The 144,179-nt window shown below is 43.3% G+C and overlaps 2 protein-coding genes across 17 annotated transcripts in view; one reads left to right on the top strand and one right to left on the bottom strand.

Moving 5' to 3' along the window:
• si:dkey-157g16.6 (AAA and Vps4_C domain-containing protein) overlaps window positions 1-10,116 on the top strand; it is a 30,541-nt gene extending 20,425 nt beyond the window's left edge. For 3 of the 4 annotated variants that reach the window (XM_036946814.1, XM_021565801.2, XM_021565803.2), the window contains one exon: window positions 4,219-10,116. In XM_036946814.1, coding sequence (XP_036802709.1) covers window positions 4,230-6,365 — 2,136 coding nt within the window. In that variant the 5' untranslated portion in view covers window positions 4,219-4,229 and the 3' untranslated portion in view covers window positions 6,366-10,116. Of the gene's footprint in view, window positions 1-83; window positions 1,466-4,218 lie in introns of those variants that run through there. The other variant, XM_036946815.1, reaches the window with a different exon arrangement.
• A 30,919-nt stretch (window positions 10,117-41,035) lies between these two features.
• Window positions 41,036-131,103, bottom strand: LOC110491926 (sodium channel protein type 8 subunit alpha). Of its 13 annotated transcripts, XM_021565787.2 has the most exons (29): window positions 130,808-131,103; window positions 124,863-125,195; window positions 104,333-104,451; window positions 101,283-101,372; window positions 100,770-100,898; window positions 99,830-99,921; window positions 86,523-86,744; window positions 86,279-86,342; window positions 84,489-84,630; window positions 79,436-79,642; window positions 79,292-79,303; window positions 78,323-78,610; window positions 75,582-75,905; window positions 74,528-74,548; window positions 73,355-73,490; window positions 71,313-71,551; window positions 68,877-69,050; window positions 68,096-68,452; window positions 67,363-67,836; window positions 67,109-67,111; window positions 65,658-65,778; window positions 65,274-65,428; window positions 63,965-64,138; window positions 55,432-55,554; window positions 49,721-50,005; window positions 49,148-49,339; window positions 48,736-48,840; window positions 47,777-48,047; window positions 41,036-47,403 (listed from the first exon to the last, which is right to left on the bottom strand). In XM_021565787.2, the coding sequence occupies exons 2-29, from the start codon at window positions 125,136-125,138 to the stop codon at window positions 46,253-46,255; spliced, it is 5,946 nt and encodes a 1,981-aa protein (XP_021421462.1). In that variant the 5' UTR covers window positions 125,139-125,195; window positions 130,808-131,103; the 3' UTR covers window positions 41,036-46,252. The 13 variants fall into 13 exon arrangements, with proteins under 13 accessions (XP_021421462.1, XP_036802708.1, XP_021421467.1 ...); XM_036946813.1 differs by lacking the exons at window positions 74,528-74,548; window positions 99,830-99,921 and adding an exon at window positions 100,158-100,249; XM_021565792.2 differs by lacking the exons at window positions 79,292-79,303; window positions 99,830-99,921 and adding an exon at window positions 100,158-100,249.
• Between the last annotated feature and the right edge of the window lie 13,076 nt (window positions 131,104-144,179).

Raw genomic sequence — 144,179 nt, 5'->3', positions numbered from 1 at the left:
TCTCTCTGTTTCTCTCTCTCTTTGTCTCTTGGACATGGAGTTACTCTACCCTCTCTTTCTCTCTCTCTCTCTCTCTCTCTCTCTCTCTCTCTCTCTCTCTCTCTCTCTCTCTCTTTCTCTCTCTCTCTCTCGCTCGCTCTCTCGCTCTCTCTCTCGCTCTCTCTCTCCGTTTCTCTCTCCAATCTGCCGGACAATGACTTCTAAGTCAAACCACAGAAATATATGGTCAGCTGGCTGGGTGTGGAGTGGAGAATGTCCAAATGTCTTTAAGCATGTTTCCTAAAAAAGACTGTGGTGTCCTAGTACAGGTTGTCAATGTGTCTGGAAGGACTGCAGTGTGTGGCAGGCTTAGGGGACTGATTACTTTAACTGGTTTGGACGTTGGGAACTTAAGGCAGTCTGCGGATTTGAATATGAAGGACTTCATAATCCAACAGCCATCTGCTCTGCTGCTCTGATCTGATGGGACTGAATTAATAGGGAGGCTGTAATCTGAAGAAAACACACGGAGAAGCTGAAGAGAGGTTGGAGGTTTCCAGGGGGGAAGAGAGAGAGAAAAAGGTCAACATTTAGGTTGAGGAAAGCAACACAGTCAGAGTGAAAAAGCCACCGCGGTTGGTGGATATTGAGGTTGATTTGATTTAAATGATTGATTTAAAAGATGCCGTTTGAAGACAAACCCATGGAGAGGGCTGGAGGTTGGAGGTTCCCACTGGGCGGATAGAAAGCGAGGCCAAAGTTTAGTAGTTGAGGAAAGCAGCACAGTCAGAGTGAGACAAGCAAAGGAAAGAGTGAGGAAAGGCACAGCGGTTGGTGGATGTTGTTGAGGTTTGAGAGAGAGAGAGAGACAGAGAGAGAGAGATTGGCAGTTGCCGGTCGGTGGATATTAGCGGTTTGATTTAAATGGCAATAAGAGTCCAGGCTCCAGCCTCACAGTCATACAGACAGAGGAATGACTCATGGATCATCAAGCAGCTAGGCCTCTCTCTATTGCTGAATGGAATACTTAGTGTGCATCCCAAATGGCAGCTTACGAAGTGCACTAGTCTTATGGGTCCTATGGGTCCAGAAGTAGTGTGCTAGAAAGGGAATGGGGAGGGTGCCATCTGGGGCGCAGACTAGAAGAGGCCAGGCAAGTAATAATGACAGCTTCTTGTTCTTTATTCCTTTACTTTACCACTCCTCTCCTCTCCTCTGCCTGTTCTGCCTGGCTATAGTTCAAGTCCTCCACTCCTCCTCTCCTCTGCCTGTTCTGCCTGGCAATAGTTCTAGTCCTCCACTCCTCCTCTCCTCTGCCTGTTCTGCCTGGCTATAGTTCAAGTCCTCCACTCCTCCTCTCCTCTGCCTGTTCTGCCTGGCAATAGTTCTAGTCCTCCACTCCCCAGGCCAAATCGTGACAGTTCAATAATGCCAAACTATTCCTGGAATGTCAAGCTAACGCCTCAGCAAGAAGCAGCCTGACTGTGTGAGTCTATATGAAACGGCTGATTCTACTAACATCAGTTGTTTTTTCCCTTTTGCATTCTTCCATATGCTCCCCTTCTCCCCTTTCTGCTGGTCTTCTCAGTGTATTGAACAGACATGATCAATCAGAGGCTCCCTGCGTTGTGCTACACACAAACGTGCACCAACAAAAGCACACACACACATATAGAGGAACAGCGCCAGCTAGTCAGCCAAAGTACAGAGTAACAGACAGGAACAGGCATTCCACTCTCCCAACGTTCCATGGGAGGCTGCAGATGAATAGCACACTATTCTGTTATTCCAAACCCACCCAACCCCCTCCTCCTTTCTCCTCTCTCCACAACACTGTCCAGTGTCCATTCTCCCCTTCCCTCCATCCCTCTTCCCCCTCTCTCCAAACCACTGTCCAGCATTCACCTCCCCCTTTCTCTGTCGAGACGGCCAGTGGTCTGTTTTGAAGCGATGGTGTGCGCAAAGGGGTTGGTTTGGGGTGGGAGGGGGGAGGGGAAGGGGGTGACAGCATGCAGCAGGGAGATAACAATAGGTCATCTGGGAGTGCTGCTGGTGCAGGGAGAAGTAGGATAACCTTATCAATACTATCACCACCACACTACTAACACAACCTGGGAAACAGCTCCATCCAATTCCTCCTGGCCCCTTACCTCTCTCTCTCTCCATCTCTCTCACTCTCTCTTCCCGCTCTCTCGCGCTCTCTCTTTATCTCTCTCTCACTTTCTTTCTCCCTCCCTCTGTCTTTATTCTCCTCCTCTCCCCAGTCTCTCTCTCTCTCCCTTTCCCTCCTCCCGCCCCCCCCCTCTCTCTGGGTAATATGAGCTCCTTCTGTTGCCATGCATGAGGGTAACACTAAAACACAATCCACTACCAGCAGGAGAAACAGGAGAAAGTCATTCCCACTAACAGCCTCTCTGATAAGAGGTGTTCTGGCCATGTGTCACTGTGGACACAGTAGTGGCAAAGAGGAAAACAGGCTGAGGAAAACGAGAGTGTTGATTAAAGGAGTGTTGAAAGGCCTGTGTTAAAACAATGTTAAAAGACAAGTGAGGTTGAGGGACGTTTTCCAATATTAATATATGTGAGAAGAAGAGAATAGGTTGCACACAAAAACAATAGGCTTTTATAGTGTTTCAACCAGTGGAGGCTCCTCAGAGGGGGAAGGGGGTGGGTGGGGGGGGGGGGGGGGATCATCCTCCTCAGTGAAACTTAAAAAGTGATCCTTTTTAGACAAAACTATACTCAATATACTCACGTCACCAAATGTTTGATTGAAACACATTGTTTGCAATGAAGGTCTATAGTAGCCTCACCAGCACTCTGTAGGTCAGCACCATGTTGTAGCCGGGGGACAGCTAGCTTCCATCCTCCTCTGGGGACACTGACTTCCATAAAAAACCTAGGAGGCTCATGGTTCTCACCCCCTTCCATAGACTTACACAGTAATTATGACAACTTCCAGAGAATGTCTTCCAACCTATCAGAGCTCTTGCAGCATAAACTGACATGTTGTCCACCCAATCAAAGGATCAGATAATGAATCTAGTACTGAAAGCATAAACTACAGCTAGCTAGCGCTGCAGTGCATAAAATGTGTAAGACTCAAAGAGAGAGAAAACAGTTTTGAACAAATACATTTTTTTCAAAAGGAAGGAGAAGCAAGAGGGAGTTCGAGACATATTTACTTAACTAGCAAATACAGCTAGGTAGTCTAGCCTACTCAAACACCCTGCTCAAACAGAGGGATGCTATGTTAGCTCGCTGGCTATGACTATTCAACACAACACTGGAACAAAAGAAGGAAGGGAAACACTACTAAGGTACACAATAGCAGATTTTGGTAGACGGAAGGTGCTCTTTGGTAAAAGGGTTAAATTGGTCATCAAAAAGAAGGCACTCTTCATATAATTAATTAAAATGCCTTTATTTGTATGGCATGTTCAATGGAAACAAAGTTTAAAAACACTGGAACTCTTCCAGGTCAAGGTAAGCTTTGGGTTTTTACTCATTTATTGCCACCAGGGCCCGCTGGTGTAAGTGCTAAACTGCTTACTGACTGTACACCGCAACATTACTGCATGATTGCAGGGGGTTTAATAACGTGTTAGTTCTATTAAATATTGACTACGACGTTACTTTAGCTAATATGGTGACACCGATGTAGAATGTGTGTAGCTGTCATGATATGGCTTGGCTTGGAAAGGTTTTTTCGCCTGGTCACATACAGCTGATGTGTTGTGCATTGAAGTCCACAAGCGATGGGAAAAGGTAAGCGGAGGAGATTGCAAAGATGCGAGAAGGAATACATCGTGGCTGCTATGAAAGTGAACTGTGTTCATGTGTGATTAGGGGTAAATTCATTCCGAAGCTTCTGTTCACAAACTTTTCATAGGCGAGGTTGTAGCAACCTCATGATGGGTAAAGGAAAAATGTGAGTATCATGTAGTAGCCTAAACCTATCTCTGCTACATTAAAATGGGTGAATGGAATATGATTGACAGTCATCCCATATGCTTTAATAGGCCATGCTCATGAAAAAATTATATTGTCCTCCCTTCATTTTAAACGGCACCGACCGCCACTGGTTTCAACACATTTATTGTTCTGTGATGTCTCGTATATATTTCCTCAGGTCTGCCTCTGTCTCCTCCAGGCTTGTAAAAAATGCACTGGAACCACTGTCCTAAACAGCACCTGACAACCTGGTGCCTCTCTCTCTCTCTGTTTCTTCTCCTCCAGGCCTGTATAAGATGCACTGGAACCCGGAGCATGCCCAGTCTCTCAGCCAGTGGCCTGAGCAGCACCTGGATGTGTCCTCCACCACCTCCTCGCCAGCCCACAAGTCCGAGCTGTACGCCGCTGGCCGCACCCACGGCCGAGGAGGCTCCACCCACGGCTACGCCTGGGCCAATGACGACATTGGTGCCCTAACCGCCTCCAATCTGCTGAAGAGCTATGCAGAGAAGTACTCTGGTGTTCTAGACTCGCCCTACAACCGTCCACCGGGGCCCGCTGTAGGGGCCTACCCAGAGCCAGGGGCCTTCGGGGGCCTCAATGGCCTCAAGACTGAGCTGGAGCCCTGGCCCCTGAGCCACAGTGCGGAGGGGCCCTACCCCGTGTCCCTGGATGGTCTGTCAGGCCCCAAGGCTGGGGCCACATCAGCAGGGCCCCCAGGTGCCAGCAGTGTGTCAGTGGTCAACAGTAACCTCTCAGACTCTGGATATAGTGGTAGCAGCTCCTGCTCTGGGTCTCACTCCGGTGACTACAACCCCCCCAGCTACAACGGTACCTACCTCTCATCTGGGTACTGCCCCGGGCCCCTGCCTGGCTCAGCACTTCCCCCCGCCTCCCTCCACCACCCCCTCCAGCCCACGCCCACCCTGGTGCCCAGCTACTCACCCTCCACCCAAGTTTACAACTACCCGCCAACCAGCTACCCCCACCAGCCCAGCCTGGCCCCCGCTTACAGCCACCCCTCTGCAGGGTACTTACACTCCGGGCTGGCCGCCCCTACTCCTCTCCCCTCCCGGCCCACCGTAGTCGGGGGTAGCTACAGCTACCAGGAGTCTGGAAGTGGGGTGAAGAGGAAGGCATTTGACATGTCATTGGAAGAGGAGGGGGAAGGTTCTCGATACAGGAAGTATTCAGGCTACGACCCAATGAAGTCCGGAGGAGGAGGGGACTCTCTCTCTCCCTACAGCATGGGGGATAAAGGAAACATCAGATTCACCACAGGCAGCACAGATTCCCTGGCATTTAAGCCCAGTAAGCCCTCCTCCCAGCCCCTGGTGTCCCCTCCCTATATGGTGGCTGTAGCAGGTGAAAACAGCCCGGCAGCAGGGATGACTGGAGAGAACGGAGGAGGAGGGGGGTCAGAAAACCAGGTCTTCTCCCACTCCCAGCAGCAACAGCAGCAGCACCGCTCCTCCCAGGCTCACAACCAGAAACGCCCCTCCCTCCACGGCCAGGGCCAGCCTGGGTCTGGACCAGGGGAGACAGCCAGCCTGAAGAGTCCAGACCCCATGGTTCTGGATTTAGTCAACGGGGAAGTGCTGGATTGCAGCCCGGCCCTGCTATGGGGGGAGCTGGCTGGGCTGACCCACGTCAAGGCTGCCCTGGAGGAGGAGCTGTTGTGGCCCTGTCTAAGGCCCAGCCCTGCCATCCTACCCCCAGCCACCGTGCTGCTGTTCGGCCCCCGGGGAAGCGGGAAGACCACTCTGGCCCGCTCCATGGCCGCCCAGCTGGGGGCCTCCTTCTATAGGCTCAGCGGGGCCATGTTAGCTTCTAAAGGCAAGGTGGATGCCGAGGGGATCCTGGGGGCCACGCTGCAGGTGGCGGGGGCGAGACAGCCTTCTGTTGTGCTGCTCAGTGAAGTGGAGGCTCTGGAGGATGAGGAGGGGCTGAGGCAGGTGTTGCTATCCGCCCTGGAGAAGGCCCAGATGGGGTTAGGGTCGGCGGGGGGAGCCCCTGGGCTGGTGATTGTAGTGTGTACCACTGGCAGGCCAGACCTGCTCCAGGATACGGTGCATCGGAGCTTCGCCAAGCACTACCACGTGGGTCTGCCAGATGCGGGGATGCGGAGACAGGTGCTGCTGCAGGCGCTAGTGCCCCAGGGATGTTCTCTCAGTGACAGGGAGCTGGGGGCTGTACTGCAGCGGTCAGAGGGGTTCTCTGTGTGGGAGCTGCTGCAGCTCTGCCAGCAGGCCCTATCCTCAGCATCCACCTCGGGCCCTCAGGGGCCCTTACACAGCCTTTCAGGACAGGCTACGGGGCCCCCAGCCCTCAAAGACTTTGAGAACGCCTTCTGCAAGGTGCGTCCGCAGTCGAACGCCACCCCAAAAGAACTGGACACTTGTATGGAGTGGAGCAAGGTGTACAGCCACTGAGAAGGCAGGAAGGCAGGGAGACAGCCACTGTATGTAATATAATGTAGGAGACTGTGAATGTAAACCCTGTCTTCACTTTTGACATGATGACAAGTCTTGGAAATGTTTTACTGTTTAGTTTTTTTGCAATTACTTATTATTATGCAACCAAAGGTGTTAGATTGTCAAGATTCGAAGGTTTGGGAGAGATGAGAAGCAGATTTAACATAGGTTTCTCTGGTTAGCATGCTGATGCTTCTATTAAATATACATATACTTTATTTTTCCCAAAGAAAAAGATAGATGATGCCTTTGTGGACGGGGCAGTGTATTACAGTAGTAGTTGAACCTATATGGTGGGATAACTGCATCATTGGAGATTACTTCTCAAAGGTTCCAATCCTAACTTGAGATCCATGTGCATAACTTGTCTCTCAAATCTCGACATCAGTGCATGAATCACGCAAAAGCCGAGTTGAGTGCAACGTGCATCTCTAGACAGTTAGGATTCCACCCAAAGATCTATCTTTTTTTGTACTCCAGGACGTAAGTCAGTGATGTGTTGTCAAGGTGACGTAGTCCAAGGTGATGGATCACCAGGGTCTTTAGGAACAACCTGGACTTGTCCAATAAGAAACACTTTTTATTTTTGCTTTCCGTTGCAAAACAGATTGAAAAGGGGCAGGACTACCTGGACTCGTTCAATAAAAGCAATTTTCGTTGCAAAACATTTTAAAACATTTGTTTTCCTAATGAACATGACCCAGGGATTTTTTTAGGGATCTCTCTGTTGTCTGACTGCTACTCTCAGGACCCTATCTATTACCAGTCCACTCCTGTGGTGTTTTAGTTTTCATTGGTCATTTGGTGTGTGAAAACAGCTTAGAATCAATTTGAACAACTATAGTGGGGGTTTTTTTCCACAAAAAAATGATCAACAATACCTCATTGTCTCTTAGCATTATGGGTTATTAACTTAAAACACAGCTTTTAGCTTCTCACCAAAGTCATGTCATTGTGCTGAAATAATTCAACAAAAAAGCATCATCATCATCATTTGATCTGGTCTTATCGTGGACACTATGGATCAATAGTCCCTCTTTCCCCTATAGTACAGTATCACATCATTCACAGCTGTTTTGGAGACAAAACCACTACAATAGCTCATCAATTGTGTACATCCTGAATGAACGTTAAAAAAAAAAAACGTTAATATGCAACTTTAAAAAAACGTTGAAATAGAACATAAAGGTCATGAGACTAGGTTGTGGTTGGATATACAACACTATCATTCAAAGCCATGAGTATAACATCCACACATACAATATATTTGAACTGTGGTTTCCTCATTCAGTGCAGTTTTCCCTGAGAATGCTGCTTTAATTACAGCCCTATAACACAGACAAGCACAGCAGGGCAAGATGGCGGTATCTTTGATGTCTGTTTGTCTCTTTCACCTATCTGCTTGTTTTCTTAGTATGTATGTATGTAGTCTTGTTTGAAATGCTCAGGAAGAATTTCTTTACCTCAAAAAAGAAATAAAGAATGTATGTAGTCTTCAGTCTTAGTGAAGAGAGTAAAAGAGGGGAGGAAGAGCTGACGAGCAAAAGGAGAAAAGACCTCACACAGTCCTGTTGTATACACACTGCAGCTGTCTGGGCATATGCCTCGAGGGAGAAACTTGAAAATTATACAAAGAGTAACATTGAATGTAATTCAGGTATTTCAAAGGATATTTGATCCCATAAAATCCATGTTTTTATTATTATATATGAATATATAAATACAAAAAAATATCTTATCCTTTTATTTTTAATGTAGATGTTTTTGGTGGAATAATGTTTGTCTTTATGACGTGTTATGTAGAACACAGAAAATATCCCTTTTTTTGCTGGACAAACTGTTTACAAATCAACCCAAGGCATTGTGAGTTAACATGTCATATTCATGCATTACTGTTAAATACATATTTTATTGTAATAGATGCAACTCTTTATCTAAATCGATGAATAAAAGGTGCACATTTATTTCCCAAGCCTGGACACAGACAAGAAGCAGTAAAACCATTGTCATATACATTTAAGTGTCATATACATTTCATTGTCATATACAGCAGAAAGAAAATAGAAAATGAGCAAGGACCTAAAGATGAATCAGCTATATGCAGTCGGCAGCTAATCATGTCTAACAATAACCATATATTGTTAATCAGTATTATGCATTATGTACAATACAATACAATCCTAGATATAACATGACAATCCAGAGAAAAGCATACGAGCAGGGTTGTGCTATCGCTACTACTCTGTTTAACAACAGCCTGGAAATATCTTGTCATTCAGTTGAGCTGCAGGTACCGAGGTGAGGTCATGATTATTGGACCGTTACCATGGTATGCAGACCGGAGGTACACTGGAGGATGATGTCTTCTGCTTCTTCTCCTGTCTCTCTTTATCTCTCCCCATCTCTCTCTCTCTCTTCTCGTTATCTCTCTTTCTCTGTACCCAATGCAGTTATTATAGAGGTAGGGTCGTCCCTAGCCCTAGCCCTAGCTGCTGGCCCCAGTGACCATGTGGCTGGCCCCCCTCTGCCCTCTCCCTCCTCCATCCATCCATCCCTCCCCTCCTCCTGCCCCGTCTTTCCCTCCTCCTTTTGGAGTGGCATTGCTCTGATTGATGTCCGGGAACCTAATATCACAACCCTGGCCTCTCTCCAGTCTCCCCTGTACAGCTGGTGGCTTCAGTCATGCCATAGAGCCGGGTCAAACACACTGACCCCAGGGTTGATACACATTTTGTAAAAGTAGTGCACTATAAAGGGAATAGGGTGCCATTTGGGACACATCGTAGGTCTAAGAAACTGAAAATACATCTTCAATCTTAGCAGGAGAAATAAGCCTTAGGGAGCCTCTGAGAGATGGGTTTAAATATGTAATAATTTATGTGTAATAACATTAAGATACATCATTTATAAGGATCATTAGAGGCAGTTATAATTTGTTTTCAGATAGAGGTGTTACATATCAGGCAGGGGTTGGGGCTTGAGGCAAATTGTCGTAGTTTATAACAGAAGTCATGGGAGTTTAGTTCATGAAAGGCAGCCGATATCAATACTATCATTAGTTCATTTGATGAATGAAAAATATTTTCTCTATTTCCCAGAGCTCAGATTCACAAAATCGTCCGTGTTTGTCAAACATGTAGATTCAGAAAAACAATCATTTTGTTCATTCTTCTGTCAGCTGTTTTTGTTTTTGTTTTTCATTAATGCATTACCTCACTCTACATATGTTACTGCTTCATGTATTAATCAGAGATAATGAGTGGGAATAGCTCTTATCATTAGAGGCATTGATGATTGGGTGAGGTAGTACTTCCTAAAGGAAAGTCAAATAACCTCACAATGTTTGACTCACGCATGTCCTTGATATCATGTCGACAACACACCTTTGTTTCACCAGTGTTGTGTCTTCTTGAAGCCAATGAGGAAACAAAAAAAATACAACAGTTTGTTCAACAAAATAGGCTTTTGTTAGCTGTTTTGAATCTAATATTACAGTAACTTTGTTATTGCTTCTTGTATATCTTCTGTAACCATTTCTACCTCATTTGGCAACATGTTGTACATGAAAGTATTCATTTCATGTCTTTTTTTATGTCTGTTTTCAAACTGATAATAATGTTCTTGAACTGTAATCATGGTCTACCTCAGAAAAGACTGTATTTTAAGAGAAGATTATTACACAATATTAAACAGAAATATGTCAATATTGGACTGTTGGCCCTGTCATTCTTTTTTTTAATGACATCAGAGTGTATGATTTTTTGTGTGAGTATTTTGACAGGTCTACAATGAGAAGAGGATACAGATAGGTGGGAAGAATAGATGTGGCGATTGAACCCCGGTCTACAGTGGGGAGCTTGATGTATGTGCCAGAAGTCTTGCCACTCAACCACAGCTTTGATCAAGCTCAAGGTTTTGGTTGAGGAGTTCTGATTTCGGATTCCAATTGGGTTGTTAAAAAAATCCAATTCCAGAGAGTGCTGGAATGACAACATGGTTTCATCTTACCTCACTCTACATCCATATCCTGGACTGACCCCAATGTTAAGGTCAGTTAAGTCACTTCAATTGATTAACAAATCATTTAATTAATCAAAATGCTAATGATTTGTCGCGCTAGCAGTAACGTGGCTTTATATACTGAACAAAAATATAAAAGTGTTGGTACCATGTTTTATGAGCTGAAATAAATGATCCCCAGAATTTTCCATAAGCACAAAAATATTATTTTGTTCAAATTTTGTGAGCAAATTTGTTTACATCCCTAGTAGTGAGCATTTCCCCTTTACCAAGATAATCCATCTACCTGACAGGTGTGGCATATCAAGAAGCTGATTAAACAGCATGATCATTACACAGCTGCACCTTGTGCTGGGGACAATAAAAGGTCACTCTAAAATGTGCAGTTTTGTCACACAACACAATGCCACAAGTGTATCTAGTTTTGAGGGAGCATGCAATTGGCATTCTGACTGCAGGAATGTCCACCAGAGCTGTTGTCAGAGAATTTAATTAGTTAATTTCTCTACCATAAGCACCTCCAATGCTGTTTTAGAGAATTTGGCAGGAGGTCCAACCGGCCTCACAACCGCAGACCATGGCGTTGTGTGGGCGAGCAGTTTGCTGATGTCAGCATTGTGAACAGAGTGCCCCGTGGTGGTATTGGGGTTATGGTATTGGCAGGCATAAGCTATGGACAACAAACACAATTTCATTTTTTTGTGTGTATGCACAGAAATACCGTGATGAAATCCTGAGGCCCATGGCGAGGCCCTTTTTTTTAAAAAGGTATCTGTGACCAACAGATGCATATCTGTATTCCCAGTCATGCGAATCCATAGACTAGGGCTTAATTTATTTATTCCAATTGACTGATTTCCTCGTATGAACTGTAACTCCGTAAAATCTTTGAAATTGTTGCATGTTGCGTTTATATTTTTGCTCAGCATAGTTAGGCTATATTGCCGCCGTGCTATATATTCACGCCACAGGCTGCTGAGGGGAGAACGCTATTATGGTAATGGCTGGAGGGGAATAGGTGGAATGGTATCAAACACATGTGTTTGATGCCATTCCATTAGCTTCGTTCCAGCCATTACTATGAGCCGTCCTCCGCTCAGCAGCCTTAACTGACTCACACAGGCATCTCTGGTGAAATAGATTAGCCTACACATGAATGACGTACACAGAGCCAAGTGTAGATTCAAATAAAGTATATTGTCTTGGTGGTTGTTTTTTGTATTGGTGCTTGTGTTCTGGGAATTGTGGTCATCATCAGTGCTCTCGGGGTTCAGAGGCAGCAAAGTAGAAAAAAAAGAATACTGCTTTCAAACCAAGATGCATAAACATTCAAAAAACTATCCAGCAACTGTCAATGGAAGTTTGCTTAAAAAAATAATGATTTATTGTTCAAATAAACCTTAGTTTCCTCCACTGTTCTCCAAAGAGCTGCTGGATATTTTTCACCTCCTTTAGTGCAAAGATCCAGCAGCAGCAGCGGCAGTAGCTGACCCAGGCCAGAGACAGCTGAATAATTACACAGTACCCAAGAGGACCCAGAGCAGCAGCACCAGAGCACTGAGCTCCTCCATCCCTGTCATACCATGTAAACAACACCGTGCCCCATACTGTCTCAACTTTGCTATTTCTGGGCTTCCTTGACACCTTTCAGAAAACACAGACTGAATGTGAATATATGACAAATTATGTATAGGGACGGTCAGTGACAACTACAGTTAACTCTGAAAAAGTGAATTAAAGCTACTGGTAGCCATCTCTCAAGAACCTGCAATCCAAATTGAATGGTAAGAATTTCCATAGAGGAACAATCAGTAACAATAATAGTATAAGGGCTCGATTCAATCCGTTTTGCTGAAGTTCAGAGCTATAGTGTGCGAACCTGGGAACATTGCCTTTAAATTTCAATCGCACTATAGCACTGAACGGATTGAATCAAGCGCTAACTCTGAAATTAGTCAGTTACTAGATGTGGTTGATAGTTAGGGTTGTGTTTGAGGGTTAGAGTTATGGTTGAGGGTTAGGTTTAGGGTTGTGGTTCAGGGTTAGGGTTGTGGTTGAGGCTAGGGTTGTGGTTGTGGTTAAAGCTAGGGTTAGGGTTGTGGTTGAGGCTTGGGCTAGGGTTAGGGATAGCATAAATGTCAACAGCTTAACTGAGCTATAAAGTTCGTGTGAGTCCCTTTAGAGTAGCGTGTGGCGGTGGTGGTGGTGGTGTGTGCGTGCATGCGCATGTGAGTGTGTGTCGGGAAGGGGGGTGGGGAGGGTGTTAACTGTGTGATTAATAATAGTCTAATAATGACATGTAGCTGTTTTGTTCCCACATCCTTGTGGTTAGTGGCTGTCCTTCAGCCCGTCATCAAGGATAATTGTTTCCCCAGCTGTTAGAAAATGAGTTTTATCCTTCTTCTTTTTTTATTATCATCATGAACACACTTACAAACAACAGACCGAAACATAACCTTGGAAAGGCAGTGAGAGGTTGGGAGTGGGAGAAAGAGTGCTGAAGGTAAAACACAGAACATGTGGGTTTTAATAACAATAATTTGTAATACAATTTTTTATTATACTTCCCATTTTCCTCCAAGAGTAGATGAATATTCTCTTCTCATGAGTTCCCTTCTATATAATGTCACCTTGGTTGGGAGAGCGAGGCAGCAATACCACCTTGGTTAGCGAGCGAGGCAGCAATAGCACCTTGGTTGGAGAGCGAGGCAGCAATGGCACCTGGGTTGGAGAGTGAAGCAACAATGGCACCTTGGTTGGAGAGCGAGGCAGCAATGGCACCTTGGTTAGCGAGCAAGGCAGCAATAGCACCTTGGGTGGAGAGCGAGGCAGCGACCGACTGTTCCTTTTCCTGTAGAAGACTGGAGTGAATAGCTCAGAAAGGAGTACTAACAAACACCAAAGAATACCAAGAATGTATAAGCCAGCTCAAGCTAATCTACCCTTTATCTAATTGTACCATAGAGCCTATAGGCCTGGTTGATCCTTGCATTAACATGTGGTTTTCTTCATCCGATCAAGGAATACCAAAGCATACCAAGAATGCATAAGACATCACTTACTAATCTACCCTTTATCCACTTATTACTATTAGTCCATGGAGGCAACAGGCCTATGTCTGGTGATGTATAATAGGATGTGTTCGAGGATCAGAGGAGATCTGTTGTGTTGGTGGAGGTCTGATGGGCACAACAGACAACGCCCAGAAACACTGTCTGTTGTCCCTGCAATCTGGCCACGGTGACGGTGTTAATATACAGTTGAAGTCGGAGGTTTACATACACCTTAGCCAAATAGATTTAAACTCAGTTTTTCACAATTCCTGACATTTAATCCAAGTAGAAATTCCCTGTCTTAGGTCATTTAGGATCACCACTTTATTTTAAGAATGTGAAATGTCAGAATAATAATGGAGATAATTATTTCTTTCAGCTTTTATTTCTTTCATCACATTCCCAGTTGGTCAGAAGTTTACATACACTCAATTAGTATTTGGTAGCATTGAAGTCAATGGTTTAACTTGGGTCAAATGTTTCGAGTAGCCTTCCACAAGCATCCCGCAATAAATTGGGTGAATTTTGGCCCATTCCTCCTGACAGAGCTGGTGTAACTGAGTCAGGTTTGAAGGCATCCTTGCTTGCACACGCTTTTTCAGTTTTGCCCACAAATGTTCTATAGGTTTGAGGTCAGGGCTTTGTGATGGCCACTCCAACACCTTGACTTTGCTTGGGGTCATTGTCCATTTGGAAGACCCATTTGCGACCAAGCTTTAACTTCCTGACTGATGTCTTGAGATGTTGCTTCATTTATTTCCACATAATTTTCCTCCCTCATGATGCCATCTATTTTGTGAAGTGCACCAGTCCCTCCTGCAGCAAAGCACCAACAACAACATGATGCTGCCACCCCCGTGCTTCACGGTTGGGATGGTGTTCTTTGGCTTGCAAGCCTCCCCCTTTTTCCTCCAAACATAATGACCAAACATTATTTTCCTCCAAACATAATGACCAAACATTATTTTCCTCCAAACATTATGACCAAACAGTTCAATTTTTGTTAAATCAGACCAGAGGACATTTCTCAATTTCTCTTTCTTTGTCCCCATGTGCAGTTGCAAACCGTAGTCTGGCTTTTTTTTTGGAGCCGTGGCTTCTTCCTTGCTGAGCGGCCTTTCAGGATATGTCGATATAGGACTCGTATTACTGTGGATATAGACACTTTTGTACCTGTTTCCTCCAGCATCTTCACAAGGTCCTTTGCTGTTGTTCTGGGATTGATTTGCACTTTTCGCAACAAAGTACGTTCTTCTCTAGGAGACAGAACGCGTCTCCTTCTTGAGCGGTATGACGGCTGTGTGGTCCCATGGTGTTTATACTTGTGTACTATTGTTTGTACAGATGAACGTGGTACCTTCAAGCGTTTGGAAATTGTTCCCAAGGATGAACCAGACTTGTGGAGGTCTACAAAAAAATAATTTTGAGGTATTGGCTGATTTCTTTTCATTTTCCCATGATGTCAACAAAGAGGCACTGAGTTTGAAGGTAGGCCTTGAAATACATCCACAGGTACACCTCCAATTGACTCAAATTATGTCCATTAGCCTATCAGAAGCTTCTAAAGCCATGACATAATTTCTGGAATTTTCCAAGCTGTTGAAAGGCACAGTCAACTTAGTGTATGTAAACTTCTGACCCACTGGAATTGTGATACAGTGAATTATAATTGAAATAATCTGTCTGTAAACAATTGTTGGAAAAATGACTTGTGTCACGCATAAAGTAGATGCCCTAACCAAACTATAATTTGTTAACAAAAAAAATTGTGGAGTGGTATGTAAAACTTCCGACTTCAACTGTACAGTTGCTAAACTAATACTAAACTTTTATTATATAATTTCAAATACTCTATACCTTGGTGCAAAGCGTTATCATGATAACTACTAGCTAATTTGCAAAGATACTCTTAAATATCTATACTCCCATACTCTGCTAATGAAATGTTGTTGTTGTCTTCTGATTGGTTCTCGGCCAACAAGAAGCAGGAAGTCAATCATCTTCCTGTCAGTGTTGTTAATTGGAAGTAATTAGGCGAGTAGAGTTTATAATGAGATAATAAAAGATGCTAATGATCCACCATCATATTTACTCATAATACTGACAGAGGAGAGGAGAAGAGAGGAGAAGGAAGGGAGGAGAGGAGTGGAGAAGGGAGGGGAGGGGAAGCGGGGAGAAGGAGAAGGAGAAGAAGGGAGGACAAAGGGGAGAGGAGAGTCACAATAAGGCCTCACAACAAGCTTACAAAAACTTAAATCACATTGCACATGGACACAATGTGAAGTCTGCCCCCCTCCCCCCTCTCTCTCTCCAACTGTTCCCTATCGCTCTCTTTCTCTCTCTCTCTCTCTCTCTCTTTCTCCCTCTCTCCACCTTGCCTCCTGCCTCTCCATTGTCCAGGCCTCCCCACCCCCCCCCACCCCCACGCTCCCTCTCTCTCCCTCAGTACGTTTCTCCAGCTCAGCGCTTCTTCTTGCCACTCCATTGTCCAGGCCATGCAGCACAACAGCCTTGATACTGACAAGGTTGACATCAGAGGAGAGACCTGACACGGGGTGAGTTAGAGCTGCCAGCTGCTAGCAATCAAGTCTATTTTGAAGTCAGGGATGCAGGGACCCCCAGGGCCAAAGCGGCAACCAGCCCAACCCCTACAGCCCCCACACTACCCCTTTCCCTACAAGTCCCACCGTAGCCTCCACAATCCTTGCCCCCACCATCCTACCCCCCCCCCCCCCCCCCCCCCCCCCCCCCCCCACACTATAGCCTCCACCACTATCATGGCCCTCACCACCCCTATGGCCCGCATTGTAGCTTCCACACTGACAGCACCCACTCTCTGGCCCTCACTCTACCCCAGCCCCCACCTATTGTAGCCCCCACTTACCCTGTGCCCCACTCTGGCTGGCCCACAAGCACAGAGCCCCCCGCCCCATGAGATACTCTACCCTACTCCTACTACCCTGCACAGCTGTATTGGTTCCAGATGTGCAGCCCAGACCAGTCCAGCAATAACAGCAGTGAAGGGCATTTACCTAGGAGCACCCCGAAAATGATTACAGACTATGGGAGGAGAAAGAAATCGCTGCAAGCATCAATGCTCTACCCTAGCCAATACTCTACCCTACCCCTACTACCCTGCACATCAATTCTCTGAGAGAAAGAATGGGGCTGAACCATAGGAGAGGCTATTTCAAAATACTATTGAATTCAAAATTGAATGAATAGGATTGCCTCAAACAAATGTCATATTCTCATATTTTATAGCCATCTTATCCTTGATAGACCAGCAGCGATATTTTCAGCCTATTTCACCCAGTAAATTAAAGAAAATATAACCAGAATTTGTAATGCCCTTGTAACATTTATTTAACTAGGCATGTCAGTTGCTTGTTCAGAACGACAGATTCATTTTTTTTGTTACCTTGTTAGCTCAGGGATTCGATCCAACCTTTCGGTTACTGGCCCAACGCTCTAACCATTAGGCTACCTGCTGCCTCAACGTAAGTTATCCTATTTGTATTGGCATGTTGGTTGGGGGTGTGTTTGTCTTCAGACTGAAACCTGAATGACAACCATGGCAGAGGCTGCTCTTGGTAGACTCTGATGGAATCTTTTGACAGGAAGTAAAAGTCAGTTGATATCATATTTTGGAACAGTACTACTGTTGTTTTGTTTATTTACAGACAAATTGTAGTAATATTTCTGAAAATAAGGCCTTTTCACTATTTAAGAGATCAGCTACTAACCCAACTTTTACCTCGACCAGAGAAGGCCAACAGTGCCTTCAGAAAGTATTCATACCTCTTGACTTATTCCACATTTTGTTGTGTTACAGCCTGAATTCTAAATGGATTAACTTTCACAGGCAGCTCAACCGGGTGGTTGAACTGCCTGTTTAATTTCATTTTAAATGAAATCAAACATGAATTTTGTTTGGCATATTTTATCATCTCAACCATTGCAATGTATTAAAATTATTTATCATATCATTCATTATCGGACTCCTGCATTTTTGTTGAACACACATTCAAATATGGTTGAAAACCAGGAAGTGAAGCAAAACCGAACCTCATTAATCACACATTTTCAGACCTAATTGTGTATAAAATGGGAAATTACAAGCCTGTAAAATGTTGTTGATCTCTAAAACATCCTTTTGGAATTATTAAATTATTCAACTGTTGTTTTATAGTTTTAAGAACTCTTGAAAAATATTCTCTACTAGGCAGTTGAGTTGCCCATTAAAGGAATGCAATTTAGTCAAAGCTAGCTATTATGGACAATGGGACAATATGTTATGGGATTTTATTGTCTGTGCAAATAGACAAATATTTTCATTTTCATATCAGTATTTACCGTCTGCCTGTTATCTTCAATATGATTCACAATATTATTCATGTTATTTTACAGCTATTATGAGCATATTAACAGTTAACACATTCACTTACATATATTTCAATGTTCTTTTTTTTTCACCCCAATTACGATCTCATCACTGCCACTCCCCAACGGGCTCGAGAGGCGAAGGTCAGGTCGTGCGTCCTCCGGTTTGACCTGCCAAACGGCACTTCTTAACACATGCCCGCTTAACCCGGAAGCCAGCCGCACCAATGTGTCGGAGGAAACACCATTCAACTGACGACTGAGGTCAGCCTGCAAGCACCCGGCCGCCCACCACAAGGAGTCGCTAGAGTGTGATGAGTCAAGTAAAGCTCCCCCGGCCAAACCCTCACCTAACCTGGGCGACGCTTGGCCAATTGTGCACCGCCCTGTGGGACTCCCGATCACGGCCAATTGTGGTACAGCCAGGGATCAACCCCGGGTCTGTAGTGACATCTCTAGTATGTATATTCAGCCTCCTGAGTGGCGCAGCCGTCTAAGGCTATGCATCGCAGATGCAGAGCCTTAGACGGCTGCGCCACTCAGGAGGCTGAATATACATACTTTGACACAAATGTATCATATTTTATTCCTATTTGATATCAGTCCTCATTTAACTAGGCCGGTGTTCTATTAAGTAACTGAAGCAGACAATGTTAATTAATATATCTTTTTTTTATGATTCATAAAGTCTATGCAAATTCCAATACAAAATTAGTTTACCCTAATTGGGCAACTTAACCAGCTGGTTGAGTTGTTTGCAATGAGTTAGCTATCAAATATTAAGTCATTCAAATAAAAAAATATTCATGTATGGCCTGTATTAAGGCTAAATACATCTTTCTGGGATTTTTGTTCTGATATTTATTTCTTGCTGTGCCAGTTAAAGGGTTAAATATGTTTGTTCTCACCCATCTACACAATACCCCAGAATTACAAAGTGAAAACATGTTTTTAGACATTTTGAGATTGCTCAAGCAGTAGAAATGTTGATTTGCCGATTTCTCAGCTCTAGTGAGCTCCTGCCTAAGTCAAGCACTGGCTGAAAGATGAATATGTCTCCCAGTGTCTGTTGGAAAGCAGACTGAACCAGGTTTCCTCTTGGATTTTGCCTGTGCTTAGCTCTATGCCATGTCGTTTTATCTAAAAGAAAACTCCCTAGTCCTTGCTGATGACAAGCATACTCATAATATGATGCAGCCACCACCATGCTTGAAAATACGAAGAGTGGTGTGTTGTGTTGGATTTGCCCCAAACATAACACTTTCTATTCAGGACATAAAGTGACTTTCTTTGCCACATTTTTTGCAGTTTTACGTTAGTGCCTTATCGCAAACAAGATGCATATTTTAGAATATTTGTATTCTGTACAGGCTTCCTTCTTTTCACTCTGGTGTTTAGGTTAGTATTGTGGAGTAACTACAATGTTGTTGATCCATCCTTATTTCTCTCTTATCACAGCCATTAAACTCTATAACTGTTTTAAAGTCACCGTTGGCCTCATGGTAAAATCCCTGAGCGGTTTCCTTCTTCTCCGGAACTGAGTTTGGAAGGGCGCCTGTATCTTTGTAGCGATAGGGTGCATTGATACACCATCCATTGTAATTAATAACTTTACCATGCTAAATGTGATATTCAATGTCTGCTTTTTTAATTTTTACCCATCTACCAATAGGTGCCCTTCTTTCCGATGCATTGGAAACCTCCCTGGTCTCTGTGATTGAATCTGTGTTTGAAATTCACTGCTCGACTGAGGGACCTTACATATAATTGTAAGTATGGGGTACAAAGATGAGGTAGTCATTCAAAAAACATGGTAAACACTTTTATTGCACACCGAGTGAGTCCATGCAACTTATTATGTGACTTGTTAAGCACATTATTACTACAATGGAGTTGAAAACTTATTGACTCAAGACATTTCAGCTTTATATTTAGATTAATTTGTAAAAATGTCTAAATATATCATTCCACTTTTACATTGTGGAGTATTGTGTGTAGGCTAGTGACACAAAATCTCAATTTAATCAATTTTAAATCCAGGCTGTAACACAAACATTTTGGGAAAAAGTCAAGGGGTGTGAATACTTTCTGAGGGCACTGTAAGTACATTCAGACCATAGCATTGGAGCCTGTAGAGGTACAGCATAAGCGTCAGAGAGTAATACTGCCATCTGTTGGTGAATACTTATAACTACATGCACTAGGAGTAGAGCAGAGGAAAGCAAGCATGGTTGCACTATAATGATGTTCAACACACTCACATACTCACAAACAAACTCAGTATAGTCTCAGCTGCTGGTGCTGGAGTGGATGAGATCCAGGGGCAAGGGGCTCCAAACAGTGGGAGAGGGAGAGGAAGGGAGGAGGAAGAAGGGGAGGATGAGGTCGTGTTCATTACGGCATGCAACAGAAATCTTATTAAGTCCAAGTAGTCTCTCCTGTTTTCTTCCATTTGGTGCCTAATAAATAGGAACCTGGAGTCTTTGTCTGTTTGTAGTATTTCTCATGCTGTAGGCTATACAGCACACACACCGTGAGAGAGGTGGGTAAACCACAGCCATCTGGCTTGACTCATATCCCAATTACAGCTGAGGAGTGTGTGGCCTTCTGCAGTCCTGCGGTATGTGACAGGGACCAGGCCTGACCTCATACAACCCCTAACCCTTGACCTCTGACATCATCACAGGCCCAATCCTGGGGTCACAGAGAGGAGTCTAATGAATGACAGACATAAAAGATTGTCCCAAAGCAGCTGACAGACCATAGGGTGGCCACACATCTCTGGCTTCTCTATTAGTATGCTATGGATTATTTCAAAGGAATTCTAACTACTGATCAGCACTGAATTCTAACTACTGATCCAACTACTGATCAGTTGGACATCAACTGTCGAACATCACCTGTGCCAAATAATGTTTGAAGAATACTGCCACATATAATGCCCCTAGCAAAGATAAATGTACATGTAAACTGTAATTGGAGTTTTTAGCAATTTATTCAAGTGAGTTGTAGGCTAGTACATAGTCTAAGGCGCACATGCTGGAGGTGAATGCTGGCCATCTATTCAATTGGACTTTTATTAAATGTTAATGTCTGTCAAGAGAAACTCAAATTACATTTAAATGTTTAAACTAGGAGCATTCTAAACCGCAGTGTTTATTTATCAAGGCCCATTTCTGACTAATTTCTGGCATAAATTGAGATTCTAGGATTTGCGTGAGCAACAAACCATTAGGATTTACCCTATGTTTTCATTGATAAATCAGAGCCATACTACAATTTAAAAGTAAATGTTGCCTACAAGCCCACACTTCTATACAAAAGACAAATTGTTGTGCAGCATTTTGTTTATCAATACATGATTGTGTTTCTATTTACTGCCTTGGTATTGGCTCGGAGATTGAATAGGCTATGACGTCACATTCCTGTCGCACAGAAATAAATCTACTGTAGCCTGCCCATACTGTCAAATATTTTAAATAGGCTGCTGGTCTATTTACTTTCGAGCATAATTGGCTATTGAATGAACGACAGATATAATTGGTAACCTAATATTTGTTGTGGGGCGGGAATAAACCAGTCATGTCAGAAAAGGAGAGACATGCGCTGCAATATGATTAGGATTTAGGCCTGTATAATAAAAGTCAAATAAATAATGACCTGCTGCTAAGCTATCTCCTTACCAAACGCAAATGCGTCTGTTTTATCATTAGGCCTAGGCGTAACTATATATGCTTGCAATACAGTTGATCAAGCACTACAAGTTGTGCATTTGCATTGTCTGAGATTTGCGTGGAGATACATACACTTTCCCGTCAATTTCGGAAGGGATAAATACCTACCTTTGCGGGGAAACTGGCGCACTCAAGGTTTAGTCTTTTTTTGTGCGCACGCACCTTTGATTAATGAGGCCCGTGCTCCTTCACACTCCCTGACACTGATGGAATATGTCAGCATTGAAATGCAAAGAAAGAACACTTCCTATCTTTTCCATAATGGCTTCTGTGGCATAGGTAACGTAATTGTGGGCTGGCTATCTCTTCTATGAGTTTATTTCTTAAAAGTCTAAGCAGTTGAGGGGGGGGGGGGGGGGGGGGGGGGTAGGGGGTCTAGGATGACATGTGGAATTGTTTCAATATGGTGGTACGATGGATCATTTAGATACATAATTTTAGGACCCCTTTAGATACAATTTTTTTCCATCATAAAATATAGAATTTTGTCTTTACTACTTTAGCCCAGAGAAACTCATTGAATAACATATTCATAAATGAAAATCACAAGAAACAAGGTTTTGAAGTGTTTCTCCTATATCTAGGAGATATAATAATGCTCAGGAAAAATATATACAGTTGAAGTCGGAAGTTTACATACTCTTAGGTTGGAGTCATTAAAACTCGTTTTTCAACCACTCCACAAATTTCTTGTTAACAAACTATAGTTTTGGCAAGTCGGTTAGGACATCTCCTTTGTGCATGACACAAGTAATTTTTACAACAATTGTTCACAGACAGATTATTTAACTTATAATTCACTGTTTCACAATTCCAGTGGGGCAGAAGTTTACATACACTAAGTTGACTGTGCCTTTAAACTACTTGTAAAATAAATAAAAAATGACGTCATGGCTTTAGAAGCTTCTGATAGGCTAATTGACATCATTTGGAGGTGTACCTGTGGATGTATTTCAAGGCCTATCTTCAACTCAGTGCCTCTTTGCTTGACGTCATGGGAAAATCAAAAGAAATCAGCCAAGACCTCAGAAAAACAATTCTAGACCTCCACAAGTCAGGTTCATCCTTTCCAAATGTCTGAAGGTACCATGTTCACAAAAGTATGCAAGTATAAACACCATGGGACCACGCATCCGTCAAACCGCTCAGGAAGGAGATGCGTTCTGTCTCCTAGAGATGAACGTACTTTGGTGGAAGAGTGCAAATCAATCCCAGAACAACAGCAAAGGACCTTGTGAAGATGCTGGAGGAAAGGGTACAACAATATCTATATCATAACCTGAAAGGCTGCTCAGCAAGGAAAGAAGCCACTGCTCAAAAAACGCCATAAAAAAAGCCAGACTATGTTTTGCAACTGCACATGGGGACAAAGATCGCACTTTTTGGAGAAATGTCCTCTGGTCTGATGAAACAAAAATAGAACTGTTTGGCCATAATGTCCATCGTCCTATAGAAAATTTGTGGGCAGAACTGAAAAAGCGTGTGTGAGCAAGGAGGCCTACAAACCTGACCCGGTTTCACCAGCTCTGTCAAGAGGAATGGGCTAAAATTCACCCAACTGTGGGAAGCTTGTGGAAGGCTACCTGTTTCAGGCTACCTGTATGACCCAAGTTAAACAATTTATAGGCAATGCTACCAAATACTAATCGATTGTATGTTAACTTCAGAACCACTGGGAATGTGATGAAAGAAATAAAAGCTGAAATATATCCTCCTCTCTATTATTTTGACATTTCACATTTTTAAAATAAAGTGGTGATCCTAAAGGACTTAAGACAGGGAATTTTTACTAAGATTAAATGTCAGGAATTGTGAAAAACTGAGTTTAAATCTATTTGGCTAAGGTGTATGTAAACTTCTGACTTCAACTGTATATATATATTTTTTACACATATTTAACCCCTTTTTTGGGTAGGTACAAAACTACCTTCATACTTCCATTAGAATTTGTTTTACCTGTACTGGTTATCTTCAGATGAGTCCCATGACACTTGTAGAGGTCATAGAGCAAGAACACCATCATTTTCGTGAGAATCTCCCCTTTGCACGGTGGGGACACACTGTTGGGACGCTACACACGTTTTTTGGAGAAGACCAATTTTCGGGATGTCTCATGGTCTGACATCGGCGGATGCGGTGGTTTGAGATGCACCCAATTTAAAAAAAAAACAGATTTCTCCAGCTTGAACTGATGGATGTTGACGGGGATTTTTGTATTATGCTACTTAGATTTATTGACACACCAGTGGCTGTACAGTGGCTGGCCAATCAACTCTAGGGGGGTTATCAGTAGTTAGTAGACACACTGAATACAACCATCTACTGTCCAGGAGTGTGTATAATCTGGACAGGTATAATAGCCAAGCTTGGTGATTTACTGCCACCTACAGTAATGGAATGTTTGGTCAGGAGTATAATTAGTTGGCCTGGATGGGATTATTGGATCCTTCCTTAACCCATAGCAAGTCCCACACAGTTGACGTTGAACAAAGTCCTCATGCCCTTTTTAAAACAGGCTTTGTGGCAAGTGTGTCCTCTATCCTTCTCTATGTATGTCAGCCATCAGACACTTCCTGCCCTGTTCACACCTGCTGTATGAGAGACAGTCATAAGTCGTGATTGACGGAAGACTCTGAACCCTGGACCTGTATGGAGAGGTCACCTCAAACAGGTTCTAATAACTTAATCACTTCCACCATAATGAGAGGGGGGGATAGGAAGAGACAGACATAGAGAGACAGAGAGAGAGGGAGAGTCTTCGCACCATGTGGGCCATTATAATGAGAGAGAATGGGAGAGAAAGAGAGAGAGAGTGTTCAGAGAGTGTTAAGACCCACTTGTGGACCCGACAGTGTGGGAGGAGGTGACCTAGCTGTCACAGAAAGGTATCCTTATAAAGTGACAGGGATGATGACAGCTCTCCAGTGGTTTGTGAGAAGAATCCCTCTTACTCAAAGTGTCTTCGATCTACAGTAGTGTGTGTAGTGTACCCCTCTCTCTCAGATATTGTTTTAGGTAGATTGTTGGCTACAATAGACTTCAGCTCCCAGCGGTTCCTCTTGCATGCCACAAGCAACGTAAGGCTGGAGGAAGACTTCCAAGGACCAGCGTCAAAACTCTGCTGCTGCACATTCTAAAGGTCCGTTTTAAAACTCTTCCATTGACCGCATGTTTGTTTGACCAACTGGGTTTGAATTTGGGTCGTCTGCGAGCCACAAGACCACTGTGTTAGCCCGCTGAGATAAATCCTACACGCATTAGCTTGGGGAGCCAACACAAGTCTTCAGGACTCAGGCAAGGTACATGAGCTTTACTCATGCTTGTCTCCCTGTTTTCCAGTGTGGGGACCTGACCTGACCAGACCCAGACTCAGCGATGTGTGGTGCAGTGTGGTGTCTCCTGCTCCTGTTGTTCTGTCCTGGTACTGATGAAATGGTGCTGGAGGACAAAGCCTTAGCCAGCCAGTCAAGGTAACACTTTAGGCTACTCTCAATGCTTATCTACCGGTAGTTAGTTATCTTTGTTGAGCCATGAAGTTGAAATGATTGAATAATACATTCTTCAAGGTTTATCCAGTCAGTCCAAGGTGTAAATTGAAATTCCAATATTGAAATATCCTCATTGTAAAAGTATTCTGTTTCAAAATCTACAAAATTAACTCTATTCAAGTAGTTATTAACATGGAAATCATAAGGAGAAGAAATTGTGGCCCCTCATCATTCCTTGTCTCTCCAAGGTGCCATACATATGAGCTGGAGAGAGGACAGAATGGCATCAACAGCTTCAAAAGGCATTCTGACGGAACGTTCACCAATGACTACACCCACTCCCTGGATAAGATCAAGGCTAAAGAATTTGTACAGTGGCTGGCCAGCTCCAAACGAGAGAGGTAATGGCACTGACATTTTGTCTAGTAGCACGCCACAGATAGACATTCCAGTCAGGATCAGGGTATTGTAAAGCAGGCAGGCCATTGATGATGTGACTGACCTTATACACTTTGACACCCCTGAGACAAGCAATACCCGAGCCAAGTCACTTCATTTTAAGGGGTCCTTATTACATATGTAATTACACTGTAACGAATCCTTGTTACCATGCCTGTAACAATTGTTAAAGCTTCCATTAGCATCCCATTGCACCATGTTTCAGCCTGCACAAACCATGTGATAAGTGTTAGCCAATTGAAAACCCACCACCTCAATGGCACAACTCTGCAACAAACGGCCCTGGAGTCTGATGCCCAGGCCCAATGGCAAAAATGGGTTCACAAATGGTTTGCATTAAAAATACTTTACATTTTTAAATCATTTAATGGTGTATTTGACAATGAGTCAATTACTTTAACCTTCAATTACATTTTTTTAGACACATTAATAAAAAATGATGATGAAAATCATTTGTGCTTCCCAAATGATAAGCCTATTAACTAAACCTGATTGAATAATGGTTTATAAATGCACTTAAAATGGTCATAAGACAAACCCGTCATAAGACATGTAACCTTGCAAGGGTGTCATTGTTGAGGAATATTCTCACATTGGATGGGATGTATTTGTGCAATTATTTATCTATCCCAGGAATTAAGGTATCATCTCAATGTTTACACACAGATTTGCTGCACGTTCCCGACTGTAGGCTATGCATTATTATTGGGCTACAATCCACAATAGTCTATTGATCCTCTGTGGCTAAATTATATGCCTTCTCGTGGTCTAGTGGGCTATAATGAATTATTTAATTTCTTTCTAAACAAACAGCAGTAATTTTGGCTAATTTATTTCAATGTATCAGGTGTGCTCCAGCTCCTCCAAAACGCTTTGCGTTGATGAAGTCCAACGCTGGACAGATGAGTTGCAGGCTCATGTCTATCAGAGCCGAGAGGGATAGAGAACATAGAAAGTGAATCTCATTGAAGTTATGTGAGCGATACAGACACGCTTCTCACACAGCCACCCCTTGGTCTCACATACAGTCAGTTACAATGTTGCGCAAACCATAAACCCGGGCCGGCCCAACCCCAATCAACACTTCGAATATAGGCCCGGGCTGAAAATCGACTTTTTCACATAATGTTTTTTTGTGGGAAGAGGAGAATTAAGCAAGAGGCAACTCAAATGAACTTTGATCGTTTTTATTAAAACTGTTACTTTGCAAAAGAAATGTTCATGCCATGAAAGTTACCGGATCCAGACATATAGGTTCCGGAACAAAGTAGTCCAAAACGGAGAGGTGCCGGATCTTGTTCCGGCAGGATCCGGCTCAAATTAAGCACTGCGTTATGGGTTTATCCTCTCACTTGGATGGTAAGGAGGTTTAGGTTGTCATAATGGGTAATGTACACATTCATTAAATGTTATTTTATTATTATAATCTGGTATGACCCCCATGCACTCTAAAAAAAACTAGGGGTTCAACAAGAGTTCTTCTAAGTCCCTCAAAGTTCTTAGAAGAACCTTAGGGTTCTTGGCACTGAAAATGGCCCCCAAAAGGTTCTTCCATGAACCCCATAGGAGGTGGGGTTCATTGAGGAACCTGCTTAGTTGGTGGGGGTTCCTGCAGGAACCTAACTGCCCAACTGAAACATTTGGTTTTGAAAGGACAGCAGGTGCATGCACTTAGCTGAAAAATGTAAAGATGTAAAAAATGTAAATATCTCCTCAATTTAAGGTAAGGTTTGTCTATGATCTAAATAGATATTGTTTTATGATGATACCATCTATCTTTTCATATTTGTGCAAATCTTTCTAAAACAGAAAATGGATACAATTCAATGGATATCAATCAACAAAGAGGTAAGGATTTGTAGTCTATAAGAATATGTTGAAGGCTAGCTGTATTGTGTGCAGATGACTGAACTGCTCACGTTTGTGTCTGCAGGTATACAGACAAGGAGGCATACAAAGGTATGTCAATTGCTATTGGGGATACCTAGTCAGTTGTACAAGGTGTGGGGGGCTGCCATAATCAACATCAACATCTTCGGCACCGGGGAAAAGTGGGTTAACTTTTATTTTTATCTTGTCAGCTCCTGGATTCAATCCAGATTCTTTGCGGTTACCGGCCCAACGCTCTAACCACTAGACTACCTGTATGTTATGCAGATCCCATTTACCATCCTCCTCCCTTACCCCTTCAATGGTTTACCATAGGCATTATGGACAAGGTATGTGTATGTGTATGAAAACCATTATCAAAACCATGGTATGAATTCTGTTGTGTGAATGTTTTGTTAATCATCTGTAATTACTGTTTTTGGGATTCACAGACTTCTCCCTTCCTACACCTGGTGATCAGGAAACCTGTTTGATTCACCATGCACTGCAAAATCATTTTGGCATGGATACGGAGAACATCAACACATCACTGGATAAGGTATATCCTCTGTTCTCCGTATCCATGCCAAAATGATTTTGCAGGCCAGAGGATATACCCATTGGACTTGGGGCTGCTTTACACTAAAATCGTAATAAACACTGAGAACTAAAATAGTGTGTTATTGTTGTTATTGTTATGCGAAAAATAATAGGGGAGGGGGGGTAGTTCAAATATTTACCCCAAACGTTTCTTCGAGGATCTTTAAAGAACCCTTTTAAAGGGTTATTTGATTAACTTATTGGGGTTCCCTCACAGTTTCAATTTGAATAACCGCTAAAGGATACTCCAGGAACCTTTTCTTTTTAGAGTGTATGGTAGACCCAAGTCAGTGAGGTTGACCTATTTCTGCTCTGTTTCTGTACACTCAACTTCACCCAGGTGGTACACTTTTGGTACTAGCAACAATACTGAATGGAGATTTTGAAGAGTCCACATTCTCGGGTAGGTAATTAGAGCCTATTGAGCCTCCAACCTTTGTAATCTTGGACACCCAGCGCATCTGTCCACAACAGATTACTACCTTGTGACAGTTATTCGTTGAGAAGAAAATAAACACTAAATTGGTGATTTTTTTGTAACACACATGGTAACAAGAATTTGTCTGTAATTACAGACTGCAATTACCACCAGGCACATGTTGTTATTACAGTGAAACTATGAAATTATGGAACTACAATTAACTATTATACTTGTTAGTGTAATTACACATGTAATTACAATGTAATAATGACCCTTTAAAATGAAGTGTCACCGGGAAGGGTAAGACAAAGGTGAGGCTTCTACAGCCATAGGAAAACTGTTAAATGTGTGTTGTATCGGTATCTAGGCGACAGATTCAACTTGAACAACCTGAGTTTTCCCAACACAGGAGAGGAGGTGCCAAAGTTTATATCTGCATTTGTGTACAAATGTAGTTATTAACATAACCTTGTTCAATGTTCTCTACCAATAAAAATAGCTTACAACATTCAACTGTATTATCAATTATCTCAGAATCATATTTTTGCATATAGATCCTTGTAATTCTAAGGTCACAAATGTTCATATATATTGTAACAAAATTCATTTTAACCCTGGAATGAACATTGTTCTGTTCACACGGGTATTTTCAAATCGGAGCAAGACTTTTATTCTAATTTAAAGCAGGGTAAAAATATGAAAACATTGGTGTTGACCATGACATGGTTTAATATGATTAAATTACTTTGGCACCTCCTAACAATGACGCGAACCGTTTATCTACCTAGCTAATGTCATGAGTACAGTTATCCCTCAAATGCTAGCCACGTTAGCTAGCAAATCAAAGTTGAACAAGCTAGCTAGCTAATGTGAGTTAGCAGTAATTTTAGCTGGCCAGGTCGTGTTTAAATCTAGCTAGCTACATCATATCAAACCTATCATCTGGTTAGCTTGGTTAGCTAGCCAATGCCATGGCAAGCAAGGTAGGAATTAAGGTAAGAATTAAGCTAGCTAGCTAGCTAGCTAATGTCAGCAAGCTAAATACTGTACATAGCTATGAGTCTGGCTGGCACTGGCAGGGGTATGGGGTAACGTTGGTTACATTAAATTATTCAACATCTTGCTAGCTAGCTAGCTAGCTTACAACATTAGCAAAGCCAGCTGCAGTCACATGTTGGCTACCGAGCAACATGACATCGTTTATAATTTATGGATGCAGTGGAAATGCAATTTGAGCTAGCCCACCAAGGCCAGCGCAACCTGGGTTGACTTCAAAATGAAAACGTTGCTTAAGAGTTCCAAACCTCTTTGCCAATAACAGCTAGTTTTCATTTTCCCCTTCCCACTCAGACCATTCCCAGAGAGTCCTAGCAAAATTCTTGCTTGAGAAATTGCTCTTTGCTAAGAAGCTATTGTGTTTCTTTTTGACCATTTTAACTCTAAACAATCACAGTAAGGTATTTAATTGTTACCCAGAAATGATTTGATACTGAGATAAAAATGACTGCATTTAACCTTTAAAGGACAGCTTAAATACTTCTGTTTGTCAAAATTGTTAGAAAATATCAACTTTTTTGTTGTTAGAATTGTTGGTTATTACATTGTTATTGAAACAAATGTGAGGACCTTCCCCTTCTTAACCTAGAGGGGGGTGTGAGAGGACCCAGACATCACCAGAAGTACCACAAGGACATTTCCATATACAGCAACATAAAACAGGACTCTACCACCAAAAAAGAAAAGGCAGTGTCCTGTCATTGGTTTATGCTGTGGTAAATTACATAGAAACCTGGACGTTATTCCTCAACTGTATTACAGGCTATGTGTCACGACTTCCTCCGAAGTCGGTCCCTCTCCTTGTTCGAGCAACGTTCACAGTCGACATCACCGATCTTCTAGCCATCGCCGATCCACCTTTCATTTTCCATTGGTTTTGTCTGGTCTTCCCACACACCTGGTGTCAATTACATCAATTACATGTTGTGTATTTAACCCTCTGTTCCCCCCATGTCCTTGTCCGGTATTGTAAGTGCTTGTGAACGTGATGTCTGGTGTGCATCGCCAGTGCGCACCCCTTACAGAATACCGGACCAAACATATGGAGTCAGCAGGAGCAGGTACCCCAGGTATAGGGGTGGAGGAGTGTGTCCGGGAGCACGCAGCAATGCTCCACCATCTTGGCACCGCCATGGACCGCGTTGTCCAGACAATGGACCACTGGGAGAGACAGGGAGTTCTCCCAGCGCCTCCACCAGCACAGCCGGGGTCTCCACTACGCACCCCTCCTTCTCCTGGTCCCAGTGGGATTCGTCTCTCCCTTCCCCAGGAATACAATGGGACGGCTGCGAACTGCCAGGTTCCTCTTGCAGCTGGACTTATACCTGGCAACCGTCCACCCGGCTCATTCGGGCCGTGAGAGGGTGTCCGCCTTCGTCTCGTGCCTCACCGGGAAAGCCCTGGAGTGGGCCAACGCCGTGTGTAGAGAGGGAGATGCGGCGTTGGACCAGTTTGAGGAGTTCACCCGCAGTTTTCCGGGCAGTTTTCGACCACCCACCCGAAGTTAGAGCGGCGGGTGAACGCCTATTCCATCTGGGGTAGGGGACGAGGAGCGCCCAGGAGTTCGCCCTGGAGTTCGCCCTGGAGTTTCGGAGCAGTCTGCGCGAGTATCGCAGCAGTCTGCGCGAGGACGTCCGTTGGGAGATGGCCTGCAGAGACACTACCCTCACGTTCAACCAGCTGGTGGACCTGTCAGATCGGGGTCTGTTGGATACATCCCCCCGCACCCCCTCTCCGATAACCATAGAGCTGGGAGGGGCAGTGCGCAGGGAGACCGGAGGGGGTTCCAGCTCGTGCACCATCTGTGGCCGCAGAGGTCACACTGCCGGTCGGTGCCGGGTTGGTTCCTCTGGGTATCGAGGCAGCAGGCAGGGCGCTCTGGCGTCACCAAAGGTGAGCCGGCACCATTCTCACCCAGAGCCCTCTGTCGCACATATGTTTGTGTATGTCACTTTTTCTGATTTTTCCCCACATTCCCAGCATAAGGCGCTCCTCAATTTAGGCGCGGCTGGGAATTTCATAGATAGATTGTTCGCCCATAGTTTAGGGATCCCCATTGTTCCCGTGGCTGTGCCTTTCCCCGTTCACGCCTTAGTTAGTCAACCATTAGGATCAGGGTTGATCAGGGGGGCCACCGCTCCTCTGGGCATGGTGACACAGGGAGGTCACAAGGAGAGAATTAGTCTCTTCCTTATTAACTCTCCTGCGTTTCCCGTGGTGCTAGGCCTACCCTGGTTAGTTTGTCATGACCCCACTGTTTCTTGGCCACAGAAGGCTCTCACGGGGTGGTTGCGAGAGTGCTCGGGGAGGTGTTTAGGGGTTTCTGTTGGTGCTACTACTCCACCGTGCGCATTCCCCCTGAATATGCCGATTTGGCCCTCGCCTTCTCCAAAAAGAAGGTGACTCAATTACCACCCCATCGACGGGGCGATTGCGCAATAAATCTCCTGGTAGATGCTGCACTTCCCAGGAGTCAAGTGTATCCCCTCTCACAGGCGGAGATGGAGGCTATGGAAACATATGTCTCTGAATCCCTGCGTCAGGGGTACATTCGGTCATCCACTTCACCCGCCTCCTCGAGTTTCTTTTTTTGTGAAGAAGAAGGAGGGAGGTCTGCGCCCGTGTATAGACTCTCGGGTCTGAACCAGATCACCGTGAGGTATCCCACTACCGATCATAGCCACAGCGATTGAGTCAATGCACAGGGGTGCGCTTCTTCACCAAACAAGATCTCAGGAGCGCTTACAACCTGGTGCGTATCCGGGAGGGAGACGAGTGGAAGGTGGCTTTCAGTACCACCTCAGGGCACTATGAGTAACTTGTCATTCCGTGCGGGTTCATGAATGCGGCATCCGTCTTCCAGGCCTTTGTATATGAGATTTTCAGGGACCTGCACGGGTAGGGTGTAGTGGTGTATATTGATGACATTCTGATATACTCCACTACACGCGCCAAGCATGTGTCCCTGGCGTGCAGGGTGCTTGGTCGCCTGTTGGAGCATGACCTGTACGTCAAGGCTGAGAAGTGCCTGTTTTCCAGCCGTCAGTCTCCTTCCTAGGGTACCGCATCTCCATCTTTACTACCTCGGGTAAAGATGGAGAGTGACCGCATTTCAGCCGTGCGTAATTGGCCGACTCCCACCACGGTAAAGGAGATGCAGCGGTTCTTAGGGTTTGCCAACTACTACCGGAGGTTTATCTGGGGTTTTGGTCAGGTAGCAGCTCCCATAACCTCACTGCTGAACGGGGGGCCGGTGCGTTTGCAGTGGTCGGCTGAGGCAGACAGGGCTTTTGGTCACCTGAGGGCTCTGTTTACCTCGACTCCCGTGCTGGCCCATCCGGATCCCTCTTTGGCGTTCATAGTGGAGGTGGACGTGTCCAAGGCTGGGATAGGAGCTGTGCTCTCTCAGCGCTCAGGTACGCCACTGAAGCTCCGCCCCTGTGCCTTCTTCTCGAAGAAGCTCAGCCCGGCGGAGCGAAACTATGATGTGGGGGACTGGGAGCTGTTGTTGGCTATCATCAAGGCTTTGAAAGCATGGAGACATTGACTTGAGGGGGCTAAATACCCTTTCCTCATCTGGACTGACCACCGCAATCTGGAGTACATCCGGGCAGCGAGGAGATTGAACCCTCGCCAGGCAAGGTGGGCCATGTTTTTCACCCATTTTGTGTTTACCCTTTCCTACAGACCAGGCTCCCAGAACGTGAAGGCAGACGCATTGTCCCAGCTGTATGACACAGAGGAGCGGCCCATGGATCCCACTCCCCGCCTCCTGCCTGGTGGAGCCGGTAGTGTGGGAGCTGGACGCGGACATTGAGCAGGCGTCCGTGACCGGTTGATCTATTGGGCTCACACATCAACCTCCTCTGGTCATCCTGGGATCGGTCGGACAGTGCGCTGTTTGAGCGGGAGGTACTGGTGGCCTACCTTGGCTAAGGACGTGAGGGTTTATGTTCCCTCCTGCTAGGTGTGCGCCCAGTGTAAGGCTCCTAGGCACTTGCCCAGAGGGAAGCTACACCTCTTACCCATTACACAACGACCCTGGTTGCACCTGTCGGTGGATTTTCTAACTGATCTCCCCCTCACAGGGTAACACCGCGGTCCTGGTCATTGTGGATTGGTTCTCGCAGTCCTGCCCGGTCTCCCTACAGCCCTACAGACTGCAGAGGCCTTGTTTACGCACGTCTTCCGGCACTACGGGGTGCCTGAAGATATAGTGTCTGATCGAGGTCCCCAATTCACGTCTAGGGTCTGGAAGGCGTTCATGGAACGTCTGGGGGTCTCGATCAGCCTTACTTCAGGGTTTCACCCCGAGAGTAATGGGCAGGTTTAGAGAGTAAACCAGGATGTGGGCAGGTTTCTGAGGTCCTATTGCCAGGACCGGCCGGGGGAGTGGGCAGCGTTTGTGCCCTGGGCCGAGATGGCACAGAACTCGCTTCGCCACTACTCCACTAACCTCTCTCCCTTCCAGTGTGTGCTAGGGTACCAGCCGGTTCTGGCACCTTGGCATCAGAGTCAGCCCGAGGCTCCTGTGGTGGACGACTTGGTTCAGGCGTACGGATGAGACATGGGAAGCTGTCCGTGTTCACCTTCAGCTGCGCCAAAAGGAGAACGCAGAACGCCACCGCAGTGAGGCACCGGGTGACCTGCCCCTCCGCCTGCCCTGCCGGAAGCTGGGTCCGTGGTTTGTGGGCCATTTAAAGTCCTGAGGAGAGTGAACGAGGTTTGTTATAGGTTACAGCTTCCACCCGATTACCGTATTAACCCCTCGTCCCATGTGTCTCTCCTCAAGCCGGTGGAGGCTAGTCCGCTCAAGGAGTCTGAGGTGCGGGAGGTTCCTCCGCCCCCTCTGGACATCGAGGGGGCCCCGGCGTACTCCGTTCACTCCATACTGGATTTGAGGCGTCGGGCGAGGGGCCTTCAGTATCTCGTGGAGTGGGAGGGGTACGGTTCGGAGGAAAGGTGCTGGGTTCCAATCGAGGACGTGTTGGACCCTTTAATGCTGCAGGAGTTCCACCGTCTTCGGCCGGATCGCCCTGCGCCTTGCCCTCCAGGTCGTCCCCGAGGCCGGTGTCGGCCGCGAGTCAAGTGGGGGTACTGTTACGACTTCCTCCGAAGTCGGTCACACTCCTTGTTCTGGCGACGTTCGGTGGTCGACGTCACCGGTCTTCTAGCCATCGCCGATCCACCTTTCATTTTCCATTTGTTTTGTCTTGTCTTCCCACACACCTGGTTTCAATTCCATCAATTACATGTTGTGTATTTAACCCTCTGTTCCTCCCATGTCCTTGTCCGGTATTGTTTATTGTGAGTGCTTGTGCACGTGATGTCTGGTGTGCGTCGGGTTTTGGACCCATTTATTGATTGTTCTGTTTTCCGTTTTTTTATTATTAAACTGCACCGTTGGAAACACATTTTTTTCTCACCTGCGTCTGACTTCTCTGCCGCAAGTACGCACCCCTTACACTATGTCATGTATGGTTACCGGCTGTTTTGATTTTCTACAACAAAAGTCCAGGTGATAACATACAAATTCAGTTTGGTATGCAACAGAATGTCAACCTTCTGATCAAAACAGCTTACAATGCATTTTTAGTAAATGTGGCCATTTTGGTTTTCACATAGGACCGTAAAAATCCACATCAACCAAAATCGAAGGACAGTTCGGTCAGAGATAGCACACTATACAATGTCAGTCGGTAGAGGATGGCGCTTGCAGTGCCAAGGGTTGTGGGTTTGATTCCTGCTGGGGCCACCCATATGTAAAAAATAAATTGCATAACTATAAGTTGCTTTGGATAAATGGCATGTACTATTATTATTTTAAGGGTTTTTATTGGATGATAATAAGGGATGACAAAAAAACATGTTCTGCACAATGACATTTACCTTTACTGTGAAGTATTTCATTTTGAGCATGAAATTGTGAACTGAAAATCTGCATTCATGGAAAAAAAGCTGATTCATTTCAACAGAGGTTGTACATTATGTTTGATATTTTAATGGTGCTTATATTTGTCCCAGCCATTATCAACATTGACCCTGGAGCAATTAGGATTAAGTGCCTTGCTCAAGGGCACATCAGCAGATTTTCACCTTGGGGATTCAAACTATTCAAACTTGTTAGTGCATAGTCACGCTCGAGACACAGGGCTGTGACAGAGATGGGGATTTTGCAATTAATCTTTCCTCAATTACTCCTATCGTCTCTCTTCGGCTTTTACTCAGAGGCCGACAGCCTAGTGGATAGAGTGTTGGGCCAATAACAGATAGGTCGGTAGTTCAAATCCCTGAACTGACATGGTGAAAAATCTGTCATTGTCCCCTTGAGCATGCCATTTAACCCTAAATGCTCCAGGGTCGCCATTAACAATGTCAGGGAAAGTTGTGATACTAACTTGTAAAAACAAGCTGGACTTAATCCATATCGCCAAAGACCTGTGTTAAAATGTCAAGTTAATTTCTGGCATATGCAGCATTTACTGTGAATGCAGTCTCTGCGACCATTCTGCAACTGTTCAGTGCTACAGTTTGGACAGTCCCCAATTTATTTTATTTTATTAAACTGCGTTGGAGGAGAGAAGGGGAGGAACATTAGACTTTCTCCTCCAATACGGTTGAGAAGGAGATGAGGGGCAAGGAGATCATGAACGCAAGGGATCATGGAAAGAAGAATTGAGATAATACATAATCTGAAATGAGACCCACTGAGAGGGACTGTTGGTAGACTAGCCAATGATGCCAGCCTACTAGTTTCAGTACACTTACATTGCCTAACCAGTAGTGGGCAGCCTTGCTCTTCAGATGACACACCAGTCACCAACAACAGAACCACAGCTTCCCACCACAGACATGTATGTTGACTTGGGAATGTAGCCTAGAAACGCTATGCGTGGGAGTGAGTAACAGCATATGTTTAGCAATCACAGTAAATACACTGCAAACATCAACAGTGTCTTCCCACCACAGTAATTATTGCAGGCTATCATCCATGTTACTCATATGTGCTGGCTGTATCATGTGATAGATATCTATGAGGAATGACTACCGGTAATATAATTGCAGTGATGGAAGGAGGGCGAGATGGAAGGAGGGAGCAGGTGGGAGGGAGGGGATGTAGATGCATGAGGGAGGGAGGGAGGGAGGGGTACAGCGCAGTCTGTGTCCGCCTCTCATTGGAGGGAGAGGCTGCTGGCCACTACTGAAATGGAGAGAGCCCGCTCCCTACTGACATGGAGAGAGCCCCCTCCCGGCTACCCCCCTCCTCTACCCGGGTTCCCCTACACAGCTCCCTGGAGAGAGACAGAGGATGCAGGGAGGACCGGGAGAGAGAGAGGGGGGTGGGGAGAGAAAGAGAAGGAGAGAGAGAGGAGGCAGTAGGACTAGGGGAGGATAGCGGAGGCAGGGAGAGACAGAAAAGAGAGAGGGGTAGATGAGAAGGCAGGGAGAGAGAGGGGTAGATGAGAAGGCAGGGAGAGAGGGGTAGATGAGAAGGCAGGGAGAGAGAGGGGTAGATGAGAAGGCAGGGAGAGAGGGGTAGATGAGAAGGCAGGGAGAGACAGAAAAGAGAGGCGGGTAGATGAGAAGGCAGGAAGAGAGAGGGGTAGATGAGAAGGCTGGGAGAGAGAGGGGTAGATGAGAAGGCAGGGAGAGACAGAAGAGAGAGAGGGGTAGATGAGAAGGCAGGGAGAGACAGAAGAGAGAGAAGGGTAGATGAGAAGGCAGAGAGGAACAGGAGTTGCTAGAAAATGCTGAGAGAAGTCACACATGCTGTTCTCACTGCTGATTTTGGCTTTCACCACCTGGGTGTATTGAAAAAGGGTAATTCCATATTGATTAAATTCTGTGTTAAACGTCTCAAATGGTTAATAGCTAGCACAATACACCTGTCATATATTATACACATGCTATTCTTGTGTGATACAGGAATTGAAAGATCATAACAAAGCTATACCAATAAACAATAATGGATGATTATTATAGACGTAAATTGTTAACCAGAATAATGGCCCCCAATTCGTGTCATAAAGAGAGGAATCACATGCTAAGTACTGCAGCTACATGACCAAATACACCCCAGTGAGAGGGGAGGGGTGTGGAGAGAGAGAGCGGCAGAGAGAGCGAGAGAGTGGGAAAGTGAGAAACAGAGAAAGAGACAGGAGAGAGAGCGGTAGGTGTGGCTGTCTATGAAGTAGGTCGGACTGTAAGCCTGCCTGCTCACACTAAACACATGACCATTCCGGGGCTCAGCCTGTGCCTACAAGCCAACTTCCCCTCCCACCAACACATGGGACAAGAGGACTTTGTTCTGTAGCTCTGGTCCTTCAGGAAGGCTCAGCGTTAGCAAGCTGCACTATCGCCCTGGACCAGCGCTAACTGTACTGTAGCTAGCTAGCAGAGCACTCGCTGAACACCTACCTACCAGCTCACATCCCATCACACCGCCTCCACAAAATAAAAACATTAAATAACATCCCTGACTACACCCTCAGTACATGTCTGTCCTAAGACGAAGAGAGGTAAAGGGCTGGCCGTTATAATGGTTATTAAGCTCTATGAATGTGATATGTGTTTTTGGCGTGTGTAGCGTGAGCAAGGTGGAGGCAGGGAGGCTAGTAGCTAGCACAGCATATCCCAGTGCCATAGTGATGTCCCAGTGCTCTGGTTGTTGTCTCCCAGTGACTGGGCCATGTGTGTGAGGGGGGGGGGGGGGGCATACTGGGAGTGGGCTGCTGAGTCAGCCTGCTCTGCTGCATTAATTTATCTGCACTGCAGTGCTCCACTCCACCACTCCCTCCCCCTCCCCTTCCCTCTGTCTCTCTGCCGCTCTCTCTCTCCACCTCACTGCACTCACACAGCCATCCCCGGCAGAGCGAGGGAGAGGCAGAGGAAGAGAAGAGACGGTCAATAGAAAAAAGGACTGGGTCCGACGCGCATAATTGTCTAGATGAATGGATAAGATAGAGAAAAACATTTAATGTAGAAAAAAACTGTGAGACCAAACGAGAGAGAGGAGGAGGAGCGGGGGAAGAAGAAGAGAGAGAAACGCTGGGAGAGAGCTGAGCAGAGCAGGGGAGACCATGTGACTAGAAGAGAGAACCAGGCAGGGTTGAACATTTTGTGACAGTGAAAAAAAAGGGAGAGGGAGGGAGGGGACAAGAAGACGGAGCGATGAGAAGGAGAGAAAGAGGGAGGGATGGGACAGGGAGAAGGAGAGAGAAAGGAGAGGAAGGAAATGTGAATGTGTACAGTGCGATATACACATAAAGAGAGTCAGTACCATACACTGTCTGTGTGGACGTCAGCAATACAACTCTACCACATCAGATACATACAACTCCATCTCCTCCTAAATGTATTTCCCCTCTTCCTGCTCTTATTTCAGGTGATGACAGAAATTCACACATATGCTGCATCCCAAATGGGAGCCATTTGGTCAATATTGCTGCACTATAAAGGGAATAGGGTGTCATTTGGGACGCCTGATCAAAAGTAGTGCACTATAAAGGGAATAGGGTGCCATTTGGGACGCAGCAGGGTCTTAAGGTTGGGGAGGGGGGGGGGGGGGTGATAGTGATACTGGACCATTGGGCTATCTACTCTCTGGTTCTTTACAATGAACCACAAAGAGGAGCAGCAGTGTTGCTATACAGATGGACTCACCAACATAATGGTCTTTGGTCTGTCTTATGGCTGTGGGGTGGATGTCGTTAACATGGGGCTTTAAACAAATTCAATACAGCCCTTACATTTCAAAGGATGGCTTTCAACGGCCAGGAAGGACTGTTAGCTGCTATGCCATACCACACTTGACTCTATTTCCTGGAGTGTGTTGTGATGCACTAATGACATCCACAGTACTGTAGGAACCAAACAAAACGAGCTAATACACACAGAATGGTGAAAGAGTGCAGGGCAAGGGATTCTAAGTGCTAGGCTAGTAACAACACATGGTAAATGATTACTAAGAGTCAGTAAAAAAAGAACTATAAAAGACTTCCATATTCAAATTTGCATCAAAAGTGTTGCCTACTGTCACTAAAATGAGTGAAGAATCACAATATTGTATAAGTCTATACTGTAGTTACAGTGCCTTTGGAAAGTATTCAGACCCCTTGACTTTTTCCAAATGTTATTCTAAAATGGATGAAATAAGTTTTTTTTAAATTTACAGAAGTATTCATACACTTTGCTATGAGACTCGAAATTGAGCTCAGGTACTTCCTGTTTCCATTGATCATCCTGTCAGAGAAGAAGCAAAGCCATGAGGTCGAAGGAATTGTCCGTAGAGCTCAGAGACAGAATTGTGTCGAGGCACAGATCTGGAGAAGGGTACCAACAAATTTCTGCAGCATTGAGGGTCCCCAAAAACCCAGTGCCCTCCATCATTCTTAAATGGAAGAACTTTGGAACCACCATGACTCTTCCTAGAGCTGGCAGCCTGGCCAAACTGAGCAATTGGGGGAGAAGGGACTTGGTCAGGCAGGTGACAAAGAACCCAATGGTCACTCTGACAGAGCTCTCAAATTCCTCTGTGGAGATGGGAGAACCTTCCAGAAGGACAACCATCTCTGCAGCAATCCACCAATCAGGCCTTTATGGTAGTGACCAGACGGAAGCCACTCCTCAGTAAAAGGCACTTGACAGCCCACTTGGCCCACTAAAGACTCTGACCATGAGGGACAGGATTATCTGGTCTGATTTAACCAAGATTAAACTCTTTGGCCTAAATGCTAAACGTTTAGAGGAAACCTGCACCATCCCTACGGTGAAGCATGGTGGTTGCAGCATCATGCTGTGGGGATGTTTTTCAGAGGCAGGGAGACTAGTCAGGATCGAGGCAAAGATGAATGGAGCAAACTACAGAGATATCCTTGATGAAAACCTGCTTCAGAGTGCTCAGCACCTCAGACTGGGTAAAAGGTTCACCTTCCAACAGGACAACGACCCTAAGCACACAGCCAAGACAACGTAGGAGAGGCTTTGGGACAAGTCTCTAAATGTCCTGGAGTGGCCCAGCCAGAGCTCAGACTTGAACCCAATCAAACATCTCTGGAGAGACCTGAAAATAGCTGTGCAGCAATGCTCCCCATCCAACCTGACAGAGTTTGAGAGGATCTGCAGAGAAGAAGGGGAGAAACTCCCCAAATACAGCTGTGCCAAGTGTGTAGCGTCATACCCAAGAAGACGTGCAGCTGTAGTCACTGCCATAGATGCTTCAACAAAGTACTGAGTAAAGGGTCTAAATACTTATGTAAATGTTATATTTCAGTTTTGTTTTTGCTGTCTCATTATGGGGTATTGTGTGTATATTGATGAGGGAAAAAAAATAATTTAATCAATTTTGGTATAACGCTGTAACGTAACAAAATGTGCAAAAAGTCAAGGGGTCTGAATACTTTCCGAAGGCACGGCATGTGGAAACATTTTGAAATCTCAACCAATTGCTTTAACAAATCACAATATTGTAGAAGTCTTCTGTACTGTAGAATACTGCTATTCTGAATCTTGATCTATAGTTAAAAATAACCCACAGACAATACAGTTTGTAACTGGAAGGCTGCTTTATTGGTAATAAAAAGGTTCGTGCTCAAATGAAGACAATCTTTCATAAGTTCTTACTAAGAGTCCAAGTGGTTGTGCATCACTACCATCATACTGTATATATCCTGTTTTATATCACGGTGTTCAAATGATAAACAACAGTTTGAAAAGCACTTTTTAATTATTTTTCAGCAAAAAAAGAAAAAAGCCTGTAATAAATCCATGCCAAAATAAAATAAAGAAAAAAAGAAAACAGAGTCCCGTAATTTAATTAATTCAATATTGATACAAAAATAAATTTCAGATGGAAAGAACAGAAATATAGAAGGCAAGCTGCTTTTTCACAAGCGATAGAAGTGGGTGACACACATAAGCACAAGAAACATAACATTTTGAGTTTGAGCTGTTTTGTTAGGTAACATCACATTGTTGAAGCCTATCTAGAAGAGAAGAAGTGGGGTGTTAGTTTGTTTTCTCGCCTGTCATAGTTGTTAGGATGATCTGATCCTCGGCAGTATAATTTCTGACTCCTTGCGCCGTATGGTACGGACAGACGGTGTCGTGCTGTAGTCTCGAGTCCCCGATATATGTTGTGCTCCATAGGTTTCAACTCAACGACCACCCCACCCTCACCTGTTCCCTCCTTACACAGTTTTGAACATTTAAGTGTGGTATTATCATCTTCCCAAAAATCACAGAAAAAAGCAGAAAAAGGCACATGCCAATGAGTGGAGTTAAACACTAGACTAGAAACAAACCATTCAAAATAAAAAGTGAGAGACGATTGAAGCACAAATGATCAGACATTGAAGTGTTGAACTGTAACAGTACTGATGTTGTGTGGCTGTATTTATGTGTGGGTAGTTACTCCTAGTAGGCTTTGTGGCTGTAGGTGTGGATAGATACATTTACGTTGACATGTAACGATAGATTGGCCTGCGAGACCTTATGTGTAGATAGATAGATACTAGAGCATTGGACGTAGCCATAGATAGATCTACTACGCCTCGGTTGGGATAGACATACTCCATCTTCACTGGAAGAGGCAGTCACATCCAACCTACTTCATCTTGTTGGGACAAATTACTGATTAGTTAGGTTGGTGAGTGAATAGTTGTGTGTCTATTTGGATGTGTGTCTATTTGGGTGTGTGTGTGTGTGTGTGTGTGTGAAGGTGAAAAAGTATGAAACGTTTGCAGGAGAATGTGAGCAATGTGCTGGGAGCATAAACCTCTAATCATATCAGGCTACAATCCATGGCAGCAGCTCCAGTGACATTGTCTGAGCTATTCCCCAACACATACAGTAGGGTGCTGGAAACCAACCAGTTTTAGACAGCCACTGAACATGTTGCACATAAATCAAATGTGACAAACAAACAGTGTTCTTTTGTAATATGTATATACATATAGACATATATATGTATACATGTATATATATTTTTTGTATTATATAATATCTATATTTCATTCAATTTCCGTCAACAAAGTGAAAAGTGTCTCAAAAAATCCAAAAGGTAACAAATGTGACAAAGGGCATAGCTGGAAGCCATTCTATACTGTTATTGTTTCATTTTACATTATTAGTGGTAACTTTTTAAAACTCCGTATTTACAAAAAACACAACAAAGCATGCCGATAAAATAAAAGAATATAGTACATTATTTATAGTTTCTCTCAAAAAGTTCCTTCCTTTTCAGTGATTGTGCCACCATAGCCTGCACTGTACATATACTTCTTGTTTTTGTTCATTTTTTTTTCTCTCTCCAAGTAAGTTCAATGATGAATGCATCACTCATCTAAAACATCACATCCAAAATGAACACGGGTTAAAATTGGATGGCATTGTTTGCTCTTATGGTTGTATCGTCGGTGAACGATCAATCGGGAATGTATTTGGTTTTAAGTGTGCAGCAGCCAAACAGACGGACGTTATCTGGAGACATGTCTTCATATTGTAAACAGTCCTCTAGATAGTATTATAATAGACAGGACATGGGGATATCAGGTACGGGTACAGGCAGTGTTCAATCAACACACCACAATGGCTTTAGTGGTGTGTCCGTAGATACCAGGTCGTTGTTCGACCAGGCATCCGTTTGTTTGTTTGTTTGTTTGTATAGAGGACCGACCATCACGCCTGTGTAAAAAAAAACAGCAGACACCTTAAAGAGGAAGTGTTAATATTATGTCTCATCTTGTCTAACCTGCCTGTCACTCACAGAGATCTGACTCGTATCGTTGGTCCGGCCTACGCTGGCCTGGCCTGGCCTAGCGCTCGCGCTCTCATCTTGTTTCATCTGAGTCGTAGTAGCTTCAAACTGCCTTTGAAAACGCCTCACGTGTTCTTAAAGGCACGATTCTACTGTGAACCATGAATCAACTTACCATGAGTTGATACGAGTTGATCATACAAGGCCTATCTGATAGAAGTCTCACAGACTATCTGTGAGAAACTACGGTTGGAAGGTTCACGCCACTTTGAGCTTACCCCCAGGCAGATTTTTCATTTATCAAACATACAGCAGGTGACCAATAAAATAATAGCCTGCTAGCATATGACATGGTGATGCAAGCCTGGGTCCAACATCCATACACTACAAACAGTGTTGAAGCGGTCCCACAAAGCGCAATGATACACTGACAAACATGGGACTTTCAGCACTCACTCCTAAGAAGACAAAATCACTATTCTCCCTGCTGCTCTGGCTCGCCGTCTTGACTTTCTCTGATCATTTTCATTCATGGCAGTCAGTCTAGAAACTGTGGAGGGTCCGGGAGAGGATCTGTCGAGTCTCTCCATTGGTCCATTGTTATACCATCCTCCACCTCCCTAATTAAGCCTATCAAATCAGATCCGTTTTTATTCTCTTACAAACCTTCCATGGCCGACCGTCTTTTAGTCCTACAGCACATCATGCCAGGAGTGACTGAGCATGTCTTGCTGCATCTGCTCTATGTATCCTCTATCTGTCCTCTATGTTACTTCTACAGTATGCATCTGTGCTGCTTTATAGAAGGCTACGCCACATACATTCTCACTGCTCGAAAATTCGAACTTTCTTCTGAGAATGATTGCACTGCAAGAAGGACATCAGCTTCAGAGAAGGTACATCTATTTACTTCAGAGCTGGCAACTCAAAGTGTCTGGAAAAGGCCATTGATGTACCACTGGGTCACAGTGAACAATATTCTAATAGGGAACTAAACTGAGTGACAAGAGGACAGAAGTGGACGAAACAGATAGGAAAAGAAGAACGAATCTATGGAAGCATCGCTATATCTTTAGTACATTTCAAACAGCTGTTTCAAAATCGGTTACATCTCCCCCTACAGATGACACTCTCTCTTCTCTGTCCACAGATAGACAAAGCATTGGAGGAGAGTTAAACATGTCAACTGACACTTGAGCTCGCTACACACAAATCTGTAAAGGATATGGCTATACAGGATATGGCATCAAACATTGCCTGTTCGTACTGCCACAGCAACAACAACAAGACGGAGTTGGTTGGAGACCACAGGTAAGGGGAGTAGCCGTAGTAAACACAGCCAAGACTGGTAACCATAGTAACACAGGCAAGGGTGGTAACCGTTGGATGTCAAAAGGTAAATCAAGGTATGTTGCTAAGCCCCAGATTTGGTTTCCTTAGAATGGTCTGAAAAGTTGTTTTTTCTTCTAAATCTGTGCATCCTCATTCTGAAGATATACTCTTGGTACAACTCAGCAGCAACGTTCCCTATCCCTCTCAGCACAAACAGAGCAGCAGAAAACCCTTCTAGTTTCTGTTTTTCATAAATGTGCCTGAATAAAGCTTTGCCTCTGAGTGCCTCACTACATCCCCTGTTAAAATCCCAACGGGCTTCATAAAAAGATTGGTCTGGCAGTTGAAAAGCAACATTATAGTAAAGGGTAGGTCATACCACTTTATTCCTTCAATATTGTATATATAGATGTATATATATATATATATATATATATATATAAATCATTTTCCAGTTATATTTCTCGTATACATTTTTCCAGTGGACGGCCTCAAACGTATGGTCAAGCCATTGTAGTGGTCAGAGAATTCGTGTCTTGTGGACTATGATTACGTCATGCATGATTCCTGATCAAAACATGCCTTCATGCAAGTCATTTCTATGCATTGAACGAGCACAATAATTATTAGTTATCTGAGACTCGGTCGGTCAGAGCGAGTCCCCGCCCTTCTTCAGCCCAAGTCAAAACGCAGACTGATGCCCCCTACCCAGTGTGACAGTGTGAAAGCCCATGTAGAAAATGTATTTTCCATTATGTCGGTATAACAAACAGAGAGAAGATGAAAAGAGGCAAGTGTGACATGGGGCTAAACGTTATTTGTTCTTTCTTTTTTTTTGCTGCTCAAATAATGTAAAGACGCAAGTATATTCAGCACAAACAAACGAAAAGTAAAAACCCTTTGTCTACTGTTCTGGGGGTTTTTCCCCTTCTTTCTCTAATCTCTCATTCTTCGTATTTAAAACTTGCTTAGATGTTGATTATTGTATATGTTTCCTTGATAAGAAGGACGGTACAGGAACTGGATGTTCCAGAGGCCCAGTCAGACTGCGTAGTAGAACAGTTCTAGAGGGTTCTGTAGTGTTCCGTTCCGTTCCACTCCTGGGGTGCTCCCATAGTGGTGGACCTTTCGCTTGCAGGGGCTCGTCCACACAGGGTGGTGGCAGTCAGAGACTATTTGCTCCAATAAAATCTCCCTCCATTTTGTTTGCAAGCGTTTCTGTCCCTTTTTTTCCCGACAATACCCAACATATATGTAATATGTAGTATGTCAATGGCGGGCACACTTGTATTATTATTGAGTTATTATTGATAATTATTTATATTATCATGGTTCTTCCTCACATTATTTCCAAGATATAAAGAAGAAATTCATCATTAGGCAGTAAAATCCTTTTGTGATAATGATGGTGTCCTAACTAAATCCTTATCGTGGGCAACATGTACATCGCCATCGGTGGTTTTCTTCAACCGACCCTAAGTATCCAACGACAAATCTCGATCCTTCATTTTGTATTGTATTTAAGTCCGTAAACATTTTTTTTTTTTATATAGTTTTCGTACATTTTTTTTTTTAACTTGCAAATGATCTTTTTATACAGTTGTCTGTTTGTTGGGCTCAGAGTCTGTTCTCGTTGTGTGTCTTAATTTGCTAATGACAGTCACTGAACCCTAACTAACACTTCGATTCCCGCTCATCTTTTTGGTTTCTGTCCTTCTCTTTCCTCTCTCCCTCGTTCTCCTCCTGTTTCTCCTTGTCAGGTTTGGTCACGCTGTCGTATGAGGGAAGAGAGGCGGTGGAGGGTGTGCTCTCTTTCTTCTCCTCGTTGTTGGTCCCACCGTTCTCCAGCTTGGTCTTGGGCCTGCGCTTGCAGATGAAGCCCCGTTTAAGCAGGTGAGCGCGGTAGGCTTTCTGGATGCACCGTGCGGATACATCCTCCTGGCGCCGGCGCAGTGTAGAAGTGATGGGCTCGTATGAGACCTTGGAGGGGTTAGCCGCCACGAAGCGCTCCTCCATCTGCGTGCGTAGCATGTCCAGCTCCCCACTGTCGCCCAGCACACGCTTGGTGAAGGCAAACAGGATGTCCAGGCAGTGGATGCGGTCGCCGCTGACCATGGGCATGTCCATTGCGATCAGCTCGATGGTGTTGGGTTTGGGAACGCGGAAAGGGTGCTCCAGGGTGTCGGCAAAGTCACCCAGTTTTTGGAAGGTGATGAACTGGGAAGCGGAGGGGTCGAATTTCTCCCAGATTTCATAGAAGGTCTCGAAGTCGTCTTCACTGAGCGGGTCGGCGCTCTCTTCTGTCGCTACACTGAAATTCTCTAAGATGATGGCGATGTACATATTGACTACGACAAGGAAGGAAATAATGATATACATGACAAAGAAAAATATGCCGACTGAGGGGTTGCCGCAGTTGCCTGTAGACGGTGCACCTGGGTTCTCCATGGTTGGGTCACAGTCAGGAGGGTAGTTGAGGATTGGGAGCAAGAGACCATCCCAGCCTGCAGACGTGGTGATCATGAATAAGCAGATCATGCTGTTCCCGAAGGTCTCAAAGTTATACATATCGTCTATCCCGGCCCCGTGTTTGACGTAGCCAAAGTTGGACATTCCGAAGATGCTGAAGATGAACATGACCAGGAAGAGCAGGAGGCCAATGTTGAACAGGGCTGGAAGTGACATCATCAAGGCGAAGAGTAAAGTCCGTATGCCCTTGGCTCCTTTGATCAGACGCAGGATGCGGCCGATTCGAGCCAATCGGATAACCCTGAAAAGGGTTGGAGAAACGAAGTACTTCTCAATGATGTCAGCCAGGAACATGCCTGTGGAGGGAGAAGGTAGAGGAGACAAGACAGAGCACACAGTCAGCAGAAATGACTCAACCCAGTGTCTACCTTCAAAAATGTCTCTTCCCAGCTACGATTTTTGGAATTATAGTTACGTTTCCATTCAATTGGCTCCAGAATTTCATGCGAATATTCTGCAATCCGCATAAAGAAAATATACAATTTCCCCACCAGCGGATTGTTTCCACAAAAAGGACTTGTTGCGGATAAAAATCAGTGCGTTTTGATGTAGTGCTAACAGAATGTACTTTTTCGCTGCGTCCTGGCCAGTAAGTAGTGCACTACATAAGGAAGTGAGTGCCATTCTAGACAGAGCCTCAGCCTTCTTACACAGCCTCACTCTACTTACCCGCGATGGACAGGATGACCACGACCGTGTCGAACACGTTCCAGCCATTGGTGAAGTAGTAGTGGCGCAGGGCGAAGAGTTTCAGGACGAACTCGATGGTGAAAGCCACGATGAAAATGAAGTTGACCCAATAGAGGATGTTCTCCGTCTCGTCCGACTGGTCGTCTGTCTCCACCATCATGGTGACCATGTTGAGGCAGATCAACATCATAATGGAGATGTCGAAGACTTGCTGGGTCACAAAGTCAAACACCAACCCTTGGATATAGTTCTGTAGAGACAAGGAGACAACAGCAAGACACACACACACACACACACACACACACACACACACACACACACACACACAGACAGAAACGTACGCATGCAGAGAAAACACACACACAGACAACAACAACAACAACAACAACGACGACGACACACACACACACATTTTGTTAATCGCAGGGAAACACTGTCACAATCGATGGAAATCAATATTTCAGTGTTAGCATCAAATCAGAGTTTATTTGTCACATGCACAGGATACAGCAGGTGTAAAAAGTACAGTGAAATGCTTCCTTGCAAGCTCTTCCTCAACAATGCAGTTATGCATACTAAGTCATATAAAATATAATACATACAAGAATAAAAAAAGGACACCTGAGAATAGTTCAAATAATGCAGCAGAAAGAAACCCCCACTAAAAACAGCCGAAAACTGCAAAGTTGAGTAGGCGCTAGCAACAAGTCTCTGTCATCTTTCCTTATCACTATTCAGTGTTCCGTCAACAATGAAATACTGACAATACTGATTTCATTCTTTTGTGGCAGTGTTGTACACCACAAAGGCCTAGCCTTGTCCCATACTGTGTGTTGAGCTGGCTAAATAAATATGGAGTGATATTACTGCCAACAAACCGTTGGTACTAATATCACTCCATAAAGCCTGGCTAATAAAGGCAGAGAGCAACAGCCAACCTGTGGTCTGGGAATGGGTTTCTGGGGCTTCTTTGAACCCAGTTTCTTCATGGCATTGTAGTACTTCTTCTGTTCCTCTGTCATGAAGATGTCCTGACCTCCAAAGTATAGGGGCACACAAACATTTGGTTACAACCCAAACCTAACCCTAACCAATAATACAGCACTAAGCCATTAGCCAAACGTTGATAACAATACCATTAGCCGCATGCAAACAGTGTAAATAACTACATTAAACTGTGATACTTTCATATGACCAGGTATAATGCTTTATAACATGTTATAAGCATGTTTGAGCCATTATACATTTTTTTACAACAGAGCCGTATATAATATGCTATAGGGTTTTAGCAAAAAGAGGAGGACGAGGAGGAGGAAGAGGGGGACGAGGAAGAGAGAAAATAGGTCTTATCTTTTTTTTCTGTTGGTTGAAGTTGTCAATGATGACACCAATGAAGAGGTTGAGGGTGAAGAAGGATCCGAAGATGATGAAGATGACGAAGTAGATGTACATGTAGAGGTTGTCTTCATAGATGGGCTGGTCCTCCACTCTTCTGGAGTCTATGGCTGCGTACATGATGTCCATCCAGCCTTTGAATGTTGCCTTTGGAGGCAAAGAGATCCGATTAACTTACAATATTCAAAACACAAAAAAAGTTAAGTCTCGTTTTCATATGAAGGAAAATAAAAAATGTCAAACTCAAACCCAAATTTCACGTGTGTCCTGGAGAAGAGCTTGTACATGGAAAGAAATGAGGGCATGTGGAAAACAGTATAAAGAACCAATAAATGGACAAACGCATAAAGGAGAGGAATAGAGGGAGAGAGAAGAGCCTCAGAGCGCTGTGAAAGAGGATGGAAGGAAGAGAGAAGAGTAGACACAACATGACAAAATAGGTTAAAAACAGTGAATAGATGTGTGTGTGGGGGGGGGGGGGGGGGGGGGGGTGTAAGAGAGAGAGAGGGGATGAAGTGACAATCTCACCACTTGAAGCAGAGCCAGGTATCCAGCACCAACATTGTCAAAGTTGATCTTGACATTCTTCCACCTGACCTCAGTGAAGTTCTGATTAATAAGGGCCAGGCACTGTGTCTTGTTGTTGACCTCGGTGGCAAGAAAGTTATCCTCTGAGGTCTGGTTGAAACAGTAGTAGTACTTGCCCGCAAACAAGTTGACTCCCATGATACTGAAAATCAGCCAAAAGATGAGGCAAACCAGCAACACATTCATAATGGAGGGGATGGCTCCCACCAGGGCGTTGACTACCACCTAGACCCGACCCGACGGAGGAGACAGGAGGATAGAACAGTGTGAGAGACAAAACATACTCCATGATACCTATCAACCCCCATCAGAGCAGCAGCATACTGTCATGGCATCTTATAGCAGAAAGTGGTATCGGAATTGAATTTGACATGTTTTATTATTGGAGTCACATAACAAATTGTGTTTCAACGTTATTATAATATTTGTATCAAGTATAGTATAGTTTACAGTATGGTTAAGAATATAGTTAGAGTACAATTTAGAGTATGTTTGTTGTGTATATTGTAGTAAATAGTAAAGTATCGTATAATGTAATACAGCAGTATAGTATAGTGTATGTAGTATAGTATCATATAGTATATTACAGTATAATATAGTATAGTTTAGTAAAATCATATATAATATAGTATAACAGTAAAAGAGCAGTATCAGCTCTGTTCTAATTAGAACGAATAGTCTAGGATCTGTTCGAGCACACCGCTAGGGTTGCCTAAGGGGTCTGCGCACAAACGCCACACCTTCCTTTAGAGTGAGCATATAACTGTCAAACAAATTGAACTACAAGTGTTTTGCCACACCAGTATGCGGCCTCATCTCTTCCCAAACATTCACCACCCTCCCTCCCTCTGCCCCTTTTCATAAAACAGACTCTACACACCCTCCACCCAGACTAACATTATCATTTCAATGCAATGGAAAGCATTCTGATCCATAGGGTGCATCCTAAATAGCACCATATTCCCTATACTCTATAGCGCATTACTATATTACAAAAGTTGTGCACTTTCTGGTTAAAAGTAGTTCACTATATAGGGAATAGGGTGCAATTTGAGGCACAACACATAGACTACGTCCCACTTCCACAACACAGACCGGCCTTCCATACACTGATGTGCACTAAGCTCAGCATTCTACACTATCTCGAACCTAAAAGGGTCATTTGGCTGTCCCCAAAGAAGAACTCTTTGAAGAACCCTTGTTGGTTTGAGGTAGAACCCTTTTGGTTCCAAGTAGAACCCTTCGGGAACCCTTTTTTTCTAAGAGGGTAGTGCATAGTGGGGTTTACCACTAGCTCACTAACAGTGTTAGGCAGGCCGACCAGACCAGCAGCTCTCAGGCACACAGCTGAGCTAAGCATGCATGTCATCTGTTTTTAGCAGACAGACTTGTTTTGTGGAGCCATATTCCCTCCTTGCATACAGTCAGGCAGACAGAGAGCAGAACGAGAGCTTCCCGATCAGCATTCTCTCAGCAACGTGCAGGACATTGCAACGATTATTTAAAGCTACAGTCGGGGATTTTGGGAGCTGTTCAACGGTCATGTCAATGATGGATATTTATTGATTTACCCATTGGTTCTTGGAGAAACATTACTTACAAATGCTTTTAGTGCTTAGCGGAAGTGGATGTCTTTATTTTAACCAAAAATATAGGTTGACTCTTCTCTTGGAGGTTAACATGTAAATTATGACATCATAGGTACTCTCTTTCTACATGTTATTGGAAGTGTTAACTACAGGCTTTTGACTGTTCCTCTTGAATGATTATTGGCATATGGAGATACTGGCTGCTAACTGGCTGCTAAGGCACTGGGGTTGGATAAACACCATATGGCCAGAATGGACGCTTCAGGTAGTTGGGTGCCAACTTCTTTCTGTGTGAGCATCCCAAAAAATATTATAAAAATAGCTTACTGAAATAGCTGAATTAGCTGAAGGCTTGTTCTTGAACCTCTAATAATACATTCGTAAGAATCTATTGTGAAAAATGAAATAGCTGTGAAAGGAAAAGCTACCTTTTGAGAGAAACAATCACGATTGCGTAAAGAGTTAGCAGTATGCCGCATCATCTCACTAACATCGCACCTCCCACCTTTCCCATAAGAGAACACATATCACTGCACATGCTGAGAGAATGAACTACTTGCTCCTACTGGGGTAGTATAATTGAACTTGTTTTCAAAGATTCAAGGTAATATTAGCCATGCCTTATGTAATCAAATTGGCCATGCCTTATATCATATATAATATATATATACCTGTATATATCATATGTTATAAATCTATTCTCAAAGCAGAGGGAAAATGGCTTTCAAAAGTGCATAAAGTGCATCGGCAAGTAGAGAACATGCGTGTTGTTACATGGATGGCATTGTTGTGCAATCTCAAGAACTGTTCAAATCGATAAATAAACAGAGAGAGAGAAATGTTTTGGATAGAGAGAGATAAAGAGATAACCGCCCCCAAAAATGTTGCTTGTCTTTATGTTACATATCTATCTGACAAGTGGATTTGACACTTGTGTACCTTCTTGACACAAATCAAGACCAAATCAAGATGGTGCAGAGTTAGAAGGTGCAGAGTCTGTTCTAAGAACTCAGACATCCGTTTTACGGTTCTCAGAACTCAATTCTAAAGGTCCCGTGGTTCTAAGGTCTCCGCGTGATTGGTCTGTAACTCATGACGTTTCCTGCTAATGTGTCTGCTGCACATTTTTTACATGATGCAGCTGGAAGGTATTTTATTATTATTTTATTTTTACATTTAAAGTTAATCATCTAAAAAAAATGTTTAGAACTAAACATTGAAAATGCAACCAAAGACTAGAGAGCAAGCTCATTAGAAAATATATAGTTAGACAGGTGTAAGGGTGACTTGGCGATTGTGTCATGCTTGTACAGTACATTGCATTGCTCCAAAAGAAGAAAAAATAAAATGAGGCTACAAAGCAGCATAATTAAAGATATAGCATTTAACAAGTGACCATAGGCAGTCAGGTAGGTAGGAACAGCCCATTGCATCATTGCATGTTAAGCAGTGCAATATATTCAAATGTAAAGCTGTGTTATGCTGCTCTCTCAGAGCTGTTGACTTGCATTGGCCTCCTCCAATCACAACCTTCCATTGCAACGGCCAGGAAATTCAAGTCAGCAAGAGTTCTCAACATTCTAACTCTCCAGAATCTCTTTTCATTATTATGGTTGTCGGTGTCATCTCTCCATTCTCGTACTTCCCTATCAATTTATTTACTACTTTGACTTGTCCATTTTGAATTTCAAGTTTTCAAAACAAAATAGCAACTCAATTGATGAACATAGACATGGTCTTGAATAGGCGAGTGGGTAATTAAACAAATTTTTTTTATCACTGCCTCAGGTATTGGCCTACTGGGTCACCCTCACCTCCTACCACACACACCCAATGAATGAGATCATTCATAGGGGCAATGCAATGTTTGACTACAACATTCCTTAAAAAATGTACCATGGTTTTTCACCCAAAAATGACAGTGGAATTTTGACCAGTCAAGCCACCATAGAAATACAACCCTTCAAATTCAATGCTAGTCTCATACCTGAGCAAACTAAACAAACATGACTACCATGTACATTTTTGTGAGGTGGACTCATACGTATAGTAGCCTACATCCATAAAGCCTATCCAGGGCCAAAATGTTTTGTGATGTCATCAGCTCGTATTTGCAATGTCATCCTCATATTTAGCCACTGGATATTTAATATGAATGGGCATTTCAGTGTGAACAGAAATGTCAGTCAAATTGATGATTAGCTAGCTAAGCTCTCCTGTACCGTAGTAACAGTAGTGCATAGCACACGTCTAAGCCACTACACCTGGTCTGTCATTTTTGGGACATTATGAAGAGGAATGGGGGAAATGCTCTGTGACTGTCTAGGGGTTAAGAAAGACGAGTGCTGTCCTAATGCGGTCCTTGTAGTTTAATATAATATCGGCCCTGCCTGCCTGCCACGAAACCCAACCCACTCCTCTTATATGAGAAAATATAACATATAAGAGAAAGCTCCAGTGTGCTAAACAATGTTGCCTCACAGTTTTACTTCCTGTGGGAGTGGAAGGCAACAGGAAGCAGGAAGCTCTATAAGACCTGCAGTATAGTTGCTATGTAATGTATTGTGTCATGACATGGGGATAGTAATGCTTTAGGTGAGATGGCAGCCTATCAGCATATTTCCTAACCTTCTGCCTTAGGGTCAAGAAGAAGACAAAAAAAGCTAAGATACTGAATCTTGTCTGAGTTTCAAGCCCCTGGTCTACATTGAACTAGCTGTCATGACTTAACTGACCTCTGCGATTCAGCCATTTAACATCACACAAAGTGATAATCACAATGACACAGGCAGAAGCTTAGAAAATATTATCTTCTCAGACCCACAACAATGTGGAGTGTGGAGTGTATGTGTGGTTCTTTCTCAGTCCCTGATGATGCAGATAGATCCTGGACAAGCAGGAAACAGAGAGGAGCAGACGGACTGAGACCTGCTGCAGGCCCAGCAGATCTACTTGGCAAAGATGGAGTGAGCAGTGGAAGGTTAGGAGGAGAGGTAGGGGCAGAGGTAAGGGGGTGCTGCACAGTGCTGCACTTACATACGAGGCTTCAGGAGAGGGTGAGGGTGGAGAGGGTGGTAAGCTCAAACTAGACGACAACGCAACCAATCCAAGATAGGGAGATAGAAAGGGACTACATGTGATAGAGAGAAAGAGGGACTACGGGTGACAACAACCAGTTGTAACCTGTCTTTACCACCAGGTACCTGGTTCCTACTGGTTGTTCTCTGTGCCAGATAGATGTGTTAAATGATAGGGTGAGCATAGTGGTTGGGGTGAGAGTCGGGGTGGGTTAGGGGAACTGGGGACAGGTGGTGGTAGGGGGGCGGGGGGGGGGGCTTCTCGATTAAAAGCAGAGATTGAGAATCAGGCCAAATGAACAGCCAATTGTTGATTCAAATGTTCCATGAAATGTAGTTTGGCTTTGAAATGTAGTTTGGCTTTGAAATGTAGTTTGGCTTTGAAATGTAGTTTGGCTTTGAAATGTAGTTTGGCTTTGTTGGCATGTAGTGTTGACTAACATAAATGTTTATCTTATCCCTCGAGCCAATCATTAAAACAAAAAAAACTAAAAAATAACAGTTCATTTTACTCGTTTTTATGTGATGAGGCAGCTTTGTGACGTCCCTCTAGTTCACTCTTTTTTGTTCTTTTCTTTCTGTTCATAGCAGTAATACTGAAAATGTGAATTAGTATTTATATTTTTTTTATTCAATTGAAACCAGGGAAATAGTTCCTGCTGGTAATACTGTATAACTTTGTAGCATTACTATTTAACATTACCTTACACTTCCAGCTGCATCATGACGTGTGCGTATATATATCTACATATACATTGTATGTGTAAAGTATGGTACAGGATTTGTGTGCATGAAAAGGTCTTGACTATTTTCTTCAAGTTACTATTAAAACAAATCCCCCAATAAATAGATGTTTCATTTTTTGTCATTTAAAAAAAAAATTGAGTTTGGTTACTTTTTGGAAAATATTTCAGTTCCTAGCATGCTTTAATGAACTGTTGAATGGGCATGCGTAAGGATCAGCTGCTTAGCTTCTGGATCTTACCCTCATCCCTTCAAAACGTGACAAGGCTCTGAGGGGTCTCAAGGCCCTTAGTGTCCTTAGTGATTTAATAGGACCTAGATCCGAGTAGCCCAGTGCATTAGCTACCAGACTGATTATAGACACCTACACACAAACAGAGAAGCAAAAGAGTTCCAAACTGTTAGAAGTAGTGAGAATATTCTCTAAAAGTAGAAGAGAGACTCAGACGAGAGCCCTTGGAGCAATAGGGCTGGCATTGGGTGGAGAGAGTTGCTTGACATACACACATAAATCTATATGTATGTATATACATGTATAATATTGCATTTATATATGTATATACATTGAGAGAGAAGGTCAATGTTTAGTATAGGTTTTATGTGCGTAGTGTTTTAGTAGCAGTAGTAGGTAGGCCGCAGGAGGAGGGGTTTGTTTCTGTAATTTTAGGGCAGTTGGACGAGACTTGACAAACTCCTTTGTACCTGCAAAGAAACTTGTGGTTGAGAGAGAGAGAGAGAAAAAGAGGAGAAAGAGAAATACATAAGACTCAAAGGAAGGGAAAAATAGAATAGGCCAAAATGTTTTGCCACAGCACACGACTGATTCAGTACAGATACAGACAGGCGAACGAAGGGGACTGGGGAGGAGGAGGAGGAAGAGGGGAGGGAGGGAGGGAGGGAGGAAAGGAGAGAGGTTACAACCTGTAGAAGTTAATATAAAAACCCAACAGACTTGTGGAACCTTACCCTGGCCCCTCTAACATTGTCTCTCCATGTCTGTCGCGCTCGGCTGAGGCATAATATCCCATATAATTTAAGACAGACAAACTTAACGGAACCTAAGAGAAAGAATACAGGTAAATATGTACATGTACGTCATTTTGATTTGCCAAAAATCTCCTTATCATATTCACACAGCATTAGAATCAAATAGGAGCCACATACAATTCATACAGTTAACCACACACTGACAGTAGTAAAGGGTTGGGATAGAGGGTTAAGGGGAGATTGGACACATTAGTTATTTGGCACTGGATGGCACTTAAAGGACCACTGGAGAGACACTGAGTACAGTAGAGTTACACACAGGAACAGGTAACAACACACAACCTCAAAGAAACGGGTGCTTCTCCCCCACTCTCACACACAATGGCCCAACACCAAATCAACCCCTAAGCTATGCACTTGTGAAGTACTGAAAGGATTTGTCAGGGCTAAGTGAGCTTCAATGCCATACAACTCTCCTTCCGTGGCCTCCAACTGCTCTTAAATGCAAGTAAAACCAAATGCATGCTCTTCAACCGATCGCTGCCCACACCTGCCCGCCCGCCCGCCCAGCATCACTACTCTGGACGGTTCTGACTTAGAATATGTGGACAACTACAAATACCTAGGTGTCTCGTTAGACTGTAAACTCTCCTTCCAGACTCACATTAAGCATCTCCAATCCAAAATTAAATCTAGAAATGGCTTCCTATTTCGCAACAAAGCATCCTTCACTCATGCTGCCAAACATACCCCCGTAAAACTGACCATCCTACCGATCCTCGACTTCGATGATGTCATCTATAAAATAGCCTCCAACACTCTACTCAACAAACTGAATGCAGTCTATCACAGTGCCATCCGTTTTGTCACCAAAGCCCCATACACTACCCACCATTGCGACCTGTACGCTCTCGTTGGTTGGCCCTCGCTTCATACTCGTTGCCAAACCCACTGGCTACAGGTTATCTTCAAGTCTCTACTAGGTAAAGCCCCGCCTTATCTCAGCTCACTGGTCACCATAGCAGCACCCACTCGTAGCACTCGCTCCAGCAGGTATATCACCCCCAAAGCCAATTCCCCCTTTGGTCGTCTTTCCTTCTAGTTCTCTGCTGCCCATGACTGGAACGAACTGCAAAAATCTCTGAAGCTGGAGACTCACATCTCCCTCACTAACTTTAAGCACCAGCTGTCAGAGCAGCTCACAGATCACTGCACCTGTACATAGCCCATCTGTCTACCTACCTCATCCCCATACTGTATTCATTTATTTTATTTATTTATCTTGCTCCTTTGCACCCCAGTATCTCTACTTGCACATTCATCTTCTGCCGATCTATTATTCCAGTGTTTAATTGCTAAATTGTAATTACTTCGCCACCATGGCCTATTAATTTCCTTAACTTACCTCATTTGCACTCACTATTGACTGTATTTTTTGTTTATTCCATGTGTAACTGTGTTGTTGTATGTGTCGAATTGCTACGCTTTATCTTGGCCAGGTTGCAGTTGTAAATGAGAACTTGTTCTCAACTAGCCTACCTGGTTAAATGAAGGTGAAATAAAAATAAATAAATAGCTCCACCTTGCTCCCCCACACAGTACCGCAGCTGCCACTCAGTCATGGGGCCCGAGTTCTTTAAAAAATTTAAATTGTAATATATTTTTGAATTTTACCCCTTTTTCTCCCCAATTTCGTGGTATCCAATTGTTTAGTAGCTACTATCTTGTCTCATCGCTACAACTCCCGTACGGGCTCGGGAGAGACGAAGGTTGAAAGTCATGCGTCCTCCGATACACAACCCAACCAAGCCACACTGCTTCTTAACACAGCGCGCATCCAACCCGGAAGCCAGCCGCACCAATGTGTCGGAGGAAACACCATGCACCTGACAACCTTGGTTAGCGCGCACTGCACCCGGACCGCCACAGGAGTCGCTGGTGCGCGATGAGACAAGGATATCCCTACCGGCCAAACCCTCCCAAACCCGGAGGACGCTAGGCCAATTGTACGTCGCCCCACGGACCTCCCCGTCTTTTATTTTTAAATATTTATTTGTTTAAATTCATGAGCTTTAATCAGGTTTTATTTGTACTTGCAAACATGATTTTGGGGGATAAACACTGGTGATAAATAGGCAGCAGCACATACTGTATGCACTGTATAGAAGCGAGGGAAGGGTGTTAAGGAATGATGAGGTCACCTCAAGGAGGCAATGTCTGTCATTAGAAGATGAAGGCGAGCTGCTGTGACTAGTAGGCCTGTACAGTAGCCACTTCCTGTTGTATCTCAGACACAATTGGGGTCGGAGTACCATGAGTCTGGAAAGCAGAACCAGTAGGCATATAGTGAAGAGAGGAGAGCAAGGCCAGTTGTGGCAATGGCTTTTTCCGTCAATTTAGGAAGTAAACTGAAATTCCAATGTCAATTTTCATCATTAGTCATTTCCGTTTACTTCCTGAATTGAAATAGAATTGACCCCCCACCCTGACGTGACTAAATGGTACTTCAGTATCTCATTGATTCAACATTACAGATGTCCATCTAATAGTTCTTAGAACGGCAAACACAAAAAGTTTGGCCCGATCTCTCACGCTGCCATTGTTCAGGTGGTGAGACTGGGAAGAGAGAGAGCACCAGTTCCTTAACAAAGGGAAAACAGTGGTGCACAGTAAAAACATGTGAAGGCACCTCCAACCAGCCAACCAGACCATACTGGTCAAACTCACTGCAAAGAACACAACATCCAAAGCTGACCAGACCAGTCACAGATAGAGGGGGGATTCTAACAAAGGCAAAATCTTTATTTCGATTTTAAGGCCATTGGCAGTACTACAGTCAATGAAAACTGATATACTACGTACAATGGCACTCTGGTCATTCCAGTTGACGGCGATGAAGCCATCGGCATGGAACTCACCACTGGACTCGTGACTCATGATGTTGATCTCTGGGTTATGTGGTTCAAGGGCTCCTGAGTCTCCAGGACTCCATATGACCTGTATATTACACACGATTCCATCAGATTCTAGTTGGCTCAATTCTTTTAGTTGAGGACCTCCCATTTGTTAATAATCAGTATAGCTGTATAATAACCCAGCAAGCTGTATGATCATGGCGACGATAAATTGATTGAATTTATTAATCGTTTCGAGAGAAAAAAAACACACTTCAAGGATAAGTCACTGACTTATTTCCATTGTGCTTCTTTTAAACAGATACACAAAAATAAAATAAAGATTTTGCCTTTATTCTACCGTCACAGTATTTGGGGTATTTGTCACCTTCAGCCTCAGCCTGACCCCTTGGAGTGCCCCTCCCCCTTAGAGATCAAGGGGCCTGCTGTGTGGGTGTGGCAGCCCTCAGCGAATCAGCGTCGAGCTCTGCAAGGCAAGGCCAATCACATCTCTGGGCTGTGATCCAATGAGGAACAGTGGAACAGAAACAGAAAGAAAAACAGAAAGACAACGGAAACTAAAATCAAACAGAACAAAAACAACAATGATGAAAATGGCTAAATGTCTTATAAAATAAAAGGATGGATGGATGGATCCAGCCTCATTCCGCTATTACGTAACGACTCCATCCCCAAACTCGACTGGCTACTAGCTTTACTAGAAGGATTTGTTTTGATCTAGATTCTACCTTACAGCACTGTGGTTATATAATTGAAGAGTACGGAGTCCTGCATAAAAACGTTGGTATCCAAAGAAATGCTGTACTGTATTATTAAGATAGTGTCATTAAGATAGCGGTGTACTGTAACTGACTGTTTTCTCAACAATGTAAATGATTTGATCAAAAATCTATTCTTCAATTTTGGACCAAATAGTCTAGAGGTAAGTAATGTACGGCTAAACAAAGCAAGGGCCCAGTAAGTTATTCTGTCTTCTCATAGTAATTCTACTGTATCACATTTGCTCTTCACATTTCTAAAATACAAATCAAGAACCAGAGAGGCCAATGAAAATATAACTCAACAGAAATATATCAAAACACAAAAGGTATGTGGAACAGATAAACACGCACACACACACACACACACAGAGAGTAATTCATGCTCGTATAAACTTAAGCAATGATGGTGTCCCCCTTCTGATGGTGCCCACAGAGAGACATGGTTAACTCCAAACCAAACCACAGACATCACAGTGACAATGACAGACAGTAGAGTCACAGACAGGCCACAAACAGACGGACTACCCAGGACGACCTAGACTCGGTGAGGCACAGCAGCATTTTAAGAGGGACTGACTGCTTGTTTGCCAGTCTGGAGGACCAAACTTACCAACTGGCTGCCACCATCATTACATCATCACCTCAGCACAAGGTCAAAGGTCACTCACAACATTCCTGGGGTAAGAGGAAGCGTAAGACTTTAAGGAGGATGGGAGGGGGGTGGGGGTTGGGTCGAGGGAGGGAGGGAGGGGGGATAGGGGTGGGGGTATGTCACACTTTGTTGTCAAACATTGACAGCTTGGGAGGGAATTGTCGGCCCCCATACCATACGACCATCCCAAGTGCATCTTGGGAAATGTAGGCCACTGTACGGCCGTAGTACAGTACGGCCATCCTCCCAAGTGTTGGTTCACACTGCAACAATGAACACACTGCAGCTCTGTGCATCACAACCCTGTTGGCTCGGGCTGAAGCCGAGGGTTGTGGGTAAAGAAGGGGTTGGGGAGGGGCGTGGTAGAGCCATCAATATACGGAGTTTGGTGAAGTGTTCTGATTGAACCCCATAGTGGCACCAAACTCACCACCTAACCATATTGTAGTGTATATCAATGGCTCTGGGTCGTGGGTTACATTGGAGTCAGTCAGTCCATAGAGGGGTCACTAACTCTGTGGGGTACATATAGGACTTCAATTAGATTTAGGTAGAATTTGTTCTACCAGAATCAACACTGAAGGTAAGGTGTCTTGTGTTTTACATGATTGTTTTGTAAACTACGGTACGTTTTAGGTTAGTGTTAACTATATTCTACCGCAGTTACTACTGTACATAAAACAGCACCATATCAGGAACATGTTTGACATTAACAATGACTGAAAATAGTTAGCAAAAAGACTGTCATTAATTCAAGTTGATTATTCCTTAGGGAATTACTCAGTAACAATGTCATTTTAAAAAGGCATGAAAAGGAAGTAACTGTACTAAAATGAGTTCGGTATAACATGCCTTTAACTCTGACAATGGCTGATGCCAATCAATACAGCCTATTGTAAAGTCAAGCATACTGTGACCGTAAAGGCCAAAACACACCATGACTACCAACGGCTAAAAACAGCGGGCGGGCGTCATTTTCTGTTCATTTCGAGTCTACATATTGTATCACCACCGTTCGTTGACACCCAGCAGGTGTTCGCTAACAGAGCACGGCCACCCGCTGCTTTTCGCCGTTTGTCTTTTCGGTGCGTCTCAGCAGTGTTTGTTCGGTGTTTAAGAATAGATGGGTCAACCACGGAAATACATAGAGAATCGCAGGATCTCTATGGGGTCAACAGTCACATTCTCATACTGTATCATCTCCAGTGGCGGCTGGTGGCACTTTAAATTGGAGGACGGGCTCACGGTAATGGCTGGAACGGAATGGTATCAAACACGTAATTCCATCAATGTGTTTGATACCATTCCATTCCAGCTATTACTATGAGCCGTCCTCCCCTCACCAGCCTCTACTTGATCATATCTAACCTCCAACCATTAAGGGTCAGATAGAACTCCTGTCAGACAGAGATGGCTTGGGCTGGACCACACAAACAGTGTGTCGGCGACTGTTGAGAGGTGGTTAGTTCAAGGACAGAGGTAAGAGTTCAACAACACACAGAAGAGAGCTTCTTCATCTTTCCAATGACAAGGTAAGAACCAAGGTCATTGGCCAAATCTGACCATCGAAGCAGGATTTCCACACCACAGACACAGTTCAGTCAGGGGATTGGATCATATCTTGGCAACATGACATTACTCAATGCCCCTTGCTGAGGCGTCAACTTTCAAGTCTGAAGGAATTTCTCTGCCTGTTTTATGTATATATATATATATATATATATATATATATATATATATATATATATATATATATATATATATATATATATATATATATTACTGTTAAAGCAACCAACCGTTAATTATCATTCCCATAACTAATCAATTCAATGGTCCTGGATTCATTTAAAATGAATTAATCAACTTAGAATTTAATAACGGAATTAAAGAAATTCCACTGTTCCAAAGACTGTCAAGAGTTGTGTCACAGAAGGGGCAGAGAATGACCAATAACACAGAGATATAAAAGACATCCAGTACATTAGACGTACAGTAGATTGCACTGTAGACAGGTCAGAGACACAGCAGAGGACACAGTAGAGACACGGTAGAAGACAGTAGAGGACGCATACCCTGTTGTTGCTGAGCATTGCTTGAATATGTTGATCAATATTCTTGGTTATTGATTGGCTGATTGATTCCAATTTGTACTGCTCCTTAGCTACCAGCATTCACATTCCAATATCATTGTCATCAAATTTGAATCATTTTTCTAACAGCTGTTATGTCATAAAACAATAGAATTGGTTTCTATTTGCACATGATGGGGAAACAGAGAGCGCACAATTCCTTGCTTCATCGCACACGAAGGCACATAATAGCCAAACTCACAAACAGAGAATTGCCGTTCATATTCAAGCATTGCAGATTGACAAGAAACCAAGTAAACAGAGAGAGAGAGAGAAATTACTTCATGGAGATGCAAGTGGTGAGAGACATAGATTCACTTAAAATTGATGGACTAACTCATGGTATAGTAAACACTTCCATGCTCTCTTGGGATATGGATATTGGATATTGTAAGATTGATGAATCCTACACTTTCTGTTAATGTGAATATCATCATGTCTTCTCACCCATTGCATTGCATGAAGTTGCTGTTCGTTTACTACTCTATCTATCCTTCCGACCCTACCATACCACACCACACCTTGTTAGACAGAAGCCTATGTTAGGAATCACAGTACCGAATACCTCTATAAGGGATAACTTAAAGTAACTGTCCAGTGAACATCTCACTTTTTAAAAACACATCATCTGTTAACTCATTCTCAAATCGAGATGTTAACTCGCCCTATAGTCATATTTGTTGCCAAAGCATAAATTAGAGAAAAATAACTCAAACTTGTGTCACAAACAGACCGTTTAAAAAATGTTTTCTATTTCCTCATAGAGTATGACATAATGTTTTTGTCTGAGACGTCTCATTGGCTGAACTGGCCAATCAGCTGTTTACTTGTCATAAAAAATATTTATTTATTGACAGGTTTACGCCCACATCATTCTGTTGTTGGTGTACGCCCACACCATTCAAACACAAAAAAGGCTGCTTTTCAAACATACTTAATAAAAAAGATTTGGAAGGAAAACTATTTCACTCATACTGTAATTAATTATAGATCATATTTCATAGAAATCTGGAAACACTGGACAGCTACTTTAACAGTGTACTGTGTGACTGAAAGCACGCCGTAGGCCCTATATATAATATATGGAACATATCTATTTTTACATAACAATGTGCGTTTTTCACTGTAACTCTACATGACAGGCAGTGTTTTAGAATGTACACAGTATAGTATGTTGCTTCAACAGAGTGTGGTTGCCATAGAAATAGAATTCCTAGAATGGGCCTCCCCATTCAAGTCAATTCTATTTCTAAGGTCCTAGCCTCCTATCCTGCCTATACAAAATGGCTACCAAATCTACCGTAAAGAACCAGAAAATGTTACTTACATCGACAATAAAGAAGTCGAGCCAGCACCAGGCGTTGGTGAAGTACTTGTGGAATCCGTAGGCGACCCACTTGAGCAACATCTCTAGGATAAAGATGTATGTGAACACACTGTCGGCGTATTCCAAGATGGTCCTGATGGTCTTCCTCTGCTGGATGTACACATCCTCAAAAGCCTGGGGGGGGGGGGGGGGGGGGGGGGGGGAGAGAGCACATACACGGTTATCTTCAGCTGAATTGGTGGGTAAAACGAACATGCTCTGGGATTGATGAATTTATTGAAAGATTTTAAATACATAGCCTATCATTTGCCTCGGCCATATAAGTACAACAATGAATATATAACAAATCATGGAGGATTAGAAACACAATAAAGTCAACAGACTATTTACATTAAAAGTGATGAAAATGTACACAGCAACGGTTCTGTTGCTCAATCATGGCAAAAAAAAAATATTTAAAATTCCCAGGAAAAATGTAGTATTGATTGCACTATTCCATTCCTGCTGATTTGACGTCATGCCTGAGGACATAGCTCCCTTGGCCCCCGAAATAGATTCCCCCCGCCTATCCTATCTGATAAATCACACAGTCCATTAGATCCCCTCTCAGATAAATGGTACAGTCCATTAATCACAGAGAGAGTCCATATGTGTCTCAAATGGCAGTCGTCATCCCCCCTCCTCTCCTTAGTACAGTGACAGGCTGAGATGCTCCTGCCTGTCCCCCCCCCCCCTCTTAGTACAGTGACTGGCTGTGATGCTCCTGCCTGGCCCCTCCTCCCACCCTTCTTAGTACAGTGACTGGCTGAGATGCTTCTGCCTGCCCCCCCCCCCCCCCACCCTTCTTAGTACAGTGACTGGCTGAGATGCTCCTGCCTGGCCGCTACCCCCACCCTCCTTAGTACAGTGACTGGCTGAGATGCTCCTGCCCGGCCCATCCCCCCCACCCTTCTTAGTACAGTGACTGGCTGAGATGCTCCTGCCCGGCCCATCCCCCCCACCCTTCTTAGTACTGTGACTGGCTGTGATGCTTCTGCTTGGCCCCTCCCTCCCACCCTTTTCAGTGACTGGGCCTGCTGACCGCACCACTCCATGTTGTGTCCTATGTCCTCAAAGCCAGGCAGAGAGAAACACAGCCCTTAAATAGCCAACCTTCTCCACTCACACTCGACCTCCTTTCTGCGTCCGAAATGGCACCCTACACTATTGTCTAGCGCACACCTTTTGACCAAAGCCTCTCTGTCTCACTGTGTGTGTGTGAACATGCATTTTTTTTGTGTGTGTGTTGACGTTCCACACTGTGACTTACCAGGGCCCCACTACTGAGTAGGATCATAAAGATAATGACGGTTTCGAACCAGTTATGCTCCACAATTAGATAGCATGTCTTTCTCAGGAACCACCAATATTTTCCCCACCCGTGAGTGATGGGCACGTCGCAGCATGGATACTTGATAATACACTCTGTACGGAAGGGGGACAGGAGCAAACACACAACATCATACCGTTACTAAAACATTGAAAAGAATGTATGAATTACAAACTGGGAGGAGCAGGGCAGGGAGGGGCACAAGGGAGTGTCAGGGTATGGTTTAGGGCAAGGGAGGGCAAGGAGTGGTTCAGACTGGCAGAGCAGGGAGGAACTGGGCAGGGCACAGAGGGGCGGACAAGGAAGAGCAAGGTGCAGTCCTACCAGGTGTCCAACAGTTTTCTGGGTCTAGGTACTCTTCCACAGCCTCCACCACCACCGCCTCCACCTCCACATCAGGCTTGATGTCTATGGTGCTGCCCTCCGATGAGCTGGTGTCGTCCAGCTACACACACAGACAGAGATGCACACACACACACACACACACACACACACACACACACACACACACACACACACACACACACACGCACAGAGATACAGACAGACGCAGAGCGAGAGAGGGACAGAGAGCGAGCGACAGAGAGACACACAGAGAGGACGTGAGAATGACAGGACAAGGGACAGAGAGACACACATCATCAGCAGCAGGTTGACTGATCAATAGCCCTGTCGGCAGCAATGGATCCTGGGTTATTGGTACACAGAGAGAGACAGACGAGAGAGAGCAGAGCGACATGACAAACGGCGAAGCCTCTCTCACAGCCATTCATACATACTGCTGCGTCCCTCGCAGCGGCTCTCACTTCCTGTCTCAATGTATAAATAGCTACCTCCCTGAGGCTTCATATAGGTAGACAGACAGATGACGATACAGAGATTAAAGGATGAAGAAGAAGATGATGTAGACATAGTCCCGGGGCTAAGATACATCCTGGTGGTACACACAATGAGTTGCGTCTACCCATGTCCACATGCTGAGTGTGTGATCTGTCATGCTCGACGTGTTCTAAGTGACCTTGAGGAAACACATGGCATGACTAGCAGAGTACCAATGACCTGGTCGTGATTCACCCGGGCTTTACATGGCATTAGCGAGCGCTAGATGTTAAACGAGAGCCTCCAATGAGCGATTCAAGTTGCCTTAAAATGCGAAACTACAGACGATGAGGCTTAACTGCAAATATCAAAGCCACAGCAGCCGACTGCAATTCCTAACATTGTGATATGCCACAGATTTAAGACGTACTGTGGCCTACAGGGGTGGAATATCAAATAACCCTCCACTCTAGCCATACTGCTAAATGTATCGGCGACATTTTAAGAAGAAAAAAAAAACCCAGGTCAGCAGATATCCATTTCATCCACGGCTGTAGCCATTACTATATGAGTGTGTGTATATATGAGTAATGGAGTTACATAAGAGCCTTGGGCAGCGGAAACTAATGTTAAACTGGTGACCACACCCGTGCTTTCCTGCCAGGAGACCACAAAACAGCAACCATGGAGCTTATGCATTACTACAACATTACTACCACATCACCACAACATTACAATAAGATTACCTCAACGTTACCAAAGCATTGATACAACATTACCGCAACACTACAATAAGACTGCCGCAACATTACCAAAGCAGTACCACAACATGGCCACAACATTAATGCAACATTACCACAACATAACCACACCATTTGGCGACCACAACATTACCCCCCCCCATGCAACATTACTGCATCGCTGCAACATTACAACATAACCACAACGTTACTTACCCCCTGCAAAAACACCACAACGTTACTACAACGTAATCTTCAAATGACCTCCTGCGTCATTACCACAACATTACCACAACATCACCACAACATTACAACAACATCATTATCAAGAGACACACTATGGGTGTGTCTAAAATGGCACCCTATTCCTGGCCATTGTGCTACTTTTCATCAGAGCCATATTGAGGTACCAGGTTCTCATGGCGACATGTGCATTAAACATGTGGCTAACTAACTCTCTGTTCACTCACCTCTTTGCTGTTCTCGTTCTCCGACTCGCTACTGAAGTCCTCGGTGTTGAGGTTCTCGAAGTCGGACTCTCCGACCGCGATGGGAACGCACACGGTCAGGTTCGGGTTGTGGATGAAGGACATGTGGTCCTCGTCGATCATGTACTTCCCGACGCTGCTCCCTATACCACTAGTGGTGCCGTTACCATTCTTGGTGTAGTCCAGGTCGCGGTTGATATCCACACCACTGTGGTTGGCGATACAGTTCAGTTTCTTGTCGTACATGTCGTCTAAAGGTTTCTGTTCATCCTCCACCGGAGGCTTCTTGGTCAAGCTGAGCACCAACTCCGCCAGCTTGATCTTGAACCAGGCGATGCCCTTCTTGATGCGGATGACGGAGATCTGAAGGTTGTTCATCTCTCCGTCGTCATCTGTTGCGGCTAAGTTGTCTGCGCTGAACGAGGACAGCAGCAAGGCAAGGAAAAGGTTCAACACCTGTAGGGAGGAGAATCAGGCACACACTGGGTCAGACGTGAGGGTGGAACTGGTATGGCCAACGGAGATGTGCGTACACACGGGACCTGGTATGTGTAGTGCAACGAACCTGCCGTTCATAAGACGGCAAACTGCTCCCAGAGAGTTACGTTTCTTGGGCCAGCGACTACGGTCACCGCCCTCGGTTATGGCGACTGGGGTTTGAGGACCATCAGGAAGGCTAGTATTGTATACAAAGATACACTCTGGGGACACTTACCACCAAGTTCCCGATGACCATGACCATCATGAAGACGATGAGACACATGCCCTGTCCGGCCACCTCCATACAATCCCACATGGTCTCGATCCACTCCCCGCACAGCACCCGGAACACCATCAGGAACGAGTGGAAGAAGTCGTGCATGTGCCAGCGGGGCAGCTTACAGTCCAGGGCGATCTTACACACACAGTCTTTGTAGTTCTTGCCGAACAGCTGCATGCCGACCACGGCAAAGATGAAGACGATGAGCGCTAAGACGAGGGTCAGGTTTCCCAGGGCGCCAACAGAGTTACCGATGATCTTGATCAGCATGTTGAGTGTGGGCCATGACTTGGCCAGTTTAAACACTCTTAGCTGAGGGAGAGGGGCATGGAAGAGAGTGATGGAGAGGGGAGGGAGGAAGAGAGAGAGCGGGAGGAAGAGAGGATGTGAGAATAATGGAAGAAGGGAGAGAGGAAAATACTCATTAGCAGCTGGGGTTTGAGTGATCAATAGTTCTGGTTGCGGAAATGGCTCTTGGAGTATTGGTATGATAATTGATAGAGCAGAAGCAGTCATTATGAAAACTAGCAGTACATAGACAAGTAAGGCAGTATATACAGTAAGTTGTATTGCATACAAGTAAATGTATCACTACAACAGACAGTGCTGTAGTTGAGCAACACCATGTAATCATTCAGCACGTGAATCAATGCACACTGTGGAATTGATATGATTTGTGTACACAACTGACAGACACGTACATTTGGGGGGAGGACGGGGCTAAAAGAGAGATTACCAATCGGAATGATCTGAGCACGGACAGCCCCTCCACGTCAGCCAATGCCAGCTCCACTAACGATAGGGTCACAATGAAGCCATCAAAGCAGTTCCACCCTTCCTGGAAGTAGTAGTAGGGATCCATGGCAACCAGCTTGGCAAACATCTCCACAGCAAAGATCCCTGTGAACACCTGGTAGGGACAAATAGAGGTCAGAGGTCAGTTGGAGTAGCTGCTACGGAAACATTTACCTTCCAAAGTGACAAACAGAGGTCAGACGTACTGTAGGAACTGGTACGATAATTCTTTAAAAAAGTTAGCGGTGAGCACTACCTCAGATGGAAATTAAGATTAGCCCACTAGCAAGAGGCTAGCATTTACTTCAATTAAGATTCAAGAACGCTTTCTGGAGTCTCTTTGAATGCATTTCCAATGTCTCCATGGCGTGTGTTTCTCTGTCTAAAGAAGACCCTTGTGTAGGCTGCCTTCACATTCATAATGTGCAAAACTAGCTCCCTTAGGACAGTGACATTTTCATCACAGGGCAGACGTTTGGCTAGCAGAATGTCACCTAAGCTAGTAGAAATTGTGGTTTACTAGCCCGGCTAGTCAGTGCTTAAAATCCTTACTTTCCATTCCTTACAGCTGCTCTGAAGTCAGTAAGGCTACTGTGACACCTCTGTGTTCTGCTAATGAGTCTAATGAATGGCTAAAGGTCACAGTTAATCATGGAGTCAGCTGATGTAACACCCTGGGTGTCCATAGATCAAGGCGTGGCCGGGCAGTGTTTGTGTGTGCACGCGCGCGTGTGTGTGTGTGTGTGTGTGTGTGTGTGTGTGTGTGTGTGTGTGTGTGTGTGTGTGTGTGTGTGTGTGTGCGTGAGAGCATTTGTGTGCGTGAAGATGACTTATGCTTCAAGGTTATACCCAACCCATGAATGAAAATACCTCTAACAGAACACACACACTGCCCGATGCTGAATATCACAAATAATTTCACAACAAACACACACTGGTCTAATATGTAAAAGACTGATCTCACAATTTACTGAAAGTGATACATTTTCCAGCTGCTGTAAATTGATCAAACCGCTAATATCAATATCCTAACCACACCACAGAAAGAGAGACTGTGTTCTACTAATATGCTATCCATGCTAACAACATGAACTAGTAGCTTTAGCTAACATGCTAACTAGACAGTAAAATCCTATGTGCATCAGCTCTACTTTTACTGTGTTTCTGTGGAAATTCTAATAGCATCCATGATAACAGCATCAGCTAGTTGCTTTAGCTTTAGCTTGCATTAGCTAGTAGGCTTAAGGCCCTAAGCAATATGCTGAAACCGTATGTGCAGCTCAGGATTTTGACTCAGTTCCTGTAGAAATGCTAATTGTAAAAAGGGCCAGGTTGGGATTTCAGAAAGAAAGAGCCGTTCTTCAGGCACCATTTTAGGGGAGCTCATCGATCAGGCAGCATAAAATATTAATGTGGGCCACCCACCAGCCTGGCATGCAGCACAGAGACAGAGCAGGCAGTGTGAAGCAGATTGCTGCATGGGACAAGGAAATAGCAGCACAGAAGAATCATATGATGGGGGGGGGGGGGGGGGTTGAGAGAAAGGAAAAAGGACAGAGAGAGAGAGAGAGAGACTCCTACAGTATACAGACCAGCCCCATGTAAGAAATGGGGAGAGAGGAGGGGGGAGAGAAGGAGAGAGGAGAGGAGCAGAGAGGAGAAAGACACAAGGAAGATGTGTATAGATTCAGGGACACTGTAGGTAGGGGGTCCGGGAACGTTTTCATTTAGCTTTGAATAGCCAATGAAAGAACTGCCAATTATGTGTACCAAAATAACACAGCTCTCTCAGCAGACGACAAGCGAATAGATCTTATAGGAGGAGATGTCATTGTCAACGCACCACGACAAGGACGAGATAACGATCACATGCCAGATTCTGTTCAGTTTTTTAATGAACACACTATCAATGATGGGATATACAATGGAAACAAGACAGAGAGTTGAGAGAGAGAGAGAGAGAGAGAGGCCTGCGGTGGTCACATCGTGGTCTAGCTCGCAGTTAGTGTCGCCGCCCCCAGGTGCACACATATGAATCTGTCTGAAACACACACTCTCCTCCTGTCTTTCCCGTCCGCTCTACTGACTGTCCTATCAAGTGGGTTGAATTAATTGAGCTAAATACTAGAAAGTGTCTAATGTTACCATATACTTTCTAAGTTAATACCATATAAATACCAGGTAAGTACTAACTTGAAGTACCAGCTTAAAGTACTTTTTAAAGTGGCACTTCACCACTTTTTTAACCTCATATTCATTATCTACAGCGCCATACCAGTGTCTACATGTGAATATGAGGTTAAAAAATGCCCCGTTAAGTACCAGCTTATAACGGCTGTAAAATACCACACACACACACAAAAAAAGAGATCCTCACCAGGTTTCCCACAGACAGCACCTCCTCAAAGTGCGGGGTCATGGGGTAGTGCTCCATGGCCATGAAGAGGGTGTTGAGGACGATACAGATGGTGATGGCCAGGTCCACGAAAGGGTCCATGACGATCAGGTTGACAATCTCCTTGATCTTCAGCCAGATGGGACAACACTCCCAGATGAGGAAGATGTTGGAGAACTTATACCAGCAAGGTGGACAACTACGCTGAGACTCCTCCAGTTCTGAGAAAATTGATTAAGAGACCACGCCAGGAAAGGAATATATCAAAAATCCAAATAATAGAATAGTCTCCAACAGCGCGTATCCTGTCCCTGCCCAGCTGGCGCTACAGCCAGGCGGAAACACTCAAAGTATTTGAAAGAAAACAGAGACACATGTTATAAAATAATGATAATATGTTCTGTTTATGTAGTAATAATAATATGTATGTCATGCAGTGTGTCTGTAAGTACAAGAATGACAAGCAATAGTTTTAGAACACCTACTCATACAAGGGTTTTTCTTTATTTGTACTATTTTCTACATTGTAGAATAATAGTGAAGACATCAGCACTATGAAATAAGACATATGGAATCATGTAGTAACCAAAAAAGTGTTAAACAAATCAAACTAAATGTTATATTTTGAGATTCTTCAAATAGCCACCCTTTGCCTTGATGACAGCTTTGGACACTCTTGGCATTCTCTCAACCAGTTTCATGAGGTAGTCATCTGGAATGCATTTCAATAAACAGCTGTGCCTTGTTAAAAGTTCATTTGTGGAATTTCTTTCCTTCTTAATGCGTTTGAGCCAATCAGTTGTGTTGTGACAAGGTAGGGGGGGTATACAGAAGATAGCCCTATTTGACAAAAGACCAAGTACATATTATGGCAAGAACAGCTCAAATAAACAAAGAGAAATGACAGTCCATCATTACTTTAAGACATGAAGGTAAGTCAATACGGAAAATTTGGACATTAGACCGGTGGAAATTTGTCATTTGGTCGGGAGTCCAAGTTGGAGATTTTTGGTTCAACAGCAGTGTCTTTGTGAGACGCGGTGTGGGTGAACGGATGATGTTCGCATGTGCAGTTCCCACCGCAAAGCATGGAGGAGGAGGTGTGATGGTGTGGGGGTGCTTTACTGGTGACACTGTCTGTGATTTATTTAGAATTCAAGGCACACTTAACCAGCATGGATACAACAGCATTCTGCAGGACTATCATCTGGTAGGACTATCATTTGTTTTTCAACAGGACAAAGACCCAACACACCTCCAGGCTGTGTAAGGGATATTTGACCAAGAAGGAGAGTGGTGGAGTGCTGCATCAGATGACCTGGCCCCCACAATCACCCGACCTCAACCTAACTGAGATGGTTTGGGATGAGTCGAACCGCATAGTGAAGGAAAAGCAGCCAACAAGTGCTCAGCATATGTGGGAACTCCTTCAAGACTGTTGTAAAAGCATTCCAGGTGAAGCTGGTTGAGAGAATGTCAAGAGTGTGCAAAGCTGTCATCAATGCAAAGGGTGGCTAATTTGAAGAATCTCACATTTATTTTGATTTGTTTAACACTTTTTTGGTTTCTACGTGATTCCATATGTGTTATTTCATAGTTTTGATGTCTTCACCAATATTCTACAATGTAGAAAATAGTACAAATAAAGACAAACCCTTCAGTGAGTAGGTGTTCTAAAATGTTTGACCAGTAGTGAATATAGATATAGATATAGGAGATGTTGAACTGTTCGTCCAGGAGAGAGAAGGGCAGCTTAGTTGAATCCCGTTTGGGGATCAATAAAGTCTTAACGTAAAAATCTTATCTTAAATCAGTTAGAAAAGCGAAATAGAAAGAACTATTTGTCCAAAAAAAAGGGCGTCAAAGGTTTAGACTAAGAAAATATGGGAAGTAAGATCTGCCTTTCTTCGACATCAGATTTGAAACTTTTTGGTTTACACTGCCAGCTGAAAACAATAGAGCATGGAAATAGCTAGTTAGTTAGTGTCGGGAAATTAATAGTATGAATAGTATAGGGACAGTACCCTCCACTAGTGTGTTGGTGATGACGCTCATGACACTGTTGGCCCGCTCTTTCCTTCCGAAGGAGGTATTGAGCTGGTCCACAGACACCATCAGGGAACCAGACAGCTTCTTCTTCACCTCAACCTCAGTAGTGGGCTGCCAGGAGGAAGAAGAAGAATCAAGCACTGATGGTAGTCAAACCATGAACACCATCCCACAGCGCCATCGCTGGCCAGGGAGGGATGTGCTCTTGTAACAAGACTGGATTGGAAGGAGGGGTTAGGCCCATATTGGAGGTTGGTCATTCTTTGGTTGGCACAGCGGATAGTACTGTATTTGTCTTGTTGTTGCTAGATGTTGAGAGTATGTTGTGTCTAGAAACATGCAGGTCATACGCAGCCAGTGTGGGAGCAGTGGTATGGGGATATTTGACAGTTACATAATACTTGAATAAGAATGTAACATCCTGATATTGAGCTGGGAAGTGTTTTGTATTTGTGTGTGTAGGTATTAACGTTGTGACTTACCTATTCTCTGAAACGTGTCAAATAGGTTCCAACCACCATTACATCACACCCATTCTAACTAAATGTTCCCCTGCCTAAATGTCCCCCTGCCTAAATGTTCCAATGCTGCCACTTCGACCGTGTCCGAATACCCGTACTTGCGTTCTCAATAGTAGGCTGGTTGAGTTTAAGAAAATTGAACGTTTGAAAGTATGTGACATTTTGAAAAGGTCATATGGGTTTAAATGCCAGGATGTCATACTAATTTCGCCTTCTATATCTAGTAGAATTCGCTGCAACACTATTGAGGGACGAAAAGCGCCTTTTCAGACCCACGTGTGTTTGACAACAGCTGATAATCAGATAAGAGGACGCGCTATACCCAAATGAAGGAGTGGCGGGAAACGACGCAATTGCGCATTAGACGACGCCTTCTCGGTACGGGGTGAGCCTAGTATGTTGATATTGGTTGGTTACTGCATACATTTATACTAGACAGTACGTTCTATATAGTATGTAGTATGATTAGTACACAGTATGCTGTTTTATTAAGTAGTAGGCAAGAAAGATTTCAGACACAGCCTTTTTTCTACTTTCCAAGCATTATCCTGTCCCTAACCCCATCCACACTCAGCACTCCACACTATCTGATAGTAATCCATTTTCTATTTGACCCTGAAATATCACCTTCAAGTCCTGTAACAAATCCTGTAGCATTTGAGGAGAACATAGAGGGAAGAGTAGTCTGGTTACTGTAGGAGAACACTAGGAGAACACAGGGGCAACACTATTCGGATTGCGGTCGTTCCAGTCGTCATGCATTGAGCATGCACCAAGTCAAAGAGTAGGAGAGGATAGGATAGACATCATAGCCACTAGTTTGGTTGTTATCATGCTGGCTAGTTCAAAACATTGTACAAGACCTGGTAGAAGGGCAGGTCAAACTACCATGCTGCTTACTAGCAAGAGAGAAAGATTGGTTTTTATTTTTTCGTTTTGTTTGTTTTGGTTTGCTCACTGTTGATTGTTTGAAAAGGAAGGAAATATTTCCTCTATTTTGAAGAGGGTTTTTACTTACAATGACTGTTATATGTGGTTGTTTATACCTATCTTAGTTGAATGCACTGACTGTACGTCGCTCTAAGAAAAGACAGTTTGCTAAATGACTAAAATGTTAAAGGGATAGTTAAAGATTTTGGCAATTAAGCCCTTTTTTCTACTTACACAGAGTCAGATGAACTCATGGATACCATTATGTCTCTGTGTGCAGTCTGAAGGAAGTTGAAGGTAGTTTCTGGAGCCATAAATTAACTAGCATGAGTGCAATGACTGGAAGTCTACAGGAGCAAGGGCCTTGTTGCCAAAATCTCGAACTATCCCTTTAATGTCAATGTAACACCGTTTGGAGTGAGAAAATGAAAACGTTGAGATATAAAACAACAGTATGCTGGAAGTCACTGAAAACCCCAGTTATAAAGTAACAATAAGAACATGTTTTTCTGATAAAGTAAACTAAAGTTTCTCTATTTTGCTTCTTTGGGTTGGGGGGCAGCATATCATACACGAGACACTAGGAGCAGGGGAGGAGGGCGAGCGCAGATAGCGCAGACATACGGGCTTGCAAAGAAAAAAGTTGAGAGGAGAGACAGAGAGAATAAGAAAGTGAGGGAAGAGAGAAAGTTGAGAAAGAGGGGGCCATGCCTAGACGAGACGGGTCTGAGTTACTCATTGACTTCCTTACACTGTCGTCAGCAGATGCCTTATCTATTTTCACCTCAGGCAGAAGGCGTCCGCCGGTCCCCGGACTGATCAGCGACACCACGCCGTTGCAGTCCACCGTTGAGTTCCTCTTCCCGCCGCCATGGTGGTAGCCCGTGTAGCTGCTCCGTCGGTACGGGCTGAACAGGGAGTCCCGCCTCTCCTCACACTCCTCCACAGTGCTATGCTCGTCATCGGCGAACTCGTTCTCCGAGCCCACGTCCTTGCCGCGGCCCTTGAAGCTGAAGATGCTGCTCTTGCTGTTGTGCCTCGACAGGAACGGCGAGCCTGGGATACTGAGGAGGGACTGCAAGGGGACAAGAAGACAATGAGATGAGGAGAGAAGAGGAAACGAGAGGAGAGAGATTGATGTAGCTGTGTAAAACTCCTGACACAAAGCATACAAAAGAGCACTGAAGGTCGTGGGTTGAATCCCCACAACCACCTTTCCTACTATCTGTCCGCCTGCCTTACGTCTTTATCTGTTTTAGTACTGTCTACATCTGGGATCTCCGTCCCGTAGGTTCTCTCTCCAGCCCTAATCCAGTGCACCTGATTGTAATAATTAGCTGGTTGATAAGTTGAATCAGGTTAGTTACAACTGGGGTTGGAGTGAAAACCTACAGGAAGAAGTTGTCCAGGAACAGGGTTGGAGAGCCCTGGTCTAAATGTAGCTTCAAAAACATGAAAGGAAGGTGGAATTCCTATTGAACTACATATGGAATTATAGGATCCCTATGAGAAGTCCAATCTCCTTGAGAGAAGAAAAGAGACGAAGTGGGTTGTTTTGAGTCATTGATTGTGCCATTACTTGGGACAATCCTCGTTGTCATCAATTCTGGGGTCAAAATGAAAGGCAACATCTGTGTGTGTGTGTGTGTGTGTGTGTCACTTAGGGAAATTCTGATGGAGAGTGATCAAGTGACCTACTAAACACAGGGAAATGCATCATAATAAAAATAATATATTGGACTTCTATTTTCAATGATCCAATGCTGCTTTACAATTGTCAAAACTAAACAAAAAACAGAGATCCAAACAAGACAACGGCAGACTTACAACAGGAAGAAACAGAAAATGTAACAAAGAGAAGGGGGAGGGGCTTAAAGAAGGGAAAAGACTGTGATGTGTCGCACTTGGGAACGGCAAGGTGGCCTGCTGTGGTGGAACGGAGTGAGCGAGTAGGGTGCTAGGGGAGAAGAAGGTCAGAGAGGTAGGGGGGGGGGCAAGGTGATGAAGGGCTTTGTAGGTCAGAAGGAGGATATTGTAGTTAATGCGTTGGGAGACAGGGAGCCAGTGGAGTTCACAGAGGATGGGGGTGATGTGCTGCCAGGACTCAGTGTGCGTGAGGAGTTGGGCTGCAGAGTTCTGAACTATTTGGAGCTTACGGAGGGAGCTTGAGTTGATGCTGGAGAGTAGTGAGTTGCAGTAGTTGTAGACAGGAGGTGATGAATGTGTGAAGGAGAGTTTCAGCTGCAGGACGGAAGGTTTGAAGAATGAGGATTTGACAGTTTGTTGGATGTAGTGGTCGAAGGAGAGGGTGGAGTCCAGGAGGACGCCAAGATTGCGTGCACGGGGGGCGTGGGGACCAATGGTGTCATCAATGGTGAGAGTGAGGTTGCCAACTTTGCAGAGTTTGGTTTTGCCACTGTTTAGCTTGAGGAAGTTGTGTTGCATCCAGGTTTTTAATGTGGCAGGATTCAATGCGGGTCAGAGGTGCGTTGAGGAGGGATTTGGTGCTCAGGTAGATCTGGGTGTCTTCGGCGTAGCAGTGGAAGTCGAGATTGAAGTGGCGGAGGATCTGACCAAGGAGGAGGATGTAGATGATGAAGAGTAGGGAACCCAGCACAGAGCCCTGGTGAACACCCTGTGTGTCAGCAGCGGAGTCAGAGGTATGACCATTGAGGGAGGTGTAGTGGGTCCGGTTGGTAAGGTATGATTGTAGCCAGTAAAGCGCAGTGCCCTCATACCCAGACCCTCAAGTCTGGTGAGCAGGACTTGATGATGGTTCACCGTGTCGTGTAATCAAATAATTAGGTGACTGACATCCTACCCCAGCAAGGTCAAACACAGGACAGTCAGACAGGAGAAACACACAGCTGAGCCCAACGCTGCATGGGAAATATTCACTTCCTGCTTCTACTTTGTGTTTTTCTTCTATGGGTACACTCATTATTGCTGCCAGTCCACGCAAAGTCGGAACATTGACTTGAATGGGATTCTCCATTCTAGTTATTCTATGGAAATATGAGCTGTATGCATACCACTGTTCTCACTGTGAACCTGGACCTGTACTGTATCTGTAAGCCTGCTTGAGTACTCATCTGGTTGGCGGGTCTATTCTCTAATACTGATGATGACGATGACCAAGATCTCAGACAAAACATAGTTCTAACACCCATAGAATTCACATGAACGCATGAACGAATACTGCCCTGTGTTGTTGAACAGATACAGTAACAGTACCCTATGAAAGATGCCAGAGCAAAACAACACTGTGTGACTGCTCTTCTCTCACTGAAACATTAATGTACTCACTGTTAATAATTCAAGCCTTGAATGCATGCTACTGTATCTTTAGCTACAACATATATACAAACAGTACTGTATATGTTATGATGCTATAAAGCTCTAAATAGTGTTTATCTGAGTTTATCGCTCAAGGCTAAATGATCTATGCCCCAGAATACATTGCACCGTGACCTTCAACCTTCGTCATCTCACCTGGTTCATGATGGAAGACTTTCGACCCAACCGGTTGTCAGGGAAACGGAAGCGGCTCCTCTTGCTGCCGTCGTCTGACTCGGATTTGACGAACTTCTCGCAGTCCCCCTTCTCCTCCCTCTGTGACTGCTCTTTCTGGCGCCACTTCTTCTTGCGGTTGCGCCGCTCCTTGGCGCTCTTGGAACTGAGCTTGGACATCTCTGACGAGCTACAGGACAGGTTCCCCCCACCGTCGTCCTCCGCTACGTCCTCCGACACCGTGCCTGCCGACGTCGCCATGGCGTTGGCCTATCGCAGACCGCAACACCAGGACAGAGAGAGTGAAAAAAACACCTGTGTGTCCAGCCCTCCTGAAGCCTAATTTATACACTGTGCAAATACGCAATGCATTTAGCTAGCTACTCAAAATGGCAATACTGCATAGTTCCATCAAGATACAAATTGCGGGGCTGCAGCTGCACTTGACTTACTTCACTTGGGGCTGTGGAAGTGTGCATCTTTTTGCTAAGCAAGTACGCAGAACGGCCATTTTGCGTAGCTAGGCTTCAGAGACATGGCTGTACAGCTTATATCAGGCTAAACAGACTTAAACTAAGCATATGTGACAGACAGGGTTCGAACCCCGGTTTGCTGTGAGCCAGAAGAGTGCATTAGCCCGCTAAGCCAAAGCCTCGGCATTGGCTCAGGAAGCCCATGCAGATCTTCAGGTCTCAGGCAAGGTTACTCACCTCCGTCACAAACACAGTGAGGTATAGGAGCACGGTAACGAACACGGCTCCACTGCTTATATTAGGCACAACAGATTTAAACCAAAGAGACAGTCAAGGATAGGAGTAAAGTAAGCAGAGACAGTGGCAATAGAAAGACAAGCACATACAGTATACACAGAAAGCTGCTGAGAGACAGACAGACGGTCAGACAGAACTGACAGACAGACAGACAGAACAGAACAGACAGACAGACACTGACCTGTGTGGCCTCCTGCAGAGCCAGTGACAACAGAGACAGAGAAACAAACACAAATGACCAAACACATATGCACTATATCCGGAAAAGGGTGCCATTTCGCAACCTCATAGACGTGCTGAGACACAAAGACACTGGGATACTGACCTGTGCAGCCTCTTGCTGGTTCTTGATCTGCTCCAGCATGGCTTTGAACTCAGCCTCTTTTTGCTCGGCCTCCTCCATGGTGGCCTGGTTCTGCTCCTCATAGGCCATGGCCACCACAGCCAGGATCAGATTGACCAGGTAGAAGGACCCCACGAAGATCACCAACACAAAGAAGATCATGTAGGTCTTCCCTGCTGCCCGCAGGGTCTGGGAGGGGAGAGAGAAGACAACAGAGGGTCAGATACACTGATATTCGACCTATAACCACTGACCTCTAAACCAAACAACATCCCTTCCCTGCCATCCTCAGGGTCTGGAAGAGAACAGAGAGTACAGCAGAGCATCAGACACTTGTCACTCATCCAGTCCTCCAGAATAGGCTGTCACTTTGTTCCCCCCTCCCCCCCTGTACTCAGATCTGGTTCATTCCACTGCTAACATATGACAGGGCTGTGAGGTTCATATTGAGGTAGAGTTAGAGGGTAGAGGTCAGAGGTTATGTATCAGTTACTGAGTAGTCATGAAGATATCCAGGCTGTGTAGAAATGTAGAATCTACTGTAACACTTCCTCACTTTAAACACAATCAATTATATTTAAGATTCCCTTCTGCATACTAGAGCGTGATGCTGATTCGAATTCACTGTCATGTACATTATGTACGCTGATAATCAATGATTTATAACTGATTTGAAACTAGGAAGTAGGAATTATTCTTGGGTGTGCCAGCGCCAGAAGCACTTCCATGCACTGACTGCATTTCGCTAGGTTCCCAGTGTGTGTGTGTGTGTATATTAGTTTCCCAGCATGGGCACAACTCCCCAATATCAGCATTTTGACCTAGATTTCCAAGCAGTGCAGTGGAAGCACACTCTACCAGCGAGCTAGCGAGCTAGCTAACTGAAGCCCAATGATTTCAGTGAATTGGGATGCTATCCCCAGCAGAGAGGATTAAGAGGCTCGAGCAGCAGACAAAGAAGACTCCAACATACCTTTAAAAGCAGCCTTTAAAAATAGCCCGTCGCTTAAATGGTTCATAGTACTATTCATAATTCCATGTATACATTACATGATCCATGTCATGTACTAGTTTTCTACCGTATAAATGCAGAGGCAATATTTCAGTCTACTGAAAAAAAAAGTAGTCCACTTAGGGAATAGGTTGCCATTTTGGATGCACATTTAGTTCCCCATTCAAAAGAGGGAGTAAAGTATGGTCTGCACTAGGGCCCTTCAAAAGAGGGTGCATGGTCTGTAGGGAGCAGAGTTGAGGCAGAGAGAGAGGACTTCCTGGGTTCTGGCAGAAGCAATTCCCTACCCCATCAATTATGGATGCGGTTTACATGTAGTGCTGGTAAGAATATTCAACACAACACACTGCGACACTCCCCAGCAAGACAGGGGAGGAGCACAAACTGCCAAAAGGACAGAAACTCTACTGTCCTCCTGTTCCACACATAGACTTCCCCCTGACATTAGGACAGCCGAGGCCATAAAATAACTAGCTTACCATTTTGAAATGTTTTACCTTAAGATGACTGCACTCACTGTAAGTCGCTCTGGATAAGCGCGTCTGCTAAATGACCACAATGTAAATGTACTGCAGACCAAATATTCTACACACACACACACACCTGAGCATACTCTGGATACAGTGCATATGATTGGCTGCAATCTTAAAACCTGGTCATTTTTGAGCGGGTAGTTAATGCATGCATAATCTAAATGCTAGGTTGAACCATAATGGTCTGACAATCTGATACAATACAATGGGAAATCATTTGAGATCATTTCAGATTTTCCTCCTTAGGAAACCAGCACATATTGTACTGTAGTATCTTGATTTAAAACAGGAGAGCACAAATATCCTTCTGGAATACAGATGAACGCAAACGGTGACTTGAGTCTCCATATTACAAAGCTCAGATGGGCGAACCCTGGCACATGCACAACAGTAGAGTTGGAGATCTGATCAAAAAACGGGTATCTTCTGAGCTAAGACAGAAGAAGCCGTGTAACCTGCATCCCAAACGGCACCCAATTCCCTATATAGTGCACTACTTTAACCATAGCCCTATGGGCCCTGGTCAAAAGTGGCTCGCTATATAGGGAACAAGGTGCCATTTGGGATGCAGGCATAGTCTCCTTGATTTCCCATACTGTAATCCCCAGGTCCTCATCCTTTCCTTCTCCTCCCTCTGACCACTCCTGCCCTCTCTGCTCCGTATGACAAAGCCTAAGCGTCTCTTTCCACCATTCTAGAGAGCCTGTCTGGCTGAGGAGCTGCATCCCATATGGCACCCTAAATATGTAGTGCACTATGGAATAAGGAGCCACAGTGTGGAAATTAGGCTGTGAAACAGGCAGCATGAGTCGAGCCAGGGGCCACAGTATGGAGATTAGGCTGTAAAGAAGGCAGTATGAGTCGAGCCAGGAGCCACAGTGTAGAGATTAGGCTGTAAAACAGGCAGCATGAGTTGAGCCAGGAGGCACAGTATGGAGATTAGTCTGTAAAACAGGCAGTATGAGTCGACACAGGGGCCACAGTATGGAGATTAGGCTGTAAAACAGGCAGCATGAGTCGAGCCAGGAGCCACAGTATGTAGATTAAATTGCTGAACTGTAAAACAGGATAAATTGAGCTAAGAGCCATAGTATGAATATGAGAACGCTGAGCTGCAAGACAGCATGAGTCGATCCAAGAGCCAGCATATGGAGGTGAAGCTGCTAGGCTGAAAGCCTGTGCGAGTTGAGCCCGGAGAACACAGTATTTATATTAGACTGGAGGATGGGGAGTCTTTGGGTCATACAGTAGCAGGTGGAAGGTGGGAGGGATATATTTCTCTTGACAGGAATCCAGTGTTCTCTACTAGCGGTTGTCCTTGCATGTGTCTGAAATGGCATTCAATACCTATATGTAGTGCACTACTATTGGCCAGTTGCATATTCCACTCTCCTTGAGACACCATCAGACACAAAAATCCCAAGAAAATATATGGCCAAAAGTAGTGCACTATATAGGGAATAGGGTGCCATTTTCCCTGTATCTCAGGTATAAGAAAATACTATCCTCCCTTCCCCCAGGCGTTATTGCTATACTGTGCTGTAATCTACACTGTAATGGGGGGGGGGGGGGGTGTAAAGATGTAATGTATAATATCACCCAAAGTTAAGCAAATTGGACAGCTGAATATGTGGACAACGCATTTTGCATTTGACTCAAAAGTGAAAACCAAACCAATATATAATTTGGTAAAGGATGACCATGTGAAACAACAAGCCTGTCTCACCAGCATAGAGATACAATAGCATAGATATACACTACCGTTCAAAAGTTTGGGGTCACTTATAAAACTCCTTGTTTTCCATGAAAACATACATGAAATTAATTGTAAAATGAATAGGAAATATAGTCAAGACGATGACAAGGTTATAAATAATGATTTTTAATTGAAATAATAATTGTGTCCTTCAAACTTTGCTTTCGTCAAAGATTCCTCCATTTGCAGCAATTACAGTCTTGCAGACCTTTGGCATTCTAGTTGTCAATTTGTTGAGGTAATCTGAAGAGATTTCACCCCATGCTTCTTGAAGCACCTCCCACAAATTGGATTGATGGGCACTTGATGGGCACTTCTTACGTATCATACGGTCAAGCTTCTCCCACAACAGCTCAATAGGGTTGAGATCCAGTGACTGTGCTGGCCACTCCATTATAGACAGAATACCAGCTAACTGCTTTTTCCCTAAATAGTTCTTGCATAGTTTGGAGCTGTGCTTTGGGTCATTGTCCTGTTGTAGGAGGAAATTGGCTCCAATTAAGCGGAGTCCACAGGGTATGGTATGGCGTTGCAAAAAATGGAGTGATAGCCTTCCTTCTTCAAGATCCCTTTTACCCTGTACAAATCTACAACTTTACCACCACCAAAGCACCACCAGACCATCACTTTGCCTCCACCATGCTTGACAGATGGTGTCAAGCACTCCTCCAGCATATTTTCATTTTTTCTGCATCTCACAAATATTCTTCATTGTGATGTGAACACCTCAAACTTAGATTTGTCTGTCCATAACACTTTTTTCCAATCTTCCTCTGTCTAGTGTCTGTTTTCTATTGCAAATGTTTAGCTTTTATTGGCTTGTCTGAGATATGGCTTTTTCTTTGCAACTCTGCCTAGAAGGCCAGCATCACGGAGTAGCCTCTTCACTGTTGACGTTGAGATGTTGGTGTTTTGCGGGTACTATTTAATGAAGCTGCCAGTTGAGGACTTCTGAGGCGTCTGTTTCTCAAACTAGACACTAATGCACTTGTCCTTTTGCTCAGTTGTGCACCGGGGCCTCCCACTCCTCTTTCTATTCTGGTTAGAGACAGCTTGCCCTGTTCTGTGAAGGGAGTAGTTCACAGCGTTGTACGAGATCTTCCGTTTCTCGCATGGAATAGCCTTCATTTCTCAGAACAAGAATAGACTGATGAGTTTCAGAAGAAAAATCTTTGTTTCTGACCATTTTGAGCCTGTAATCGAACCCACAAATACTGATGCTCCAGATTCTCAACTAGTCTAAAGAAGGCCGTTTTATTGCTTCTGTAATCAGAACAACAGTTTTCAGCTGTACTATCATAATTGCAAAAGAGTTTCCTAATGATCAATTAGCCTTTTAAAATTATAAACTTGAATCAGCTAACACAACGTGCCATTGGAACACAGGAGTGATGGTTGCTGATAATGGGCCTCTGTACGCCTATGTAGATATTCCATTAAAAATCAGCCGTTTCCAGCTACAGTAGTCATTTACAACATTAACAATGTCTACACTATATTTCTGATCAATTTGATGTTATTTTAATGGCCAAAAAAATAGCCTTTCTTTCAAAAACAAGGACATTTCTAAGTGACCCAAACGTTTGAACGGTAGTGTATACTGTATATAATACTGTATATGATACTGTTTACCCTATATCATACTGTATGTCCTACTGCATATCATACTGCATAATGTATATAATACTGTATACCATACTGTTTATCATAATTTATACTGTATATCATACTCACCAGCATGTAGAGGTTCTCCCAGAAGTCCTGTGTCATGAGTCTGAAGAGAGCCAGGAAAGCCCATCCAAAGCTATCGAAGCTGGTGTAACCGTAGTTTGGATTCCTCCCAGCTTTCATGCATGTGTAGCCCTCGGGGCAGCGGCTGGGGGGAGAGGAGAGAGGGCCACACAGCCATTCAATGACTCATTAAACTGTTTACAGTGCATTTGGAAAGTAATCATACCCCTTCACTTTTTCCACATTTTGTTATGTCCCAGCCTTATTTTAAAATTGATTCAATCATTCACCCCCCCCCTCCCTCATCAATCTCCAAACAATGTCCCATCATTAAAAATCTAAAACTGTATTTTAGAAATTTTTGCAAATGTATTAAAAATAACTGAAATATGACATTTACATAAGTATTCAGACCCTTTACTCAGTATGTTGTTGAAGCCTTAGTGGGTATGACGCTACAAGCGAGGCACAACTGGATTTGGAGAGTTTCTCCCATTTTTCCCTGCAGATCCTGTCGAGCTCTGTCAGGTTGGATGGGGAGCGTTGCTGCACAGCTATTTTCAGGACTCTCCAGAGATGTTCGATCGGGTTCAAGTCCGGACTCTCGCTGGGAGGACATTCAGAGACTTGTCCCAAAGCCACTCCTGTGTTGTCTTGGCTGTGTGCTTAGGGTCGTTGTCCTGTTGGAAGGTGAACCTTCGCCCCAGTCTGAGGTCCTGAGCACTCTGGAGCAGGTTTTCATCAAAGATCTCTCTGTACTTTGCGCCGTTCATCTTTGCCTCGATCCTGACTAGTCTGCCAGTCCCTGCCACTGAAAACATCCTCACAGCATGATGCTGCAACCACCATGCTTCACCGTAGGGATGGTGCAGGTTTCCTCTAAACGTTTAGCATTTAGGCCAAAGAGTTTAATCTTGGTTAAATCAGACCAGATAATCTTGTCCCTCATGGTCAGAGTCTTTAGTGGGCCAAGTGGGCTGTCAAGTGCCTTTTACTGAGGAGTGGCTTCCGTCTGGTGACTACCATAAAGGCCTGATTGGTGGAGTGCTGCAGAGATGGTTGTCCTTCTGGAAGGTTCTCCCATCTCCAAGAATGATGGAGGCCACTGTGTTCTTGGGGACCTTCAATGCTGCATACATTTTTTGGTACCCTTCCCCAGATCTGTGCCTCGACACAAACCTGTCTCGGAGCTCTACGGACAATTCCCTTGACCTCATAGCTTGGTTTTTGCTCTTACATGCACTGTCAACTGTTGGACCCAAGCAACTGAATTTACCACAGGTGGACTCCAGTCAAGTTGCAGAAACATCTCAAGGATGATCAATGGAAACAGGATGCACCTGAGCTCAATTTTAAGTCTCATAGCAAAGAGTCTAAATACTTATGTAAATAAAGTATTTCTGTTTTTTATTTGTAATAAATTTGCAAAAGAAATACAGTTCACGCTTATGGGGTATTGTGTGTAGATTGATCAGGATTTTTTTATTTATTTAATCCATTTTAGAATAAGGCCGTAACGTAACAAAACATGGAAAATGTGAAGGTCTGAATACTTTCAAAATGCACTGTACATACAAAAACATCATGGTTGCCGTATCGTACAGTTGTCTGGTTTAATAAAAGGATAAGAGAAGAGTGGGTCTGAAGAGGAGAAGGACAGACAGACAGACAGACAGACAGACAGACAGACAGACAGACAGACAGACAGACAGACAGACAGACAGACAGACAGACAGACAGACAGACAGACAGACAGACAGACAGACAGACAGACAGACAGAGTAGGTACTCACCCAGAATCTGAGCTGTTGCCACATAAAAGGGCATCCAATTGTCCAGGCAGGAAGTAGAAATTGGCTGGTGAAAGAAACACACACACACACACACACACAGAACAGCATCAAAAAAACATCTCTCTAGCTATGTAGAGGGATATAGGACAAAGGTTTCCAGAGAATTGAAACCTTTTGCTATGGTGTGCCACTGTGCGCTACAGAACACAACCCTGGTGTGTTTGACTGTGACTAGGCTACTTACTGTCGTTATTGATGTATTCATTCCAGTCGAAGCCTTTGCTGCCGTTGGCCAAGTAGTTCTCGGTGGAGTTGATTGGCCAAATCACGCATTTTTGCCGTAGGTTGCCCATGAAGAGCTGTAGTCCAATCAGAGCGAAGACACTGAGACAGAAGACCGTGAGGATCATAACGTCTGACAATTTCTTCACAGATTGGATTAGAGCACCGACAATGGTCTTCAGGCCTGGAGAGGGAGAAACACACACACACACACAGACGAACGAACAGACAAACGTACGCACACACGCACAAACCAAGAGGTGATGCAGAAGGTGTATACTTGAAGTGTCTTGAAGTTCCCAAACAAGGTGACTGCGATTTTTTAAAGATGCTATAGCTACAGTACTGTACTGTACTATCCTGTCTGATTTAAGGTCATTCCTTCATCAGACAGTATTCAACTAACAGTATATTGTTTGAAGGGAATGGATTGTTCTGAGCAGCTATTATAATACGCATATTAAAACCTAATGCCTGAGCTGGGTATTTAATCACATACAATACGAATGTAAATGTTATCAGTATAATACACTGTTTGTATTTTAGCATTAAGGCCTGAGGGGGTGTGGTATATGGCCAATATACCATGGCTAAGGGCTGTTCTTAAGCACGACGCAACGCAGAGTGCCTGGACACAGCCCTTAGCCGTGGTACATTGGCCATATATCACAAACCCCAGAGGTGCCTTATTACTATTATAAATGGGTTACTAATGTAGTTACAGCAGTAAAAATGTTTTGTCATACCCCTGGTATACAGTCTGATATAACACGGATGTCTGCCAATCAGCATTCAGGGCTCAAACCACCCAGTTTAAAATATGTTGTATGTTGACCCCTTCCCTTTTTCCACATTTTGTTACGTTACAGCCTTATTCTGAATCTACACACAATAGCCTATAATGACAAAGCGAAAAAGGGTTTTTAGGAAGTTTTGCAAATGTATTAAAAATAAAAAACAGAAATATCTTATTTACATAAATATTCAGACCCTTTGTTATGAGACCCAAAATTGATCTCAGGTACATCCTGTTTCCATTGATCATCCTTGAGATGTTTCTACAACTTGATTGGAGTCCACCTGTGGTAAATTCAGTTGATTGTACATGATTTGGAAAGGCACACACCTGTCTATATAAGGTCCCACAGTTGACAGTGCATGTCAGAGCAAAAACCAAGCTATGAGGTCGAAGGAATTGTCCGTAGAGCTCCGAGAAAGGATTGTGTCGAGGCACAGATCTGAGGAAGGGTACCAAAAAATGTCTGCAGCATTGAAGGTCCCCATGAACACAGTGGCCTCCATCATTCTTAAATGGAAGAAGTTTGGAAGCGCCAATACTCGTCCTAGAGCTGGCTGCCTGGCCAAACTGAGCAATCAGGGGGAGAAGGGCATTGGTCAAGGAGGTGACCAAGACACAAATGCTCTGACAGAGCTCCAGAGTTCCTCTGTGGAGATGGGAGAACCTTCCAGAAGGACATCCATCTCTGCAGCACTCCATCAATCAGGCCTTTATGGTAGAGTGACCAGACAGAAGCCACTCCTCAGTAAAAGTCTCGACACCCCGCTTGGAGTATGCCAAAAGGCACCTAAAAGACTCTCAGACCATGAGAAACAAGATTCTCTGGTCTGATGAAACCAAGATTTAACTATTTGGCCTTAATGCCAAGTGTCACGTCTGGAGGAAACCTGGCACCATCCTTACGGTGAAGCATGGTGGTGGCAGCATCATGCTGTGAGGATGTTTTTCAGCTGCACGGACTGGGAGTCAGGATCGAGGGAAAGATGAACGGAGGAAAGTACAGAGATCCTTGATGAAAACCTGCTCCAGAGTGCTCAGAACCTCAGACTGGGGGTGAAGGTTCACTTTCCAACAGGACAACGACCCTAATCACATAGCTAAGACAACGCAGGAGTGGCTTCGGGACAAGTCTCTGAATGTCCTTGAGTGGCCCAGCCAGAGCCTGGACTTGAACACGATCGAACATCTCTGGAGAGACCTGAAAATAAATGTGAAGCGACATTCCCCATCCAACCTGACAGAGCTTGAGAGGATCTGCAGAGAAGACTGGGAGAAACTCCCCAAATACAGCTGTGCCAAGCCTGTAGCGTCATACCCAAGAAGACTAGAGGCTGTAATTGCTGCCAAAGGTGCTTCAACATATTAGTGAGTAAAGGAGCAGAATACTTATGTAAATGTACACTCAGTTTTTAATTTTACATTTGTAAAAATGTCTAAAAAACTGTTTTTTGCTTTATCATTATGGGGTATTGTTTGTAGATTGATGAGGGTAAAAAACAATTTAATCCATTTTAGAATAAGGCTGTAAAGTAAAATGTGGAAAAAGTCAAGGGGTCTGAATACTTTCCCGAAGAACACCTGTTCTTTCCATGTCATAGACTGACCAGGTGAATCCAGGTGAAAGCTATGATCCCTTATTGATGTCATTTCTTAAATCCACTTCAATCAGTGTAGATGAAGGGGAGGAGACAGGTTAAATAATTATGTTTAAGCCCTGTGACAACTGACACATGCATTGTGTATGTGCGCCATTCAGAGGGTGGATGGGCAAGACCAAAAAATATAAGTGCTTTTCAACGGGGTATGGTAGTAGGTGCTAGGCACACAGGTTTGTGTCAAGAACTGCAACGCCACTGGGTTTTTCACACTCAAGTTTCCCCTATGTATCAAGAATGCTCCACCATTCAGCCAACTTGACACAACTGTAGGAAGCATTGGAGAGAACATGGGCCAACATCCCTGTGGAATGCTTTTGACACTTTGTAGAGTCTATACCCCCAACAAATTTAGGCTGTTCTGAGGGACAAAGGTTTTGTTGGGGGGAGGGGGGTCAACTCGATATTAGGAAGGTGTTCCTAATATTTGTTATACTCAGTGTATATCAGAAAGGTAAAATTGTCTTTAAGAAGGTGGGCTGAAAAACTGACATTTGATTAAATCTTGGCAAATAGAATATTGAAAGTAGTTTCATTAACATAATCACAGAAATGTTACTTAAATGTACATTTCATTGGTTAAAGACAGTCACACTTTAGACAAATTTCAACAACTGAACACATACAACACATTTTTAAATACAAAACGAACAAGAAATATTAAAGAGCCATCCCCCTCTGTTCTGAGTTTCAGTATTGAGACACTCAATGGCTTTATCCAGTTAGTCAGAGAAAAATATGACAGAGATAATATGTCACTATTGAACCAGGAAGAGATATCACTATTGAACCAGGAAGAGACCTATAGTATCTTGCCTTTCAAAAGATTTGCACTTCTAGCCAGCAGGGCCAATGGTGGATTACACCTGAACTAGAGGGGGAGGACGAAACAGAACAGTGAAAATCCATAAGAAAGAAAGGAAAAGAAAGAAAGGAAGCACAGCAGCACAACAAGGGGGCCATGATAAGAGGACAGAGGCACAAGCAGGCAGGAATCGAAACCAACCACATGCAGGTCATTTAAACTCCAAGGCTGAACAGAAACAATTCAATGCCATTGCCACTCTGTGGCCTTTCCTTTCTTCTTTTCTTGTATTTTATTGTCGTTAGGTTGAAGCACAGACTCTTACCCCTTCTTAGCCCAACCCTACTACAGCCAGACTCTTTCTCCAAACCTACAGCGCTTTACTGAAGACAGAATCATATTATTTTACCTTCAGGACAGGCATCATCCTCAGGCAGAACTCACAATGGCTGAAGCAATGGGTCCATAAAGTGCAGGAGGATTCCAAACATTTCTGGAAACGGAATGTCTCTTACTCTTGAAACATAGAACCTCAAACATAGAACCGAAACCCCTGAGGGGCTTCTGTTGACTCTTTACTTTAGGGGTACTTAAACCTTTTCAGCTCGAGACGCAAATGTGAAATTGAACATCGGTGACCCAAATTGTCATCCAACAACCCAAATTAAGAACAAAATAGGGTGTGATTATAGATGTATTCTCATAACTCGCGACTCACCTCTCACATACCCAGGGCCCATTTTTGGTTTAGACCAAGCCTGCACTAGTGCACTACAACAGGCTTTGCCTCTCATTCTATAATATGCTCCCATCTTATGGTGTGTTCAAGACAGCTCGGAACTCAGAACTCGGAACAAGGAAATCTCAGAACTCTGACATCAGTGCATTCAATAGAACTGGGAACTCTGAAAAAAACGAGCTCAGACTGTGATTTTTTATAAAAACTGTAATTCAACTTGGAATTACAAATCGGAAACTCTGGCATCTTCCTAGAGTCACGACCTCTCCGACATGAAGAGATCACTGACGACACAATTTTTCATAGTTTTTTCCAGATTCCCCAGTTGTCTTGAATGCACCAAAAAACGAAACCACTACGATGCCGACTAGTGGCAAAAAATGGACCACTTATAAGGCGTCATGCACCTAATCAATATATCGTTGACATAATAAGAAACAATTTTTGCTATATTTTCAGTGACGCTCCTGCGTGAATTTACTTCATACATAATAAAATCTATTTATTCTTAATGGCCTTGCCCGAATACCCATACTTGGGGTCTAAATAGTAAGCATTTTGGGGTATGCGAATATAATGTTTTTTAGTATATAAAGTTTAAAAGAAAATGCTATGCTTTAAATGCCAGGAGGTCATAATCTTTTCAGCTTTTCATGCTATTGAGGAAGATAATTGTCTTTTCATACCCACGTGTATTTGACAACAGCTGATAATCATCTGATAATCAGATAAGAGGACGCGCTATACCAAAATTAAGGAATGGTGGGAAACAACATTAGATGATGCATTCTAAGGAGGAACGTGGGCTATCTAACCCCCTGCCTATGTTTCTCACAGAAACCACTTTATGTCACCAATTTTACTTGAGACACTTTCCCTGGCTGCCAAACCTCTTGCTCAACTAATAATCTAATATTTTTCCTCGAAACAAAAACTAAAAGTCATTCCAGCAAAACAATTTTGAGGTAAATGTATTTAATATTTAATAATTTAAGAAAAAGTAATGTATAATCTAATTAAGTTATATACTGTATATACCATTAGGGGAGCCTAAACATTTATCATTTACTGATTTAATAAAGCAGTACAATTTAAGGTGAGTATGATTGGAGCAATCCAATGCAAGTCTATGGTACATACATTTTTTGGGACATGATTTGGTGCAGAAATTAAAGGAGGCACCTTACACCCAAAGCCTCATCATAGTGAGGATATATACAGTGCCTTCGGAAAGTGTTCAGACCCATTGACTTTTCCAACATTTTGTTACGTTACAGCCTTATTCTAAAATGGATGAAATAAAAAAAAAGATCCTCAGCAATCTACAGTGCCTTGCAAAAATATTCGGCCCCCTTGAACTTTGCGACCTTTTGCCACATTTCAGGCTTCAAACATAAAGATATAAAACTGTATTTTTTTGTGAAGAATCAACAACAAGTGGGACACAATCATGAAGTGGAACGACATTTATTGGATATTTCAAACTTTTTTAACAAATCAAAAACTGAAAAATTGGGCGTGCAAAATTATTCAGCCCCTTTACTTTCAGTGCAGCAAACTCTCTCCAGAAGTTCAGTGAGGATCTCTGAATGATCCAATGTTGACCTAAATGACTAATGATGATAAATATAATCCACCTGTGTGTAATCAAGTATCCGTATAAATGCATCTGCACTGTGATAGTCTCAGAGGTCCGTTAAAAGCGCAGAGAACATCATGAAGAACAAGGAACACACCAGGCAGGTCCGAGATACTGTTGTGAAGAAGTTTAAAGCCGGATTTGGATACAAAAAGATTTCCCAAGCTTTAAACATCCCAAGGAGCACTGTGCAAGCGATAATATTGAAATGGAAGGAGTATCAGACCACTGCAAATCTACCAAGACCTGGCCGTCCCTCTAAACTTTCAGCTCATACAAGGAGAAGACTGATCAGAGATGCAGCCAAGAGGCCCATGATCACTCTGGATGAACTGCAGAGATCTACAGCTGAGGTGGGAGATTCTGTCCATAGGACAACAATCAGTCGTATATTGCACAAATCTGGCCTTTATGGAAGAGTGGCAAGAAGAAAGCCATTTCTTAAAGATATCCATAAAAAGTGTCGTTTAAAGTTTGCCACAAGCCACCTGGGAGACACACCAAACATGTGGAAGAAGGTGCTCTGGTCAGATGAAACCAAAATGGAACTTTTTGGCAACAATGCAAAACGTTATGTTTGGCGTAAAAGCAACACAGCTGAACACACCATCCCCACTGTCAAACATGGTGGTGGCAGCATCATGGTTTGGGCCTGCTTTTCTTCAGCAGGGACAGGGAAGATGGTTAAAATTGATGGAAAGATGGATGGAGCCAAATACAGGACCATTCTGGAAGAAAACCTGATGGAGTCTGCAAAAGACCTGAGACTGGGACGGAGATTTGTCTTCCAACAAGACAATGATCCAAAACATAAAGCTAAATCTACAATGGAATGGTTCAAAAATAAACATATCCAGGTGTTAGAATGGCCAAGTCAAAGTCCAGACCTGAATCCAATCGAGAATCTGTGGAAAGAACTGAAAACTGCTGTTCACAAATGCTCTCCATCCAACCTCACTGAGCTCGAGCTGTTTTGCAAGGAGGAATGGGAAAATATTTCAGTCTCTCGATGTGCAAAACTGATAGAGACATACCCCAAGCGACTTACAGCTGTAATCGCAGCAAAAGGTGGCGCTACAAAGTATTAACTTAAGGGGGCTGAATAATTTTGCACGCCCAATTTTTCAGTTTTTGATTTGTTAAAAAAGTTTTAAATATCCAATAAATGTCGTTCCACTTCATGATTGTGTCCCACTTGTTGTTGATTCTTCACAAAAAAATACAGTTTTATATCTTTATGTTTGAAGCCTGAAATGTGGCAAAAGGTCGCAAAGTTCAAGGGGGCCGAATACTTTCGCAAGGCACTGTACACACAAAACCTCATAATGACAAAGCGAAAACATTTTTTTTTATTTGGATTTTATTTACATGAGTATTCAGATCCTTTGCTATGAGACTCGAAATTGAGCTCAGGGGCATCCTGTTAACATTGATCATCCTTGAGATGTTTCTACAACTTGATTGTAGTCCACCTGTGGTAATTAAATTGATTGGACATGATTTGGAAAGGCACACACCTGTCAGTTGACATTGCATGCCAGAGCGAAAACCAAGCCATGAGGTCAAAGGAATTGTCCGTAGAGCGCCGAGACAGGATTGTGTCGAGGCACAGATCTGGGGAAGGGTACCAAAAAATTTCTGCAGCATTGAAGATCCCCAAGAACACATGGGCCTCCATTATTCTTAAATGGAAGAAGTTTGGAACCACCAACACTCTTTCTAGAGCTGTCCGCCCCCTCAAACTGAGCATACGGGCATTGGTCCGGGAGGTGACCAAGAACTTGATGGTCACTCTGACAGAGCTCCAGAGTTGTGGAGATGGGAGAACCTTCCAGAAGGACATACATCTCTGCAGCACTCCATCAATCAGGTCTTTATGGTAGAGCGACCAGACGAAAGCCACTCCTCAGCAAAAGGCACATGACAGCCTGCTTAGAGTTTGCCAAAAGGCACCTAAAGACTCTCAGACAATTAGAAACAAGATTCTCTGGTCTGATGAAACCAAGATTGAACTCTTTGGCCTGAATGCCAAGCGTCAGGTCTGGAGGATACCTGGCATCATCCATACGGTGAAGCATGGTGGTGGCAGCATCATGCTGTGGGGATGTTTTTCAGCGGCAGGGACTGGGAGACTAGTCAGGATCGAGGTAAAGTTGAACGGAGGTAAGTACAGAGAGATCCTTGATGAATCCAGAGTGCTCCAGAGTGCTCAGGACCTCAGACTGGGGCGAAGGTTCACCTTCCAACAGGACAACAACCCTAAGCACACAGCCAAGACAACGCAGGAGTGGCTTCGGGACAAGTCTCTGAATGTCCTTGAGTGGCCCAGCCAGAACCCAGACTTGAACCCGATCTCTGGAGAGACCTGAAAATAGCAGTGCAGCAATGCTCCCCATCCAAGAAGACAGAGCTTGAGAGGATCTGCAAAGAATGGGAGAAACTCCCCAAATACAGGTGTGCCAAGCTTGTAGTGTCATACCCAAGAAGACTTGAGGCTGTAGTCACTGCCAAAGGTGCTTCAACAAAGTACTGAGTAAAGGGACTGAACACTTATGTAAATGCCATATTTTTTATAAATTAGAAAAAATGTCTAAAAAACAGTTTTTTGCTTTGTCATTATGGGGTATTGTGTGTAGACTGATGAGAGGAAAACAATATTTTATACATTTTAGAATAAGGCAGTAGTCTAACAAAATGTGGAAAAAAGTCAAGAGGTCTGAATACTTTCCCAAAGGCACTTGTGATGCCATTTTGTTTCAATATTTGATTAAAATAAGATACCAACACTGTACAGGGGTTACCATGAATTTAGCAGTAAATTGGTATTTCATATTACATGGTATCAAAGCAAGTACTGTGTAATGACAGTATTTTACTGTCATTACAAGGGATTGGTGCAAGCAGGTTGGCTGCTAAATCAAGTGTTTACAAACATTACAGCATATTAATGAATAGTTGGTGTTTTATATCAACTGCACTTCTAGAGGCCTTAACAAAGGCTTCCAAACTTGCAGCGACTACAGGGAAAACAAACCAAAGGGACATGGCAAAATGCTCAACCATTTAAGGTTTAAGACGCTGCCACTCCAATCTGTCCACTGTAAATGTTTAATTGATGGGGCACTGTAACCACACACAAATTAAATTGGTACAGCATTCTCACTTAAGGGTGCAACAAATATAGCCTCTTACAAGGCACGACACAAAATATGTTAATGCATCAGTAACAACAATACCATGCACTCACTAGCGGTCAAAAGGTTTTTGGCACTGTAAACATACGGTACTGTACTGTATTCTGTGGGGTGAAATTACAGAACCATTCAAAATACAGCAATTATTTCCCAGGCCACAACATTTTCCCACAATGCACCATAATTTACAGTATGCTGCAATAAAACGTATTTTACTGTTGATAATACAAAACATTACCGTATAATTTACAGTTTTCCGTTACAGTGTAGACTTTAGTTTTTAAGAGTTAACTACAAAAAAATATATAAATAAAATATAATTCAATACACTAATTTTAACTCAACAGAGGGGGGAAAACACTGCTTTTCGAAAAATATATATTTTATTAAGCAACAAAATCTGTGTTAACAGTAGGCACTTATTTCCCTTCATAGTTTGTTTGCCTAAGCATACCCATCATCACATACTTAATAGTATGTTGATATTTCTTTTTACTGCATACATTTTTACTACACAGTACTTTCTAAAAAAGTATGTAGTATGATTACCCCACATTAAGTAGTTTTAGTAAGTGGTAGGCGAGACTTCGGACACGGCCATTGACTATTATCCAGACAGCGTTTACTTTAAATTAATCTGAGATAAATATTTGTTTATTTTTGGCACCTCACTGCTTTGACATCACCTGAGTTGTCAATACAACAGATTCCCCCAAAAATGTTCCATCAAAATAAGAGAAAACAGCAGTTACTCGTATCTGTGAGAAGAACAATAACCCAGTGAGTAAACAGGTTAAAATGACATCATTACAACCAGAAACAGGTCATCATGATGTCATTTCAGCATGAAGTTATCATTAGGTAATTTCAACCAGTTTTGCCCAGCTTTGTGTGCTGAGGATAAAGAACCACATTTGACCATCCTTCATATATCATACCATATACAGTACCAGTCAGGTTCAGACACACACACTCATTCAAGGGTTTTTCTTTATTTTTACTATTTTCTACATTGTAGAATAATAGTGAAGACATCACAACTATGAAACAACACATTTGGAATCATGTAGTATCCAAAAAAGTGTTAAACAAATCCAAATATATTTTAGATTCTTCAAAGTAGCCACCCTTTGCTTTGACGACAGCTTTGCACACTCTTGGCATTCTCTCAACCAGCTTCACCTGGAATGCTTTTCCAACAGTCTTGAAGGAGTTCCCACATATGCTTAGCACTTGTTGGCTGCTTTTCCTTCACTCTGCGGTCCAACTCATCCCAAACCATCTCAATTGGGTTGAGGTAGGGTGATTGTGGAGGCCAGGTCATCTGATGCAGCACTCCATCACCCGCCTTCTTTGTCAAATAGCCTTTACACAGCCTGGAGGTGTGTTGGGTCATTGTCCTGTTGAAAAACAAATGATAGTCCCACTAAGCGCAAACCAGATGTGATGCCTTATCGGTGCAGAACGCTGTGCTAGCCATGCTGGTTAAGTGTGCCTTGAATTCTAAATAAATCACTGACAGTGTCACCAGCAAAGCACCCCCACACCATCACACCTCCTCCTCCATGCTTCACTGTGGGAACCACACATGCAGAGCTCATCCGTTCACCTACTCTGCATCTCACAAAAACACGGCAGTTGGGAAAAAAAAAATCTCAAATTTGGACTCCAGACCAAATTACAGATTTCCACCAGTCTAACAGTCTAATTGCTTCTGGTTCTCGGCCCAAGTAAGTCTCTTGTTATTATTGGTGTACTTTAGTAGTTAGTAGTTTCTTTGAAGCAATTCAACCATGAAGGCCTGATTCACACAGTCTCCCCTAAACGGTTGATGTTGAGATGTGTCTGTTACTTGAACTCCGTAATTTATTTGGGCTGCAATCTGAGGTGCAGTTAACTCTAATGAACTTATCCTCTGCAGCAGAGGTAACTCTGTGTCTTCCTTTCCTATGTCGGTCCTCATGAGAGGCAGATTCATCATAGCGCTTGATGGTTTTTGCACTTGAACAAACTTTCAAAGTTCTTGATATTTTCAAGATTGACTGACCTTCATGTCTTAAAGTAATGATGGAATGTCGTTTCTCTTTGCATATTTGAGCTGTTCTTGCCATAATATGGACTTTTACCAAATAGGGCTATCTTCTGTATACCTCCCCTACCTTGTCACAACACAACTTTTCCTTAAGAAGGAAAGAAATCCCACAAATGAACTTTTAACAAGGCACAGCTGTTAATTGAAATGCATTCCAGGTGACTACCTCATGAAGCTGGTTGAGAGAATGCCAAGAGTGTGCAAAGCTGTCATCAAGGCAAAGGGTGGCTACTTTGAAGAATCTCAAATCTAAAATATATTTGGATTTGTTTAACACTTTTTTGTTTACTACATGATTCAATTTGTGTTATTTCATAGTTTTGATGTCTTCACTATTATTCTACAAACGGGAAAACAGTAAAAATAAAGAAAAACCCTTGAATGAGTGTGTGTGTCCAAACTTTTGACTGGTACTGTATGTACTGTAGGTACCGTATGAGTTGACTCAATTAAAGGTTAGTGGGTCATTCAGTCCCCCCATCAGCATTCTACAACGCTTTAGAATATCAGCAGAAAATATGCTCGTGTTCTACTTTCTTGTCAAGTATTATTTCTAAAAATGTATCATCAAAATAAACAAAACAGCAACCGAAAAACAAACGATTTCAATGCCATTTTGATATCAGCCAAGCTTCTTGGTAGGCTAATACTGTAAAGCAAGTGACTAAAAAGCATCATGCAGCATAAAATATGTCCACAAACTAGGCTTGGCAGTCTTCATCAATAATAGATATATTCACAGCCATATATATAGAGAGTTCACAGCCATACGTTCCGAGACGCCACTTTTTTCCTCCATAGCGATTATTAAGTTATTATTAATGCTTCCATTTGTGCTGTTTATTTTTTACATTTCTATTTTTTTTGTTTTATTTTGCCCTTTTTTCTCCCCAATTTCGTGATATCCAATTGCGATCTTATCTTGCAACTCCCCAACGGGCTGGGGAGAGGCGAAGGTCGAGTCATGCGTCCTCCGAAACATGACCTGCCAAACCGCACTTCTTAACACCCGCCCAACCCGGAAGTCAGCCGCACCAATATGTCGGAGGAAACACCGTTCAACTGACGACCGAAGTCAGCCTGCAGGCACCCTGCCCACCACAAGGAGTCGCTAGACCGCGATGAGCCAAGTAAAGCCCTCCCCTAACCCGGACAACGCTGGGCCAATTGTGCGCCGCCCTACCGGACTCCCGGTTACAGCTGGTTGTGACACAGCCCGGAATCGAACATGGGTCTGTAGTGACGCCTTAGACCACTGCGCCACTTGGGAGGCTGTTTATTTCGGATAGTTTTCAAAACCTATTAAGACGTGAAAGCAGATATGCAATTTGTTGAAGATACAACACGTTATCCAGAATGCTAATCACTAAGAAAGTCTGTTCAATTCGCTGCTCTGTTTTGCTTGTTTACAGTGGGTCATTTCATAGGTCATTTGTCGGAGGTGCTCTCGTATTGTTACATCAACACCAACAATTCAAGAGTACAGTTCTATATGGAGGCTAACATGGCAGCCGTTCTAAAACCTGGTCTAACTCTCTATATATATGTTTCTGGATATATTCTGTGGGCTGTCGCTAAGAGCTATGTCAGCTCTCAACTTGACGTCAACATACTCTTAGCTTTCTCTTAGCTTTCTTCTTCAAGTCGGATACATAGAGTAAAATTCGGAAATTTCCATCCTTTGTAATAAATAATGTAAATGAATTTGGATAATTGAATATTTTCTCCCAAGCCAATTATCAAGTTATTTTTATATTATATGAATAATTATCTTCATCTTCCCGAAAAACCTGGAGGCTTTATCTAATGGTGAAAGTACTATGGATGAGCTTTACTGTAGCTGATGAGCTCAACTGTCTTCGACAAAGTGTATAGTACAGCGAATTAGTAAAGGTTAGTTAACTATAAGCTATTCCTTATGTTAAGCTAAAGAAAAATGTATCCCATATATAATCAACATATATATTTGACTTCGTCTCTGGTTGTATTCTAGTGATATGCTATCGGACTGGTACTGTCAGTGTCCTTTTCTTTATAATAGCCATTTGCAGCGGCTTACAGCAATTTCTGAGGAGAACCACAGCTGCCTTGGAAACTAGAGCCTTATTTAGGATGAGAGTTTTAGTAGAAGAGAGTGCAGACACGTTTGAGGGCCCTGGAGTAGACTGCAAAGCCTATCAAAAATGTATTAGTACCATTTTTGATCATTTTGGAAAAAAATAAATAAAAATGATTATTATTTCCAAATCTTTTTTTTGTTGCTTACAAATTATAATAATAGTGAGTATAAGAAAAGTAAAAGGGTGAGATATAAGTATCAGCCTTAGTGTTTAAACTGAATCTCACCTGGTATGACAGAGATAGTTTTCAATGCTCGGAGAACTCTGAATGTTCTCAGCGCAGAGACATTGCCCAGGTCCACAAACTCTGTTATATATCTGTAAACAGGGGAAGGATCACACACAAACAAACACCAATGACAAAACCACACGCAAGAGCACCACAACACCACCACGCACGCTACGCACGCACCGAACCAGGAAGTAACCACGACGCCACTCACAGAGCCTGTCCACTGAAGGGGAGGAAAGGAAAAAGGAAAGAAAAAACACAACCCACAATACACCTAACACTGACCCCATGGACCAAACCCCCATCCCCCATCCTGTCTTACCTGGAATTACAGAAATAGTTTTCAATGCCCTCAACACTCTGAACGTGCGCAGAGCTGAGACATTGCCTAGGTTTACAAACTCTGTTATATACCTGCAGAATCAAATCAAAGTTACAAACTCTTGTTATTTACACACAGATACAATCACAAATGTAGTGGTTCAACAGAAGCACCTCTTGATGTTTAAGATATTCAAAGCCCAAGTCCCTGAACTAGTTCTACGTATCATCCAAAACATGGTAGTATATAGTTATAAATAGTTAGCGTTATAGTTAGTTTGTAAAAAATGTCATGTATTAGTAACTATACATCTATATACATCTATATCACGTCAAATTCAACATGGTGAGAGTAAATTGAGGAGATGGAGATTGAGAGAGAGAGAGAGAGAAAGAAAATGGGGGAGAGATAAGGAAGTATACAGGAACAGTCAGGAACCTTTCTGTAAACACCTGATTGAACCACTCTTTCCCAATGTAAAGAGAAAGAAAGAAAGACTGGACAGTAAAAATAACTTGAGATGTATTTATGCTCTACTCAATGATCTCACACAGTAATAATGCTAAGTATTTCTTACAAGAAGGAACAGGTAGGTATGAGTCTGATACTTACGCCATAGAAATGACCATGAAATCCAGCCAGTTCCATGGATCCCTTAGGAATGTAAACCCATCTATACAGAATCCTCGAGCGACAATTTTTACAAGAGATTCAAACGTATAAATCCCTGTGAACGTGTACCTGGAAGACAGAAGCATGGAAGCATGATCAGAATTAGCAATTGATCAAATCCATGAACAACAAAGAGTTTTTATCTGTTGAAATGGTGCACTGGTGAAACACTAAGGCGTCGTCCTAATACCCAACTTGCGTTCTAAATAGACCGTTTTATAGTATGTTGGAAATGAGTATGGCCTAATTGGCAGGATTTCATTTTATTACACGGTATGTAGTTTTAGTAAGTAGTAGGCGAGAAAGATTTCAGACACAACCTACGACTTTTGAGCACGGTTAGTAGTACACCAATGATAAAATTGAACTGATGTTGGTTGAGACATGCATAATAAACTTGTTCTAGTATTTACTATGTACTTGTGTAGATAAATATAATAAACGTGTACTTACTCTACTTGTTTGGACCACTCAGGAGGATCACTAAAAGTCATGAATATACAGTTGGTCAAAATAGTACACATAATGATCATGCTGAAAAGAGTGAGGAAATGAATTAAGGAAAAGTCCAGAGATTCACAGTGGGAAACAAACCCAAAAATGTCATCCAAAACAGTTGACTATCTATCACATTACGTTTGATGGTCATTTTCCATTCGGTTCATGCAGATGATGTACACTCTTTTCACTCTCTCTCATAGGAGATATGGATGACTCGACAGAAGTGGTGCAAATTGCAGTCCCAACCCCAAAAAAAACAATAAAAAAAAAACAGTTGTCTCCAAACTTAGGACATTTATTTACATCATGATACTGTACTGTATGTTCTAATTCAACCAAAGGCTATTACAAACATATTGTTACATTAAAACAGTACAAAGTCATTGTTTATGCACCTATTTATATTGAGCGGTGGCTGTGCATGGCTCTCTATTACTTCTTCACTATGTCTCGGTAGCGACAAATTTAGTGGAGCGGTAAGGAATTCAGGTAAATATTTCAAATATGCAATACAAGCAAAGTGTGAGAGTAGTATAAATTATATATTGCTGAAAGTTTGGGAAAAATAGGATCCAAATGGTATTCTTTTTTGCACCCCTTCTGTAGAATGACCCATATCCTACTACTGTAGTACTACTGAACCATGCTACTGCATACTATAGATACAGATTTAGGACCTTAATCTGATCACCCTGTTGCAGGAGAACTTTCCTGCAATGCAGGATATTTAAAACGTGTATGTGACGATTAAAAAGGCTTCTGATTTTTCCTTATGAAAAATGTATCGACCCCTACAAAAAAAATGTCCATTAATTATAATTTCCTGTTGCTGCAGGATAATGTTCCTGCTGTAGCAAACTGGCTCAAATTAAGATCCTATATTTGTAGAACTATTCATACATCTGCAAAAGGCAAGAATGAACAAATCTAGCTAAAAATATATCCTAATGGACTTTTCATAGTAGATTAACTTAACACTAACTGAAATACTAGTACAATGGGTTAAGTGTGTCCACAGGTCACATATAGGTTCCCCCTAAAACCATTATTTCCCATTAAATATTTAACTAATGTATAGGTGGTGGGAGTGGACAGCACCCTATTCCCTGTATAGATCCCTGTGGGCCCTGGTCAAACATAGTGCACTATAATGGTGCCATTTGGGATGTAACCATGAACCATACTGCACTATACATTTCAAGACTAACAAGGCTTCACCACAGGAAAAAAATGTGGTAGTGTGAAGGAAACTCCAATGTCAGCAGTAGAGCAATCAGGGATGTATTTCAATATTCTAAAGTGACTTCCTCTCCTCTATGTCTCATTTCCTTTATCTACAGTGATCTCAAAACAGACCATGTGAAAATCAAAACGGAGTCTATCTAGCAATGAATTACATCTCACCTGTCTAGTGGTTTAATGACAAAGAGAAGAGAAGCGACCAGTAGGAGACAAGGAGAGGACACATCTTTAGACTATTGAGATGCAACCCTGATGTGTCAGCAGACCCACATGGCAGGCTGTGATTGTTGCTGAGTGGGAAGTCCAATCTCGGAAGTGATTGACATGATCAAACTTCTCAAGACAGGATTAACCTTGAAGTAGTAGGCCTTATAGTACCAACAATTTCAATAACTAATACTTTTCAGGCCAGTATTCACAAAATGTCTCACAGTATGAGTGCTGATCTAAGATCAGGTCCTCCCTGTCCATATATTTGTATTCATTATAACTTAAAACTGATTCGAGATCAGCAGTCCTAGTCTGAGAAGCGTTATGACTTTGAGGCCTGGATTTGTGTGACTGTTAAAATAGCAGCAACCCCCATATTAATTTCACTCTGAAATCTCAAAGTAATACTTCAAAACAGATTGTCTGTGGTATTCGAGCACAATCTCTTGTGGGTGCATGGATGGACTGTGGGTCAAATACACATTTTGTAACTGCATATGCCTATACATCTACCTGTTGAGTCTGTAGCGATATATAATGTCTATAAGTCAGTGCCCAGGTCAGGATCACGAATGAGGATCTGTTTCAGTGCTATTTTCATCATCTTAATAGATCGATGGATGTAGGATGTATGGACTAAGCCATCTGACCTACTCTTATATTGGTAGACAATAGCTATCCCTTCTTTTAACATCTAAAGACGGGATGTGACATCATTATTAGTCAGAGTTCCCTCCCCTTCTCCATGGCTGAGAGTCATCCTGAGGAAATAATACATTATAAGGGGGTAATTTATCAGAACAAGTCTTAATACACTATAACTGAATAATACTGGATTAATACCTGCATTCTTATCGAAGTCACTCTTACACTAGCCCTCCACTCCTCCCCTCTCCCAATTTAGCAATCTGCTCTGATCAGTTCCGTAAGCGTAAACATAGGTATGTCTACGTTACCTAAAGGTTTCTGTGGAAATCATTGGGTGCTAGCCTGGGTTAATAGATACTAGAAGTCTCCCAAAAAAAGGGAAAGAAGAAAAAGTAATCCCTCTTTTTTTAGAAGACTTTAGAAGCCCCTCTACAAGGGGGCTTAGTAAGAGGGTTTATGGTTGTCAGGTTAAGGATTGATTAAATGTAAAACCATACATGTACTCTTTCCAAGATTAAGGATCATCTACTTTGGCATTTACCCATTCTCATTGGTGGTTTAATCTTCAATTTAAAGAGCATATCCATGTATTTTTCCCCACTGTGGTTTAACAGTCTTGCCCTTGCTGATATCTGCAGCTTTCAGACTCTATAGCGCTGACTGTGCATCCAAAAACTTCACCCTGGCTTATTCCATATAGTGCACTATAAAGCGGATAGGGTGCCATTTTGAACATCAACCCATGACATGATACAGTCTATACTACCAACACTGAAGCAGTAGCCATATGAACAGTTATAGCAGCATGCAGCAGAAACAGAAGGAGCAACATCCCCGTGAATACTCTAAACGAACAGGAAAGACTGTTGTCTCTCCTGGTAGGACACCATTTGAAAGGATATGAATGTATCAAAATTTTTATAGCTATTCGCCTGAAAAGATTAAAAGGACTTATGATGTACAAGGCAGGGTTGGCACTAAAGCGGAAGATTGTCTTCCCTCTGTTTAGCACTATGAATGTCTGTGGAGAGAAAGAAACAACGAGAAAGGGATCAAGAGAAACAGAGAAGTGAAATATTGAAGTATTTAAGGCATGCACACCCAAAATAGCTAGAGGTGGTTCATCCATCCATATGTGCTCACAAAAATGTCAGATAAAACATAGGTCTACAACATACATCATACCAAACTTTTATGTATAATATAGACATTCATCTATTATTTGAACAGAAAATTCCCAATACCGGTATTCTATTCTACCAGAATATATACTGTTGGTTTTGTGTATATAAAAAAAAAAAATCACCTTTCACTAACAAAAATCATAAATCTATCATTTTCTAATTCTCCACTTTATCTTACATCAGATCAACATAGGTAAACTACAGCTTTGAAATACTGTACTATGCAACATCCTGAAAATGGCCACCAGGCAAACTCGATGCAGGGCAGAGGCAGCCTCTAATCTCTGAGTTTTACACATCAGCCCCTCTCACCCAATCATAACGGGAAATGTGCAGTGTGTAGAGAAATGTCCTGTCGTAATGTTTCAGCTCCTGCCTCTACATTGTGTCCTGCCCTGCCTGCCGTTGATGGCTGTAGTGGTTTTGAAAGGGGTGGAAGCAAGCAGAGGGACCGACGGAGGAGGAAGGGGCTGGCCAACCTCTTTCAGCAGATAACCTCATAATTGTTTCAATAAAACATGACAATTTGCATGAAACTTTAATGAGACCCTGTGTGCATTTGCAAAAGTGATATGTACCCTTGTGCTTTTAACAAGACAAGGCTTCCCTGCATTACGCCTTGCAGAGCATAGACCACGGACCAGTGTTTTAGCCCAAAGACAGAAGAGAGGAGATGAGAGGAGAGAGTGTCCCAGCCCCATTGGGAGACCTCAAACTGGGCTCCCCATCTAGTCTTTCACAGAGAGGAGATGAGAGGAGAGGAGAGGAGAGGAGAGAAAGAAAGAGAGAGAGGCCATATACCGCGAGCACACTATATCATCCTCAGCTGACATGCTCTAACATGCAATTTTGTATACATCCTGTACAGTTATGTATGAAATATTGTACAGTTATTATAGAAAAGTGCTATGGGGAATAATACTGTACAAGACACAGGATGGAAATCATATGACTTGTCTTGTTTCAGTCACATGGCTAGCATACCTTAATTTGATTGCAATTCAAATCAGAGCCTGATGTAAGTAAGGCAGGATTGAGTGATGTTGAGTAAGTCATTAACTACAGTACAGTGCTAACTACAGTACAGTGCTAACTCCTGGAGCTGTACTGTATGTACAGTATCAGTCAAAAGTTTGGACACACCTACTCATTCAAGGGTTTTTCTTTATTTTTACTATTTTTTCTACATTGTAGAATAATAGTGAAGACATCAAAACTATGAAATAACACATATGGAATCATGTAGTAACCAAAAAAGTGTTCATCAAATCAAAATAGATTTTAGATTCTTCAAAGTAGCCTCCCTTTGCCTTGATGACAGCTTTGCACACTCTTGGCATTCTCTCAACCAGCTTCACCTGGAATGCTTTTCCAACCGTCTTGAAGGAGTTCCCACATATGCTGAGCACTTGTTGGCTGCTTTTCCTTCACTCTGCAGTTCAACTCATCCCAAACCATCTCAATTGGGGTCTGGTGAAAACCTTGAATGAGGTGTGTCCAAACTTTTGTGTATATATACTTTAGACTGGTACTGTGTATATATATATATATATATATATATATACATATGGGTCAGGATAGCGGGCCACCGGCATTAATGCTGTCATATATTCTGAACATTACAAGCCAACCACACAGGTCCAGCTGTAGTGTGATACACTTGGACATGTACCAATTGCCATTTAGATATGCCAAGAATACCAATATGACATTACATTGGAAAGAAGCAGTTGCTTGTGCACACACACGCACACAAGTTGTGCTACATATGCACTTACATATAAGGAGAGACACATTTATGAACAAACACAATACACATATGCACACAAACACACATCACACCACCAACACACAGTCTCACACAGACACACCCGCATGCAAGAGACCTTTTTGTAACGCATGACTAAACTGCTGCAAAGCTACTGAAAATTTTATAATCCAGAGGAACAGGGAGAGAGACAGGCAGACCAAAAGGCTCTGGGCAGGCTAGAAGCAACTGCAGCAGCAGTAGTAGCAGTAGACTTGGTAGAGAGATAGGGGGGGGCAGGACAGAGGGAAGGAAGGAGAGTGGTGAAGGAGCGGTAAGGAAAGTCAGAGTTAGGAGGGGGGGATGAGAGAGAGAGAGAGAGAGAGAGAGAGAGTGAGAGAGAGAGAGAGAGAGAAAGCAGTAGCTCAAACAATGTAGCTCCAGGATTAGTGCTATCTGGAATCCTTTGCGATGTCCCTACCCTAAACCTTAACCCCTACCCTAACCTTAAGCATTACTCTTAGCTAACCCTAATATCCTCCACCCTTATCGTTTTAAATGTCAACTTTAATGGGGTAACGTCAGAGTTGGGACGTCCCAAGGATTCCTGATAGCATTGACCGTAGCTCCAGTCACCAGGCACTAGGCAGAGCAGAAGAGGGTTGTTTGCAGTAGCAGCAGCAGCAGGATATGCTTCCGAAGGACAGCAGTGGCCATTCAACCTCTTAAACTAGCCGGGCTAGCTGCTTAGTGCTTACATCCTCAATTCAACTCTTCTTCAATCAATCAATCCATCCATCCGCTACCCAGCCACCACACCCCTATGTCATTCACTCTCTCAGTTTCCATATGTCAAGCATCCTCTCTCTGTTTTTTTAATTCACCTAATTCCATTGTGGTCCTCTCTATGCAACATGGACTCAGACGTAACATAGTAAACATAAATTTGGGACTCTCTAATTAGTATGATATGTTACGTTTCATATGGTAGGTATTAATTTGTGGATGTCCATCATTCATTTCGTATGATGTGTTATGAATTACATTTCATATGATATCTTACAACTTCCAAATTCATACAATATGTTACAAATTTGCAGAACAGCTGATATGTTACAAATGGCAATTTGTTGCGGCTAACATTAGCTAGGTGGCAACGCTAACGTTAGCTCGGTGGCTAATGTTTGCTAAGCTAGGGGTTACGGTTATGAGTTAAGGTTAGGGCTAAGGTTAAAGGTTTAGGGTTATGGGAAGTGTTAGTTAATATGTTAAGTAGTTGCAAAGTAGTTAAAAAGTAGTAAAAAGTTGCAACGTTGATAATTAGCTATAATGCTAAAGTTGTTTGTGATGCACTGTGTGTGTAACTAGCTCCGCAGCCTTTTTTAGTGAAGACGCCCAAATAATAATTTCTAGTTGAAGGAACATATGAGACAAGTTGAGAAAATACATAATTTTCAAATGTAATATTTTGTTGATTCATACCCAAATTAATTTTATTGATTCATCTTAAATTCGTATTTGTGGCCAAAGCATAAATTGGAAGAAAAAAAAACCGAATTGGTCTTCTGACCAATCACATCAAATATTTTACGGAGCTGATCTGATTGGTCAAAAGACCAATTAGTGGGGGAAAAAAATCTGAATTGGCTGCCTGTGTGGCCAAAACAGACCGCCTTAAAAATGCTTTTGCCTCAGAGAATGATATCATCCTCCATCAATCAGCAGTCTAGACACATTCATATTTTTAATGACTGGTATACACCCACACCATTCTGTTTTTGGGGTACGCCCACACTATCCAAACGCAGAAAAGCTGTGGTATTTCATAGACATCTGGAAACAATGGACAGTTACTTTAAAGCTACAGTAATTTCCAGCAATTGCCATGGGGCTATAAAGAAAATGTGGAGTTTTAAAGCTAAATTCCTGCAATTCTGTCATGGCTTATGCCATGTTCATATGCTATCTGAGCGACTCAAACATAATAACTAAATCAATTGTATAATTTGAGGGGAGCGCATAACAAGCAAAGTTATTTGTAGAATTTTACTTTGCCTATGAGAACCATTAGCACAGGCAAGTCTGATTAGGCTTAGCTGTACCACAGCCTCTGCCATCGATAGAAACAAACAGAGCATGGCTTTGTGTCAGTGGTTGCACCTTTACAATGCAGAAAACCACTTGTCTCTAGCTCAAACCATTAAAAATTAATGACCTATTTTACCTGAGCTATAAAATAAAATTCTAGCATGGATTCGCGGGACGCTCTAAAAGGGTTACTCACACATTATCACAATCAATAAGGAATTATGAAAATAGTTTAAATAAATCTATTAATCTATAAAAAAAACATTTGTCACAGAAAATATATGATTGTAAGTCATTATAACTTCATGAGGAATCATGAAAAAATGACAGATAAGAGGTATATATTAGCTAAAGTAGACAAACAATTCTGCATATTTTTTCGTAATGAAGTTAATTTACGAAAATCACTATTTTACAAGCTACCTTGCTAGCTATCATTAGCCAGCTACATATACATTTAGTTTGCTATATGGGTGTTTGACATTTGTATGAATTGTAATTCACTTTTTAGGTACTCCTGAGCAAACCAGCAAACCATCTTGTGAAACACAGTGGATGTAAAGAATGTAGCTAAAGCATTTAATGTTACTGCAAATTGAATAACACAATTTTGTGAGCTTGCCTTGCTGTTCATAAAAAAAAGTCTGAATTTCTATCGCTAACATTAGAGATTGAAGATATCTGTCAAGCAATGCAGCTGAAGTAATGTTAACTAGCTAACTATTTTTTGCTTATTGTGAAGTGGAGGATAAAAAAATATGCCAATGGATGCATAGCAATGTAGCCAATATGTGTAGAGACCCTAAAATGTTTGGTATAAATAAACTCAGCAACTTCAGGACGCTGCCTTTCAAAGATAATTCGTAAAAAAAATCCAAATACACAGATCTTCACTGTAAAGGGTTTAAACACTGTTTCCCATGCTTGTTCAATGAACCAAAAACATGCACCTGTGGGAACGATCGCTAAGACACTAACAGCTTACAGATGGTAGGCAATTAAGGTCACAGTTATGAAAACTTAGGACACTAAAGAGGCCTTTCTACTGACTCTGAAAAACACCAAAAGAAAGATGCCCAGGGTCCCTGCTCACCTGCGTGAACGTGCCTTAGGTATGCTGCAAGGAGGCATGAGGACTGCAGATGTGGCCAGAGCAGTAAATTAAAATGTCCAAACTGTGAGACGCCTAAGACAGCGCTACAAGGAGACAGGATGGACAGTTGATCGTCCTCACAGTGGCAGACCACGTGTAACAACACTTGCACAGGATCGGTACATCCGAACATCACACCTGCGGGACAGGTACAGGATGGCAACAACAACTGCCCGAGTTACACCAGGAATGAATAATCCCTCCATCAGTGCCCAGACTATCCACAATAGGCTGAGAGAGGCTGCACTGAAGGCTTGTAGGCCTGTTGTAATGCAGGTCCTCACCAGACGTCAACCTCAACAATGTCACCTATGGGCACAAACCCATCGTTACTGGACCAGACAGGACTGACAAAAATTGGTCTTCACTGGAGTGATGGTCGGATTCACGTTTATCCTCAAAGGAATGAGCGTTACACCGATGCCTGTACAATGGAGCGAGATCAATTTGGAGGTGGAGGGTCCGTTATGGTCTGGGGCGGTGTGTCACAGCATCATCGGACTCAGCTTGTTGTCATTGCAGGCAATCTCAATGCTCTGCGTTACAGGGAAGACATCCTCCTCCCTCATGTGGTACCCTTCCTGCAGGCTCATCCTGACATGACCCTCCAGCATGACAATGCCACCAGCCATACTGCTCATTCTGTGCATGATTTCCTGCAAGACAGGAATGTCAGTGTTCTGCCATGGCCAGCGATGAGCCCGGATCTCAATCCCATTGAACATGTCTGGGACCTGTTGGATCGGAGGGTGTCGGCTAGGGCCATTCCCCCCAGAAATGTCCGGGAACTTGCAGGTGCCTTGGTGGAAGAGTGGGGTAACATCTCACAGCAAGAACTGGAAAATCTGGTGCAGTCCATGAGGAGGAGATGCACTGCAGTACTTAAGTACTTAATGCAGCTGATGGCCACACCAGATAGTGACTGTTTTTATTTTGACCCCCCCCCCCCCCCCCCTTTGTTCAGGGACACATTATTCCATTTCTGTTAGTCACATGTCTGTGGAACTTGTTCAGTTTATGTCTCAGTTGTTGAATCTTATTATGTTCATATAAATATTTACACATGTTAAGTTTGCTGAAAATAAACGCAGTTGACAGTGAGAGAAAATGTATTTTTATGAGTTTATTAGTACAGAACAGTGGTTTTAATTTTTTATTGGTTCCACTGGTTAATCATTAATTCCCAAGAAATGGCAGAAAATGAGTGAAAGGAATGCGACTGTTACATGTCAAACTGCTATTATGGAATGTCCTGATTCAGTACTACTCTACTTTGAACAATCAGCCTCCACTCTTCTGGGGAGGCTTTCCAGGAAATGTTGGAATATTAGTGAGGTCGGGCACTGATTGATATTGGCTCGCAGTCTACATTCCAATTACTCCCAAAGGTGTTCAATCGAGTTGAGGTCAGGGCTCTGTGCAGGCCAGTCAAGTTCTTCCACACCGATCTCAACAAACCATTTCTGTATGGACCTTTGTGCACAGGGGCATTGTGATGATGAAACGGGAACGGGCCTTCCCAAACTGTTGCCACAAAGTTGGAAGCACAGAAGATTCTAGAATGTCATTGTATGCTGTAGCGTTAAGATTTCCCTTCACTGGAACTACAGGACCTAGCCCGAACCATGAAAAATAGCCCCAGACCATTATTCCTCCTCCAACCACCAAACTTTACAGTTCGCACTATACATTGAGGCAGGTAGCTTTCTCCTGGCATCAGCCAAACCTAGATTTGTTTGTTGGACTGTCAGATGGTGAAGCGTGATTCATCACTTCAGAGAACGCGTTTCCACTGTTTCAGAGTTCAATGGCGGTGAACTTTACACCATTCTAACCGACGCTTGGCATTGCGCATAGTGATCTTGTGTGCAGCTGTTCGGCCATGGAAACCAATTTCATGAAGCTCCCCACGAACAGTTAATGTGCTGACGTTGCTTCCAGAGGCAGTTTGGAACTCGGTAGTGATTGTTGCAATTGTTGTAACAGCAGTCAAGTTCTGTGAGCTTGTGTGGCCTTGCCATTGTTGTTCCTAGAGGTTTCCACTTCACAATAACAGCACTTACAGTTGACTCGATCATCTCTAGCAGGGCAGAAATTTGCTAAACTTACTTGTTGGAAAGGTGGCATTATATGACGGTGCCAAGTTGAAAGTCACTGAGCTCTGCAGTTAGGCCATTTTACTGCAAATGTTACCCTAGGGAGATTGCATGGCTGTGTGCTCGATATTATACACCTGTCAGAAAGGGTGTGGCTGAAATAGCCGAATCCACAAATTTGAAGGGGTGTCCACATACTTTTGTATATATAGTATATGTTGCCCATATGGTTAGTATGCATTTTGCATGACAAATATAAGGAAAGCTGTTACTGCCGCCAGTATAGGCATTGTGAAAAACACAAGGCACGTCGTCAATGAATTGCGTGGTAGGCTATCCTAGCCGCTTCTGCTGTTCGCGAGTGAGTATTGTAGCGAAGTCCTATTCCATAGCGTTATTTATCTCACCCTACCGCTAGTTGCTCCGTTTTCGAGGGACACAAAAAAAATGAGGGGGAGGGGTGAGGGGAGAGTTATTGGGATTGAGTCTAAGTGTACCTCAAAGGTTCCTCACAGCGAAATGCATTTCAATGACATGGGCTTGGCTGCATCTAAGAGAGACTGATGCCACTCTTTCACGCATCCTTGCACACGTCTTCCATTTCCCCCCCCGCCTTCCTTTCCAGCCTCCCTCCCATTATACTGGGCTGGTAGTGACAAAATTCCACACCCGGGCACAAGCTAGTCTCGCATTACCACACTGCATTGTCTCGTTCATCACTCGGCTGTTGAGAACGGACGTGAGGAAATCGAGGCTAAACACAATCTAGCTAGCACAGCCTGGCCAATCCCCAACTCAACCCAGGACAGTATAGCATGGGCCAGCCCTAGCCCTAGCCCCAACACAACCCAGCCCGCATCCAGGTTGGCTGACCTGGTGTTCTGACAAACTGACCTACACACAGAGGGTGCGATACCCTTGAATGAAGATTCTCATCTGCGCCCCAAATGGCATCCTATTCCCTATATGTGCTCTGGTAAAAGTAGTGCACTATAAAGGGGATAGGGTGCCATTTGGGAGTGGGAACACACGCATCAGTATTCTCAGAGAGTCAGAACAGCGTCCCAGTATAGCCCAGCCCCAGCCCCCCCACACAGCAGACTGAGGCTGAGTTAGAGTGCTGCATCATCAACCATCAGCCAGCCAGACTGTTCGTTGGCCGGCCCTTCCCTCTCTCTCTCCCAGTCTCAGTCTTGACACACTCTAACAGAGCCAGTACTGTGTCAGGGGAGGGGAGACAGACCAGCTTTCTCCACATTATATTCTCCTCACATCCGTCCATCCATCCTCCATACACAGGCTGTTGGTGTGTTTCCTTCATTTGCTTATTATTCCCCAAAGCAATAACATGATCTCTCATGACTACTAGCAATAAAATGGTGTTCTCCCATCATGGCTGTAGTATTCTCGCGAGCCATACGCGACTCTCCAGCTGAGGAAACTGTAGATAGGCTACAGAGATGGAAGAATCTTAGCCCAGGGAGGATCACTTCCCTTTCATTAGCTTTTGCCCCTTCAAGCAGTAACTGTTTTCACATCATGGCTGTACAGGGATGCTATAATCTTAGCCAAGGAGGATCCATTCCCTTTGGCAGTAGCACAAGACTTGATGCTAGCCATAATCAGATTCCCCTGTTAGCTGAAAGCTGAGAGGGGTGTTGATAAAAGGCTGGGAGGGAGAGTGGTTGTAAAAAAGAGGTTGTCTAAAATAGCACCCTATCCCGTATATATTACACTACGTTTGACCAGGGCCCATAGGGATCTGGTCAAAAGTAGTGCACTTTGTAGGGAAAAGGTGGCATTTCAGACATAACCTAAAACAGAGATGAAAAACATAGATCTCGTTCCTCCCTGCATTCACGTGAGAGAGAGGCAAGAACAGAGTGGCTGGGCAGTGGATTATAAACTGGCTCGCCTTCCCTCTACTGGCCCTGTGTCTGTTTTTCACATTTCATCAGGAGAACACAATTTCTGTCTTGTGCACTGAACTTGTTTGTTACATAACTGTCAGCAGTACTAGATAGAGAGAGGGAGGTAAGTGAAACACACATATACTAGAGCACGCGGGCTCTTTAGAATATCATTTAACATAATTCTACATCATCCAATACAATAACTTCCATAGAGGTTAGCTATAGATGGGCTCTAAAGTGTGACCATTTTGGTCGCAAACGCTCCTAAAGATTTAGCTGTAAGACCTAGAATATTTATTTGGGAGAACGATGTATTACTTTTTCTTTAAACAAACGTTTTGCTGGGTAGTTGGCGTTAGCTAGCGCTATTCGGCTGTACCTGCGCCCAAAATCTGCTATTTCTCCTTCGCCATAATCTTCTTTTTAAATGGTGAGCCAACATGTTGTCAGCACTTTTGTTACCATGATTGATCAAAACGCGTTTTCTCATGGTTCTCTATTGTCCTTCTGCAGCAGATAAGCGATTCGAGCAATTTAGTGATCAATTTGTTTGGAACATCGAATCACAATAAAATGGCAGTATCGTCTAGCAATATATATAGAATCGTGAGAATTGCAACATATATCATATTGGCACATAAGTATGAAAATAATAATTTGTATCATGATGTCCCTGGAAATTCCCAGCCCTAATTAGTAGAGAGAAAACGGATGATTTCTAGCCCACACTGTTCAAAATATATGACCCATATAACCGGCGCTGTGTTTTTTATTACTGTAACGCATTGGCGACTTTTACATTCATAAACCAAGTCGCGGGCCGTTCTAAAACTACTTGCGGGCTAACCATTTGTTTACATCTTATTCAGTTATCAAGCTAATAACATGGTAACTTTACCAGTGTATCCGATCATTTGGGAGCACAGAAAGAAAGGAAACGGGATAGCTTCATCAGGAGATCAATGACTGCACCAGATTTGCCAGTTCTTGCAGTGAGATGTTACCCCACTCATAGTAATTAAAGAATGAATGACTGATCTCTTGCATGTTGTCACTCACAACAGTGATGTTCTTATAGAGACAGTGTTGCATGACATTGAAAATGTACCTCAATAGGAAAATAGTAGAAACCTATTCCACCAATGACTTTGTAATTTCAATGACAGGTATTTATATTAACGTTTTAGCTTTTTATAATAAACCATGTATTTAAAGGATGATTCCTTAAAGGATGGTGCAGGATGTGCTCGAAAAGTAGACCGAATTCCTATAGGCCCAATATAAGCCTTATCTCAGTCAATTTACAAACTCTGCTTATCTGGAGCTCCTAAATTGTATGTTATGCTCCTAACTTTTTTATGTTGGGAGCACCAGTGCTACCAATTACTTGGCTAAAGACCCAAAATCAGGGCCTGTATTTATGAAGGGTCTTAGCGTATGAATGCTGATCTAGGACCCCCGTCAATGTAATATCATTCATTATGATCTATAATAGTCAGGAGCCATTTTACATTTACATCGACATAGTTAAGACTGACGAAGGAGGGAAGTGGACAGCACTTCAACCAACATGAGACAAGGTGCAGACAAAAATCATAACATCAGAAGGTGCGACTCTCGCTCTTGTGACCTCACCTCCATTGATTTGTACAGTTTTTCTCCATTTTCATTTAGGTCGTGTAGAAGATATCCATGATGAGAGAGGAGGATGGGACCCCCTTGTCTCTTTTACAGCTACACTCTTAGAAATATCTAGCCTATATCAACATGCATGATGACAAAAAACATTTTCAAGGCCATGCTTACACTTGGAGCGGCAGGTAGCCTAGTGGTTAGAGTGTTGGACTAGTAACCAGAAGGTTGCAAGATTGAATCCCTGAGCTGACAAGGTAAAAATCTGTCGTTCTGCCCCTGAACAAGGCAGTTGTTCAGGCCGCCATTGAAATTAAGAATTTATTCTTAACTGACTTGCCTAGTTAAATAAAGGTAAAATAAAAAACACACCAACAATACAACATACATCACTCGTCACAAAAACCACACTGCTTGTTTAAGTCAGCTAGCTAATGCATTTCTGCTGGTTTGCGTTGCCGTATTTCTTCTGCAGGAAAACATTTTTGAACAATTAGAAAAGTCTGTCATCTGGAACATCAGTGTTTCAACAAACAGTGTCTGCCATTAACCTTTTCCCAGTAGCCCTCTAAGCCATTGGGGAGAGGGAGTGAGAGCGAGGTGGACACAGAGAAGAGGGTAGAGGAGAGATGGGGGAGACAAGCAGGTACAACAACTGAACCTCAACAACTAGAGTATTCTAGAGTAATCTGCACTCAAGCACACTAAAACTTTAATGCCTTGGGGACAGTGGGGACAGGGCATTGTACAGAATAATAATAATAATAATACAACATATACTGTATGTAGCTTTCAGGGGTGTACCGGTTCACCAAACACACGATTCAGTAGGTAATGTGGTTTTGAGGTCTCATTTCGGTACAGCAGGAAAATGAAATGCAATTCACAATGTTCAGCATTCACAATTTCCATGACATTTACTGTTGTGACCAGGTTGTTATGTTGGGCCTCTCAAGTTGCCACTCTGATTCTGCGTTAATAACCATGTGGGAGATGCCAGTTGTGAAGTTGTAAATACGAGTTGGATACATTCATGTGATTTGAACTCGTTGAGAAACGTCAATTGGCTAACGCCCAAGAAGCTGTGTCACCCATAAACTATAAGCACAGGTATCACGCTTGTAAACAAATGATAGAGTTCAAAAACCACATTCATAGATTGCTTTTTATACATAATTGCATTTAACTGCCAAAAATGCTGTTATAGAAACCATTTCCTCAGTAGGTGACGTCAGAGGTCACCATGTGGGAGAAGTGGGTGCTCAGGATGATAGACGAGTTTGCCACTAGTAATTACCAGTTTTAGAGCCGTTCAAGTGGATTTTTACCAATCATTTGTGGTAAATTCCCACTTCCCACTTGGTTTCGAATGCACCATGATCGTGTCTGTAGAACGGTACATCTCCCACTCTGGGGTAATGGGAATGGCTGTCACTGTTAAGTACGCACAGGGTGCTTTGGCCAATTCATTGAAAACCTATGCTTTGGTTTGTGGGTACTACCTGTTTGCTGGGTACTACCATGCACAAAGTAGATGTCCTAACCCACTTGCCAAAAGTATAGTTTGTTAACAAGAAAATAGTGGAGTGGTTGAAAAAACGAGTTTTAATGACTCCAACCTAAGCGTATGTAAAACTTCCGACTTCAACTGTATATATTATTTTCTAGGCTGACCTATTGTTGAGGCCCTTGAGTTTTTCTGTATTTATTCGGGTTCAGTGCGGACCGAACCAAGAACCGTGTACCGAACAGTTCGATACGAATACGTGTACCGTTACACCCCTAGTAGCTACTGTGCACAGACCAATCACAAGCCAAAAAGCAACTCCTGTACCACCAGTTTACACGATGCCATGATCATTTGTGTCATGGGTTTATAATATCTGGAATTGAATAATAATATATACAAAGTGGGCCTTACAGTAAATGTGTCGGCTACAGTATATCATGTGACTGAACAACCCCTTTATGTGGTTTAATTAAATATCTCAACTGGACAACGTGTCAGTATTTTGATATAAAAATAATTTCTTAAATATGCATAAAATATCTATACTGACATCAAACTGTCAAAACCACCAAAGCCATCGATGACAGGAATCCTGTCCTCTAAACCAACTGAATAAGGTTAAAACTCATTGACAATGCCGAACCTGCACAGAAGCTGACTCATTCTACACAGGACAGGACCTGAGTCATGTTGCTTACTATGTTGCTTACCTTCGGGAAAATATTCAGACCCCTTGACTTCTTCCACATTTTGTTACATTACAGCCTTATTCTAAAATGTATTCAATAGTTATTTCCCACTCAATCTACACACAATACCCCATAATGACAAAGCAAAAACAGGTTATTAGACATTTTTGCAAAAAAATAAATAAAATGGAAATAGACATTTACATAAGTATTCAGACCGTTTACTCAGTACTTTGTTGAAGCACCTTTGGCAGCGATTACAGCCTTGAGTCTTGGGTATAATGCTATAATCTTGGCACATCTGTATTTGGTGAGTTTCTTCCATTCTTCTCTGCAGATCCTGTCGAGCTCTGTCAGGTTGGATGGGGAGCGTTGCTGCATAGCTATTTTCAGGTCTCTTCAGAGATGTTCGATCGGGTTCAAGTCCGGGCTTCAATGCTGCACTCAAGGACATTCAGAGACTTGTCCTGAAATCACTCCTGCGTTGTCTTAGCTGTGTGCTTGGGTCATCATCCTGTTGGAATGTGTACGTTTGCCCAGTCTGAGGTCCTGAGAACTCTGGAGCAGGTTTTCATCAAGGATCTTTCTGTACTTTGCTCCGTTCATACTTTCCTCAATCCTGACTAGTCTTCCTGTCACTGAAAAACATTCCCACAGCCTGATGCTGCCGCCACCATGCTTCACTGTAGAGATGGTACCAGGTTTCCTCCAGACTAGACACTTGGCATTCAGGCAAAACAGTTTAATCTTGGTTTCATCAGATCAGAGAATCTTGTTTCTCATGGTCTGAGAGTCTTTAGGTGCCTTTTGGCAAACTCCAAATGGGCATTCATGTGCCTTTTACTGAGGAGTGGCTTCCGTCTGGCCACTCTACCGTAAAGGCCTGATTGGTGGAGTGTTGCAGAAATGATTCTCCCATCTCCACAGAGGAACTTTGGAACTCTGTCAGAGTGACCATCGGGTTCTTGGTCACCTTCCTGACCAAGGCCCTTCTCCCCTGATTGCTCAGTTTGGCCAGGCGGCCAGCTCTAGAAAGAGTCTTGGTGGTTCCAAACTTCTTTCATTTAAGAATGATGGATGCCACTGTGTTCTTGGGGACCTTCAATGCTGCTGAAATGCTTTGGTACCCTTCCCCAGATCTGTGCCTCAACACAAACCTGTCTCGGAGCTCTACAGACAATTCGTACATGCCTACACGTACACTACGGTCACAAGACAGAGGCCTCCTTACTGTCCCTAGAATTTCTAAGCAGACAGCTGGAGGCAGGGCTTTCTCCTATAGAGCTCAATTTTTATGGAATGGTCTGCCTATCCATGTGAGAGACGAAGACTCGGTCTCGACCTTTAAAACTCATCTCTTCAGTAGGTCCTATAATTGAGTGTTTAAAAAAAAAAAGTATTTCACCTTTATTTAACCAGGTAGGCTAGTTGAGAACAAGTTCTCATTTGCAACTGCGACCTGGCCAAGATAAAGCAAAGCAGTGTGACACAGACAACAACACAGTTACATATGGAGTAAACAATAAACAAGCCAATAACACAATAAACAAGTCAATGACACAGTAGAAAAAAGAAAGTCTATATGCAGTGTGTGCAAAAGGCATGAGGAGGTAGGCAATAAATAGGCCATAGGAGCAAATAATTACAATTTAGCAGATGAACACTGGAGTGATAAATGAGCAGATGATGATATGCAAGTAGAGATACTGGTGTGCAAAAGAGCAGAAAAGTAAATAAAACAAAAACAGTATGGGGATGAGGTAGGTAGATTGGTTGGGCTATTTACAGATGGACTATGTACAGCTGCAGCGATCGGTTAGCTGCTCAGAAAGTTGATGTTTAAAGTTGTGTGGGAAATAAAAAGTCTCCAACTTCAGTGATTTTTGCAATTCGTTCCAGTCACTGGCAGCAGAGAACTGGAAGGAAAGGCGGCCAAATAAGGTGTTGGCTTTGGGGATGATCAGTGAGATAGATGTACCTGCTGGAATGTGTGCTACGGGTGGCACTGTGATAGACTGCATCCAGTTTGCTGAGTAGAGTGTTGGAAGCTATTTTGTAGATGACATCGCCGAAGTCGAGGATCGGTAGGATAGTTAGTTTTACAAGGGTAAGTTTGGCGGCGTGAGTGAAGGAGGCTTTGTTGCGAAATAGAAAGCCAATTCTAGATTTGATTTTGGAGATGTTTAATATGAGTCTGGAAGGAAAGTTTACAGTCTAGACAGACACCTAGGTATTTATAGTTGTCCACATATTCTAGGTCGGAACCGTCCAGGGTGGTGATGCTAGCCGGGCGGGCGGGTGCAGGCAGCGAACAGTTGAAAAGCATGCATTTGATTTTACTAGCGTTTAAGAGCAGTTGGAGGCCACGGAAGGAGTGTTGTATGGCATTGAAGCTCGTTTGGAGGTTAGTTAGCACAGTGTCCAAGGAAGGGCCAGAAGTATACAGAATTGTGTCGTCTGCATAGAGGTGGGTCAGGGAATTGCCCGCAGCAAGAGCGACATCATTGATATATACAGAGAAAAGAGTCGGCCCGATAATTGAACCTGTGGTACCCCCAGAAAGAGAGTGCCAGAGGTCCGGACAACATGCCCTCCGATTTGACACACTGAACTCTGTCTGCAAAGTATTTGGTGAATCAGGCGAGGCAGTCATTAGAAAAACCAATGCTATTGAGTCTGCCGATAAGAATACAGTGATTGACAGAGTTGAAAGCCTTGGCCAGATCGATGAAGACGGCTGCACAGTACTATCTTTTATTGATGGCGGTTATGATATCGTTTAGTACCTTGAACGTGGCTGAGGTGCACCCGTGACCGGCTCGGAAGCCGGATTGCACAGCGGAGAAGGTACGGTGGGATTCTAAATGGTCAGTGATCTGTTTATTAACTTGGCTTTCGAAGACTTTAGATAGGCAGGGCAGGATGGATATAGGTCTGTAACAGTTTGGGTCTAGGGTGTCACCCCCTTTGAAGAGGGGGATGACTGCGGCAGTTTTCCAATCTTTAGGGATCTCGGACGATACGAAAGAGAGGTTGAACAGGCTGGTAATAGGGGTTGCAACAATGGCAGAGGATAATTTTAGAAAGAGAGGGTCCAGATTGTCTAGCCCAGCTGATTTGTACGGGTCCAGGTTTTGCAGCTCTTTCAGAACATCTGCTGTCTGGATTTGGGTGAAGGAGAAGCTGGGGAGGCTTGGGCGAGTAGCTGCGGGGGAGGCGGAGCTGTTGGCTGGGTTTGGAGTAGCCAGGAGGAAGGCATGGCCAGCCGTTGAGAAATGCTTCTTGAAATTTTCGATTATCATGGATTTATCGTGTTACCTAGCCTCAGTGCAGTGGGCAACTGGGAGGAGGAGCTCTTGTTCTCCATGGACTTTACAGTGTCCCAAAACTTTTGGGAGTTAGAGCTACAGGATGTGAATTTCTGCTTGAAAAAGCTAGCTTCGTATATTGGTTCCTGACTTCCCTTAACAGTTGCATATCGTGGGGACTATTTGATGCTATTGCAGTCCGCCACAGGATGTTTTTGTGCTGGTCAAGGGCAGTCAGATCTGGAGTGAACCAAGGGCTATATCTGTTCTTGGTTCTGCATTTTTTGAACGGGGCATGCTTATCTAAGATGGTGAGGAAATTACTTTTAAAGAATGACCAGGCATCCTCGACTGACGGGATGAGGTCAATATCCTTCCAGGATACCCGGGCCAGGTCGATTAGAAAGGCCTGCTCGCAGAAGTGTTTTAGGGAGAGTTTGACAGTGATGAGGGGTGGTCACTTGACCGCGGGCCTATTGCGGACACAGGCAATGAGGCAGTAATCGCTGAGATCCTGATTGAAAACAGCGGAGGTGTATTTGGAGGGCAAGTTGATCAGGATAATGTCTATGAGGGTGCCCATGTTCACGGATTTAGGGTTGTACCTGGTGGGTTCCTTGATGATTTGTGTGAGATTGAGGGCATCTAGCTTAGATTGTAGGACTGCCGGGGTGTTACGCATATCCCAGTTTAGGTCACCTAACAGAACGAACTCTGAAGCTAGATGGGGGACGATCAATTCACAAATGGTGTCCAGGGCACAGCTGGGAGCAGGCGGCAACAGTGAGAGACTTATTTCTGGAGAGGTTCATTTTTAAAGTTAGAAGTTCAAACTGTTTGTATAGACCTGGAAAGTATGACAGAACTTTGCTGGCTATCTCTGCAGTAGATTGCAACTCCTCCTCTTTTGGCAGTTTTATCTTGACGGAAAATGTTGTAGCTGCGTATGGAAATCTCAGAATTGTTGGTGGCCTTCCTAAGCCAGGATTCAGACACGGCGGAGTGTGCTAAAGCAGTAAGTAAAACAAACTTAGGGAGGAGGCTTCTGATGTTGACATGCATGAAACCAAGGTTTTTTCGATCACAGAAGTCAACAAATGAGGGTGCCTGGGGACATGCAGGGCCTGGGTTTACCTCCACATTACCCAAGCAACAGAGGAGGAGTAGGATGAGGGTACGGCTAAAGAATATCAAAACTCGTCGCCTAGAGCGTTGGGGACAAATAATAAAAGTAGCAGATTTCTGGGCGTGGTAGAATAGATTCAGGGCATAATGTGCAGATGGGTATGGTGGGGTGCGGGTACAGCGGAGGTAAGCCCAGGCACTGAGTGATGATAAGAGAGGTTGTATCTCTGGATAAGCTCGTTATAATGGGTGAGGTCACCGCATGTGTGGGAGACAAAGCAGGTATCAGAGGTATAATGAGTTGAACTTGGGGCTCCATTGTAAACTAAAACAATGATAACTAACCTAAACAACAGTATACAAGGCATATTGACATATGAGAGAGACATTCAGCGAGGCATAAAGTAACAATAGGTGTTGATTTGGAGAGCTAACTGAGACAACAACGGGTGAGACAACAACAGCTAATCAGCTAAAACAACAACAGGTAAACTGGCGATGAATGGACAGAGAGGGTCGGTTAACTACACACAGAGCCTGAGTTCGTGGCTGGGGCCGACAGATAAAAATAAAAAAAATTATATATATATATATATATTATATATATATATATATATATATATATATATATTATATATTAAATAAACAGAATGGAGTAGCGCGATTAATGGACAGTCCAGCGGGCATCAGGTATGTAGCCAAGTGATCATAGGGTCCAGGGGGCAGCAATAGATGGAACCGGGAAGTCGCGGAGTAGTAGCTACTACGCTAGCACGCGGGCGACACAGAGTTTAAAGTTAGTAGCCCGGGGCTAGTAGACACATCTGCTCCGATGTCTGACGGAGGCCGGTTGAAGGCACAGCGGATGGAGTATTCGTCGGCAGACCTGTCTTGGTGGTGCGGCGGGGCGCCGTGCGACTAAGGATCCAAGCCAGATGGCGAAAGAGGTATTGTAGTTGTAGTAATTTAGTTTTCTATCCGGGAGATGCGCCTGGCTCACGGCTAACTGGTGCTAGCTTCGGGGCAGGGGCGTTAGCCACTATAGCCACTCGGTAGCAGCGGTGATCCGGTGCCAAGATCCAGAGCTTGCGGCAAGGATCCGGTGGAGTAGTGTGTTATAGCCGTGTTTGGGTGGAGTCCGGGTGAACAACTGAGTAGGCTGGGAAGTGGGCCTCAGGGATAGCTTCGGTACTGGGTAACTCGGTGGGTGCTAGCTAGTTGTGAAGATCAGGAGAATGGTCCAGGGATTATGGCAGGAATCCGGCGTTGTAGTGGAGAGACAGTCCGTTACTGGTAGGCTGGCGAGTATTATCCAAGCTAAAAAAAGGGCTGGTACCTGTGCAGAAGGTAAAGGCCGCTAGCAGTGGCTAACAATGACTAAATAGCTTGTAGCTGGCTAGCTTCTGATGGCTAGATGGTTCTTGCTATAATAGCGGTTCCGTATCACATTGGGTGAGGCAGGTTACCGGAAGGTATAATTGAACTAAAATGGAGAAGAGATTGAAAATAAAATTTAAATATATACAAAAAAGATGAAAAATACAAAAGTACACGAGAGGACGGACAAAACACGTCTGCACTGCTACGCCATCTTGGATGTAGTGTGAAGGTGAATGGAAAGGCACTGGAGCAACGAACCTCCCTTGCCGTCTCTGCCTGGCCGGTTCCCCTCTCTCCACTGGGATTCTCTGCCTCAAACCCTATTTCGGGGGCTGAGTCACTGGCACTCTTCCATGCTGTCCCTAGGAGGGGTGCGTCACTTGAGTGGGTTGAGTCACTGACGTGATCTTCCTGTCCGGGTTGGCGCCCCCCCCTTGGGTTCGTGCCGTGGGGGAGATCTTCGTGGGCTATACTCTGCCTTGTCTCAGGATAGTAAGTTGGTGGTTGAAGATATCCCTCTAGTGGTTTGGAGGCTGTGCTTTGGCAAAGTGGGTGGAGTTATATACTGCCTGTTTGGCCCTGTCCGGGGGTATCGTCGGACTAGGCCATAGTGTCTCCCGACCCCTCCTGTCTCAGCCTCCAGTATTTATACTGCAACATTTGTGTAGGGGGGCTAGGGTCAGTCTGTTATATATTTTTCTCTCTTTTTCTCTCTCTCGCTCTCTTTCTCTCGGAGGACCTGAACCCTGGGAACATGCCTCAGGACAACCTGGCCTGATGACTCCTTGCTATCCCCAGTTCCACCTGGTCGTGCTGCTGCTCCAGTTCCAACTGTTCTGCCTGCGGCTCTGGAACCCTGACCTGTTCACCAGACGTGCTACCTTGTCCCAGACCTGCTGTTTTAAACTCTCTAGAGACAGCAGGTGCGGTAGAGATATTCTGAATGATCGGCTATGAAAAGCCAACTGACATTTACTCCTGAGGTGCTGACCTGTTGCAACCTCTACAACCACTGTGATTATTATTATCTGACCGTGCTGGTCATATTTGAACATCTTGGCCATGTACTGTTATAATGTCCATCCGGCACAGCCAGAAGAGGACTAGCCACCCAACATAGCCTGGTTCGTCTCTATGTTTCTTCCTAGGTTCCAGCCTTTTCTAGGGAGTTTTTCCTAACCACCATGCTTCTACACCTGCATTGCTTGCTGTTTGGGGTTTTAGGCTGGATTTCTGTACAGCACTTTGTGACATCAGCTGATGTAAGAAGGGCTTTATAAATACATTTGATTGATTGATAGCAAAAGGTCTGAATACTTATGTAAATAAGGTATGTTTTTTTATACATTTGCTAAAATTTCAAAAAACCTTTTTTTGTTCATTATGGGGTGTTGTGTGTAGATTGATGAGAGAAAAAACAATTTAATTCATTTTAGAATAAGGCTGTAACATAACGTAAACTGTGGAAAAAGTCAAGGGGTCTGAATACTTTCAGAAGGCACTGTATCTTTGATGTAAGGTGTTGAGAAAAAGCAAGGGCAAGAAGGGATGTGTGTGTGTGCGTGTGATAGAGAAGGGGATACGGACGAGGTGTGTTTCTCACTTACTTTCTGAGCCTGGTAAAAGGGGTCCAAATCCTCCAGTGGTGTCGCCACCATTCCACTAGGGATGTCGCCATAGATGAAGGGCAGATTCCGCCCAGCCTCCAGGTCGCTGTTGGGCTTGGGTTTGTTGTCATCGTCGTCGTCACGGTGACTGCTGTCCTGCTTGGGCGGCGGTTTGTTCTTCTCCTCGTTGATCCGGAGCTCGATGTTAGCCAATGATTCCGCAGTAAAATACTTGAAGCTGTCAGGTCCTGGTGGTGCCATAAGGGGTGCAGCCATGTTTTCATCCTGCAGCTACTTGGTCGTCAAGTATTGTACCATCCACTGTAACCAGCTCTGGGGGGCCAAAGAGAGAGAGTAGAGAGGAGGAGAAAGAAGAACAATTGAGCCAAGAGAGGAGTTGAGGCCCTTGACTTTTTTGATGTATTTTTCTTGAAAATAAAAGGCATAAAATGTTAAATGGTTTGAATAATTTTGTGTATTTTTTGTAAATGTAATACATGAATTATCATAACAGCAAGATGTATCTGTATGAACTGGAAGTATTATCATTATTATTACTGAGTGTAACTCTTTTTGTGCATGCACTATGTGCCCTGGTGAAAAGTAGTGCACTATATAGGGGATAGAGTGCCATTTTGGGTGCAGATACTCTCTCCCTGTTTGTCTACAGTAAGGAAGAGCCTCAGAGCATGAGAAGGTATTTCTAGTTCTGTCACAGCAGAGCCATCACAGAAATGGACCAGTACAGTCTAGTCTTGACAGAAGAAGAAAAGAACAGAATGTGTGTCCCAAATGTGTCCCTATTACCTATATAGTGACCTACTTTTGACCAGAATTCTATGGGCCTTAGTCCAAAGTATTGCAATATGTAGGGAATAGGGTACCATTTGGGACGGGCCCCCAGACACTAACACTGAATGAGAGATAAGGGTTTTAATGTGAGATCATCAAACTAAAAATACCAACGAAAACATCAAATAATGATGCAGCTATTTTCGAAACACACTACAGATGTAGAAAGAAGGAACAAATATGAGTCAATGGCTTTCATCTATGATAGATATGACAAGTAGGCTTGATCATTGGCTGCATCTCAAATGGCACCCTAGTCACTATATAGTTTACATAGCCCAATGGACCCTGGTCAAAAGTTGTCCACTATACAGGAAGCAGGGTGCCATTTGTGAGGAAGCCATTAAGTGCTGTAGGTGACACCCTGTGTTTTATTAAAATATATATTTATTAAAAGATAAGTATTTTGGGGGAAGAAACTACTCAATAGCGTTTTACTCAGATTGATATATTATTTGTGCTCATTATCAATTGAAGATACTAATTGCATCATTTTTAAAAGGTGTGGTTGATTCAGGCGTGTTGAAATCAGAGATGTGTCAACTTACTGAAAGGATTATGAATATTCAAAGGATATTATTAGGATGATGAAAGGATTTGCTGGGTAGCGTCTTGGAGGAGGAGCTTCATCCTGACTACCAACCCAGTATAAAACACTAATATTGTCTACATATGGCAAGCATAGAATTAGAATACTTGCCATTTCATTTTATGACATTTTTAAGTTTCTCACTGTCACAATCCATGCTCACCATGCTTGGCCCAATGTAGAAAACGCAATAATATTATGGTAATGGTATAGTAGTATAGTAGTAGTATAGAAATGTGTCATGTCATGAATCTCTGTGCCAATAAAGGAAAAGAGACCCATCTGGCAACAGACCCAACAGACCACAACAGACTAATGGGATGTGGAACTGTAAGGAAATACCTTCCACTGACCTGTATTTCCTGCTGATTCAGAGAATACACAGACACACTATAGTACAACAGAATCTGTTTTACAACAGCAGCACAATGCATAGCCTATCATTCATAGGCTTCCCCTCGTAAAAGAGGTTTCTTACCTTTTGGGTCTTTCCCGGTTTGATTAAAGGTAAAAAATGTTTTACAATGTTTTGCCTCATAAGTGCATTCATAGGGTCATGTTTCCTAGTTTGACAATATAGACACTTACTTGACAGAGCTAAAGATGCTACATGAGATGGCTACATGAAATGCTACATGAGATTCTACATGAGATGGCTACATGAGATGCTGCATGAGATTCTACATGAGATGCTACATGATCATGGGATGACATCATGCTTTTAGGGCTATACTGTATTCGTAGTTTTGCCTGCAGCCAAAATTTCACCCTATTCCCTTTACATAGTGCCCTACTTTTGACTAGTGCCCATAGGGCTCTTTTCAAAAGTAGTCCAGTGCCTATAAGAATCTGGTCAAAAGTAGTCCAGTGTTATAGGAATCTGGTCAAAAGTAATCCAGTGTTATAGGAATCTGGTCAAAAGTAATCCAGTGTTATAGGAATCTGGTCAAAAGTAGTTCAGTGCCTTTAGGAATCTGGTCAAAAGTAGTCCAGTGCTTACAGGAATCTGGTCAAAAGTAGTCCATTGTTATAGGAATCTGGTCAAAAGTAGTCCATTGTTATAGGAATCTGGTCAAAAGTAGTCCATTGTTATAGGAATCTGGTCAAAAGTAGTCCAGTGCTTAATGGAATCTGGTCAAAAGTAGTCAAGTGCTTATAAGAATCTAGTCAAAAGTAGTCCAGCGCTTAATGGAATCTGGTCAAAAGTAGTCCAGTGCTTATAGGAATCTGGTCAAAAGTAGTCCAGTGCTTATAGGAATCTGGTCAAAAGTAGTCCAGTGCTTATAGGAATCTGGTCAAAAGTAGTCCAGTGCCTATAGGAATCTGGTCAAAAGCAGTCCAGTGCCTATAGGAATCTGTTCAAAAGTAGTCCAGTGCTTATAGGAATCTGGTCAAAAGTAGTGCAGAGAATAGGGTACCATTTGGGACGCGTGACTCTTAAGAGAAAAGGATGAAGATACTAAGACAGCGGTCAGGGGGATGAATGAGACAGCAGCAGCAGTCCCTCCCTTGCCTGAGAGCACACATTGAGAGCCTACACACACACACACACGCACGCGCACACACACAGAGAAAGAGAGAGCCTAATCAGAGCAAAACTCTGACACACTGTCACTACACAGTTTAATCCCACTAATAAAATACCAGAACTTCCACTTACATTGGCACTGTCTTACAGTAGCTTGCTTACGGGTTCCCAAAACAGTATAACTACCTTTGCTTTGAATTTCCTTAAGAAAGTATCAAAACAGCCCCAATTCAGTTGCAATTCAGTGTATCCATTTCCCACATCATACCTCACATAATAGGATACTGTACCGTACATGACATTAGTACAGAATCATGTCGGGGCATCACATCTGTCAAAAGACCATTTCAAAGCGTCTCTAGGAGGGTACTTCTGTCCATATAGCAAAATCATGCTGTCCAGATTACAGGTATGTTAAACACATATCAGAACAAATCGCACATTTTACAAATGGTACAGTGTACAGTCTATAGCCTACACATTCTGTATAGGTTTATATCTAACCTCTGAATCAGATCTCTCATCAGACCCAGAAGGTCGAAGGAGGATGAGGCCCAGGCCTACATCCAAAATGGGCCTATCATTCATCATTTAGAAACCTGTCAATATCAAAACTTCCTGCTAACATATTGCAATGAATAACGTTGTATAAATCTCACGATTTCAAATGAAAGATTCGATTCAACAAACGACAAAAATGTCAGGGTTTGTTCTCATGCTGAATGCTCGTCCACTGTAGAGATTGTATAATTGTGTTGTTCGCATTCACACAATATAACTAACTACAGGGATTGACAACATATCTAACCTTACAGCTCATGAAACACTTAGAAAATGCTAAAATCTCATATTGCAGCCGAAAATCGGAGATAAGAGAAGGAAAGCTGCATTCCAATCCCTCATCTCACGCTTCTCACGGGCGCTGTCCATTTCAGCACCACAAGATCGAGCAAGGAAAGGGACTAGCGGCTGAAATATCAGGTTACAAAATAGCCGTTTTAATGCGATATCAACTTCGTCACTCTTTTTATGTTATTGCTTTACACTCAAAGGGGATATAGATGACAGGACAAACAAGACAACAAGATTTTGGGATGCATGCAGGCCATGAGCCTATAGACATAGGCTACAGGGTAATGGTTTACTAACAAGGATATGGGCTGCAGGTGTGGTATAATCCGATAATGAAATATGTCACGTTGATAAAACAAACACTTAACTCATCAAGCAAGATCAAAAAGCACATGATGGTTGTTTAGGCTACAGCGTTTTACTTACCGACTTAAATGTTACACACTGGCTGGTGTAAAATAAGGCTATGCATCAGCATAATGTGATAGCAACCATCCCTCATTCTATTCTTACTTGGACCCAATGGGACATACGAAATGAACCGTTTTTCAGTCATTTTGTTTCATCCAGTAGCGGTGCACCAGCATGTTTTATGTAACCATTTCAGACAGAGAGCACCATGCAGCTTTTCCCGTTAACGACCGTGTCTCACAGGTATACCGGTGGCCAAATATCCTTAGGCTACCTAAAAAGCCCTTACATAATGACCACCCCTTTCATTTTCCAAACATACCCTAGGCTACACATTCGGCGTCATGGTATGATGGCAATCTATATTCTGTAAAGAAGCAGGCAGGTCTCTGTGGGTTGTTGCACCACCTGCCATTATTCCTGGTAGTCGATGGCCCTATCAATTTCAGTTTATACTATTGTTTACTATATTATAAGCTCAATGACACCAATCTCCCTGGCAAAGACATGCACACTAGGCCACTGTATCGTTGTTATCTAATCTCATTTTCACAGGCGCAATAGGCGAGCTATTGCTGAATGGTGTGTTTGTTCTGATGTATAAACATGAATATCGATCATTCTATCGTTGCCAATCGAATTACAAAGTCGGTTTGTAGGCTTTACATAATAAGGCATGATAAGCATCGTGCAGAGATATTGCGATGCACACGTTTAGCAGCAGCCTACCCAAAAGTGCGGCCCATCAGAGCCTAGGAATCACTGCGAAATGCTGCAGTGGGTGGTTTCTATGTTATGCTCAGGTTTTTCCACGGAGCAAAAGTCCCATCTCGAACACATAGTCCTACCTTGTCGCCATCAACATCATAGACTCCAGAAAAAAATATTGTTCTCCATCATTTTCTCCAATAATTCAGTGTTTCTAGGATATTCTGAGCGTTTAACACGCTGCCTAGTCCTAAAATAGGCTCCTTGAAGGAAGGAGATACAGTATGTAGGCTACCACACCCGTAAAGCCATGTCGACCACCAGGTCGATACCAGGGTATGTGTATGCAACGAAATTACAATGGTAATAAGATTCTTGCTTTGATTATATATTTTTTTAGATGAAAGGTGGATGAAAAAGAGGTGTGAAGGATAGCGGCACCGTTTGAAAGGCTCTGGTACCAACACCCCCCCCCCCCCCCCCCTCCCCCCTACATGTTAGAATAGGCTAGAATAGATGGATGATTTTTTTTAATGCATGGTGGAGGAGAGAATTAGGCTATCACATTAGGCTAGGCTACTGGTTCTAATCGCCATACATTGGCCCATATTTGCTGCGTGGCATAACTATCACGAAAATAAATACTAATTTAAGCACGAAATCATTCATTTTCGTTTGATAATCATACATTTAGATTATTTTTTAAAAATGTAATCGTTTAGTTTTTTAAGCAGTCAAAATCGGGGACATCATCACCTCATAATTTTCCCTATTTATCTGAACAATATTATGGTTAGCTCTGTGCAGGAAATTAGCAATATATCGATTAAGCTTAAATATAACGGGAATCTGGTTTAGGCTCTGGCAGGCAGCCTATTCAAGCAACAAAAAAAATGCTGGTCAGAGAGCGGCTCTGCGACATTTTTATAAGGCTATTGACAGACTATAACCAACCGATTCGTCAAAACATGCAAGCGTTTTAGAAAAAGCTAAGAATTCACCTACTTTATAAGCGTTACAAGGAACCCAGAAAGGCGTTGTTGGACTGCAGATGTCGAAAAGATTCGGGAGAAACTGCGGTTGTCGCCATATTGTTGCTGCTATCTTCCCTCTCAGTACTTGCAGCTACCCTGGCTGCATAATTGATGACTCTCAGCAGAAATGTAAGGGAGTGTCGCCAAGTGCCTTTCACTGAAGAAATCAGTGACCACCACCACCATTCATCTTCGCTTAAAAATAGGCCTATGATAAACAGGTGAATTGTTATCTAACATTTGCTCAAATACCTCCACGAGATGTGAAATCGTTAAAAAAAGACTAGCCTATAAGACGTTCAACATAGGCACGGCAACTGAATGAGCCAAGCCATATCAGCTGAACATGGTGTGGACCACTTTTTACAGTCTTGTAAGATTTCTGATGGATGATACGCGGTTTACATGGTACATGGTGGGCAAAGTAATGAGTTGTTGGTATAGACCTACAGGAATATTTTACTAAAATGATTACATGAGAAACTTGAAATTGGGCCTAAAATTAGATCGTAGGCTATGGTAGGATAAACCTATAACATTGTTCAAGGGTATCAACATTATCCCCATTTTTTTACAAGCCTAGTAGGTTATTGACTCAAGTGACCTCTGCCTGCAGTACTAATTGAAGAGTGACCAAATATGGTATTACGTCACAATGTCGACACTTTGAAACAATCAATGAAGGAATCAATGAATGAACCCCCGATTGGATCCACCTGTCAGTTTAGTCCATCTAGCCTACATTTCCTCACTCAAATAATGGACTTTAGGGCATTTGGAATCTTTCTATGTGCCCTGTATATAAGTGTATTGTTGTCTGAAGTTTCAGCACTGGGAAGTAAGTCGTAGACTTGTTCGCAACGAGTAGGCTAGGGTTTGCACTTGGAGCCGGCGCTAAATGATGCTTGAACGTGGCCTGAATGGGTCTCAAAGTTGCCAATACATTCCGAGGCGATGACGCGAACGCTGATTCTATTTAACTGACACATGGGAGATCTTCCCCATTTCTAATATAAATCAAAACTTGAACTGAAACATAAATGTACATTCTAAACGTCCAATATTCGGTGTTGTTAATGATCGCATGCTGACAGCGGCCGTTGGCAGACGCTCTGTGTTGTTGGAGGGCGTGATGCACCTGTGGTGCTTGGCCTTGGCAGGCCAGCGTGCAGGTGAATTCGTGGCACCTCTGTGGCGGGACTATCCTCAACAACCTCTGGGTGCTCACTGCTTCACAGTCGTTCCGTGAGTAATTTACAGGCCTGCAAGAATAGGCAGCCTATATTTAGTATATATTTTGATTAGATAAATCCTAGCCTGAATGCCAGTCTGATTGCGCTATCATGCCAACTCCTTGTCACTCATTGTCACGCCATGTGTTTGGCTGGACAACGACAGCAATGTAGTTGGCAAGAGCACACACATATATTGGTATAGGCTAGAGGAATTACTGTAAAGCAGATAAATCCAAGAAAGTCATAAAGGTATAATTACTTGAGATAGGTAATTGACAGTGCCACTGATACATGCAGGCTTGGCTACACCTTTCAGATTACTATTTTGTTAATTGTTTAGGCCAAATAAGACAATCCTATAACACTTTGAAATGACATTAGTGACCGACACACACATGCTGCCATTTTTCCTAGTCATTGCTCAATGTAAAAAAATCTGCTATCACTTTTCTGTTAAATACAGTCATTTTTGTTGTTCACCCCAACTCTCTTTTCTGCTGCACCTAGACCCCATAGGATGTCCAGTCTACGCATGTGGACAAAACTCAATGTGCTAACAGCGCTATGTTACAATGGTACGAACTCATGAGTTTGACCACCCCAGCTTCTCCAGTGACCTACCTCTTCTCCGTCTCTGCTCTCCACTGGAGTACACTGACTTTGTCCAGCCTGGAAGCTGGTCTCCTGCACTGCTCTCAACCCCCCGTATAACACAAAGACACCCATTTGAGAGAACCACAGGATCAGCCACAGTTCAGTGCCCCTGGGTGGAGAGCAGTTTAGGGGTTAAGAGCCTTAGCCTGGGTACCAAACTGTTTGTGCCATCATGACAAGGAGTTGACATGATAGCACAAACAGATCTGGGACCAGACTATAAGAGCCTTGCTCAAGGGCACAACAGTGCTGAATGTTGAATTTAGCAGTAGATGAATACAGCATGTGTGTCTGGTCTCTCTTTAGAAAAGCCGATGGGCATACTGCAGGAAGTTGAGGAGAAGCTGATTGAGAGAAATACTTGTAATCGGATAGACTGGTACAACAGTTACATCAGGAATGGTATGATCTGTGCTGGCTCTGAGACTGGGGGGGTTGACACATGTCAGGTGAGATGGCCATCATGTGAGTGTGTTCAAAATGGCACCCTATTCCCTTTATAGTGCACTCCTTTTGACCAGAGCAAATGGGAAATAGGGTGCGATTTGGGACATAAACCATTTTGAACTTTAAAAAAAAAAATCGCTCCCTGTGCTTACCCCATACATTATACCTGTCTCATAACTAAGGCGTTATATGTCTGCTTATGGTGCATTATAAAAAGGGGTTAATTTATTCATTTTTTTCCCTTCATGAATTCATTATGAGAATAAAGTTGTGTTCTCCATTACAGTGCCTTCGGAAAGTAGTCAGACCACTTGACTTTGTCCACATTTTGTTACATTACCGCCTTATTCTAAAAGTGATTAAATACAAAAATGTACACACAATACTCCATAATGAAAACCAAAAACAGATTTATAGAATTTGTTTCAAATTTATAAAACATAGAAAACAGAAATACATTATTTACATAAGTATTCAGACCGTTTGCTATGAGACTCAAAATTTAGCTCAGGTGCATTCTGTTTCCAACATCATTCTTGAGATGTTTCTATAACTTGATTGGAGTCCACCTGTGGTAAATGCAGTTGATTGGACATGATTTGGAAAGGCACACACTTGTCTATATAAGGTCCCACAGTTGACAGTGCACGTCAGAGCAAAAACCAAGCCACGAGGTGGAAGGAATTGTCCGTAGAGCTCCGAGACAGGATTGTCTCGAGGCACAGATCTGGGGATGGGTACCAAAAAATGTCTGCACCATTGAAGGTCCCCAAGAAAACAGTGGCCTCCATCATTCTTAAATGTAAGAAGTTTGGAACCACCAGGACTCTTCCTAGAGCTGGCCGTCCGGCCAAACTGAGCAATCGGGGAGAAGGAGCTTGGTCAGGGAGCTCCAGCGTTCAGCACTCCACCAATCAGGCCTTTATGGTAGAGTGGCCAGGCGGAATCCACTCCTCAGTAAAAGGCACATGACAGCCTGCTTGGAGATTGACAAAAGGAACCTACAGGACTCTCAGACCATGAGAAACAAGATTCTCTGCACTGATGAAACCAAGATTGAACTCTTTGGCCTAAATGCCAAGCGTCACGTTTGGAGGAAACCTGGCACCATCCCTAAAGTGAAGCATGGTGGTGGCAGCATCATGCTGTGCGGATGTTTTTCCGCGCATGGACTGGGAGACTAGTCAGGTTGAGGAAAAGATGAACGGAGCAAAGCACAGAAAGATCCTTGATGAAAACCTGCTCCAGAGCTCTCAGGACCTCAGAATTGGCACACCTTGGCATACAGGTGTGTCAAGTTGTGGCGTCATACCCAAGAAGACTCGAGGCTGTAATCGCTGCCAAAGGTACTTCAACAAAGGACTGAGTAAAGGGTCTGAATACTTACGTAAATGTGATATATATACTTTATATAATTTAGCAAAACATTTTAGAAACCTGTGTTTGCTTTATCATTATGGGGTATTGTGTGTAAATTGATGAGGGAAAAAAACATTTTAATCCATTTTAGAATAAGGCTGTAATGTGACAAAATGTGGAAAAAGTCAAGAGGTCTGAATACTTTCCTATTGCACTGTATAGGGGATACAACAATCCCACCGCTGCAGATTTAGGTCACGAAGAGACAGACTCATTAGATCATTTGTTTTGGTACTGTCTATATGTAGCTTTTTTTTGGTCGCAGGATACTGAATAAAAATATTCAATATGATGCAATATGCAACAATTACAAAGATTTTACTGAGTTGAAGTTCATATAAGGAAATCAGTCATCAGTCATCAGCCAATCCGAATGAGTTTTTCCCCACAAAAGGGCTTTATTACAAATAGAAATACTCCTCAATTTCATCAGCTGCCCGGGTGGCTGGTCTCAGACGATCCTTAGGTGAAGAAGCCGGATGTGGAGGTCCGGGGCTGGCGTGGTTACACGTGGTCTGCGGTTGTGAGGCCGGTTGGACGTACTGTCAAATTCTTTAAAACAAAGTTGGAGGCAGGCTTATGGTAGAGAAATTAACATTACATTCTCTGGCAACAGCTCTGGTGGACATTCCTGCAGTCAGCATTCCAATTGCAAGCTCACTCAAAACTTGAAACGTCTGTTGCATTGTGTTGTGTAACAAAACTGCAGATTTTAGAGTGCCCTTTTCTTTTTCCCAGCACAAAGTGCACCTGTGTGATGATCATGATTTTTAATCTGCATCTTGATATGCCATGCCTGTCAGGTGAATGGATTATTTTGGCAAAGGAGAAATGCTATAATTATCAAGGCTCGGGCTAAGACCCAGATGCAGACACAGGAGGCGGATAGTACGAGTCTCAGAGTTTATTATAGTACAAGGGGCAGGCAAAAGGTAAGTCAAGGCAGGACAGCCGGCAATCACATTTACATAAGTATTCAGACCCTTTACTCAGTACTTTGTCGAAGCACCTTTGGCAGCGATTACAGCCTTGAGTGTTCTTGGGTATGACGCTACAAGCGTGCCACACCAGTCTTTGGGGAGTATCTTCCATTCTCCTCTGCGGATCCTCTCAAGCTCTGTCAGGTTGGATGGAGAGCGTTGCTGCACAGCTTTTTCAGGTCTCCAGAGATGTTCGATCGGGTTCAAGTCCGGACTCTGGCTGGGCCACTCCAGGACATTCAGAGACTTGTCCCAAAGCCACTCCTGTGTTGTCTTGGCTGTCTGCTTAGGGTCGTTGTCCTGTTGGAAGGTGAACCTTCACTCCAGCCTTTTCAGTCAGTTATGAATACCAGGCCTGGTATCCCAGATTTTTCATAGTGTTCTACTGTTCCCAGTACTTGTCTTATATTATTTCCAATGTATCGTCCATTTGAATAGGCTGAATAATATCCGACAATGCGTTTTTAATTTTATGCGCTTGGTATTTTGCTAGAATATTTGCATCGCAACACCGAAGTGTAAGGGGCCTCCAATTTATTGAATGGACTGGATCTATATATTGTTTCAGTAATTGTGAAATCAGACCTTTTTGTTGAGTATGACACTTTTTGTAGGAGTGGTTAAAACATGCTAATAACGGTCCTATGAGTACATCCAAAAAGGTTTGATGTACCTTAACTGGTATGCCATCCAGCCCTGGAGTTTTCCCGTATTTAAAAGGCTTTCATTTCATCAAGAAGTTTCTCCTCTGTAATTTGGCCTTCACATGAGTCTTTCTGTACAGCTGTTAATTATTCATAGAAAAAACGTCTGTACAATTAACTATGGTTAGTGGAGATGGAGAAGACTGAAACGAAAACATATGCTGAAAGTACTTTGCTTCCTCTTTCAAAAGATAGTTTGGTGAATGATGGGTGACTAGCATTTCTATGTTGACGGTTCAAAAATCATTTGGTGCATTTATCCCCCATATTCCATCCAGGTCACTTTATTTTTTACAATATATTACACCTGATCTTTCTTGAATAAGTTCCTCCAGTTCTTTTTGTTTTTCCTCTTGCTTATTCTGTGCCTCTATGGTACAGTTTTAATTGCTATCTATCTGTACTGTTAGTCCCTCTATTATGAAGTCAATTGACCTAAATTGATTTTGTTTTAAATATGAGTATGGATTTTCGTGGCCTCTTAAAAGCACATTTAAAAGTGTCTCATATAATAAATGGATCTGCTGTACCTATGTTTTGTTGGAAAAAGTCAGCTATAAGTTCTTGTCCTAGTTTTAAATTATTTATTTTTTAAAGTAATCCAAAAGGCTTTGATTACATTTCCAATATCATTGCCCAAGTGGAAATTCTGTAAGAGTAATGTATGTGCCAATTATCTGATGGTCCGACTGCATTCTGTTCCCTATCTATCACTTTTTTAACTTTTGGTGCCAAAGAGAATGACATAAGAAAGTAATCAAGACGACTAGCATGATTGATCCTCCGCCATGTACTGTATATCTCACAAGGTCAGGATATTTAAGCCTCCATATATCCACTAGTTCCAATATATCCATGATATTCGTGATTTCCTTAAGTGCATGAGGGTAATAGTTTGTAGTGTGATTTCCTTTGCGGTCCATTAAGGTATTTAAAACGGTATTATAATCTCCCATCATAATAATAGAGTCTTGTATTGCGTGTAGGCTTGATACATTCATATACACTACCAGTCAAAAGTTTTAGAACACCTACTCATTCAAGGGTTTTTCTTTATCTTTACTATTTTCTACATTGTATTATAATAGTGAAGACATAAACTATGAAATAACACATATGGAATCATGTAGTAACCAACAAAGTGTTCAACAAATAAAGATATATTTGTGATTTTTCAAATAGCCATCCTTTGCCTTCAAAGGGGCGGCAGGGTAGCCTAGTGGTTAGAGCGTTGGAGTAGTAACCAAAAGGTTGCAAGTTCAAATCCCCGAGCCTACAAGGTACAAATCTGTCGTTCTTCCCCTGAACAGGCAGTTAACCCACTGTTCCTAGACCGTCATTGAAAATAAGAATTTGTTCTTAACTGACTTGCCTAGTTAAATAAAGGTTAAAAAAAATGTATTTCTCACAAACACATGGTTAGCAGATGTTAATGCGAGTGTAGCGAAATGTTTGTGCTTCTAGTTCCGATAATGCAGTAATAACCAACGAGTAATCTAACCTAACAATTTCACAAGAATTACCTTATACACACAAGTGTAAAGGAATGAACAAGACACATATGGAATCATGTAGTAACCAAAAAAGTGTTCAACAAATAAAGATATATTTGAGATTCTTAAAATAGCCATCCTTTGCCTTCAAATCAAATCAAATTTTATTTGTCACATACACATGGTTGGCAGATGTTAATGCGAGTGTAGCGAAATGTTTGTGCTTCTAGTTCCGACAATGCAGTAATAACCAACGAGTAATCTAACCTAACAATTTCACAACAATTACCTTATACACACAAGTGTAAAGGAATGAATAAGACTGTGTACATCAAAAAATATATGAATGAGTGATGGTATAGAACGGCATAGGCAAGATGCAGTGGATGGTATAGAGTACAGTATATACATATGAGATGAGTAATGTAGGGTATGTAAACATATACAAGTGGCATTGTTTAAAGTGGCTAGTGATACATTATATCAAGATGTCAAGATGCAGTAGATGGTATAGAGTACAGTATATACATATGAGATGAGTAATGTAGGGTATGCAAACATATACAAGTGGCATTGTTTAAAGTGGCTAGTGATACATTATATCAAGATGTCAAGATGCAGTAGTAGATGGTATAGAGTACAGTATATACATATGAGATGAGTAATGTAGGATATATAAACATTATATGAAGTGGCATTGTTTAAAGTGGCTAGTGATACATTTATTACACCATTATAAAAGTGGCTGGAGTAGAGTCCGTATGTTGGCAGCAGCCACTCAATGTTAGTGATGGCTGTTTAACAGTCTGATGACCTTGAGATAGTAGCTGTTTTTCAGTCTCTCGGTCCCTGCTTTGATGCACCTGTACTGACCTCGACTTCTGGACGATAGCAGGGTGAACAGGCAGCTTGGGTGGTTGTTGTCCTTGATGAACCTTCCTGTGACATCGGGTGGTGTAGGTGTCCTGGAGGGCAGGTAGTTTTCCCCCGGTGATGCGTTGTGCAGACCTCACTACCCTCTGGAGAGCCTTACGGTTATGTGCAGAGAAGTTGCTCTCGATTGTACATCTGTAAAAGTTTGTGAGTGTTTTTGGTGACAAGCCAAATTTCTTCAGCCTCCTGAGGTTCAAGAGGCGCTGCTGCGCTTTCTTCACCATGCTGTCTGTGTGGGTGGACCAATTCAGTTTGTCCGTGATGTGTACGCCGAGGAACTTAAAACTTACTACCCTCTCCACTACTGTCCCGTCGATGTGGATAGGGGGGGTGCTCCCTCTGCTGCTTCCTGAATTCCACGATCATCTCCTTTGTTTTGTTGACGTTGAGTGTGAGGTTATTTTCCTGACACCACACTCCGAGGGCCCTCACCTCCTCTCGTCGTTGTTGGTAATCAAGCCTACCACTTGTAGGGTCGTCTGCAAACTTGATGATTGAGTTGGAGGTGTGCATGGCCACGCAGTCGTGAGTGAACAGGGAGTACAGGAGAAGGCTGAGAACGCACCCTTGTGGGGCCCCAGTGTTGAGGATCAACGGGGTGGAGATGTTGTTACCTACCCTCAACACCTGGGGGCAGCCCGTTAGGAAGTCCAGGACCCAGTTGCACAGGGTGGGTCGAGACCCAGGGTCTCGAGGTTGATGACGAGTTTGGAGGGTGTTAAATGCTGAGCTGTAGTCGATGAACAGCATTCTCACATAGGTATTCCTCTTGTCCAGATGGGTTAGGGCAGTGTGCAGTGTGATTGCGATTGCGTAGTCTGTGGACCTATTGAGGCGGTAAGCAAATTGGAGTGGGTCTAGGGTGTCAGGTAGGGTGGAGGTGATATGGTCCTTAACTAGTCTCTCAAAGCACTTCATGATGACGGAAGTGAGTGCTACGGGGCGGTAGTCATTTAGCTCAGTTACCTTAGCTTTATTTGGAACAGGAACAATGGTGGCCCTCTTTAAGCATGTGGGGACAGCAGACTGGGATAAGGATTGATTGAAAATGTCCATAAACACACCAGCCAGCTGGTCTGCGCATGCTCTGAGGACGTCGCTGGGGATGCCGTCTGGGCCTGCAGCCTTGCGAGTGTTGACACCTTTAAATGTTTTGCTCACGTCGGCTGCAGTGAAGGAGAGTCCACAGGTTTTGGTAGCGGGCCGTGTCAGTGGCACTGTATTGTCCTCAAAGCGAGCAAAGAAGTTGTTTAGTCTGTCTGGGAGCAAGACATCCTGGTCCGCGACGGGGCTGGTTTTCCTTTTATAGTCCGTGATTGACTGTAGACCCTGCCACAGACCTCTTGTGTCTGAGCCGTGAAATTGCGACTCTACTTTGTTTCTATACTGACTCTTAGCTTGTTTGATTGCCTTGCGGAGGGAATAGCTACACTTCGGTCATGTTTCCGGTCACCTTGCCCTGATTAAAAGCAGTGTTTCGCGCTTTCAGTTTCGCGCGAATGCAGCCATCAATCCATGGTTTCTGGTTTGGGAATGTTTTAATAGACGCTGTGGGTACGACATCGCCGATGCACTTGCTAATGAACCCGCTCACCGAATCAGCGTATTCATCAATGTTGTTGTTCGCCGCAATGCAGAACATATCCCAGTCCACGTGACCGAAGCAATCTTGAAGCGTGGAATCCGATTTGGTCGGACCAGCGTTGAACAGACCTGAGCACGGGAGCTTCCTGTTTTAGTTTCTGTCTATAGGCTGGAAGCAACAAAATGGAGTTGTGGTCAGCTTTTCCGAAAGGAGGGCGGGGGAGGGCCTTATATGCATCGCGGAAGTTAGAGTAACAATGATCTAGGGTTTTGCCAGCCCTGGTAGCGCAATCGATATGGTGATAGAATTTAGGGAGCCTTGTTTTCAGATTAGCCTTGTTAAAATCCCCAGCTACAATAAATGCAGCCTCAGGATATGTGGTTTCCAGTTTACATAGAGTCAAATGAAGTTCGTTCAGGGCCATCGATGTGTCTGCTTGGGGGAGGGGGATTATATGCGACTGTGTGTCACGTTCTGATCTTTATTTCCTTTGTTTTGTTATTATTTAGTATGGTCAGGGCGTGAGTTGGGGTGGGCAGTCTATGTTTGTTTTTCTATGATTTGGGTATTTCTATGTTTCGGCCTATTATGGTTCTCAATCAGAGGCAGGTGTCATTAGTTGTCTCTGATTGAGAATCATACTTAGGTAGCCTGGGTTTCACTGTGTGTTTGTGGGTGATTGTTCCTGTCTCTGTGTTTGCACCAGATAGGGCTGTTTTGGTTTTTCCACATTTCTTGTTTTGTTAGTTTGTTCATGTGTAGTTGCTTTATTAAAGTACCATGAATAGAAACCACGCTGCATTTTGGTCCGCCTCTCCTTCACCTCAAGAAAACCGTTACACTGTGATTATAATCAGAGGATTCTGTAGGTAGATAATGCTGTCGGCATTTGATTGTGAGGAATTCTAAGTCATGTGAACAGAAGAACTTGAGTTCCTGTATGTTGTTATGATCACACCACGTCTCGTTAATCATAAGGCATACACCCCCGCCGTTCTTCTTTACAGAAAGATGCTTGTTTCTTTCAGCGCGATGCGTGAAGAAACCAGCTGGCTATACCGACTCCGATAGTGTGTCTCGAGTGAGCCATGTTTCCGTGAAACAAAGAACGTTACCGTCTCTGTTGTCTCTCTGGAAGGCTACCCTTGCACGGATTTCATCTAGCTTGATGGTTTTTCCCACTAAGCCCAAACCAGATGGGGTGGCGTATCGCTGCAGAATGGTGTGGTAGCCATGGTGGTTAAGTGTGCCTTGAATTCTAAATAAATCACAGACAGTGTCACCAGCAAAGCACCCCCACACCATAACACCTCCTCCTCCATGCTTTGTGGTGGGAAATACACATGCGGAGATCATCCGTTCACCCACACCGTGTATCACAAAGACATGGCGGTTGGAACCAAAAATCTCCAATTTGGACTCATCAGACCAAAGGACAGTTTTCCACTGGTCTAATGTCCATTGCTTATGTTTCTTGGCACAAGCAAGTCTCTTCTTATTATTGGTGTCCTTATTATTGGTGTTTCATCTTGAAACATCTTCACTTGATGGTTTTTGCGACTGCACTTGAAGAAACTTTCAAAGTTCTTGAAATGTTCCGTATTGACTGACCTTCATGTCTTAAATTAATGACGGACTGTCGTTTCTCTTTGCTTATTTGAGCTGTTCTTGTCATAATATGGACTTGGTCTTTTAGGAAATAGGGCTATCTTCTGTATACCCCTTGTATACCCCTCACAACACTAATTGGGTCAAATGCATTAAGAAAATAAATTCCACAAATTAACTTTTAAGAAGGCACACCTGTTAATTGAAATGCATTCCTGGTTGAGAGAATGCCAAGATTGTGCAAAGCTTTTTTGGTAACTACATGATTCAATATATGTTATTTCATAGTTTTGATGTCTTCACTATTATTCTACAATGAGGATAATAGTAATAATAAAGAAAAACTCTTGAATGAGTAGGTGTTCTAAAACTTTTGACCGATAGTTCTTCGTATACACTATCAATAGAAAACAGGTATCTGTGTTGATGGCTAGCTCTTGAACAACAGTGTCCCGACGAGAGAGTACATTTTCTATGCCAGGTGAAATCTTGCATCATTATTATTATCATTGTTATGGATGTATCTAAATAAATGTCACTAGATAACAGCTTAAACAAATGCAAATGAAGCTACATTGTTGTTCTTCTGCACTGTTTGAAGTGATTAAGTTAGCCGTAGTTGGGCTAGCTAGCAAGAAAGGGTTAAGAACGTTGTCAGCCAATATGGCAATGGAACATTTATAACTAACGACTGGGATGCATCCGTAGATACAGAACAAAAAGACAACGACCGGGTCGCGTCTCTGGCAACCGAACCGATTGAACGAACAACCAGCCGGGTTAGGAAGCAACACTAGATTTGTAATGACACTATATCTTGTAGGATGAAATAGTACGAGTACATGAATCAAAATAACGTGTTTAATGAAAATAGGTCAATCATTATTTTAATATGTTGGTAACCCGATGTATAAAAGTGGTAATGCCCTCAATTCCGGTGTTTGGAGGATGTATTGGCACGGTTTGCCGGCCCTCGACCTCTTCTTGGCCCTAACAACACCCGTGCCAATATATCCTCCAAACACCGGCTTCTCTGGCATTATCACTTAAATATGTAACGTTAGCCTAGATGTAGCCTAGACGTAGCCTAGATGTAGCCTAGTAGGCTCACGTTAACTAGTGTCATGACTGTCCTGTGAGGAAAATCCAAATAGATCAGATCAGCTTTGCAATAAATAACTTCAACCAGACCCCCCCCCCCCCTCACCTGTAGAGGGGGGAGGAGGGAACTGGTGGGGGTTAACACCTCACGCCCTGTTGTAAATCAAGGACAGAACATTCAGCATCTCCCAATCCAATGTTCACCAGAGGAATGTGCCTTTGTTTTAAGAAGACTTCCCCTGCCGAAACTCTAACACGTTCTAAAGCAAATACTAGCACAATATTTCTAACTTAGGATGTGGGGAATGGTCAGAGGCGATCCAAAGAACACTAATGACGTTTTGGTTATTTTGTGATGTCATTAAAAATTTTATAAAGGAAATACTGTAACTTGGATAGTATATACCCACTCTTTGTGTGAAGTGTCCATCCTATGCATTGTGCATGAAATATGAAAAATGATGAGTGTTTTTGTTAAGAGAGGGACATGAATTTTGGAGCCATAAGAGATAATAGTTTTACATAACTTTGCACAGTGACAAGTCATGCCCGTGAGTGAGGTCAGAGAGCGTGTCAGCCTGACGGAACTGCCCTTTTGAACAAACTGCATAAAATTATGAGTTAAGAATTAACCTATCAGACCAGAGAGACATAGAGCTGCAGCTCACTTTTAAAGTAGTTTGAACTCAATCTCAACACGAGGTAGAGATGATAAAGTCACCTCCCGGACAATCACTGGTACGGCTGATTAGCTGTCCTAAGTAAAGCATCTTCAAAAGTGAATTTAAGTGGGACCATTCTACTACTCTTTTCAAACCATCGTATTCTCATCACCCCACTGGGAACCATCAACACAGCTGGCTAGCCTATCTTCAAAGAAGCTTCAGGAGCGAATGGAAGGAAAATCAATTCTGTAGTTCTGTTCAGGACTACACGACAAGTCACCGGATGACTGCAGAGGAGAACAGTAGAAGACAGGTGGGGACCCCTTTTGGACAATCACAGCCTTACAAGCGTGCCACGAAAATGCCCAACCCCTTTCCAAGGCGGCCCGGTTCAGAGAGATACACAGCAAACCAAGGCATTTTCACGTAAATACATTCATGATTTCTTCCAAGCAGGTGGTGGTTGGTGTGTAAAGCATAGGAGTGCTATAAGTGAGTGTAGTATCTAAAATGTACCAA

This window comes from Oncorhynchus mykiss, chromosome 16 (assembly GCF_013265735.2).
Source record: "Oncorhynchus mykiss isolate Arlee chromosome 16, USDA_OmykA_1.1, whole genome shotgun sequence".
Taxonomy (NCBI): Eukaryota; Metazoa; Chordata; class Actinopteri; order Salmoniformes; family Salmonidae; genus Oncorhynchus; species Oncorhynchus mykiss.
The sequence above is the reverse complement of the archived record's forward strand: the minus strand, read 5'-3'. Positions and strand labels throughout refer to the sequence as shown.

Excerpts from the sequence above, each read along its gene's own strand:
- LOC110491926 (XM_021565787.2), bottom strand. The coding sequence starts at position 125,138 with ATGGCTGCACCCCTTATGGCACCACCAGGACCTGACAGCTTCAAGTAT. Across the intron at positions 69,051-71,312 it reads TGCTGTCTGTGGGAAACCTG|GTGTTCACAGGGATCTTTGC; the intron begins GTGAGGATCTCT and ends TGTCCCTACCAG. Across the intron at positions 49,340-49,720 it reads ACCTGGCTCTGCTTCAAGTG|GCAACATTCAAAGGCTGGAT; the intron begins GTGAGATTGTCA and ends TTGCCTCCAAAG.